This window comes from Ursus americanus, chromosome 16 (genome assembly GCF_024610735.1).
Source record: "Ursus americanus isolate L20-20 chromosome 16, mUrsAme1.1.p, whole genome shotgun sequence".
Lineage (NCBI taxonomy): Eukaryota > Metazoa > Chordata > Mammalia > Carnivora > Ursidae > Ursus > Ursus americanus.
In genome coordinates, this window is record NC_142142.1 from 7,801,642 (window position 1) to 7,906,837 (window position 105,196).

A 105,196-nucleotide genomic window follows, 5' to 3' on the forward strand; every position below is an offset into this window, starting at 1 on the left:
TACTCAGCCTGCTCTGTCTCTGTATCTTGTATGATCTTAGAGCTCCCTGTCCTTTCTGAGGCTCGATTTCCTCATCTGACCCTGGGGATGCTCTATAAGCAACTTTTTCTCTGAGGAAGGTTGCTGCCAGCTAAGCTTCTGGGCCTTAGTTTCCCTAGTCTCTAAAGGGGACAACAATTCCCACCCATCCTTGGGAGAGCCTCCCAATTAAGAGGTTGTTCTTTTCCTCCAGCCACTGCTCAAAGGGGGTACAGAAGCACCAGGAGTTTGTGCAGAGGTGAGGGGACAATGGTTGACTGTCCAAGGCAACATGGGGTGAGGCAAGTGCTTTCCTGCACCCCAGCTTCTCACTTTGCTCTCTCCCCCACTCATCCAGAATTGTTAGTTCCCAGAATTCCACACTCCTTGCTCAGTTCTATGGTTTCTGCAGGAATGACTGAGGAATGGAGAGAGGCAGCCATCTTGGCGGGAATGGCAACACCCCCCATTCTCACACCTGTCCCGCCAATCTTCCAACTTGATGGTGTACGCTGCGTCCTGTACGGACCTATCCTAGTCAGCTCTCAGAGAACAGTCTGGTCATGGCATCTATATGCAGATTTCATTCCCACACAGCTCCGTAGGGGCGGAGCGGCTTCCCTCCCAACACACCCTCCTGTATCCTGACGCCTTCCAGAGGGGCCTCATCATCCCGGTTTGCAGACAGGAAAACTGAGACCAGTGAGGGAGAATCTGAGTGCTCATCCTGCCAGGAGAGAAAAGAAAGTCCTGGAGGGATCAGGTGTGTGGTGACAACTCTTGCTTTGTGTTTCAGGAGACAGAACCCAGCAGTGTGAATTTCGGTCAGATAGGAGGCCTCCCCTGACATTCTTGATCCTCCCCAAACCAGCCATGCTGCCTCCTCCCCTCTCCTCTCATTCCCTCCTCCCCCATCAACCCACTCTCTTTTCTCTTCCCAGGCACTGTCCAGAGTCTAGCTTGGATGCATGGCTGCCCTGCTGCTGTGGGGCTCAGGTCCTGCTCAGAGCAGGCCTCTAACCCTTTCACCTCCCTGCTCGGGGCCCTTCCAGGACACTGCAGCTGAGGCTAAGAAAGTAGCACCTCCCTGCTGTCCTCCCGCGGCATGCCCCTTCTGTTGGGCCACCTCATGGCACCTTTGGCTGGCTTGCACGCCCCACCTCCAGGTCCCACCTACCCCGCCTCAAGGAGACAGCCCTGGGATGCTGAGCAGTGAGGGAAGGCTGAGGCCATGGGCACAGACCCTACACCTCCCCACTACCCAGCCTGCTCTCCTGGCCTGTCTGCAGTGCCCTCACCTCCTGTCCCAGTCCTCCATCCAAATGTCAAGACCCCTGAGCCCAGCCTCCTCCCGAGGTCCCTGCACATCCCAGCTCCTGCTCTGCCTCTCCAGCTTCATCAGCCCAGGACCAGGCCTCACAGTGCTGTCTCCTAGTTATTCTATGCCCAGAGGAGGGGTTCCACCCACCCCTGATCACAAGGCTGGTCCTGCCTCCCCAGGGATCGTTCCACAGAGGGAGGCCACTCAGCAGGCAGACACACCCCAGACATGGGGTCTCACTCGGGTAAGACTGGCGGACCTCAGTCCTGTTCAGAGAGCAGCTAAAGGGGCTAGAGAACCCCAAAAAACATTTCCCATTTTCCGTATGGAGTCTGTAGAGTGTACCCCATGTAGACTGTAAAGTCAGCCTGAAGAGTGTGTCTGCCAGTAGAATGAGCATGTGAGTCTGTGTGTGTGTGTGTGTGTGTGTGTGTGTGTGTGTGTGTGTGTGTGTGAAGGAGAGAGAGAGAGAGTGGGAGAGAGAGGGTGTGCAAACGTGTCTGTGTGTATATGAGAGGAGCGTATGTGAGCGGATGGGAGTGAGGTTAGCCCCCACAACCCCCCAACACCTGTCTTAGACCTGAGGAGGTGAGGCGAGCGAGGGTTGCGTGCCCCCTGGTGGCCGTGAGCTGCACTACAGGCCACCCACCTCTTCTCTCGCCCCTCGGCCTCTGCAATACAGAAGCAAAACTGATCCCAGATCCTTCTCTGGGGCTCCAACCCCACTTGCTCACCACCCCCGCCCCCCACCACGGTCCTGCAGAGACAGACAGAGACTCTGCCCTCCTGAATCTCCTCTGTCTTTTGCAGAGAAAGAGCCATTGGAGGGGAGTCAGGCAGGCGGGGCTCACATCTCAAGCTTGGCAGGTTAGTTAACCTCTCTTAGCCTCAAGCTGCTTGGCTACAGAATGAGATAATGGTATCTACTCCACCGAATCATAGTAAGGTTTTATGTAAAATGAAACTATTAAGCTGGGAGGGCTGGGCAGCTACAAGAAGCCATGGGGCCAGCCTACGGTTCTCAGATCTGGTGAGAGCCGCCTGGTGAAAGCAGGGCAGAGACTCCTCCCACCTGTCTTCCCCTGTATCCTGCCACCCCGCCCCCCGCCACCCCAAACAGCTGCCCCGCCCGCCTTCCCACGAGCTCACCTCCTGCCAGAGGGCCACCCCACACTGGCCGCCCTGGCCCTGCCCGTGTGAGTAGCACTGAGCAGCCACCTGGGGTAGTTCATGCGGCCACGTGGACCCACCTTCCAGGCCACCTCCCAGGCCTCCCTCTGCCCTCACCTCCATCTAATTGGTCATCAGGTTCTGCCAATCCAACATGTCTTGAATTCCTCCCTCCCTCCCGCGGCCAGCACAGGGCACCCAGCATTAGCTCTGGAAGGATCCCTGCCCCATCTCAATCCTGCAGTCCTTTCTCTGCTTCCCAGCAGGATCTTTCTAAAATCCAGGTCCAAGTCACTCCTCTACTGAAAACTTTCCCTGGCTCCCCACTGCGTCCGAAGTAAAACCGAACTTCCCAGCCTGGCATTCAAGGCCCTCCCTGGTCTGGCATATCTTCCCTCTGTCTCATCATTCCCTGTGTGCCTTTGTATGAGCAGTTCCTTCTACCAGGAGCACCTGTCCCCTTTTGCTCACAGGAGAACAATACCTGCTCATCTTCCAGACCTCACTGCCTTTCCTCTCCGGGTCGTGACCCTGCCTGGAGCCCCATGGCCAAGAATCCCATAGGGCTGCCATAGGGTTGTCATGTCCTATGACCACATCTCCCCGGCCAGGCTGTTAGACCCTCCAGACCAGGGACAAGGACAGTTAGCTCTGGACCTCAGCACAGGGTCCTGCATGCACGAGGAGATATTTGTGAGTTGTTCACTCAATTGGGTGGCAAGGAGGGCTGTGTCACAGCATGGGCCTCAAATGGGATTAAATGTTCTCAAGGGAAGGTTGAGCTGGGGACAAACAACAGATGCGGGGGCGGGGGGGAGGGAAGTGAGGTCCCTGCAGTGTGTACACAGGCTGTGCTTTCCCTTTGTCCAAAAGCTGGTAGAAGAGGGCCATGTACACACATTCAAGGTTGGGAGGAGGGGAATCACAGGCAGAGAAGCGCCTGTGTCAACCCACACTGATACACGGATGCTGGGGTCAGCTGCACGTGGTTAGAATAGCCAGCCCCTGTCAGCCGGGGGCCCTCTCGGGCACTGACCTGCCCCTGCCTGAGGGCCCACTGGTCAGCCTGGGTCCTGTGCTGGGAGAGGACAGGGACAGACTAGGGGAGCCCAAAGCAGGGGCTGGGCAGGGGAGGGGGCTGGACTCCAAGCTCCTAAGGGAAGGCTAGGTACCCTGAAACCATTTGGCCCAGAAGAGCAGGTAGCAAGCCATGAGAAACCGATAGGCTCTGGGGTCCCAAAGGCTGGCACTCACGGCACTGCCAGTGGTCACAGGATGGCCCTGTCTCTTCCCAGCCCTCCTTCTCCTAGGAAAGGGAATCCCAGTATTTAGCACTTAATATGTCGAGCTTTACTGATCTGGAAGAGATGAACAGGAGAGGAGATGGGGGGAGAGAGAGTGTAGGCAAGAGAGGGGCAGGGTCTAGAGATTTTACCTGTCAGGGCCTCGTGATGGTCCAGTCTGGGGTCTGCCTCTCTCTGGTGTGCAGAGGCAAACACTCTCACAACCAGAAAAGCAGGGAACTAAGTCCACAGACACAACTTGGGCTGCATCCGGTGTAGAGTCAGACTCAGGGATACTCCTTTGGCAGGACTTATGGGGACACAGATAGGGTAGGCCAGGAGGGGTTCAGAGGCCTAGGCTCTGGCTGTATGGGCACTCATGACCAATAGGCCAACAGACAGAGGGTTTAGGAGGAGCTCTAGGCTGCCTCCTCCAGGCAGTCTCCTTGATTGCTTCAGTCCCTCAATTCTTTCTTTCCAGTCCACAATCTCTGCCAGCCAACATGTCCTCTCACTGCTCCATGCCCAGGCCTCCTCATCTACCATCCACCTCTAAGCCCCTACAGTCTGGTGGGGGGCTGATCCAGGGGTACCCTGACAAGTCTGTGACTCTCCTAGAAGAGGAGCTAGGCACAAGGGGTGGGGGCTCCGGTAGCCAAGGAGTTCTGAAGAGCATTTGCTGACCCCAATTCTGTTTGCCCCATACCCATGCACAATATCTGGAAATAGCCCCATGGGAGAGGGTTGGTAGAAAGAAATAGATTTATTCTCATGTACAAAGCGGTCAGCCCACGGGACCATATACAACAGTTGCACAGAATCCTAGAAAAACGCATCTCTCTAAAGGCAACTCAGAATAGGTAAGGCAGGTGGCCCCCCTCCCCCCACCCCACAACACATACAGAACAACACAGAGAAGGGAGAAGCCAGCAGCCGGGCTGACCCAAGAGGCCCGGCCCTATGGGGGTCTCCCAAGCCCCAGGGCACGGGTAGATATGGCCTTGAAGAAGATAGGAGCCCTGCTAGGGCTGAGGCAGCCCTCTGGCTGCAGGGATGGGGAAGGGACTTGGGCTAAGAGGGGGGACACTCAGGGGGCCCCTGAAGGATTCAGGGTTGGCTCTCTGCCCTAGGGTGGCAGGGACATTCCACGGCTTCTCCTGGGACTCCACAGAGCCAAGGGACTTTGATCTAAAAGGGGTCTTAGAAAAGGGATTGTCTCACTCTCCTGTCTCACCCAAATAGGGGCAGTCACTTGCCCAGGGTCACACAGCCATGAGGAAGCACTGACTCACCTGGCACCTGTCTTCCAGCCCCAGGACCCTTCCTGCCCACCATTCCCATCCTGTGCTCTTCCTGAGCCCCCTCTGCCCGGAGCACTGGGCCGGCCCTCTGGCAGCTTCCGTGTGGGGTCCCTGCCGCTCCCCAGGCTCCAATGCCTACCGTAAGCATAGTGGGGACCCTAAGGGGCACCTTCGGCCTCATGGCTATTTCTAGTTATCCAGCAGAGCTAATGACTGTTTCTAAGACCCACTCTCTGCTCATTGAGATGTCCCACCTTCTCCTTGCAGGAGGGCCCTGGAAGAAGGAAGAGGGCCAGATCTGGTCGGGCAGGAATGGGGCCCAGGAGAAAGCATCCAGACTGCCTCAGAAGAAGGAGTGGCTGAGGAGGACTTGCCAAGATGTGGTCAGGGGTGCAGAGCAGGGCCCACTGCTCATCAGTCACCCCTGTGCTCTCCGAGGACAAATGACAAAGTCTTGGTGAGGTTGGAAGTCTTGCTTCCATTATACAGACAAGAAAACTGAGGCCCGGGAAGGCCGGTACTTGCCCAGGGTCACACGGTAAGTCCTGGATTAGAACCTAGGACCTGTGGCTCTGGTCCCAGGGCACCAGGGCCAGGCCAGTGGAGGGCTGTTAAGAAGAGGCCTGGGCAGAGAAGGGTCCCGGGGAGGGGCTCATTCAGCATCAAGGCTGCAACAGCCATTGACGGGGGCCCCAGTGCCATCCAGCTCAGGCACCTCGTACTCCTCGTCCAGGAAGTCCAGCGAATTGTTGCTCGGGAGGCCGCGGATGGTGAACTTGTGAGACACCTTGGTCCAGTGCTCACGGTTAGAGGCCACGCGTTCGTACAGCTCCGCCGCCTTCGGAAACAGGTCCTGCAGCAGCCTGGGGGTGCAAGGGCGCAGGGATAGGGTCAGAAGCCAGACTGCGAGTAGCAAGGGAGATTCGGACTATACAGCAGGTAGAACTAGCACCAGACTGTGAGGCACAGGACTGGACGCTCAAGGAGAGCATGAAGCGAAGGCCCCGTTTACAGGCCAGTGGGAGACGGCCGGGCCCAGAGGCTGCGGGATGGGTCAGCTGGAGCTGGGCAGGCCAGCCCAGCACCCATGTCTGCCACAGCCGGCCCCATCCCCCCAGGAGGCCCCCGAGCTCTCTCACTTGTAGATGGGCATTGCGATGTGTTCCATAAAGCTGATCTGCAGCTCGGGGATATAGGCCTTCTCCCGGTCCATCATCTCCATCGGCCTGTTGCCCATGGCCTTCTCCTGCAGGCAGCAAGCGGTCAGGCCTGGCCCCTTCTCCCTCTGTCAGGCACCAGGACGAAACTAACCCAGCCCTTCCCAGCCCCAGGCCAGGGACCCTCCCCGCCACCTGGACACCCGAGATCACTCCCCACATACCAAGTCTCCCTGGGAGAAGAACTCTTTGTAGATCAGCTCCTGAAAGGCCAACACTCTCATCACCCTCTGTGCGTGGGATCCATCCGTCTAGCTCCTCTACTGCTCGGTCCCAAGACGGCAAACCAAGGCATCCCTCAGCCCCCACCTCAGGCCCAGTTTGGCAGGGGGATGGCCCCAGATGGGAAGGAGTGGCTGAGTTATGACCCCCCTTCTACCAGCCGCTGACTTGCTGTGTGACACCCTGTGAGTCCATGCCCCTCTCTGAATCTCCGCATCTGGTGCCCTGAAGTGGTCGAGGTTTCTGTCTCCCCAAAACTGAGCCAGGCTGACCTCGGCCCAGAGAGGGTGTTGGGGCTGCAGGAGCCACACAGAACAGGGCGGGGTGTGCAGCCTGCACGTCCGCAGGGAGCGGCCGCACTTACTGCGATCTTCCTGGTAGTCTTCCAGCCCTTGGTCTGGTCGGAGAGGTCACAGGAGGTCATAAGGAGGCAGAGGAGGAGGCTGTGGTGCTGCTTGTTGGTTCGGTCATAACCCACTGTTGGGAAGAGGGCGGGGTCAAGGGCCCAGTCCCCTGTCTCTGAGGGCAAGGCCTCCAGGGCCCTCCCCACGAGGTCCAGGAAATCCAGCACCCTGGATGGAAACCAAAGGGCTGGGGCTGGATCTGCCTGGCTCTGGTGGCTCGATGCCGGAGGGGGTGGGTCTAAACCCCTGGGGCTGCTGTCCAGGCACACCACCCTCTTCGTGGTCTTTCCCCAACCCCGAGGCCGGGGGCTAAAAGCAGGCACCTTCAGCCATCTTCTGGAGGTCTTTGAAGATGCGGAGGTGATGGGCCAGGTCGGTGGCCAAGATGATGTCCCGCATCAGGTCCAGCATACGCTGATAGTCCTGGGCCAGGATGGGGGGGAGGGGGAGTGGGAGGTGTCAAGGCCTCCTGCCGGACACCCCCACCCACTCCCTCAGCTCCTTCTCCTGCCTCAGGCCACCTCGGGGCTCCCACTCCCTCACCCCCATCCCTGGCCCCATCACCTTCCGGGAAAAGTGGTCGAAGATGTTGCAACCGTGGGTGTTGAGGATTGCGATGGCCTGAGCGAAGTGGTGTCTCTGGGGAGAGAGGAATGATGGGAGCCCAGCGGGGACGGGGGGTGTTGCTCACCCCTGACCCCAAGGGAGGGAGCAGGCCTGGTACAGCCCCACCCCCCAAGGTGAGCAGAGCAGACAGACACAGGGAGTCTGGGGACCTCGTTCCCTTTCTGGGCTCTGCTTCGGCCCTCTGCGTGACCCTGGGAAAGTCCCTGCAGGCCCTGAGCCTCAGATCCCTCAGCTGTCACATGGAGGGACACAGTGAGGCAAGCTCTGAGCCTCTCAAAGTGGAACGATTCTGAAATGATCCCTCGGAGTCCTAGACACTAATTCATGCAGCAAACATTTGTTTGCTGACAAAGAAAGGCAGTGATGAGGCGAGGGCAAGGCCCCTGTCTCCAGACGCTGATGGGCTGTCACTCAGAGGAGCAGGCTTAGCCCAGAGCACAGAGGGCAGAAGCAGGGCTGCGAGGCGGCCTCCTGGGAGGGAGGGAGCCCCTGGTGTCCCGGGGGCATGACAGCAGGGGCAGGCTCCAGAGGGGTGTCGTGGGGGGCAGCATGGGGCAAGGTGACCTTGCAAGTTTGGTTTCTACTCTGTGCCAAGCCCTGTGCCAAGTGCAAGCAATTCAGAAATGTCTCAGATTTCGTCCCTGCCCCCTTCGATCTGGGGGTGGAGAGGCCCAATCCAGACAACCTAAGGCGAAACTGGGTGTGATGGGGCAGAGCCATCCTAGGCCTGGTGGGGTGGAGGCTGTACCGGGCACTCCCGGATACGCGTAGAGAAACATGCTAAATACGAGGCCTCCCTGTGCAAACCTGGGCTCGGGCAGAACCTGCAGGCTGACTCACACGCCCATCCGCACCGGCAACGCTCCAAGCCCAGCCAGCGAAAGGAGCCAGACGTGCCCTGGGCGGGGGTGGCTACAGCCCTCGGGGCCTGTCTGGAGAGCAGGGCTTGGGGATGGGAGGGGCGGGGTCACAGTCTAACTATGAAAGTCACCCGCCTTAACAGGATGATGGGTACAGGGATCTGGGGTAGAATGGTGGTACCTCCATGACGGAACCCTCGGAGCTGTAGAGCGCAGCCAGCACAGATTTCTGGAAAAGCCCGGGAAACCTCCATCACTCCTCATGTCCAGATGTAAGTGCCTGCCGTATCAGGCTAGGCATTGCCCTGTCCTCCCCACCCCTCACCACTCTCCCATCTTAGAGCCCATGCAAAGCCGCAGAGAGCCTCTGCCAGCTCTAAACCAGCTCCCACCTCTCCTCAGGCCAGAGGGGTGAGACTCCCAGATGCCCCGGGGAGGGTGCCCACTGCGAGGAGGGCAGAGTCTCACCGAGGCCACCTGGAAGGAGTTGTTTGTGCCTCTGTGGTCCAGGTCATGGCACATGCAGGAAATAAACAAGGCGAAGATCTCGATGTCCCTGGTTGGGAGACAGAGGGGAGAGGGAGCTCAGCCCCTCCCACATGTCCAGAGCAAGAATGGCTGCATGAGATGTCCAGGAGCCACCGGACAGGAGCTCGGGACACCTGGGTCCCCCTCCTGAAAAGCAGCCCTGGTTTGGAGTTTGACAGGCTCACTGCTCCAGGGGCACGTGACCGTGAGCAGGTCCCACCCAGAAAATGGGGCTATGCAACCTTCCTCATGACACTGTCAGGAGGCTCCCAGGAGGCGGTGCATGTCGAGTGCCTGCCCCACTGGCGTGCCTCCTTAGCCCGAAGAAGGGGACTCTAGACACCACCAGACCGGGGCCAGGGCAGCCACTCACTCGAGGTAGTTGGAGAGCTCCAGATTCTTGTAGAGCAGGTAGCAGAAGTGGGAGACAGAAAAGGCGTGCATCCAGTTGTGGTAGGGGGGGTCCCGGTAGCCCTTCTTCACCATCAAACAGAACCTGGGGGGAGGGGAGAGGGCAGCAGAGGGGCCTCAGGCTCTCCTCCTCCAGCAAGACCTTCAGGCTCTGCCTGGCCCGGTCCTTTCCTTTACTCGTGGTCCCAGGGTCTGGGACTTGCCTCTCACTCAGGGATCTTCCCCACTCCCGCAGACCGGGCCACTCCTAGTCATCTACAGAGACCCCTTCCCAGAGCTCGGGGCAATGGATGTGAGAGTGCAGGACAGAGGGAGGCAAAGCCTGGGGCTGCCTGCACGTGGAGGGGAGGGCTGGGGCGCGCACCGGGCCAGAGTCGGGCAGTCGATCTTGTAGTTGTTGATGAAATTCATGTCCTGCAGCATGCTCAGAATGGCCTGGAGAGAGCAGAAGGGAGGGATCAGAGGGACTGTCAGTTTTGAAAGGGCTCCCCTGCCTTGGCCTTTCTTGAAGCTTCCAAAATTTCGGAATCTTAGAACTTTAGATCTAAACCAGAGAACCATTAAAAAAAAAAAAAAAAACCACCAAACCTAAAGAACCATAAAATTGTAGAGCCAAGCATTCTTGGAGCCATGAACTTTCAAGAACAGGATCTAAGAACTCTTGGAACCAAGCTCACACAAAATCTTAGAAAACCAGGGAGGGAGGTGCCAACCCTGAGGCCACATGCCCTGGGTATCGTTGGTTCTGGAGCGGCCCCTGGTGATCATCCAGTCCAGCCCCTGAGCCCTGGGCAGGCCCTGTGGCCCATGCTGGCAGACCACACGCCCACTCCATCTCTGAGAGACGCTCTTGAGGTTTTGGTGATGACTGTCTGGCCAGGAAGTTCCTGTCAACACCTAACTTAAATCTCTGGCTGCACACCCTTCGTCTCTTGCAGTCAAATGGGGGAGGGCCAGCTCACCATGGAAGTGTCATCCTCGGGCAGGGAGCGAGGGGTGTAGGTGAAACTGGCAAAGTTGGAATCAATGGCAGCCACAGGCTGGATTCCGTCATGGAGGAGTTTGGTGTATTCATCATCAGAGACCTAGAGGGGACCATCAGGGTGTTAGAAGATGGCCTCCACCCCCATCCAGTGTCCTCATCCCTCAAATCCCACAGTGGGAGGGGGGGACCCCCCCACAGAGTGCACCCTCACTGGGCAGGAGATCACTGTTGTCCAGCCCACCTACTGTGATTCTTTGCCTGCGAGAACCCTCATCTGTAACAGCCTATCCTTGGCAAAGACAGAGAACGCCCCTTCACGATACCCCCAAACAATGCCAGCCTTTCACAGACACTCCCTCGAGGGTTCCTTCTTTCAGGAGGAACGTCCCAGAGTCTAACCTCAATCCTTCTGACCACAGCTTTGACCCTATCCACAAAGTCTGGGACCCTTTGATTTGGACACAGGTGAGAAGAAAATGACCACCACACACTCTGAACTAAAGCCCGGGACAGTTTTTCTGAAACAGAGTCTGGGAATGAGACAGAATATCAGCCGACTGCGGAAGGCTGCACGACCACTGGACCTAGGGGAGCTGTGCGAGGGCCCTGGGGGAGCTTCCTGGCCTTCAGTAATTTTCAAGGTGGGAGTTATTCCCGGACGTGGGGCACACCCTGCTGAACCAAGTTCTTCCCTGGGCTGGGTCCCGCTGCCAGCCTCGGGGCCGCACCAGAAACTGCTTGGAAGAGGCCGCCCTGAAGGAGAGCAGGAGAACAGGAGGCCAGGCATTGCTCTGGGTCTCTCTTCTTATTCAAGAGAGGACGATCAGAAAACCCAGGCTGGGGCGCCTGGGTGGCACAGCGGTTAAGCGTCTGCCTTCGGCTCAGGGCGTGATCCCAGCATTATGGGATCGAGCCCCACATCAGGCTCCTCTGCTAGGAGCCTGCTTCTTCCTCTCCCACTCCCCCTGCTTGTGTTCCCTCTCTCGCTGGCTGTCTCTATCTCTGTTGAATAAATAAATAAATAAATAAATAAGAAAAAAGAAAACCCAGGCTGGTCCTGGGCCCCTGAGGACTGGGAGGCAGGGAAGAAACAGGTGGGCTGCAGGGCCCCGGGGGCCCGAGGAGGACAGAATCCCGGGGGGGCCTTACCTTCATGTGGTACATCATCATCTCGTTGGCCAGGTGGCTGCGGTACTGGGCCTCGTTCACCTTCTTGTACAGGAGGGACTAGCGGAGAGAGGGAAAGATGGGGCACGAGCAACACGGCTGTGGAATCTCGGAATGCCCAGGACAGGGATAAAGGGGTCAGACAGAACCCCCCTTCCTGTCCCATGCTGGCCCTAGTCCGAGGCTTCAAGCTCCAGCCCAGAGTCAGGAGCCCCCTCCGACTTTCCCTCAAACCTCCCTCCCCTTGCTCCTCCTCCCCAGGTCCTCTTGGCATTTGATCTGGCAGTTGGCACCCCGTCCTGAGCCTGCCCCAGTCTTCAGTCATGGAGCCTGCGTCCCATAGCAGGAAAGAGAAGCAAGGAAGTGGGAGAGCCTCAGGTGTATTCATCATAGGAACCTAGTGGTTGGATTCCCCGAGTCAGAGCTGCCAACTCTGGACAATGAGACCCAACATTTCCCTAAAAGAAGAGGACCAGGGACTTGGGTTGAGGTTGCTTTGGGAAGAGGGTAGGCAGTAATGACAGCTGGAGTTTTCTCTGATCCTAGGAGGCTAACGGGACAAGACAGTAAATGGTATCCCCAATTTTCAGATGGGAAACTGAGGCCAGAGGTGACCAGCAGGTACTGTAGGCTGTACAGTGACCCAGCAGCAGAGCTCTGAGTCACGGACCGGTCTGGACAGGGTCAATGTGGAGAGGAGAACAGAGGGTCCTGCGCCGGCCCCGCCCCGTCCCCACTCACATGGGCTATGCTGATGCCACAGTAGATGGAGAAGGCTGTCGCCAAGTCCTCGTCGAACTTGCTGAACCATGGTCCGTTAATCTTGTTCACCAGCTCGGCCACGCCGATGACCTCTGGGGACCGGGAGAGGGGCTAAGACCGGCCGCTGGGTGTGTCCCGCGGCGTCTGCGCTCCCAGGGTGTCCTCAAGGGACCTCCCGGCCAGGATAATCCCTGCGGCCTTTCTGCTCCGGGACGCTAGGGCGGTGGGGAAGGGTCGCCGACCCTCCGCTCGGCTCCGCCCCATCCTGCTCAGGCCCCGCCCCCGGCCCAACCCCCCTTCCCGGAGCCGCCCAGAGCTCGCACCCTGGTTCTCGTTCTTGATGGGGAAGCAGAGGATGTTGCGCGTGCGGAAGCCGGTGCTGTCGTCCACGCCGCGGTAGAAAAGCGGGTGCGCGTACGCGTCCGGGATGTTCAGGATCTGGCCGGTGGTTGCCACGTGGCCCGCAATCCCCTGGTCAGCCGGGATGCGGATCTCGTAGCTCTGCCAGGGCGGTGATGGAGTAGGGAGGAAGTCAGCGGCCGGCCGCAGAGAGCACCCTCGACTGCCCCGCCAGCTCCCCGGCCACCCTGCGGACCCCCGGCCCCCAGGACTACGGGCACACGCGCCCTCCGCGCGTCCGTGCCTCACCTCGTCATCCACCACACCCCCGTCGAACACCTTGGCCACCAGCTCATTCTGATCCAGCAGGAACACGGAGCAGCTGTGGGGACACAGCCTTGGTCCACAGGGCCCTGACACCCCTCTCGGACCACCCCAACGACTTAGGGCAAAGCCCAGAGCTCCGTTATGAGAACCTCTGGAGGGCGGGCTGACTCCAGACATTACTTCATCCCAATGATTTTTTCCCCTTGTACTGCCTGCTGTGTGTCAGGGACTGTGTTAGGAGCTGGGGACCCATGGCCAGCGAAGCGAGCCCCGCCCCTGCTGTCACTGGACGTTACTAGTGAGGGGCACAGGCATGAAATAAAGGATCACACAAAACATGACGGGCTCCCACAAGAAGGCAATGGAGGGGAGAACAGAGGGAAAGGGAAGAAAGGATGAGGACTGAGGACTGGGGCCTCTCTCGCCCCACCCTGAGGTAGGTTCGCTTACATCTCAGCATTGCTGAGGTTTCGGGCCTCTGTGATGATCTCCTGGAGCAGGACAGAGACATCATCTGTGGGTGGGAGCAGCGTGGAGGGCCGTGTGAGAGCACCCTAGGGTGCCGGGACCAAGCCCTCCCACCTCTCCTCCCCAAAACGCCCGTCCCCACTCCCACCCCACAGCCAGGCACGGAGGAGGACAGTTCACTCACCCAGGTGAGTGAAGAGGTTCTTTGCCACTTGGAGAAGAGCCTGGAATGGAGAGAACGAAGAGCATACGGGTTGCCTTTACAGAGGACTCCCCCTCTCCCGTCCCCTGCCTCCAATGGCTCCCGGGTCTTCTCATTCCTCCTCTAGGGCTCTCTGGTCAGGCTGGGGACTGGCAGAGTCTAACTGTATCACTTGGCTACCTAGTGAAGGAGTGGGAAGGGTAGCCCCAGTGAAGGGGCCCGGTAATCTGGAGTCTCAGATGCTCCTTCACCTCGGGCTCCTGCTGCCCAGATGTTGCTGTAGTACCCAAGTTGAACACTAGAGGACGACGGCGCACAGTGCCTGCAGCCAGTGGCGCTGCGCGAGGAACCAGGACCTCCCTCTTGAAGGAGCCTCCAGGACACTACTAGGGAGGTAACCTTCCTGTCATCAGTCCAGAAAGACGGGGGCTTTTCCTTGACGGGTGATGCTCTGGGGCTGAGAGCTGCGTGACTTCGTCCCCAAGAGAGGCTCATAGTAGGTGACTCACCTGGCACTCACACTTGAGCTTCTGCTCCTTCTGGAAGGCCAGGGTGCTGGTGAGCACCGTACTCGTGTAGTGGAAGCAGTGCTGGATCACACGCTCATCCTGGGCCGTGAACCTGGGGCACGGGGCAGGGGTCACCGGAGAGGCAGTGGGCAGACGCATCAGCCAACCCTCCCGCCCCTCTACCGGGGCTGCTCGCGGCACAGGCAGCTGGGGCCAGCTGCCCCCTTAGACTGGGGCTTTCTGAGGGGAAGGCTCTAATCCTCCTCTGACCAAAATGTGCTTTCCTCCTCAAACTATTGTTTCTTGAAGCCAGACCTATGTCCCCTTCCACTGACTTTGGATTCATCCAGACTGAGGCTGGGTCTCCTCTGTCAGACTAGAGACTTGCCAGGCCAGAGCTGGGTATTCGCCTGCTCTTCCCCAGGGGCCACCAGCCTCAGGGAGGGGCAGTGGCGCTACCCTGTCCTGTCCAGCTCCTGTCACTGTCCTACTCGTCCCAACTCTGCAGGCCCTGATTTGGTGCCACTATAAATCATTGTGGTTGTGAGAAGGAGCCCATCTTACTCACAGAGCTCTCTCTCATCTGACAAGACAGCCCCCAGCCCTGCTGAGGTCATTCAACCTGGCCACCAAATGACTTGTCGCCAGGGAGTTTTGGGGGGCTGGATGGACCAAGCTGGGGCAAGGTCTGTGCTAGGGACATGGGTTAGCCTCTCCAAGTGGGGGCCTGGGGAGTGAGGGGGAGGAGCGGGTCTCCGAGATCTTGACCTTCTCTTGGCCATTTTTTGGCTGGTCTCAGTGCTCTGCCAGGGTATCCCCCACCCATGCTGGCTGCCCGATGTTTCGGGTCTAGATCCCTGTCCCCACCACCCTGTGTCCTCTCCCCACCTTCCCTAGCATGGCATGTGAGGCCCCTCAGTCTGGTCCCACTCACCTCTGGGTCCTCATCTATGGGTGTCTCTCACACTAAGCCATACTAAGATCCTCAACATTCTGAGAAAACCTCAGGCTCTTTCACACCTTCACACTTTTCCCCACACTGTTCACTCTGCCTAGAATACCTTTCCCACCCTCCTCCCTCTTGGCCCTGAAAATAAACTTCAAATCTTGAAGGCAGGGACCATGACTGTGTCACCCAGTGCAGAGCTGGTGCCAGAGAGACAGATGGGAGGTGTTTGCTAAGTGTTTTAACTGTACTCTACGTCTGCCCTGGCCACCGGCCCCCTCACACTCCCAGTTCAAGGGACTCTGGCGTCCCTGTTCTCTGGGCTCCAGGCAGCCTGTCTGTAGTCACTGCTCTGAGCTGAACCCCACGTTGGCTCATGCACTCATTCAGCGCTCACTCCCTGAAATACGTGGGACCCAGAGATGGCTACAAAGCTGGCACCAAGCCCCATCTCATTTCCCTTCTGATGCCACCTCTCCTCCAGGTCTAGGGCCATCTCAGAGCCCAGTCCCTCAGCCAGCAGCCAGAGGTCACAGCCCCTGCTGAACCCCCTCTCTCTGCACTCCCCTCCCCAAGAGCCACTCCGAGGCCCCCTGACCAGTGCAGGGCTGGACACAGTAGGTGCCCAACGTGTACTTACTGAATGGTGTAAATGCTCCCACCGCTAGGATGCCTAGCACAGATGACACAGATCCCGCATCCTCCCTGCCTCGGTGGGTTCTGCTTCAGCCCCGTCTTCATTTCCCCAGGCCTAGCCACCTGCCTACAGAGCTCTGCGCTGGCAGGTCCGGCTACTCGGGCCTTCGACTCCCAGATCTCTGCCCCACCCCTGCAGACGCTGTCCCTGGACTTCAGACACCCCTGTCGTCCCAACATCCCCAGTGTCCACTGCGTGCAGGACCTCCAGGCCCTCAAGCCCAGTCTGCTTGCTTGAGCCCCAGGGGCCAAGCATTTTGTCAGGACCTCTGCATCCTGGATTCAGGACTCACCCCTCTCCTGCCTGTACAACTCAGGCACAAACCGCTGGACCAGCTGTGGCAGCTGTTCACATACTGAGCCCGCACCCAGGACAGACATGGCTCAGCAATCCCCACACTGTTTCTCCCTCAGCTAATCTCCAGTCTCAACCCACTTTTGCAGGCAGCTCCTACCAAGTAATGGGTTGGAGTAGGACATGAAATCTATTTACGATACTACTTCTAGACCCCAAATCTGACCTCAGTTCTTGGGAATTGCTTCCTAAGCCTCTTTACCTGACTCTGCCCTGCCCACACCTCTGTTTTCTATGATTCTTATAGCTGCCCTGTCCTTATCTCTAAAGTCCTTCAGCTTAGCCCAGCCCCCCAGCCTCTTCCCTGTAGCCCCTGTCCACAGTGTCAGTGATGCTCTGTGGGTCCCAGAGAGTTCACCCATCCCAGAGCTCACCACCCCTCCATCAGGCAGTTCCCAGCAGGAGTGCCAAAAGAGGGTGATGGCAAGTGGGGGAAAGGCCAGTACTCTACGAGTAGATAATCCAAACTGGAGGGAGTGGGCAAAGAGAAGGGGGACTCACTTGGACATCAACATGATTTTAAACAAGCCAAGATGGGTGCTGGAGAGTCACCAGTGACCTGTGTCTCAGCCAGCAGTAGCTGCCAGGGTCTAGCACCTTCATAATCCCCGAGTCTCTTGCACCAACAAACCATTTGGTCCACTGCTGGCGGGACAGTACCCCCTGCCTGGTGCCCTTCCCCCACTGTTACCCCAGCAGAGCCCTGCCCAGCCTCTCCATCTCCCTATCCGCGTCACCCCACCAAGACTCACAAGTCTCCTCCGAGCTTGTTGAAGGCGCAGGCCAAGGCCACCACCTGGTCAGTGGCCCGGCTGATGACAGGGACGCAGAGCATGGCCTGTAGCTCACAGCCCAACATGCCTTGCAGCTGTTGCACGTCCTCCTGCAAAGGGGAGGGGTGTCAGGCGGGACGGAGGGGGGCACGCTTCTGCCCCCCAGCCCTCCACCACACGCTGCAACAGGCAGTTCTAAGGGGCTCCTGCGGGATGGGAAGCACCACACACGGGGGTGGCTTGAGAGAAAGTCCCTGGGGCTTGTCTCCCCCATTCCCAGGCTGCCTTCTCCCAGAGACCCCGTCCCTTTGCCTCCTCCCCCAGTGCAGCCAGGCCATGGCTTACAGAGGTGAGATCTTTCAGCTGGATAGACTTCTTATCTTCCACCACACGGCCCAGGCGCCCTGTCGTCAACTGGGGAGTGAGTGAGGAGAGGTTGAATCAGGGCCTAGCTCTCTCCAACGTCAGGCGACCTCAGACTCAACCCTCCCAAGTCTGGAAGTTTCAGCAACTTCTTCAGTAAGTCCAAATGGTGGGTAGAGTCAACACTGGGGGGTGGGGGTGGAAGGTGGGGTGGAGGGAAGGTCTGCTATTGACCAGAATCCCCTTTGGATGACATTAGGGTCTTCCCTAATTAGAAGAGAGAAAAGCAAACTCCAAATACTCTCATTGATCTCAACAGATTCCAAGAGAGCCAAATCCAGAAATATTACAACAGAAGTGAACTGGTCCCAAGTAAGCCCTTCTATAGATTGTAAGAGATCTCTCCTAATGGATCCTGTTCATGAGAGGTTGTGATCTCTCATAATATTTCTAAATAGATTCCAAGATCCAGATAATTCCGTCAGATTCTAAGAGATTCTAGCAGAGACCCCAGTCTCTCTGGGCAGATCCCTGGAGCGCCTAGCTGGCCCTAACTGCTCCCACGAACTCCAACACTGAGGACGGATGAAGGACTCACCGGAAAGCTGGTTTCCTCCTCCAGCACTTTATCTCCAATGACCTGAGGGGCAGAGCAGCGGGACCAGTTAAAGGATGGGCAAGGCTGTTCCCCTCGGACACTGGGGGGCCCCCTGCCCCCCTCCACCCCACAGTGGACCTGGGCCCTCACCTTACAGGAAAGCTGGAGGTTGTCCTCGGACACCAGCAGGAGGCAGCAGCGAGATGCCTGGGTCTCCTGCTGCAGCTGAGAGGCGGGGATGAAGAGAGGGGCTGACCGCGGACCTGGGGCCACCGCCAGCCCCCCACCCTCTCTCCTCTTCGAGGCTCCTCAGGTAGAAGGAGGGGAGGAGAGGGGCGGGGCGGGGCGCCGGAATCTGAATGAGAAGGGGGGCTCTTGGGGACCTGGGTCCCTGGAGGAACGGGGTGGGGGGCAGGCACGGGCACTCACGTATTGGAGAACTTTGAGCTGCAGGGAAGAGGCGTCCAGGTCGTACAGTTCCCCTGCAGTGACGAGGGCGGGTCAGAGAGAAGGCTCATAGACTCCCCCAAGGGTGCCCCACCTGTCGGCCCGGCCCATAGACCTCCCTTCCACTTGCCGCCCGGCTCCCCCAATCCCGGGAGCGCCCCACCCCTTGAGCCCGTCCCTTCCAGGTTAGACCCTGCCCGGCCCCGGGGCCCCCGCCCCGGCCGGGTCCTCACCGCACAGCTGCAGGATCTTCCGGTCCTGGTCGGTGTACGCGACGCCGCCCTTCTGGTCTCCCGCCGCCTCCGCCGGGGGGTTCTGGACGGCTTCGGAGGCCGCGTCGGGCTCGCGCTGCTGCAGGGCCTGCACTCTTCGCAGGGCCACCAGGGTCTGGGGCAAGCCGAGCGGTCAGCGAGTCACTCGCCCCAGCTGTACCGCGCTCGCCGCCTCGGGACCTTCGCCTTTGCTCTAACCATTCCCTCGTCCTGCGGTGCCCCTCCCCCCACCCGGTCCCAAAGGATTCAGCCCTTAGCGCTCCACCCATCTGTGGGCTCCTACGGCCCCAGGAGCGTCCTTCAGTCCTCGAACAGCTAAGGACAGGCTCTGCCTCATCCCCCCCCCCCCCGCCCAAGCCCCCAGGCTCTTAGTAGACAGGGCAGGGTCAGATTGCTCTCTGTCTCTAGCACTCACGGGAGTTTTAAGTCCGTGTTGAAGTCACAAAATCATAAAATCTCAGGAAAGAGCCTCAATATCATTACGTACATAGTCCTTCCTAAGTATTGACAAGGTATTTGACTTGCCTTATCTCACTGTACTATGAGCAGGTCAGTGCTAGCCTAATCCTCATTTTCAGATGTGACACTGAGGCTCAGAGAGGTTAAGTGTCTTGCTCAAGGTCACATAGCTCAAAGATGGTGGACTGGAACCCAGGTCTGTCCAGCTTCCTGGCCAGATCATCTTCCCACAGGATGTGATGAGGGTCTTCAGCAGCCCCCATCTTACTGGGGCCCTGGCCCCACTCACATGCTTCTCCACGGCCTGCAGGCTCCACTCTTCACTGTCACTCAGCTGGCCACAGTGCACCTGAAGGAATGAGAGACGGGGGCCAGCTGTGACCTCCCCAGCCTCCTGTCCCCGCCAGAGTGCCCTCTCCATGCCCAGCACACACCTGTCCCCACCAACACATACACACTCCGGTCTGCACGCCTCAATGATAAGCCTGCCCTTCTGACCAAGCAGAGAGCACCAGGAAAATCCCTTCCTCCAGGAAGCCTTCTAAGGCTAATACAAAGAAATAGAAATTTTCTGATCTCTGCCTTTTCAGACACTGTCCCATCAACAGCACAATCCGGGTGTCTAGTGAGGGAAGGGGAGGGTGACCTTGGACCCCTTTCCATCTCCCAGCCCAGGGAGCCCTTTAGGCCCTGAATATGGAATCAGTGGTATTAGCCTCAGCTTCCAGCTCCATCCTTCCAACTCCATCAGAGTTGGGGTTTGAGCCACCCCTGAACCTGCTATAAGGGAGAGGTTCAACATTTATGATGCATCTGCTGTGCCTAAAGGATGGGGGAATGAATGAATGGAGAGCTGAAGTGCTTGCCTTACACGTGTGTGATTCTCACCAGCCCAGCAGGCAAACTTCCACCCTGCGCATGAACCAAGGCCTGGAAAGGTTGCACTGCCTTGCCCATGGTCACACAGCAGAGTCCGGGACAGCACCAACCACTCTCAACCCTTGTCTGCCCACACTTTCCCCTCTCCGGATCCCCTCTCAGCCCTCCCACCCCTCAACCTCCATCATCCTGTCCCTCTCCAACTTCCCCGTGTCAGTCAATCACGAGGAATACCCTTAGCCCACCTTCTACACTCTTCCCCCACCCCTGCTTGCATGCTTGGTAAGAAAAATGCACGAGCGAGAGGGAGGGGTGGCAGCCTGGGAGCCCACTGCAGGCCCTGCCAGCCAGGCTCCCCACCTGCGTCACCAGCTTCCTGTGCCTACTCGGGGGCTGCTCACCACCTGCAGGGCTCCCCACAGTGTCTGCACTGGGGTCCCTCCTTTATCCTCCCTCCCCACGCAGCAGCCCCCGCCCGCCTCTGCTCTAGGTCCCCTGCCTGGAGCAGATGGAGAGGAGGAGCCCAGCAGGTTCTCAGAAAGCTCACAGTCTGGCTGGGGCAGGATGGAGTGGGGGATGCAATTGGTGGGGTGCAGAACCTCATACCTGAGGAAGTAGGAGAGGGCAGACTGTGTGGATGGGAACCTAAGGGTTGGGGGGGCTCAGAGGGGGAGGGCATCGGGGAGGCTTCGAGAACTGGCACCGAAGTATGGGGCGGAAGAGAGGGGACGCTGCAAGCAGGGGTGTCATGGCAGGGCTGGCTAGTAGGTGGCATGGGGCTAGGAGGACCAGGGCGGGGGTAGGATCCACGGTGCCACAGGGGGAAGAATCTTGAGTACAAGGCGAAGGGATTGGACTGTAGCTTAATCGTACTGGGGATCCACAGCAGACGTTAGCATCTGTGGACCAAAGATGGTGCTGAAGGCTAAGCTCTGGGCATAGTGCCGCCATCCATGACTCCCACAGGACAGGGGGCGGGTGGGTGGTGGTGGTTGAAAGAGGCTGGGGGCTGGTTCATTTGTGTTGGCTTCCATAAACATGTTGATATTTTACTGGTAGTAGATGGGGGAGGTTATCCTTCTTGATCCTTCCACCTGGACCCATCTCTCAGGAAAAGGAAAGATTGGGGCCCTTCTAGGGCTGTGGGGACAACCAGTTCCTGGGTTGGCGATACAGCCTGGTGCCAACAGAGAGCTGGGAGACTGCATGAGAGCTTCAGAAGGCCAGAGACAAGGAGATCCTCCTGTACCCACTGGACCCCCCCCCCCAGCGCATGCTCCTGGGATGCCTCAGCCCATCCCCACCCACCATGTGCACAAGCCCACATACACTCTCCTGCAAACCCTCAGAACCGCCCCTGCGCTCACTTTGCCATGGAGATGCTCTGGCGTGTGCACACGCAGCGTCTAGTCCCAGACTCCAAGGCAGCCACACGCCCACACTCACGGCATATACACCACCCATATGCGCACTTTCTACCTGTACGCGGGGTACTTGTGTTCACGCACACACTCCCGCCCCCCACACGCAAACATGCAATCACCAGCACTCACGCATGGCTTTCTGCTCACCCACAGGAACACAGACTTGCAGCCCGCTCTTGCTAATCAGGGAGTGTGTCTGGGGCCCAGTGGGAACACTCAGTAGTGGGCACTGGTGCTGTAGAGAAGGTTGAAAGCCCAGCCCGGCCCTCACCCCTCACTGTCACCAAGCTCGACATGGCTAATTGCATGAACACGTCACGCTCGTGTAAGGAGCTGGTGTGGCTGGCACAGCCGGGGGGAAGAACGGGCACAAATCACGCATCAAATGCCAGAGACCATGGGCCGCCCACTCCTGGGACTTATTATCCCCGAACTGAAGAACAGAGCTGAAGACTCTTTGCGCAAGAACAATCTGCAATCAAGGCACCTTGAGCGGCAGGCCGCAGAGGCCCAGCCCTCCGCCACGCAGCCCTGCACCTGGCGGGCAGATTCCTCAGAGAGCCCTCCACTGACCGCAGCTCCGTCAGGCCCCAACGCTCCTTGCAGGGCTCCCTGTTTCCTTGCCAGCACTTGCTATCGTTTGCAATTCTACCCTCATCTCACTCACTCGTTTGATGCTGTCTCCCGAGCCCTCCAGACCGCGTGGTCTGTGAAGGCCGGGGTCAGTCACGGCGTTGTTTCCAGCACCTAGCACACCGTGCCTGGCCATGCCCCACAAGCAGGCCTTCAGCTGCTGGATGGGGCCGAGGATGGACGGACAAATGGAAGGGTGGATAAAGGGATACCCAGAGCAGAGACTCAGAGAGAGGAATGGGGCTTGTGGAGGGTGGAGCCGGTGAGTCAGCCCTCCCCAAATATCTGCCCTGCGGCACCCCTCCTTTACCCTTTGTACCCTCTGCCCTCAGGATCTGGTTGCAGCTGGGAGGTCGGGGCGGCCTGTGCCGTCTCTGGAAGCGTGTGAGATCCAGCTGGGCAGGGTCTCTCTGATGTGTATGCATCGGGGAGAGGGGTGTCCCGGGGAAGTATATTTCTACCTGAGGCACAGGCTTGGAGGAGAGGCAGACTGTGAATAATTCAAGTACCTTTCAAGAGCTCTTAAAAAAAAAAAAAAAAAGGAGCTGCCCAGGGTCTTTGAGGAGGTGGGCATCGAGTTGTTGGGAACTTCCGGCAGCCAGAGCCCCAGGGGGCATCTTGCTCAGCAGCGTGCACCCCACAGCCCAGCCTCACCGGGATCACTCCTTTCAACCACCCTTCTCCCCACCCTTCTTGCCTCACGCTGTTCACTCCACCTAGAATATCCTTTCCCTTCTTCTCTGCCTGTCGACCTCCTACCTGTGCCCCAAAGCCCCACTCAAATGCTGCCTCCACTGTGAGGCACCCTTGGTGCTCCAGCCTCCGCCACCAGAGCACCTGCTAGCAGCATTTATTTCATTTGGCCAGTGGTAGTCTGAGGCTGTGCTGGCCTTCCCCCAGGTGGAGCTTCTAGAAGGCACAAATGGGTCTCACTCCTCCCTCTGCCCCAGCGCCCAGCCTGGATGCCCAGAGCAGGGTTTGCTAGCCTGCGCTAAATTGAAGTAACGGCAGCCCCCTCGGCCTCAGCAGCACTCGACACACATATACACACAGGCCTTTCTCCCACCCCTCCCAGGTGAAGGTGGAAACCTGGCCTCCTGTCCCAACCTGAGCCCAGGTGAGCAGGCGTCATGCGGGCAGGACGAACAAACTCCAAAAGTCCCCCTCTTGCTGGAGTTGCTTCCCTCCTGACCCAGCCCTCATGGCCCCACCCCAGGAAACCCTTCTCAGGAACCTGGCACCCCCAGACTCTTCTCCCTTAACAGAGGTGGGCAACCGAGTTACCACCTCCCACTGCCCACCTCTGCACATGGCCCCTAGCCCTGGTCCTCTTCCAAGCCACCAGCTCTGGCACAGATTGGGACCAAGAGAGGGAGGGAAGCCGTGCTGGGAACTCAGTGCCAACAGGAGATCCGTCCCCTGCGGGAACAGAAGCTGGGGGTGGGGGAGCAGCTTGCGGGAGAAACCAAGGGGCCGGCGGCTCCCTCAGTCAGGCAGATGGGGCGCCGAGGAGACCAAGCCAAGCACTCCTTCCTTCCTCTCCTCTCCCCTCCTCTCCCCGCGGCCGCCCCCCACTCCCACGGCCCTCCCCCGCCAGCAGCTCCGGAAAGGTCAGGCGCCTCAGAAACCTTTAATTCTGGTTTAATGAGCTCGGGAGGAGTCCCACGGGCGAACGAGGACCCCCTCTTCATCTGTCTGCCCCCGGGTCTGCGCCTTATTGAGTTTGTGGCTGCCTTGGTGAAGCAGATCCCCAATAATGGCCATTTGGGGGCGCCAACCCTCGGTTCCTAGGACAGGACAATGATTTTGAATGCCCACCTCCGTCTGGGAGAAGAGCCTGAAAGAGCGGCTGAACCAGCCCCAATAGGGCTCAGCCAAGCCCGGCCGGTGGAGCAGAAAGCCGGTGAGCTCCGCCAGGGGGCAGCAGAGGGCAGGGGGCGCCCGGGCCTGGGTTCCCTACCTGCCTGCCCCGCCCCCACCCCCTCCCCGCTCCCGGCAGCGCATCCCCTCCTTGCAGCTGAAGCCCCTTCCCCTCCATCCCCCCCTCCAAGAAGGCCGTCCATCGGCACCAGCCTCCACCGTGGAGCTGGATGCTTTCCCAGGCCGCCCCTCCCGGTGGGCCTCCTCTCATGCTCCTGAGCTCCAGCCACGGGAATCTGACTGGCCTTCCCACACTATTTGTCTGCGCCATGTCCATGCATCCTTTCTCAGTGTCTCTCGGGCCTTCTGTGGACACAGCCCCCTGCCCCTAAGCCAGTGGGGAGGATGCAGAAGAGGAAGCAAGGTCGGGGTTGCACCGACAGCTCCGATGGGGCTGAGAGTGGAGCTTATACATGTCTGACCATTGCTGACTGGGCCGATGACTTCGTCCTGACCATTCAAGGTAGGGCGGAGGGCTGGGGTGTGGGAGAAGCCCAGAGTCCTCCCAGACCCCCATTTTCCCCACTCCAGCCCAGCTTGCTGCTCTACACACACACACACACACACACACACACACACACACACACACCAGACAGGCTCCATCCGCTGTTCCTCCCTGTTCCTCCCTGTTCCTCTCTCCCCCGTCCCACCCCACACTGTTCTTACCAAGATGACGGCTGCCACAGCCCCAGCCTCCTTGTCCACCAGCGGCATGACCAGCACTGAGGGGGAGAGGGCAATGAGGTGGTCCTGCGGGGCCAATGAGGCTCAGAGATACAGAGCCAAGCCCCAGGGAGGGAGACAAAGACACAGACAGAGAGGCTGGCACAGAGACGCAGAGAGACCCAGAGACCCAGAGAGATGGGGGGGTCCTGAGGCAGCAACAGAACAACCACACAGCAATGTCCCTCATGGAAGGAAGCCCCCTCGCTTCACAACTCTTCTGTGAGCACCCCCCCCAGCAACCCTGAGAGGGTAAGAGGCAGGGAAGGCTGAGCACCCCTATTTTATAGATTGGGAAACTGAGGTCCAGAAAGGGGAAGTGACTTGCCCAAGATCACACAGCAAGTCAGGTCTCCTGACTCCCGGTCTTGTGCACTTTCCACATCGAGACAGAGGACAGAGACCTGGAGAGACTGAGACACGAGGCGGAGAGACATGGCGGACAGGGGGCGTGGAGAGGAAGAGAAAGAAAAACAGAGACAGTGACAGAGAGAGCATGACAACAACACAGCCCATCTAGCAACAGACACAAGCGCACGGTCACTGCAGCCATTGGCCACTGAGCCCTCGCGTGTGCCAGGCCCTTAACATGCCTTATCTCATTTGCTCCTCCTCAAAACACCCCCTCAAGGTAGGTTCTCTCATCCCCATTTTACAGATCAGGAAACTGAGGCTCAGAGAGGTTAGTAGCACAATAGAGAATTAGATGGAGGGATTGCTGGAGACGCAGAGCAAGAGAAAGAAGGAGACAGAGATGAAGACAGGGAGAGAAGACAGATGTGATCTAGGGAGCAGGGGCACAGTCCCTCCCTGTCCCTGCCCAGTTCCCAGCCCTTACCTTGGGTGTCAGGAGCCAGTGGAGCCACCAGCCTGGCTAAGGGCTTCCCCGGCAGGTCTGCGGGGCCCAGTCCGCTGCAGCCCAGCCGCTTCCGGGAGACCACAGCTTCTCTGAAAAGAAGATGCCATCCCACCTCTCAGTCCCTGGGGCAAAAAGCAGCAGGCCCCGACCTGGGGACACACAGCAGGCTAGACCCGCACATCTGCAAGGATCTAGACAATTTGACCTGCTGTAGGGTGGACATGAGGAGGACAGAAATAAAAGAGATGGGGACCCTGACACACCTTGTAGAGGGGCAGGCAGCCACAGTCTGGCTTCTGGTGCCCCTTGCTGGTACCCTGGGGCCCAGTGCAGGTCCCCCAGAGCAAGTAAAGGGCTCAGAGCTAGGCTGCCTACGTTAAATCCTGCTGTGGCTACTACTTGACCTGGGCAAGTGACCTACTTCTCTGAGCCTCCCAGGGCGAAAGAGTGTGGAGGAGAGTAGAATCCTAACCATCTCCATCCTCAGAAAGCCATTCTATACACCTGAAACTAGTGTAAATACTGCATGTTAACTATACTTCAATTAAAAGAAAAAAGAAAAAGAAAACATTCAGAGCAACTTGCAGTTCTTAGCACAGGAGGACTGCAGAGGTGATTGTCATAACTAAAGTTTATCCTACGTTCCCTACGTGCCATGCACAGTCCAAGCAATGCATGTAGATTAACTCGGAATTCCCAACAATCCATGAATTCAGTATTATCATCATTTCCATTTTCAGGTGGAGGTTAAGAACCTATCCAAGGTCCCATGGCTAATAAGTGGCAGAGTCGGGATTTGAACCCAGGCAGTTGGCACCAGAGCCCATAGTCTTAACTAGTGTGCTCGAACCTTCCTAAAGACCTGAGGGGGTGTGAGCTTCCAACAGGATTGGTATGAATGGGTATAGGTGTGATGGAGGGGTGGGAGGGCAGGTGGTGTAGGAAGAATGAGTTTCTATCTGCCCTCACCACACATACTACCCTTCCCCTGGCCTCTAGCTCTTCCTGCTTAATTAAGTGCTTGATTTTTCGCCAACTGTCCCTCCCCGATGATTAATTGTCCTGGGTTCCTCATCCCTCACGCTGCCTCCACTTAATTGTGTTTGTAGGAACTGCCTGGCCTGAAGAGGAGAGAAGCGTGGGGGGCTGGGACGCCAGGGTGTGCATGTGAGGTCACTAAGGGGAGCCAAGCAAAGGCCAGATATCGAAAAGAGAGGGGGTGGCCTGCAAGTCTCCTGATCACGAGGTCACAGCCTCTGGAGAAATCGAAGACAGAGAGGCTGGGCATCTTGGTAAAGGTCATGCAGCATCTAAACTGGATGCACTCACTCCTGGCCTCTTGATTCAGAATCTACAAGAACCAGTGGTGTCTCCTGCCTTCCAGCCCTCACACCCCAGACCATTGGGCTCCCGGAGTGCTAGGTTCCGGCTCTGCGCTCTCCAACTGTGCCAATCATCCCAGGAAGGCATAGGAATCAAGGGCGGCAGGAGGGCAATGCAGCCACGTTTCCTGATGACTAAACTGCTAAAGACTGGGCTTCCTGGAGGCAGGGGCCCGCTTGGTGACTCGCAGCCAAACCCCCTCTTGTTGAACCCACCCAGCCACTCGGCTTGCTGCGGGCTCGTTCCTGGGCAACCACAAGGTGGCGCTGGTCCCTATGTTGCTGGTCGGTAAGTGCTGCGGCTTAGTCCTACTGACCCCTCACTCCCCGTTTCCCCCCCTGCCGCACCCCCTGCTCTGACAAGAGGCTGCCTTGGCCTGGGGCTCGCCCCCCTCTCCACCCAGGGAGCCTGACAAAGGAGTCTGCCCTCAGCTTTTCTTCTCTTCTACACAAAACTCCCTCCTCTGTGCTCATGGCCTCATAAATCTCCAGCTCCCACTCTCATGAACTCCAGACCCGAGACACCCAAAGGCCTCCTGGAAGCCTGGATGTCCCTGACGTTGTCCAAGCACCCAGTCCCAACCTGAACTTGTTCTCTCCACCACACAGAGTGGCACAACCACCCACCGGGTCCCTTGTAGCCTGCCCACAAACTGTACTAGCTGCCTCCCTCTTCCTCGCCTCCCCCATCCAATGGGTGAATCACCTCCCATGCATCTCACAACTGTCCCACACGGAATTAGTGTCAGAGAAGGCTTCCTGGAGGAGGCGATGCTGAGTTGGGTCTTAAAGAACATGCAGAGGTTATCAAGGCAGACAGGAAGGGATGTGCAAGCAGGGGGAACTGCATGTGTTGAGGCTCAGAGGAGAGAAAGAATGTGTGTCTGCTAGCTGGCCTGACTGCAAGGAGGTTAGTGTGGCTGGACAGCAGAGAGTAAGGCTGGAGAGGGCCCTGAGGAGCTGGGCATTATCCTGAGGGCAGAGGGAGCCCCAAGACGGACTTGAGTAGGGGAAACTGAGGGTCAGGTTTGTTTTCAGCCTGATCGGGTCAGCTGCTGGGTAAAACTCTCACTAGAGAGGGAGCATCTGAGAGACTGGAAACATCCTGGCAGTGAGGGCGTCTAGGCTCAGTGGTCCCCAGACAGCAGAGGAGAAGCCGGGCTGGACATATCAACCTTGACTGAGCCCAGATCTCTCACAGAGCACTGGGGCCTCCAAGGGGACTCTGCAACCTGCCCAACCCACAGTCCCGGGCAGGTCTGTGCTGGGCCATGCTCACCCCAGCCCATGCCCATGCAAGCCCTTTTCTTCTGCTGCCACCCTTCCCAGAACTGTCGCCTCCTGGAGGTTTTAAAGACACCCACAGACCGTAAGGGGAAGGGAAATGCCCAGGCTGAGTCACCCCAACCCAGATAGGGGTGGGGGCTTTGTCTGCACTCACACCCCAGTGGTTCCTCCCTCAACTGAGGACCCTCTGCCCTGCCTCATCTCCCCTCCTGTCTCCTCCGTCTTCCTACCCCAGCTGCCGGGCTGATGGTGGGGGGTGAGGGGACTCCACGCCCAGGGGCCAGCTGTCCAGGTTGAAGGCTAATGATGCAGCCCTGGTGCCTGGGTGGTCATGGCTGCCCCAGTGACGATAAAGACAGATGGGCACAGAGTGGGGAGAGGAACGGGCGTGGACTTTATGACGGTTCCATCCCTTTAACAATTATTTGTTTAGTGGCAAGGGTAGAGAAAAAGGCTCTCTGTTGGGAGGGTCAATGGCCTGGAAAGAGCTGAGTGCCCAGGCCCCCTTCCACTCCTCTGAGCCCCTTCTTTGGTGAGGCCCATCCCCTTTATTGAGCACCCCACCCCCCCCACCTCCCAGGGCCTCAAGGTGGCTCTGACTTTTCATCTCCCTGGGAGACAAATTATGATTCAGGCCAGGACCTGGACCCTCCTCTCCCCTTCCCTCTGCCAGAATGTGAGACTCCAGAGGTGGGAACAGACTATTCCCTGTGTCCCTTGACACAAATCAGAGGAACACACTGATTCTGCAGTGAAAGAGGACAGGTCAGCTCTGAGGAAGAAATTTCTCAAGGTTGGGACCTGGGACCCCCAGATGGCAGCAGAGGGAGACGAGCAGCTTTGCTGCTGTGGGCGGTGGTGTCCCCATCGCAGCTAAAAGGCCCCAGAATTCACCGCACCCAGCAGCGGGTAATGAGAGGCTTCGAGATGGCAGGAGACGCAGTGAGAAGAGGAAGGCAGCAGGGCTGGGGACTGAAATAGGCTGGGAAATTGAGGGGGCACCAACATGAGGGAGACGAAGATTTCAGGAGGGCCCTCCTGCAGGCAGCCTTCCAGGAGGCTCTCCCCTCCAGCCCCTAGAATTCAGAGCTGGACCAGCCCTCACACACTGCAGTGTTCCATCTTAACTGTCTCCCAGGAGCGGGCAGAGGCTCAGAGCAATCCCGTGGCCTGGGGGCCGCAGCCACACCCTCCTGGATCCCAGGTCTCCTGACTCCCAGTCCACAGTTCTTCTTGTGGAAAGACCCATCCCTGAGGGAGGCCACCAAGGCCCAGACACCTTTTCTGGAAGCTGGATCCTCCTTAGTGCTGGGGAATCTATGGGGCAGGCCTCCTAGAGCGCCTCCAGCTGGGCAGTCGGGGATGAGGGAAATGTGGCGGGTTGTGATGGAGTGCACAGGGAAGGACTCTGCTCGGGAGAAGAGGGCGTGAGCCTGCATGAGGGGGTAGCGAACCCAAAACACATTGTGGGGATGAACCTAGGTACCTGTGAGCCCACAGACGGGAGGGGGCAGTGGCAGGAGGGGCCTCCCCATCCCCCCTGGACTGTCTGCCCTGCTGCCATCACACCACACTGAGTCTGTCCTCTTCCTCCGGGCCTTATCTGTCTTTATGGCCTACCTCTATTCACACCTGCTGCTGTTTCCCAGCCCTGGCAGCCCTCCAGGGTTTCCTGGAGCCAGGCCGCCTCCACTGGGCACAGCCAGAGCCTCAGGTCCCACCTTAGCCTGAGGCAGCTGCCCCCGTCTCCCGCTGGGGCCAGAATCACAGAGGTCACCAGTGGAAAGACCCAGCCTCGCCCATTTTATAGAAAAAGCCTAAAGCCAGAAGGGAAGTAATTTTCTCAAGGTTACCCCAATGAGTGAATTGGGACTTGGGGGTGGAGGGCAACTAGCAACCACTGAGCTCAGACTTGGGCCGGACACTGGGCGGGGCACTGGGCATCCATGATCTCATCGCATCAAAAGACAGGTGCTACTGTTATCTCTGTTCTAGGGAGAAGAAAACAGGCTTGGAAGTGGACACAGGGAGGCAGGGAGGGGGCCGGGCTAGACTCCAGGCCTACCTGACTCCCATTCCAGTGCTCTTCCTAGCTGGGTCTTAGCCTTGGCCTTGGAGGTGGACTCAGCACCAGACATGGGGGTGGAGGGTGTGGCAGAGCACAGACTGCAGAAGAGAGAACTGACCTAAACCTTCACCCCTAATCCTCGCTGGCCTGAATGAGCTTTGATCTCTGTGTCCCCTGGGACACGGGCTGCCTCACGCCTCTTGCCCCTTGCTAGCGTCTTCCTGGGATTTCTGAGCCCCGTCTCCCAGTAGGCACTCACCTCTCCATCTCCGCTGAACTCTGGGCTAATTGCATTGGAACATTCACTTTTAATTGCCTTCCCCCCCCCCCGCCCCCCCGTTTCTTTTCCTTCTTTTCCGAAAGCTTTACTGAATCTGAAGGGGGGAGGCGGTGGTTGGGGGATCCTGAGAGGTGCAGATGATCTGAGACCTCTCCAAGATGCCTGGACCGCAGACACCCTCACCCACCCTTCCTCACAGCAGAAAGCCTCAGGGGAGCATTCGTGGGCTCAGAAGGGGCAGCGCGAACACAGCGGGATGCCCCCCTCCCATCTCTGAGCCCCTGGTGGTCCTGCTCCCTCTCCCGGGAAGGCCTTCCCAGGCCACTTGAAGGAAACTTCCTGGATGGAGCAAGCTCCTATGAAACAAAGCTCTTAGCGGTAGGGCTGCTGGCTCCGAGGAGGAAAGGGGATATTCTAAGCATTTTTTTCCTGAAGATTCCGAAGACCTGCCAGCCTTATCTGCCGTCTTACAGATGGGACAGTAGAAGCCAGAGGTGGGCACAGCTGGGCTTGGTTCACACAGCCCTTGAGGGAAGAAGCTGTCAGGAGTTGCTAAGTGTCACCTGCCACCCATCCCCGAGGGGAACCAAGTGGGAGAACAGGAAGGATGAAGGCTCTGTGTTGCTGGAGAGGCACCGCCCCTCCCATGCGGAAGGGCTGGGAGAGGCCAGCGTCCAGGAATCCAGGGTCCCAAGTGCCGGGAGGGGCCTCCAGACCAGAGCACCCCCAGCGCCGGGACCTCTGGCAGCCCCAAAGCAATTCTTTCCACGAGGTCTGTGAAAGGAGAGTGTCTTGCCAGCCTCAGCTGGCCGAAAAAGCCATATTCCCGAACGATTTGGCCTGTTGGAAAAGCTCCCCCCTGGGAGTGACTAGTAACACCCCCACTGGTGCCCGCGCAGCCCTCGGCTCCGGACCGAGGGCTCCCTGGGCCCACAGTGGCCCTGGCAGTGACCATGTCCTCTGTGGCCTGACCTCCTTTGGACCAGCACTCCTGCCTGTCAACACTTTCTCATCTGACGAGTTCCACTTCCCCTGACTGTCCCCTGAATGGCCAGGAGCCAGGAGACCTCGTCCCAGGCCTGGCTCTGTCTCACACCAGGTATGTGGCCTTGGACACATCTCATGATGGAAGATAAGGAGGCTGAATTCAATAGGCTCAGAAGTATCAGGGGACCATAGAGTATGAGCCCCGTGTGCCTAAAGTCAGGGATTCCAACATTCCACCCTGACAAAAACAAAACCGGACACTTAGCATTTCTAATGGATGCAGTTTTAAGTGCTTTACCTGTGTTAAGCGCATTTAATCCTTGCAACAACCCTCTGAGATAAGTAACTATCATTATTGCCATTTACAAACAAGAACCCTGAGGCCCAGAGAGGTTGAGTACCTTGCCCTGTGTTACACAGCTAGCAAAAGGGAAGTGGGATTTAAACCCAGGCAATCGGGCTCAGAACCCACAGCAGGACCCCGTTTCTGATCTCCCGGCTCTCAGACACGGGGTTGACACCATATGCTCCCACAGGTCCAGCATTCAGTGATTCGGTGAGAACCTCCCAGGCAGTTCTCAGAGCCTGCTGGCGGTCTAATGATGAACTGTAGCCTCGACCTTCTGAGACTGGGCTCTGAGGAGGGTGCAGCAATTTAGAAGAGCTCTCTAGGTTTCTAGAAGAAAACTTACCAGTGCGCACTTTCCCCGTGCTGTCCACTGCCCCAACACAACACGGGAAAAGACATTGCTTCTCCCCTCTATGGGGGGGCCAGTGACCCAGCCAAGGAACCCCAGTTGGCAGGGAAGCTGAGGTCAAGATCAGATGGGGAAAGTCAGACCGGATGACTTTGGAAGGTCCCCCAGGCCTGAGATCCTTGACTGTAGGAGACGCAATGGGGTACAAAATGGCTCACCGGACTTTCCCCTCCTGGGGCAGCTCGTGGGGGGGGTCCTCACACACCAGCCGGGACTCCCCATCCAGCAGGTAGGTGTAGACAGTCTCCTAGGACAGAAGGCACTCGTGAGATCCTGCGGAGAGCCCTTCCAGCTGCCCTGTCCCAGCGCTGGCGTGGGCTCACGCGTCTGTTTGTTTTCACTCCCAGGGTGATTCTAACTTGCAGTCAGGGTGGAAAAACTCCTTTATGAACTTACACCCTCTCCTCTTGGAGGGGTTCTGGGCAGCCATGAGCCACCCTGCTGGCTTTCCCTATCACCCCAAATCTGAAGTGCTAGGGAGAGAGTCTAAAGGGCTCAGATTTGCAGACAAATCCCACCCACCACCCACCCCAAGATATTTCCCTGCTGTGACTACAGCCTCAGCAAACCATAACAGAGTGGCCGTTCAGGGCTGTATGGCAGGAGGGACTCAGAATGCCCTGGAAGCTTCCCCCCTACCTCAGAAACACAAACAATTCTACAAGAAACCACATATTGTGACTCAAGCCAGAAGGACTTCCTGGAGGAAGTGACCCTAAAGCTGTAACTGCAGTGAAAATTAGACACATTTGGGGAATGGGTGAGGCATGGAAGAATGGCTTCTGGGCCTGCGCCGAGTCATAGATAAGCAGTGTAAAGAGCACAGAGCATTTATGGAACTGGCAGTGGAGGCAGGGGGCACAGGAGGTGGCCTTGGGGTCAGCAGGGCCTAGAAACAGAGCTGGGGGGAGGCTGCTGTGAGCGCTGAGAGATAGGAGCAGGTGTGCATTTTGGAATGAATGCTCCCTAGAGTGAGATCAAAGCTCTATCCAAAGCTTGTCAAGTCTTCAGCTTGTCAATGTGCCTTCTCCAAGGGCCCAGAGCCGTCTTGGCCTTGGCTCCAGGCCATGTCTCGGCAGAAGCGGTTGCCCTCAGTGACCCATGGGTGAAAAGCCACATCCCCTCCAAGCAGGACTGGCTACCTGAGGGATCCATAACCAACTGCCTTCAGCACAGCCTCAGTGAGTGCCCCACGGTCAGCGCTGCCCAGCAGATGCCGTGCCCCACCTGGGGGCACCCACATGCCCAACTAAGTATCCTGAGGGACACCGTTTTCTTGGGAAGGGGAGGGAGGGCCCTCCTCTCTGCTGATGCTATCAGGGATGGCTTCGGGAGGAGGTGACACTGAGCTGGGTGTTGAAGGCCCACCCACAGTAAGTGTGGCTTTAAGTGTGGAATCCAGTTGAAGCCTTGCCCTTCAGCCACTGTGAGTGTCCGTAGTCCCGCCAGCCACTCTTGTTGTCTTTGGCTGTCCCCACCCTCCCAGCCCCAGGAATTGTTCCAGTCCTACTTGCAGAGACCCTGAGCCAGTTCATTGGTGGTGTGGGCTGGGGTTGATAGGGCCTGAGGGGAGTGAGGGGGCAGGCACAGGCCAGTCCCGGAGGACCCTGTCCTTCAGGAGAAGGGTCTCGGCTGGTGGGGAGTTCAGGGATGGAGAAATCAGTGGGAGGGAGGGCTTCCTCATCTGTATGCTGCCTCCTTCTGGTCCTCCAGTCCTTGCAGCAGCCTGGGAGGGGCCTGAGGGAGCTGGCCCAAAGAGGTTAGGAGACCCCCCAGCACCCAGGGTCACACGGAGACCCTGGCGGTGGCAGAGAGAGAGGCGCTACACGGGGAGTGGGGAGGCAGGGAGGACAGATCCTCATCACTTCCGGATGTCCCTCTGCTTCCCACCCCCTCACTCTCAGCCCTCCGGGTTAAAATTAGCTGAGTTTACTGGAGAGAAGGAGGGAACCATCGCAGACACATCAGCACCATCTGCATTCGGGGCTGCCTGCCACAATGGCTGCTGATGAGGGAGCCAGGTGCTGGCGGCTCTCCTCACTGAGGGGGCGAATGGAGACCCTCCCCCGTTGCCCCGCCCTCCCCCCTCCCTGGGGGCGGGACCCGTGCCTCCGGCTCCCTCTCTTCTCTGGGGCAGAGCAGGTCTCCCATCTCCCCCCCCCCACCACCTCCTGGGTGCAGACTGGAACCCTCCCATTCCCCACTCTGACTTCCCGGGGACAGACACCTCCCATCTCCCTCCCCCCTCCACCTCCAACTCCCCAGGGGCAGAGAAGACTCTCCCATCTCCCCTCCCTTCTTGGGGGAGGCAGAGCAGACCCTCCCATCTCCCCTCCCTTCTCAGGGGGCAGGCACTCTCATCTCCTCACCCCTCCCTAGGGGCAGAGCAGGCCCTTCCCATCAACCCTCCGCCCACTCCCTGGGGGCAGGCTAGACCCTCTTATTCTCTGGGGGCACAGAAGACCTTCCATCTCTCCCCACTCCCTATGGGCAGTTGAGACCTCTCATCTCACTCACCCCTCACTGGGGGCAGATGACACCTCTCATGTCCCCACTGGGGGAAGTGGGTTGGGGGAGGAGGAACCCCTCCAGGAGAGGGGGTGTTCTGAGACCCTCCCTGCAATTAAACCACAGCTCCCCAGTCAGGGCTCCCTTAGCTCGCACAGGTCTCTCGGATGAGTGAAGATAGACATGTCCCACTGTCCCAGGAACCTGATTGCCTGGACTACAGCTGTCTTTCAAGCCCCCAGCTCTGTGGGTACAATTAATCCAGTGCAGGGCATCTATACTGGCACAACCACAACCACCAGGCACCCTGCCTATGAAGACCTAACTAGTCACCTCCTCCTTACCCTTCCCGGGGTAGCCTCAATGGCCAGAGGGGCCCAGGGCAGCCTTGCAGATGCTGACCTGCTAACCTCTCCACCCCCTCCTTTCCAGATGTTTCTCCACCCCAGGCCAGATGTTGCCTCAGTCCCATCCTTCTCTGGGAGGATTTATTTTTGGGCGCCAACACACCACCCACTTCCTACCAATTTCACGCTCAATAAAGCTCACTCATTAGCCCTCCTCCTGGGCTCTGAACTTCTAGAAGGTTTGAGAAGGCAGAGCTGAGGGGAGAGAATGGGGATGCTTAGGTGCCAAGCCCCATTTGTCCCTGTCATGCTGTGTGACCTTGGGTGAGGCTCCCCCCCTCTCTGGGCCTCTGGAGGTTCATTAATCAAGCAGATTCAGATACAGTGGACTTGCAGGGGTGGGGGTGGGTGAGGGGCGTCACATTTTGGCAGAGGCTGGCCTTAGCTGGTGTCTGGAGTAGGCAAGAGGAGATTCCAGGCTATGGGGACCCAGTTGAGGCATCTCCTCCTCCAGGAAGTCTTCTGTGCTCCTTCAGTGGGTTCAGACGCGCCCCCCCCCCCCGCCGCCAGGCTGACAGCTGAGACGGTGCTGCTTCAGGCCTCAGGGTCAGTTTGCTCATCCTCCTGCCTAAGGTGTGAGTAGTGGCCAACGAAGCCAGGTTGAGGAATGGCCTGGGGCAGATCACGAGGGGCACAGTCCCCTCACCAAGGCACTCTGGGCCCAGACAACCAAGGGGGCCGGGTGACCATGGGCCCAAGCACCTGCTCCCAGTCTGCAATCATCCATGGTGCTGGGATAGGTCAGAGAGAAGCCTAAAGATTTCTAGAGGTCATCTTGTCCAGCCTCCTATCTCCAGGCAGGACACTTCACCTTCACACAGACACATTCAACAAAGCTGTGCGTCTCGCTCCAGCACCTCCTGGACTTGGCATCAAGGAAGTTCTTCTGCATGTCTACCCTCAACCTCTTCTGCTACATATTCCAAAGCCCACCTGACTCCACTATGTTCTAGCTATTATCCTAGGGGAATCCTTTCCATTATTCAAGACATGATCTTTCCAGTGAAGCTCTAAGTCCACTTCTGTCTCTGACATTCCAGAATTCCTGTGTAAGTTCACTCTTTGGGACTTAGCTTCAGCCCTTCTCTTTCGGGACACCCTCTCAGAACACTTACCCAAACCCTTCGCTTCCCCATGAGAGTCCTCTGGGCAGGGACCCCGCCTCTTCCTTCTTTCTCAACTCTATTTGAGTTGGTGAGGTACAGCAAGGAGCTGGGCAAAGGTTTGTGGGGTGGGGGAAACATGGGGCAAGGCACCTACCACTTTGGGGAGCACGGCCGAAAGGGCTTCCTTGACAGCCCTCTGGAAGCCTGCAATGTGGATGACGGAGCCAAGGCTCAGCAAAGCATCCTGGAAGAGAGGAAAGGGCAGTGAGAGTTCTTTCCAGGCAGGCCAGGGCAGACCCATCTGCCCAGGAAGCTAGGAGCACAAACTCCCCACTTAAACCAGAGCCCAAGATTCTCAGACACATGAATCCCAAGATCTTAAAATCTCAGAATCCAACAAGTATTAAGGCCCTAGTGTGTCCAGGTCCACTCCTTAGTGATGGGGAAAAGGGGCTCCGAGAAGGGTCAGGGGCTTAGCAAAGTGCTCACAGTAACTCAAGAGATCAAGTCCAGATTAGTACTCAGGTGTCTTGTCCTTTAGCCAAGGACAACTCTGGCACAGTAGGGAAAGCACAGTGTTCCATATTACAACAAAGTAAAATAAGCAAACAAACAAAACAAAAACCCAATTTGAATCCTGTATTGGGAGTAGCAAGTGTCCAAGGGGTGTAATAAGCCCACAAGGTGGGAGAAACACAGTTGGGCCAGCCCCTGACAAGATAGAAGAGGAAGGAGAAGTCAGCCTTGACTGCCTCACAGCCTTCCCATCCCAGGAACAGGCCTTGTCCTTGGAGAGCCGGAACAGAGACAAAAAAGGTCCATGCTTCTCACTCTATTAACTTGGCTGAGCCGCAGGGATCAAAAAGAAAGGTAATGGAACAGGGGATCCAGGGCCAAGGCAGGCTCATGACTCATACTGTCCACTCAGCCATGCCCTCCCCACTAGCCCTTGAAGTTCTTTTCTGTGGATGGCCAGGTCTGTGTTCAAAAAGCAGAATGATTAACTGTAGGAGGAAGGAGACATGGCTTGGCCCCCATTCACATAAAAATGTTGTGAGGTTGAGGGTCTTAGTGAACCACAAGCTCCGCATGAGCCCATAGTGTATGTGTGGCTGGTCATAAATTAAAATGCTGAAACTGCAGGCCATATTATTAAAGATCTGTTAACCCGAATAGGGAAGATGACAGTTTCTCCACTTCTCCAGGCAGATTAGATCATCCCCAGGGCATTGTATCCCAAGTAAGGACAAGATGAGACTCGTTCACAGATGACCCATGTAAGGAGGAAACTAGAAACCAAGTCCTGCATGTGGCTGAGACTGGAGAACCTGGGGATGCCCAGTCGACAGCAGAGCAGACCCATGGGTTTTCACCTTTGACTCCAATCTCTCGGGCTCTTCTGAGCAACGGGACAGGACTCTGTGGCCCCAGGGACAACCTGGAGACCCATAAGTTTGAAGGAGGCTGGCCATGGCCCAGTGGGATGAAGGACCTTTTCTAGGCAGAGCCACGCCACATAGGCAGAGGCCACCAGGAAAGAGGGAGGAGGTGAGCTGCCTATCCCTAAGGGTGGGCAAGAACAGACTCAGAGCCCATTTTTCAGAGAGAGCACCGAGGGGAGTCCTGCGCTGGGGTCCAGGAGAAGCCTGGGGTCCAGGCTTTAGCTACTGCTTTCGGCCATGCGTCTTCTTGGCTTCGGTCTTGCCCCTCATTCCCACTGCCACCAAGTCCAGTGTTCCCAGGAGTGGGCGGCAGCGGCGGACCTCCCCCCCCCCCAACACTCACTTGCCATTGCTCTCCCCACACCCCAGCTCCCTCCGGCCCCTCCCACTGCTCAAGGATGAGGACACATTTTGGTCGCAGAGATATGTCTCTGCCCTTGGACATCAGAAGCTGCTGATTCCAAACATTAGAATCCCCCCATTGGATTGTCCTTCAACCCTTAGGCACTCTTCATCACAGTTCACACACCCCCAGTGCCACCTACACGGGGCCACACAGCCGCAGAGCTCCACCTCTCCGGGAAGCGCCCCGCACGCCTGCGCACACCCTCCAGGAGCACACACAGGTTCACACAGGCACAGCCATTTCCTTCTGGACTCACAGAGCCGGGGCTCAGGGATCCGTCCTTTACTGGAATTGGCGGGTGCCTATCTGGCCTTTGTTCAGATTGGTCAGCTTTCTGCGACTTTTCAGACTAAGGAAGGTGGAAGGTGGGGACGGGGGACAGCTGTGCAGACAGTATACACGTAGGCTACTGTGGCCTTTTGAGGTCAGTTCTGCAGACTAAAAGGGGAGAAAGAGCTCACGTCCCAGATAATCCCCAAATTAAGTCTGCCAAGCCAGGCTCCTCAGGCCGAGGCTCCCAGGTCAGGGCCTCCGAAGTTGGTGCTGGTTTGGGCCTGTTCCTAAAGGGTTGGGGGGTAGACAAGCTGAGTCCTGGGGTTCTCGGCCTCTGGAGGAGTCTGCGGTGTGTCTGCTGTGAAAGTTGGAGAAGAGGGGCCGAGGTGATGGAGTGAAGAGTGGGGAGGCTTGGGGCAGTGAAGTCTCCTCATCTGACGGATGAGGAGACCGAGATTCAAAGAGAAGCAATGTCCCATTTATGGTCAGCCAGCACGTCAGGCAGAGCGGGTCAGCCGCCCATGTCTCTGCATCTCCCGCCCCAGTCTGCCTCCAGCTCCCTCCTGGGGGAGGGGGGGCTGAGAGAGGAGAGTCTGTCCTTTGTTCCGATTGGTGGGCTCCTCTACCTGCCCTTTACTTGGATTGGGGGATGCTCTGACCTGTCCTTTACTGGAATTGGTGGGCGCCTGTCTGGCCTTTGTTTAGATTGGTCAGCTTTCTGTGACTTTTCAGACTAAGGGCAGGATGAAGGTGGGGAAGGGGGACAGGGAAGGAAACTTGAGGAGAGTTGGGGCAGCAGCGGCAGAAAGGGGCTTCACAGGCTTGGCCAGAGCGGACTGGAAGCAGACGTGGCCGATGACGCCCGAGGCTCTCTGCCTGGCATCCTTCTGTCCATCCCCCTCCTGGCCCAGCCCTGCCCCAACTGCCCCAGGAGTGGGGGTGTGGGGTGCGGGACTGCACACTCTCATCCCTGGCTCTCAGAGGGGCCTTCAAGCCTTGTTCAAATGCCACCTCCTCTCGGAACCTTCCTCAGATCTCAAAGCGACTTCACCTCTACTGCATCAGCTGGGGAAGAAAATAGCTCTGATCCCAAAGCCCATGGTGTGGGGGCTCAGAGAGCAGCATGGCTGCCTCCGTGAAGGGAGGAGAGAATCGGTGGAAGCAGCTGAGAATGCACGTGTCTCTGTCCAACATACATGCACACGCCCTCACACAAACGTGCACGCACACAGAAACACAATCGTACATGCAATGCACACACACAAATACATATTTAGGCATGAGTACACACACACACACACAGCCCAGGCTCAGAGTGGAGTGAAGGAGGTCACATTTCCTGCCCTTTCTGGTTTTTTTGAACAAACATTAGTATAAATATCAACATAACAACCAGGCAATTTCCCAGACCCCAGGGGAGAATGTGTGGTGTGTAGAAAAGAGCAGCAATTTCCAGGCCTGTCCCAGACTGACTACAGAAATTCTGTGACCTTAGCAGACTCCTTTCCTCTTCTGGGTCTCAGTTTCCTCGTTAGTAAAAATGGGTCCTTCCAGCTCTGCAACAGATAGTCCTATGGTTCTGTGGTTTAATTCAAGGAGGAGGGCTGGCTGGCTGGCTGGAGACTTCCTGCTTTCGCTGGCTCCCTACCTGCCGCTCTGTGGGTGGAGAGAGGGCCAGTCAGCACCGTCCACAGGGCCGCCCCCAGCCTAGTTCTTCACTCCAGGTACCAAGAAAGGGGAGTCTGTTAGGAGTCAGGGCTCCTCTGGAGCCAGTCCTGTGGCTAGATCAGCATTTCTGCACTTTTTTGGGGAGGGGAAGGGTCTAGACTAAATTTCTTCTAACTCCTTCCTAATGCCTAGGATTATATGAAGCCAGAGACCTTGGCCTTAGTTCTTCTGATGCTACCTGTGCAGGGACTGACGCCCAGCTTGAGGGTCAGGGTCACTGTCACAAGCTGCTCTCCTGTCTTGTCTTCATGAGTCTCTGTGTCTTTTCCCACCTTTTCAAACCCTCCTATTGCTCTCCCATTGCCTGGAACCTAGAGCCCACCCCTCCCTTTCTGGAAGGAAGCCTCGCAGTGCCCCTGTTGGTGGCCTAGAAGAACGTAATAACATCAAACCCAATGGTCAAGTCCCTCCCAAGACTCAAGCTGTATTACTGGGACTGGTCATATGGTCATCCAACTCTGCTTGTGCTAGGTCTCCTGTGTGGCCTGGGGGTCTCTCTGTGGGCCTTGGTGTCCCCTTCTCTGAAGCATGGGCATCCTTCAAGATCTCCAGGGTCTTGGAGCCCCTCTCTGCCTCTTCCCTTCCCTCTGAGCTGTGTGTCCCTCTCAGGACCTGTCCCTCCCAACCTCTCCAAGTGGATCTCTCCTCTCTCCATGCCTTCCTTAGTTGACGTCCATCTCTGTCACAGGCTGCTTTCCTGTCATGTCTCCATGTATCTCAATGTCTTTTCCCACCCCAAATCCCTAGTCGTCTCAGCTGGCTTCTTTCCCATCTCTCTCCTGCACACTCCAGCCCCCACCCACTCCGATCTCTCCTGTCCACTCCTCCCCCCAACCTCTAGGCAGTCCTCTTGAGAACTCGGGGAGAAAGCACCTGACCCAAGATGGCTACCCACAGAATGGAGGAACCCAGGAGGACAGCCATGTTGGGAGAAATTGGGGGTGCCAGGACAGATGCCATCTACACTTTTCTGCTTCCTGCCCCCTGTTTGGTGATCAATATACAGTCTCTTATCTCCCTGGAGAATGGGGGCCCTTCTAGGGCAAAGGAGAACTTATCCATTTCTGCGCCCAGCACCAAGAAGCCGAGCTTCTGTGTCAGGGTGACCAACAGAGCTCCCCTAAAGGAAGCCTCCTGGGGGCTCCGAGCATGGAAGCCCCCTTTGGCTGGGCCTCAGAATCTGGCCTGAGCTCCGACACCCCAACCTCCCTCTGTGGCTCCTCACAGCCCTCACAGCATGGCCAGCCCTGCAGAGTCAAGCGATGATGGCAAGGAAGAACAAGAGCCAGCCCCTCCTCCCTCCCCAGCTCCCACCCCTGCCTGCCACCTCCCCAAGGAGCTGCCTCTAACAGACAGGCACCCTTAGCTACTCGGAGGAGAGCTACCCGTGAGCGCTAGACCGTGCCCTACCAGACCTCCCCTCAACAAGCCTGAGCTGTACCAGCAGCACGAGAATAGAGAAAAGAGGCTTGGTGATCCTTGGGAGGCGTGATCTGAAGCAACAGGCAGGACAGGGACCCAGGCCACAGGTGGACTGGCGCGAATGTCAGAGCCTGGCTTGAGTGGGCCGTCAGGCTTGGGGGAGGGGCGGTACCTTTCTCAAACACCTACTGTGTGCTAGAGAGGGCCACCAGTGGCTCTCAACCATCTGTGCCCGCCAGCATCCCCTGGAGAGTTGGCTAACATCCAGTTTGCTGGCCTCACCCCCAGAGTTTCTGATACAGGACATCTGGGATGAGGCCACGAATTGCCATTTCCAACACATTCAGCGCTGCTGCTGCTGCTGCTGCTGGCCCAGGGACCACACTCTGAGACCCAGGGGCCTACCCCACCTCCAATCGTCCTGCGATCCCTGGGACGATTGTTTTGTCTTGCTTTACTGCTGAAGGGTTGGCACACACCATTATATTAGTTTCGGGTTACAACACGGCGATTCGGCAATTATATACCTTACAAAACGCTCATCGCGATAAGCGCAGTCACCATCTGTCACATTCTACCTTAGTACAATATTATGGGCGGTGCCTGCTTTGATCACCCCGTTTGATAGGCGGGGAGAGGAAGGGGCGGGGCCTTGCTCAGGTGAGACCCGCCCATCCTCTGAGGGCAGTCTGAGTGGCTCACGCCGCGTCTGCCTCTTGAGAGGAGCGCCTCACGGAAGGTCCCGAAGGAGGGGAGAAGCGGGGCTGCTGGAAGGAGAGAGTGAGGTGGGACAGAGGGGTGACGTGGACAAGGGCCACCTGGAGCTCAGGAGCCCAGCCCTAAAGGAAAGGCCTGCCCTTCCCCGTCCTCCTCCGCCCTCCGCCCCTCTCATCCCCATCCCCTCTCCTCTCTCCGGTAGTCCTCCTCCCCTCCCCTCCCCCCACCCTTCCCCCTCCCTCCTCCCGCCCTTCGCAGACTCCGGCTTCAGTTGTTACTCCAACAGGGCCGCGTCTCCAGCCTCTGAGTCACACTGGAGACACGTGCACTGTAGAATACACCTGAGCCCAGTCCTGGCGCCCGCCCCGCCCCGTGGGTACCCCGCCTCCCCGCCCCGTGGGTACTTCACCTCCCGGATGAGCTCGGCCCCCAGACTGTGGCTCTTCCCCTCCCATATGCCCGACCAGATCCTCCAGGCCCCTCACCCTTTCTAAGCCAGACTCAGCTTCTACTCCAGATCCTGCCTCCTCTAACACGCCCTCCAATTGTCCCAGGCCCCCCTGGATCCCTCGGGGGCTGGGTTTGGGGATGGATGAAGGATAGAAGGAAGGAAAGAGTTGGGGAGAGAAAGTAGGCTTGTGTGAACAGTCAGCTCTCTGGGGGCCTGACTCCCTCCCTAGAACCTCTCAGTCCCTAGCACAGGGTCTGAGGTCAGGAAAGGAGGGGATAAGGGAACAGCCAGAGCGGGCAGAGGGAGGGAGGCAAAAGCTGAGTGTGCAGAGGGGAAGATGGCCCTGGGAGGCGGACTCAGACCAAGGGGAGCCAGGACAGGCAGGCTCCCGGCTTCCCCACCTTCAACTGCCTCATCCACATGACAGGGTCCGTAGTGACCTCCATCCTCATGGCCCACATTCTCCTCGATGCCACAGCCTTCTTCCCGAGCACATCACGTGTCCCCCTCATCATAGCTGTCCCAGTCATTCTGATCACCTGGGGCCTCTCCATCCTCGACTCCTGGCACAGCGAGGGAGTCACCAGGAAGCAGATGTAACTCACTGAGAGTCAGTCATATGCCATAAGAGAGAAGTCTGAGAGGGAGGAAGGGGTGAGCTCCCTGTCCCCAAGGATGTGCTAACAAGAATGGGGGCAATGGGGAAAGGCCTTGGTGAGCCTGGTTGGTCTCCAGCTCTGGGCTCCCTGACCTTAAATGTCTTCAAACCTTTCTCAGCCTCACCCCTCACACAGTCTTCATGATGGGTTGGGAGCTGGGCAAAGCAAATCCAGGAGCCTCTGAAAGGCCGACACAGTGGCCTGAGAAGAGGATGGAGAGGAGCGACCTGCTGGGCCAGTGTCAGAAAATTTCTGTCTCTCAGGAAATAATGACCAAAGGAACAACTGGATACATGAATGAAAGAACAAACCAATGAAGGAATGAATGAGTGACCGACCTCCCTTCTCTGGGTCTCCCTCCAGGAACTTTTCCTTGTTGCTTCCTTTCCCAGGCAGATCTGACCCTCCCCCCGGCACTCACAGTCCTCTGCTCCCCCCACCAGGGCATGGAGTGCACCAATGCATTGCCACTAGTTCCCATCCGGGTCTCCCATCAGACCGGGAGCTCTTAGAAGCCAGAGGGTGTGTCCTGTTCATCCCCAGGTCTCCTGCTTCATCCAGCCCATCACCGGTGTCAGGAGATATTAGCTGAGCTATAAAATGATCAGATGGACTCCTGAGCACCCAGAGTGTTGGGCTGTGAGGGGTACATTCCATCACCGAGTAGATGGGAGAACCCCATGACCTCTGAAGGCTCCCAGGCCGCCAAGACAGCTGAGACTCTCAAAGTTTCCCAGGTCTGGCACAGTGACTGTCTTCGAGAAGGAGCCTGAGGAACGAGGGTGCCTTGTGCTGAGAGCATTTGGAAGCCTTTCCAAGGCAACTCCATGGGCCAGAGGGTCCTTCAAGGCTTCAGGATCATCTCCCAGAACAGAAGGGGCTGGGGACAACATGTCAGGATGGAGGGGCTCTTCCCCGAGAGAAGCACTATCACTATCACCTTCTTTCATGACTGATGTCACCTCCTCCAGGCAGCCTTCCTGGGTGGGTCACCTGTCTGCCTCCCAGGCCTCCTGAAAATTCTGGCAGGACCAGTATCAAGAGGGCCCTAGGCCTCATGGAGCCTAACCCCCAGCTTGATGGGGGTAGCTTACGGCCAGGGGAAGCAGGCAAGGACTTGCCCAGAGCCTCACCTGGAGTCAAGAGGCCCACGCTCCAGCTCAGGGCACTTCAAAACACACTGGGCTCCCTCCCTTCTGAGCACTGTTTGCCTTTGGGTCCCCTCCAATTCCCTGCTTTGGCCAGGGGATGGGCTGAGCCCCTCTCAGATGTGGGGTGGGGCTGGGTGTCTTCCTCCAGGCCAGGCGCAGGGCTTCTCATCTCTCTTTCTGTGCCAGACACAGTGCTCAGAGTGGGAGGTGAATGCTGGATGGCACCAGCCTGGCACAGGGTTAGTGTGGGCCTACAGGCGGCAGGGAAGAAGGGCTGACCTGGAGGTACTGGTGGGGGTGGAGGGAGACCCTGGTAGAGCCTGTCTTCTGGGACAAGTCAGAGAGCAGGGCACAAAGCAGCTGCCACAGCCATCAAGGCCTGCCTCCGGGCTCTCCCTGACTCTGTCCTAAGCTCTTCCCTGCCTCTCAGCCTCCCCAGGCTCTCTGTGTCTGTCCCTCTTACTGTCTGTCTGTTCTCTGGTATGTGTTTCTCCCACAGTCTCACTGCTGGTCCCATGACTGTATTTGGCTCAATCTTCAGGGCCTGGCCCTTCCCAGCTGTTCCCCAGATCCCAAGACGGCTGCGGGGGGGGGGGGGGGCGGTGCAGATGGGGCTATGAGAAAGAGACTGGGACAGAGACAAGTTCAGAGGCAGAGGGACAGACACAAGAGTGAGGAGGGGACCCTGGGGACAGGGCTGGGGCAACAGGGCTGGCCAGGGTTATAAAGCCTCCCCAGCCACTGAGGGGGAGACCCTGAAGACAAAGTCAGAGTTGGAGGGAAGACTAGGGTCCGCCCTCTCCCTCTGCACAGGCTCCTGGCACCCCCTTCCTTCTCCCTGCCCCTGCAGGAATGTGTGAGCACTTTCATTGTTCCTAAAAATAGTCCTTCTTTATTGGGGGTTGGAGTGAGGAATCTTCTGGGCTGGGTTCATCTCAGGCATGCCCCTGCCTCTGGGCTCCCATCTACTCTGTGGGGCCTCTGTGAGCGCCCTAACCCTTACCTGCAGTGCTTCATTAAAACGGAAACCTGACAGTGTTCCTCCTTGGCATAAGACTGCCATGGCTTCTGGGCCCAGTAGGCTCTGAGCTCCCAGGCCTGTTGGGAGCTATTTGTCAAGTGCTCAGCATCTCAGGACGGGGCCACTGCCTGTTCCTACTGGCTCCCAGGCTCTAGCTTCTACCCAACTCTCCCAACCCTATTTCTCCCACCCTTACGTTCCTCCACCTCCAGGCCTCTCCTCCTCTTGTCCTTCTAGGCCCAGCCCTGGGCTGCTCAGCTCTGGTGGCCTGCCCTGCTGTGCTATCCTCTGTCCGGCCCTGTCCTCCGGCGCTCGCTACTCTCACTCTGCTCCCCTCAGCAGCTCAGCAGGGGCTTGGCCACAGGGCCCCCAGTAGATGCAGGCTCTGAGGTAGAGGGCTTCTCCAGGGAAGGGGGGATTGGTGGGGAAACTACAGGTTCTGGGGCCCCGCACCCTGCCCTGAAGCCTGGACCCTACTGGCCCCCTCCATCTCCTGTCTCCCGCTTTTGTTTCTCTTCTGCACCCTAAGCCTGGAACGTCTCTCTGTCAATTTCAGTCTCCAGGGCGAGGCCATCTAGTCTCATCTCCTCCCTGCTTCCATTTCTTGGATGGGGAAACTGAGCCCCAGCGAGGGGAGGTGATGGAGGCCTACAAGCTCATGGAAAGCTGGCCACAGGCCACAGGCCTCAGTCACTGCAAACTCTTGCACGGCCCCTCAGTGGGGCTCCAGAGGCAGCAGCGGGCACTTTACACAACCCACCACCCCACCCGCCCTGCCCGGGGCAGGCAGTCTGGCATCCAAAGTTATTTGCCTTTGGAGGGCCCAGGAAGCCAGAGAACAAACATCCGGAGTCTCTGGAACTTCTGCTCTCTCTCATATCCCAAGGATCCGGGAGCCACCAAGCGGGTACACCAGTGTGTGTGCACACACGTACACACACAGTCCTGGGCTGGGTAAACATGGGAGCCCAGAAGATCTCTTGGGACTGTTGTGCCTGTGAATCTGTGCAAGTCCCAAAACCTGGGGGAAAAAGATGATCAACCCCCACCCCCAGCTTTATATTAATTTTGTCTTGGAAATGAAAATTAAAATCGCTTTTGTGTGACTTTTCTGATTGCAAAATTCTGGAGACACTCATCAAAACTGATACACTCATCAAAACCAATCATGGTCCATTTACGTCCATTTATGGGCAGCTCCCACTTTGCTGGTGACCTGAACACGTGTGGGGCCTGCCCATGAGCCATCCACAGCGCATGTCGCTGCGGGCTGTCACGTGGCCACAGCAGACTATGCCCCATAGGCCACTAGAAGACTGTCCGTGTGAAAACACACAGATCTGTGATTCTGCGAGAGGGTGTGTGTGCGTGTGAATGTGTGAGCATCCCTGTGTCCACGTCTGTGCCTGAGTCATCTGCATGTGCAGGGGACCCGTGTCCCACGTGTGTGCAGTGAGCGCGGGGCTGCTTTTGTCTCTGAATGAATGTTTGGCTGAGAGTGTCGCTGTCTGTACATGTGGGGGGTCTGATTCTCGGCCTCCCGTGCACTGCCTCCCCTCTTCCACCACCTGTGCCAGACCCGGGCTCACATGCCTTTCCTGCCACGTGTCACCTACGTGGCACTGGACAAGTCTTTTAACCTTCCTGGGCTCCGTTTCGCCATCTGCAAAACAGTGCCTTCTCCTCGAGCTGCTGAGAGGACCACCCTGTTACCATAAAGGTCCTGCCCAAGTGGGCTCCCAGCTGGGGGCGAGGCCACTTCTGTGCGAGTTAGAGACAGGTGACCCCAACTCTCTGGCCAGATGCAGCCTTGAGGGGCATGGATTGGTGGGGGAGGGCAGGCTGGGTTTTGGCACTGCCCTACTTCTGAGGGACCCCTGTGCCAGGTATAAGTTGTGAGGCTAGAGGCCATGGACCTGCAGGTGAGGACAGAGGAGCGGCTCCCTTTCCGCATCTCCTAGGGCAGGTGTGCAACCTGGGACTAAAGGGTCTCTGATTCTAGAACCGGGGTGGCCATGTTTGAGATGAGACTCTGAGGACACCCACCCCCTCCTCTTCCTCTGGGGCCCTCCAGCCCTCCCTCTCCAAAGCCCAAAAGAAGGCTTTACAGAACCACGAGAGGGGCTGACTAGACCTGGCATGTGGAGACGAGCTAGGCTGACCAGATGCTCAGAGACACCCCCACCCTCAGCTCAACGCCCATTATCAGAGAGTGAGACCGAGACATGGAGAGGGCCAGGGACCCTCCCAGGGACACCCGTGAACCCCGTCAGTCCAAGCTCCTGTCTCAAAACTTCTGTAGAGGCAGTTGGGGAGACCCCAGCTTTGGACTCTGTTGGCTACTGGAGTGCAAGGGAGTAGGCGGGGTCCTGAGAGACAGGTACAGCTACACCTGTGCCCCGCCGTGGGTGTGGACCTCCCACCCAGCCCCACCCTCCCCACCTGGGCCAGATCCCCTACTGGTGTGATTAACCAAATTATAGGGTTTTTCTTGAGCAAATTGCATCGGCCTAATTGAATGAGTCTGCAGGAGCCCGGGCTGGAGGCTGAGGGGGGTGAGGACAGCAGGAGCTGGGGAAGGGTGGGTTGGGAGCAAGTGGTGGGGGCAGGCCAAGCAGGGGACAGAAGGAGGAAGAGAGGGGAAGAGAAAGGCTGTGGGCACAGGAGGACAGGACATCACTCGTTCAGCACACCTATTCTGCACACCCACAATGCTCCCGTTACAGAGCCGCCTGGGCACAGGGACGTGAGGAGCGTGGCTCCCCTGGAGACCACTGAGCCATCGCTTAGTGCCAGTACCGCATTACTCAAAAGTGCTGTTTCGTGTCATCCTCCCAACAGCTGCATTTTATACTTGAGGGGACTGAGGCTCAAGACATGAAATGACTTGCTAGATGTCAGAGCCAGACAGGACTGTCGGACACCACAGCCCTTGCTCTTACCCGGTACCTGCACTTTCTGCTCAAGTGCTACCATCCTGCCCCCCGGACGCCTTCCTGGGGGTTCAGAGAAAGGAGGAGGCTTCACACCGACTCACACTTGGCCTGGACACCATTCCTGTCCATGTTGGGCACTTCTGCTTATCTATACTCTGATGGCCAACAGCTGAGGCTGGGGCTGACCCCACATGGATCACACCTCCCCCCCCCACCCCGCCATGGGCCATGGCACAGCCCTGACCCCTCTCACTCCCGTGCAGTGTCCTGTTCTGCGTCACACTCATCACCCCTGGATGACACACAGAGACAGGATCGCTGTCACTTTCACACGGCATGTCCCACATACTCAGTGACTCACAGCCATTTCACGGTTTCCACAGCGTCACACATCACTGAGTGTCCCAGGGCCACACACAGTGGTACTATCATTGTGCCCTCACTCGGGGCAGCTCATCCTCAATGTCATACATCATGTTCCCAATGCTCCCCAGTGTCACCCTCATGCAGGGTCATGCACACACTTCAAGCTGGCTCTGCGTTGCACTGTCACATTTCAGCATCATCTGGCACCTTCTGACCTTAAAAAAAATCCACCTTTGGTGAAATGACATCATGTCTGAGATTTGCTTTAAAATACTTCAGCAAAGCAACCTATACGATGAGAGAAGATATTTGCGAACTGTGCATCTGATTAGGGGTTAGAATCTGGCATGTATAAAGAAGTCCTACCACTCAACCACAAAATAAACAACCTGACTTAAAAATGGGCAAATAACTTGAATAGGCATTTCTCTAAAGAAGATATGCAATGGTCAACAAGCACATGGAAAGATGCTCAACATCACTCATCATCAGGGAAATGCACATCAAAACCACAGTAAGATACCACCTTTCCCCAGTCTTCCACCCATTAGGATGGGAAGGAAGGAAGGAAGGAAGGAAGGAAGGAAGGAAGGGAGGGAGGGAGGGAGGGAGGGAGGGAGGGAGGGAGGAAGGAAGGAAGGAAGGAAGGAAGGAAGGAAGGAAGGAAGGAAAGAAAGGAAGAAAAAGAGGGAGGGAGGGATAGTGGGAGGGAGGGAGAGAGGGAGGGAGGGAGAGAGGGAGGGAGGAAGGAAGGAAGGAAGAAGGAAGGGGAAGGAAATAGAGAAAGAGGTGGTGGGAAAAAGAAGGGAAGGGCAGGAAAGAAGTGTTGTCAAGGAGGTAGAGAAATTGGAACCCTGGTACACTGTTGCCGGGCATGTAAAATGGCTGCTGTGGAAAACAGTATGGTAGTTCCTCAAAAATTAAAAATAGGGCGCCTGTGTGGCTCAGTTGGTTAAGCATCCGACTCTTGGTTTCGGCTCAGGTCATGATCTCAGTCAGGGCTCCATGCTCCACGGAGTCTGCTTGGGATTCTCTCTCCCTCTCCCTCTGCCCCTCCTGCTCATGCTCTCTCTCTCTCTCTCTCAAAATAAACACATAAATCTTTAAAAAAAAAACAAAAGAAAAAGAAAATTACCATATGATCCAGTAATTCCACTTCTGGGTATATATCTAAAAGAATTGAGAGCAGAATCTTGAAGAGATGCTGTACCCCCGTGTTTATGGCGGCATTATTCACAGCAGCCAAAAGGTGGAGGCAGATGAAGTGTCCATCAGTGGGTGAACGGATAAACACGTGGTCTATACAAACAATGGAATAGTATTGAGCCTCAAACAGGAAGGAAACTCTGACACACGCTACAGCGTGGATGGACCCGGAGGACACGATGCAGAGTGAAATCAGGCAGTCACCAAGAGACAAAAATACTGTATGATCCCAGATATCTGAGGCACCTAGGAGCCAAATCCGTAGACAGAAAGTAGAATGGTGGTTGTCAGGGGCTGGGGGCAGGGGGGTGGAAGGGAGCTGTTTAAAGGGTAAAAGCTTCAGTTTTGCAAAATGAAAAAGTTCTGGAGACTGTAAACATACTTAACGCTACTGAACTATACACTTAAAAATGGTTAAGATGGTAAATTTTAGGTTACATGTATTTCACCACAATTAAAAACTAAAAAATAAAGTACTTCAGGAAAGAAAACTGAAAAAAAGGCGGGGGTTGGGTGGAGTCAGGAGGGATAGATGAACTAAACATGCCCAAATCTTGGTAACTGTTAGATTTGGGTGATGGCCATATGGCAAGTTTATTGTATTGCTTTCTCTACTGTTGGGTGTATTTCAAACATTCCATAATTTTAAAATGTTACTCTCCCTTGACCTCACACCTTTTCCAGTGACCACGCCCCTTCTCCACACCCCTTGGAGTCAAAGGTCTGCAAAGGGTTTACTGTGCTTTGCCCTTGCCCCCCACTCAGCACCCACCCAGGCCAGGGCTGGCTTCAGCCCCCCCCCCATCACAGACGTGGTTCCTGCCAGGCTAATGCGGGGCCAGGCCAGCACCGTCTCCCCTGTCCACCTTACCTGCCAGTGCGGCCACCTCCTTTCCCCTCAACCCTCTCCCCTTCCGGGGCTCCACACTCTCAGTAGCCCCCACCTCCCTGGCCACTCGTCCTCTGTCTCCCGGCTGCTCCCGCTCACCTCCCGGGCCTCCAGATGATGGAGTCTGCGGACTTGGGGCTGGGGCTCGGTCCTCAGCCCTCACCTCTATTCTCACTGCTCTCGCCCTAGGTCATCCCAGCCACACCTGCCGCCTCCCAAAGATACCCCAGCCTGGCCTCTGCTGCCCACTGGACACCTTCACCTGGATGTCTGACTTCCGTCCGAAACGGATCTCTTCATTTGTGCCTCCTTGCCCTCTCTCAACCCCCTAACCCTGGCCTCCCCCCGGTCTTCACCCCTCTCAGTAACGTCTCCACCATCCATCACTTGGTCCCTCAAGCCAGAAACCTGGAAGCCAGCCTCGCTTCGCCCTTGGGCTCCTCTCATTCATCAGCAAGTTCTGTTATTTCAACCTCCCACAGATCTCCAAAGTCCATCCATTTCTCTGCAACTCTTCCGCTGTCCCCTGAGCCCAGGCACCACCATCTCCTGCCTGGGGGGCTGCCGTGGCCTCCATCTGGTGTGCCCACCTCCTCTCTGCCCCTCCAACTCGCCCCCCCACACACTCGGCAGCCAGAGCAATCTCAAAATCACGCATTGGCCGGTGTCACTCCCCTGCCTGGGCCCACTGGGGACCTTCCCGGGATGGCGTCGTGCACGGCGTCGCGTGGTTACCCTTCTCATCGTCACAACCATGACACACAGCATCACACGTTGGGCACTGGGCTTAGAGCGCCCACAGCAACACTCACGGGTTCTCACACTTGGTGTCACTCCGTGTCACACCCTTGGCGACGCACTCAGCCTCGCTAGATCACATATGCTTGGAGCACATACTTGGTCTCACCATTCGGTGTCAGACGCTTGAGCCGCAAGGACCACACCTGTCATCGCACGATGTCACCCATCTGTGTTTACATATTTGATCCTCGTGGTGTCGACACCCTCAGTGTCACATACTTGGTATCATTCAGCATCACACAGTCCATATCACACAGGATCACAGCGTCACGTGCTTGGTGGCACATCCACTGTCTCACACGCCTTGACAAGTGGCATCACACACTTGGTGTCACTCGGTGTCACACAGTCAGTGTCACGCACTGACTCACTCACGCCCCACACAGTATCCCATGATGGAGGTCGCATACTTGACAACACACACCATCACAAGCTCAGGGTCGCATAGTCAGTAGAATACCCACCGCCCCACCATCCGTGCCTCGGTGTCCCCCTGGGTCCTATGAGCTCCCCCCCACCTCGCCCCCACCCCACTGGGCACAATCAGCAGAGCTGCTGCCCCATGTCTGCCCCATGTCAAGGCTGTTTCCTGTTGTTGTGCTCAGAGCCCTTAGCCTGCTTGTTCCTTCAAGGATTTCCTGTTGTCAGGGCCCAGTCAGGCCTGGTCCGGCCTGGGATACGTGGCCCAAAGCGCAAGAGCCGGCCAGCGGGAACCCTGGGCCCTATGCCCCCCCCCCATTCTGGTCGGGCCCGTGGAATTTTCCCCCCATTCAATCAACCTGGATTCCCCATGTGCCCGGGCTTGTGCTGGTTCCACTGAAAGGTGGCCCTGTTCCACTCCCAGGGTGCCCAGGAAGGGGGCTCTTGGGCAGTCGGAAAGAGGCCGTCTACCCTGTCCCAACAGCTTGGGATAAGACCTTAGCTGGTCTATGGGGCTCCGACTGAAGCTGCTGGGAGCCAGAAGAGAAAGACAGAAGGTAGAAGGGGAGGACAAAGGGTTAGGGGGTTAGAGAATCAGGGAAGACTTCCCGGAGGAAGCCAGCTGAGAGCTGGCAAACATGAGAACGAGGAAGGAAAGGCATCCCAGGTGGGAGCAGCAGACAGCAGCAAATGCTTAGAGGTGGGGTTGGGGAAGGAGACAGCACTGCTAGGAAGAAAGACAAGAACATGGGAGAGGGGCAGGTTGTGTTGTGGAATTTGGAGAAAAACAGATTTCTCTCCTACCCTTCCTCCCTCCCCTCATTCCAGCCTTCAGCTTCTGGCTCCAAGCGGAGCCTGGGGCACTCCCTTCCTGGCCCTGACTTCAGGCCGCACAGACTGCCCCCCGCGGGCGGCTGCCAAGCCCCCTCACCTCCTGCCCCAGGCCAGCCTGCAGGAAGGACACAGGGAGGCCAGCACACGCTCCCCACACGGCCCGAGATAAATATTTCCCAGGAAACGGAACTTGTTCTCTCAGTGTTTACAGCCAAGGACCAGGCAGGGTACGGGGGAGGGGCCCGCCTGAGGAACCCTGTCCTGGGGCTCACAGCGTCTACCCCAACACTGCCTCGGACTCGCTGTGTGCCTCTGAGCCAGTCTTTGCTCTTTTGGAGCCTCCATTCCAAGTCCTCAAGGGGGCCGGACCTCCCCCGGCCTTGGCCTGCCCAATGCCCGGCCCCGCCTGAGTTTGTGTCTTTTCTAGGTGTGAGTCTCCGGTACCTGATGCCTCCTCCTTCAGACTAGGCCTCTCTGATTGCAGGACCTGTGTTCACCCGTCTCCTCCTGGTCCTCTGGTCAGGGGTGAGGACAGATGGATGGACTGACAGAGAGATAGACTGGGTGGCAGCTGAGACCACCTCCCTGGCCCCAAGTGCCCACACAGCCTGAGCCTGTGCAGCCCGACAGGTGGGCACAGCCAGATGGCAGGGCCTCAGGACCCCCACTGATGCCAGATGCTATGGCCAACGTGTGGCAGCAGCTCCCCTGGGACCATGGGGCATCACTGAGGCCCCTTAATCCTGATGTGCAGAATCCAGGAGGAGGCTGGCACATCTGTCAGTTAGGAGCACTGATTCAAGAATTTTAAACACAGGCCGGGAAATGCTGCCTGCTGGAAGCAGCCCTTCCAGCCTCACCCCAGGGCTCCCTGTGTGTGTCCTGGCTCCACGGATATGCTGGGCCTTCTCTCATGGAGACCCAGGGCACGCTGCCCACATGCCCTTGCACACCTTGCTCTTTTCACTTGCAAAGACTTTCTCAGCCTCGATGGCAATCTTACCTTACAGGACCACCCCAGCTCCTGCCTGTCCCTATCCCCCCATCACTACGCCATCACGCTGGGCCCACTGGTTCACCATTGGTGGCCTCAGCCTCACCCCAGACTGTGGAACCAAGTGTTCCTCAGTTCTGGACCCAGGGGCAGAGATGTTTTTGGATCTGGCTTCTCAGCATCAAGCCAGCCTCCTGCAGCCCCCCCTGTGGCTGAGTCTTTGTTCCAGGCTTCTCTATCTGCTTGTTTCCAGTCCTGAGCTGGTCCTTGTTGTCCTCACATGGTTCTCACAGAAGCTGACCCCATGGACCTCTCTGATTATCCAGCTGATTTCTGGCCTCATCAGTCCATGGCCTTGACTCTCCCCATCCTTCAAAGTTCCAAGGCCACCTCCTCCAGGAAGTCTCCAAGACTGCCCCCAATCCAGCAAGTGCCCCTTTCTTGGAATTACTCCAACCTTCACACAGCCATTCTCATTTAATCAAGAAACTTTACTGAGCGCCTACTATGTACCAGGCCTATTCCAGGTCTCGTGTGGGCCCAGGAGAGACAAAGGAGACTCAGGCTTGGTTCCTAACCCTCATGTGTTTACAACCATGTGGGAAAGGATATATAACCCCATGGGCTAACAAGTCACCCAGCTATAAGCTCAGGGAAGCTTGGGGGCTGTGAGTGCCCAGGAAAGGGGAGAGACTGACTTGACCTGAGTGGAAGGAGCAATCCGAGAGGACTCCGTAGAGGAGGAGAATCTAATCTGAGGCTTAAGAAAGGAGTAGGTAGAGAAAGAAGGGAAAGGCATTCCAGAGAAAGGGGTCAGTGCAAGCAAAGCCAGGGAGGCCAGGAAGAGCGGGTATCTTGGTGAGTAAGCACTGCCATGTCTGGGAGCAATGGGTGGACATGAGGGGGCCCAGCAGGCAGGGCTGACAACGCCAAGGTGTGAGGTCTCTCCTTATCCCATGAGCAGCAACCGAGGAGCCAGTGCTGGGCAGGGCATTGGTGTGCTTAGTGTGGATACCTGTGCCGTCGTCCGTGTCCGCCTCTCCCCCAGCCCCTGCTCTAGCTGGGGCTCCCGAGGCCCTGAGAGCCAGCACGGAGAGCTCACGGACCCAGCACGCTCAGTTCACTACTCAAACCGCCTCCTCCCCAACGTCCAGACAGTAATGGCCCTGGCCCTGAAGCAGGAGTCCAGGCTGAGCTTGAGAGCCCTGCCCCCAGCTGGCCGGCTGGCACAGGGGCCCGGCAGCCGGCCCGAGAGGGGTGCTAAACAGATGTCTGCCAAGGGGACGGGCGCTGGCAGCCCTGCTCCCCTGGCTGTCGCGCTGCCCGGGCCAGGAGAACGTGCCGTGCCCACAGAACCTCTGTGAGCCCTGGCCCAGCCTGCGCTGCACCCTGTCAGCCTTGGCCTGGCTTCAAGGAGCTCACCCTTGTGGGAAGCAGGGGGGTTCCAACTCCCTCCCTGGGCCAGGCACCTCACACATACATTGTAACTTGTCCCAACAGCTCTGCTGTGATTATGGCCAATAATAGTGATTATGTCCAATAATGCTGGAACTTCTTATCCCCTTTGACAGGTGAAGAAACTGAGGCTCAGGCTGGTTAAGGGACTGGCCTAAGGTCATACACCCAGAAAGTGGTGAAACAGGGGCTTGAGCTCGTGCGCATCTGACCCCAGTCATGAGGAGGCCATCATGTCTCCCCAGCCTCCATCCGGACATGGAGGCTTCTCATCAGTCTCCCCTCCCTCTTCCCTCTTTCCCTCCAACCCTCCCGATAGCAACATCCTAGGTCCCTAGTCTCTCCAGTCCTGTCCTTTCTATACTGGGGAGCGCTCAGCACTCTCTCCCAGCAGAGCTTAGGCTCACAGCCTAAGATCCTCCCTCTGAGGGAGGAGGCAGCAGGACCCAGACAAAGGAAATGTGGAGTAAGAACAGAAGCAAAGGGATCCAAGGGGCATGATCCAGAGAGGCCTCCTGGTGGGGCCTGAGGGCCAGACGGAGGGGAGGCGCCGAACCTGCACTTGCAGGGACCCAGGGACCGCAGGACGGGGCCAAAGGGGGCGGGGCACAGACACAAGGAGCCCCGAGCCTGGCTCCTTCCCTTGGGGCCCAGGCCCCAGCACCAAGGAGGGTCTCGGTTTCTCCAAAGCCCTCTCCCCTCATGGCTTCCTGGGAAGATGACAAATCCAGGCTTTCCTGGCAGGTGGCGGTGGCTGCTGAGACACTGCTGGCTCCCAGGAACACCATCTGTCCCAGCTCTGGGGGGGAGCTCCTGCCCCGTGGGGAATGCCATGGCCATAAATAAATTAATAATGACTCTCTACCCCCCCCCCCCAGCTCCCAGCTGTAGGGACATTCTCAGGGCTTGGCCCCACGTCCCGGCCGCAAGTCCCTGCTTCGCCCCTTGTGCACCAGGCCCCGTGTGGGCGTCTTCTTGCCCGTCTCACCGGAGGGCAGCAAGAGAGCAAGGGCAGGACGTGAGACACATCTGGGCTCCACACTCAGATCTGCCCCACATGCTCCCTGTGTGACCCCACGCTGGTCTCAGCTTCCCCAGCCATAAAAGGAGAATAGTAACCGTCCCTGCTTCCTAGGGAGATGTGAGGATTGAACAAGGAAGTGTGTCTAAGGCTCCTGGCCCCAGGAGCCTCCCCTTTCTCTCAGCCAGGCCTGGGCACAAGAGTAGGCTCAGGCTGTCCCACACAACCCTCCTCTGTGCCAATCTTCACAGTCCCCAGCCCACCCCGTTGCTGCTGCCCAAGGCCCCTCTGAGCACTGTAGGTGCCTATGAGGCACCCCAAAGGCGTGGTCAGGGCTGCAGATGGCATCCCTCATCTCAAAGGAAATGCACTCACTGAGCCCTTGCCAGGCCCCCTTTTGGAGGGCAGTGGGAGACTCAGGAAGGAAAGAGGCCCAGTCCCCAGGCTAAGGAGTCACAGTTCAGAGGGGAGACCTATAGAGTCGCATAACAGAGAAACCAGGGTGTTAATGGCACAGACATCAGAATGCCCCATCTGACTGCCAGGCAGGGAGAGCTCAGAGGAGGCAGCAAGAAGGACAGGGAGGGCTTCCCGGAGGAGGGGAGGCTAGAGCTGAGCCCAGAAAGATTTGGGAAGGTGAGGGAGAAGAGAGCGGCAGGAGTGGTTCTGGGGAGGCAGGATGGATAAAGGGGGGACTGCGGCCTGGCTGGGGCTGCAGAAGGAGCAGGAGGATGGGAAGCATGGATTTTTGAGCAGAAAAGGGACAAATTCAGGTTTGCATGTTAGGAAGAGCCTTCTGGCAGCTGCATGGAGAGTGGGGCGACTGAAAGCAGCCAGCCAGGGAGCCGTCAAGGGGAAAGATAACCAGTCTTGGAGGCTGGTGGGGCAGGGATATGGGGGGAGGAGAGGGATCTGGGGCAGGTGGCAGGGATCAGAGGAGAAGAGGAATTCCGAAAACACTTAGGGCGGAGAATCAACAAGGAATTGTCAGGTGAGGGTGGGGAGGCCTAGAGAGGGTCTGAAATGACTCTCTCCATCTCTCCTCAGGGGGAAAGAGCCCCAGGAATAGGGCAGGGAAGGTGATCTTGGAGCAGGGTGACCCTAGGCTGGAGGGGGCGGGGCTGGGATTCGGCTCCAGCCTCCCAGTCCTCCCAGGGGTGGGGGCAGTGCTCAGACTGACCCCCAGTCTGTGCCCCCCCCCTCCAAGCCCACCCAGTCCCCCCTCCGCTGAGCTCTCACCTCCAGTCGGGCGTCTCTACTCCCTGGGGGCACTGGCTCCTGGGCAAGGAGGTCCCGGCTGGCTGCAGAGACAAGAAGGCCAGGGGCTGAGGCCTGCCAGGCCTTCTCCCCTTCTCCCCAGCTTGCCCCCGCCCCCAGCCCCAGCTGGCCCAGGGCCTCCTGTTGCCCACAGGGGGCCTCCTCAGGGAGTCTTGCCTGATTTTGCCCTGCTCTCTCCCCACACCCCCTTCTCACCCCCTATTTCAGATGGGCACCTCTGGCTCTGGCATATTCTCTGCCCTCGACTCTGAGAACAGAGCTGAGCTCTTTCTTTCAGCAGGGCCTCCTCAGGAGGGGAAACAACCGCATTTTTACTCCTTCTGAGGCCCCCCTCCACTTCCACTTCTCCCCAGGGAACTTCACGACCCCTCTGTAAGCCTCGGTTTCCCCATCTGTAAACTGGGGTCTGTAACGTCTGGCTTACACAGTCACGGGGCCGGGCTCCCAGCCAGGGCTGCTGTCATGATCCTCTGTGTGAGCCCCCAACCCCAGCTTAACACCCAGTCTCCTGGGCTCTAGTTGCCCCCACCCCCGGTCCGTGTGCCACAGCTCCTCAAATGCTGGCAGACACACCAGGGAGCCGCTCACTCAGTCTCCAGCAGCCTACCACCCAGGTGGCATCCAGAAAGCCCAGCCTCTCCAAGGCACTGCCCAGGGGCTGGCTGCCCCTCCCCGCCCCCACCCGACAAGCACACCCAGGCATCGGACAGGCACAGGCGGCGGGATATTCTGAGCCTGGCTTCGTTCCAGTCAGCTGCTGGCCGCCATGCCAGCCTGGCGCGGGCGCAGGGGCTGATTTGATTTGGCAGCTTTGGAAGCGTGTGGTGGGGACGGGGAGAGGGAGAGGGATGAGACACCCATCCCTGCTAGGAAATAAACAGCCTCGGGCACTCAGCAAACTGGGGGGAGGGTGCAGTCTGTCATGGGGGGGGGGTCTGCATTCCCTGCCTGGTGCCCCTCTCTTCTCACCCAGGCCCTGGACACCTGCCCGTGACTTGCTGGAATTTATGGCTCTCCTTGGGTCACCATAGGGGTGACAGTAGCTGCACCTGGAGTGTGGATGCTCGGTGCGGCTGGGGCAGGGCGTCTGGTTGTCCCACAAGTCCCTGTGCCCTGTGGGGGCTCCCGCCTCGGCCATGCCTACAGCCAGGCCCGAGTGCTGCCCAGGAAGACTGCACCTGCGTGGGGAGCAGTGGTCCAGAGGTGGCCATCCCCCAGGGTGACTGTGGCCGCATGGCTGGGCTTTGACGGGGGACTGACTGCAGCCCAGGGTGTGACCAGGTCACCCACGTGCCTGAGTCTATCGTAGGGCCCGGCATGCATCGGTCCTGGCCTGTTCCTTCCCTCTGTGCGATGACCCCGCTAAGCCAGCCATGTCCGGCGGAGGAAATGACGAGGGCCGAGCTAAATACCTAACCCCAAGCCCGTCCCTTTGTCCACAGGCCTCAGCCTTCATTTCCACCCAGGCCTCCGATGGCCCACCCACTGCACTGCCCCGGGCCGGCCCCCTCCTTCCCAACCCCCCCCCCGCCCCACTGGAGGCAGGGCCAGTTGTGATTCTCCAAATACCCGTTGGCCTCTCCACCACACTCTGGAGAGGACTGCCGGTGCTCCTGGCTCCCCATCACCAGCTTCCAGCATGGGGAAGGTAGGCGTTCACGGCTCCTCTGTACTCCCAGCCTGCCTCAGTGTTTACCACGCCCCTGCCTACCCCACAGGCAGGCCAGTCCAGCTCACTCCTGGGGAGCTGCAGCAGCCGTCATATGCTGCTGGCCTCCTGGGGAGCTGGACTCCACAGCCTCCAGTTAGACAACTGCTGAGTGGGTTGTGGGTCTGAACCTCTGACCTCTACACTGAGGGGTCAAGGCTGTGGGGTCAGACCAGGACCCTAAGGGGCCCACAAGTCAGAGCTGTGCCCCAGCACCGGCCAGGAGGTTAGGGGAGGGTGGAGCCTGCTTTGGAGAAGACATAATGTCTCATCTGTCACCGCCTCCCCATTGTCCCACTGTCCTCTGGGGACCTCAGGGCTCTCCCCACCCAGCCACAGGAAGCTGAGCCCCTCCTGGAGACAGAAGGAGGGGACACTGAAGGGAGGGCCTTAGGACTAGGAGGAGACTCAATCCATGACCTGGCTGTCACAGAAGAAGAACCTAGGATCATAGAACCCAGCTGTCATAAAGAGGCGAGTGAGATGGAGACAGTCTGCAGAGAGGTCCTGGAGGGCTTCCAAGAGGAGGTGTGTGGTGCCTTACAGAACACCAGGTTCCAGAACAGCCTCCTAACTATGAGATACGGGTTTTCACCTGGGACTTGTGTGTCCTCATGTATGTACTTGCATGTGTCTGTGTCCACGTGTGCATGGGTGTTGATCCTGGTCATGGAGTCCTGAGCTCTGGTCTGTGTCCCAAGGACAGGGTCTGCCTAAGGTAGGGGTCAGCTAGGCAGCAGGCCCAGTGGCAGACAAGAGAGTAATCTGGGCAAAGAAGAGGGAGGACAGCTCAGGGCTGAAGAGAGAAGCTCGTCAGCGGGTCATAACCTCAGACCTCACCCTAGCCGCCTGACACGGAGGGCAGTGTGCGTCTGTGACGTGGGCCAGCCACTGTCCTCTGTGCCCCTGCAGCAGGACCTTCCCCTCTCTGAGCTACTTTCCCCATCTGAAGAATAAATGGGACCTGATGATCTCCTGGGGCCCGTCCAAGTGTAACAATCTTTGGAGAGAGACTGACACACACAGCAGCCAGAGGGGGAGACCTGCAGGGTGGGGAGAGAGCCTGAGTGAAGGGACAGGAGAACCCAGGAGGCTCACTGTGGGTTGGGCAGCTGGGGACCCTATCCTCAGGGTAGACAATGGAAGCTTGGGGATAGCAGGGAGCAGCTGTGGCCACCTTACCTGCCTTCTGGCCTGTGGGAGGAGCAAGATGGAGAAGTGACAGATAAAGGCTCTGCCCGCTACAGGAGTCCTGCCTCAGCTCCTGTTCCCCAGGGGTTCCAGGGGAAAGGGGGAAGCTGCAGACCGGGGGAGCACCCAGCTCCGAGAGTCAGGAAGCTGGGTGTCAGGCCCTGCTGTGCTGTGTGACCTGGGCCAGCTCCCGGCCTCCCTCACCTGATCTGTGAGGCCACCAGGCTGCGACTCATGCAGCCGCTACCAGGCTGGAAGGAGCTCTCTAGAGGCCAAAGATCCTTCTCTCCTGCCTAGAGGTTCCCCGCTCACCACCAAGCCCGGCGTAGGTGCTGAGGCACGGGCATAACCCAAGCAAGCCGTGGCGCAAAAGGCCTGGCCTTGAGCCGGGCTGGGCCCTGGGCCCGTGCCACACGGGAGCACCCACTGGTCATCCATTCTCCAGGCTCCCCGGCCTGGGCCCTTCCTTCCTCAAGCCCTTCCCACAGCCACCTCCAGGGCAGAAGCGGGGTGCTCCCTCCTCGGCCCGAGCTCCAGGGGTGCCGAGGGCTCACTGGCCCATGCCCACATGGCTCCTCTGGCTGCCCTGGCCTCTGCCCTAGTCGGAGGCCCTTTGTACTTGGGGCCCTCACTAGCAGGGGTTCGCGCATTTCCACGTCCGTGTCCAGGAAGTGTTCATGTCCTGTTTTCCCCCTCAGGCCAGGGCTGCCGGGGAAGGGGGGTAGGTAGGTGGTGAGCAGCCCTCTCTTTCCTCTGCTGTCTGTCCACATCTCTGCCCAGAGACTTTAGGGGATGGGAGGAAAGGGCACTCCTCTCTCTGCCGTGATCTGAAATAGCTGAAGAATGGAGGCAGGGGGATGAAGGAAATGACCCCTTATCCTGCAAGCTTAGGGAGCGGCAGCGCTCACACGGGCAGACCCCGCTTCTGTTGTGGCAGGAGAATCCGCCCTGGCCCTGTCACCCAGGCGGAGGGGGTCTCCTTCCCCCAACACTGGCCCGGCCCCTCCCCCTCTCCCCCACACCCTGGGCGCAGGGGGGCCCCCCTCCATCCCGAGCTCTCTCCGTTGCTTCTCGTTATGTTTTTAATAACCTAACATCGACATTAACAAGGCAGGTGGCTGCAGCTCTTCCCAGCAGCCCCATTTAGAATCATTGAATCATCAAATCATCAAATCCTAGAATCCTGGATTCACAGAATGCCCGCCTATTCGGCTCCCGGAGTCTCAGCGACTTCAAGGCGCAGAATGTCGGAATCACACAACCACGCTTCCACGCAGCCCTGGCTGGGAGCGAAGAGTCGTGGAAGGCTGGAAGCCCACAGACCAACAACGCCGGAGTCTCAGAGTCAGGCATCCCTAGAGCTCGAGCTCACACAGCCCTCGGAGGTGCTGACCCCCACGTCCTCCTGTTCCAGGCGAGAAAATGCAGCCCAGAAAATGGCCTGGCACACGATGACCAGAGAGTGCGAGCCAAGCAATGCCCACCCTACGATTGCAAGACGGGACCATAACGTTCGAGTGAGCTTTAGAACTGGTGTCACTTTTACAGTAGGACATGGCCGCGTTCATGTTGCAGTGGCGCTGCTCATTCACTTTTGCTCACTTCCCCTCATGCCCCCCCCCGGCCCTCCCCAAGTCTTCCTGCGCCCCCACCCCACCCCACTGGGCACTGTACCCAACACCCCATCCCTCAGCACCCTTCCCTCCTCCAGGTCTGTACCTCGGCCCCCTCAATAAAGACAACCATGGGTGGGGGAGCTCGAGGGGCCAACTCCCTCGGGGGTGGGGGACAGGAAAAAAAAACATCTGCCACCTGAGGCCACGAGCCAGAGGGCAGGCTCCCCAGAGGAGGTGCCCTGAACTCAGGACTGGAAGGTCCTGGAGCCCTGGGGGTCGGCCGCACCTGAGGCAGAAGCTTCAGGGGAGCTGGACCCAGAGCGGGAGGGAAGCGACGGAGGCTTACTTACAATTGATATTAGAACCATCAAGTGTGTTTAGCATTTTCATAAATTTACATTTTAACTTGTTTTGGAATGTACTCGTACATTTTGGATTTGAATTTTATTAAATATTACGTTTCACAGATTGTTTTAATTTTTGAATTCCGAACACTCTTCGCCCAGGGCAGTTCCCAAGTCTCCGTGCTGCCCAAGAGGAGGCTGGAGCCCAGAGCGGGGTCCAGGTCTCCTGCTCCCTGCTTAGCCTCAAAGCTCCTGACCCGGAAGAGCTTCCTGAGACCTTTCGGACCTGAGAGAGCCCTGACGCAGGCCCAGGCATCTGCCCTCATGCCCTGTCTGCGCTCGAGAGCCGACCCAGACCCCCAGGGCGGCAGTCCCCCTCTCTCTGTACCTCCACAGCTGAGTGGCTCCCTCCTCCACCCTCGAGGGTCTGTCTCCTGCCCTCCATCCTCTGCATCTTCTGCCTGGGCCTCATCCCCCTTCTCTGGCCCACACGGCACCAGCCTCCCACCTCACCCCTTCCGTGTGCTCCCCACCTGTGGCTCAGAGGCTTTCCTAACAAGCAGATCTGAGCAGTCCCTGCCCTGCTTTCAAGCCTACTCCCCCCGCCCCCAGTACCCAGTTCCTTCTGGAAAAAGTCCAAATCCCTTCACTTATAAGTCCTGCACAGTTCGGCCCTTCCGACCTTGCCAGCCTCGTCACCAGCTTCACACACACACACACACACACACACACACACACACACACACACACACGGGACTCAGCGCCCTGGCAGTCCAGGGTCCAGCTCCACAGAACTGTAGAACCACACTTCCCTCCCTCTGTCTGTCACCAGCAAGCCTTCACATTTGCCATTTGCTCCTTCTCTCTGTCCAGAACTTTCTCCTAGCTCATCCCTTAGCTCTCAGATTAGATATGTTTCCTCCTGGAAGCTTCCCAGCTTGCCCTCCCTCTCACTCTGGGCTGAATCAAGGGTTGCTGCTCTGCCCACCACAGCCTCCCAGTCTCTCCAGCATTGCCCTCCCCACATCGCCCACCAGCATCAGTCTTCGCCGGTGCCCCTGCCTTCACCCCACCACCTGCCCACCATCAGCCCTGGTACCTGGGTCCGCCTAGCTGCCATGGGACAGAGGCACTGTGGCTCACACGTGGGGCGGTGTGTGGCTGGGCTTTAAAGCCCACACCGTGTTCATCTCTACCTCCCGTCTCTGTTGGGCACGTAGTAGGTACTCAATAAACGTCTACCTATGAAGGCCCGGCAGTACACAGTGTGTAGCCTGGACGGGCAGGCTGGGGTGCTTGGAGTGAGTGAGAGTCCCCGGGTTGGGCTGGGGACTTCCTGGAGGAGGCATCTGGGAGGGTCCTCCAAGTGTCAGTCTTAAGACAGCAATTGAGAACAGGCCACAGGAAGTCCTCCACCCAGACTTAGGGCCAGCAGAATGGGAGCAAAGTCTGCAGAAGGGAGAGTTGGTGGTCAGGGCCCAGCACAGGGCCCCTGGAGGGTCTAGCAGTGCATTCAGAAAAGACCTCCAGGAGAAGGGCTGCTTCTGGCTGGTCTGGGGCGGGGAGGAAGGTGGAGGGAATCAAGCTGGAGAAAGTGGGAAGACAGAGATGTGGAACAGAAAGCTCTGTCTCTTCTTGTCCGGGAACCTGGAGAGGAAAAGGCTACGGGGCAGCTGGGCAGAAGGAGTAGGGAAGGCTGAGGCGGCACGGAGATAACATGCGTGCTGACCCCAGGGCCAGGGTGGGTGTGGAGGGCTGAGGCTGGCTGGGAGCATGTCCCCAGCTGTGGCTGGGAAACGTTTCCTGTCTCCTGGCCAGGGGGGTCATTAATAATCGTTTACACGCCACAGGCAGCACGGAGGCCAGCCAGGGAGCAGCACGGTGCTGGGGCTGGAGCCCAGCCTGGTGACCAGGAGAGCTGTTTTCTGGGAAATACAGAATTGCTGTGTTCTGTCACCTTACTGTGAAACTTGGACACATCACCTGACCTCTCTGGTCTCTGGTAACACTGGTAAAAGGAGGGTCTGAAGAGGAGGCTGCCTGAAGTCCCCTTCTTGCTCTGGGCCTCGGTTTCTCTAGATGGCAGATGGGCTGCCACCCCTACAGGGGGTTATGGGCATCTGATGATTGATGTGGCCATCTGGACTGTGCCGAGCCCAGCTCAGGACACACGGGATGGGCAGACCCGGCCTAGCTTCTGAAGAGCTTGCGTTCCGATCGGGAGCGGGAGCCTAACACCATGGGGTGCACACCCGGAGCCTCGCAGAACCAAATGCACCTGAGGCTGGGGAAACAGACGGGAGGGTTGTGCGCTCGGGGCCTAGGGGGCTGACAGTGTGGCTGGGCTGGCAAGATGGGGTTTCTCTGACACAGGCAGCGGGAGCCCCAGGAAGCCTATTCGGGCACCACTACGTCAGACGGGGCCCGCCTGGTGCATAGCAGGTGCACGATAACTGCTGTAGACAAGGGAATGAGTTGATCTGTTAAAGGAGGTTGGAATCTGGAAAGAGCTGCCTAAAAGATGATGATGACGATGACGATGATGACGATGACAGTCATTCTGGCTGAAGACAAAGGGGTGGGAAGAGGGGAGGTGAAAGCTTGAGAAGCCTGGAGGCCCAGGGATGGCCATCCAAAGCCAGACAGTACGGCCTGGGAAGGATCAACTCCCGTCAAGATCCTTTTTTCCAGTTGAGCCAGAATCTTCCTCAGCCCCAGGCCACATTTCTCTGCCTACTCAACACCCCCTTCCAGGCCCAGCTTAAGCCCACCCACAGCAGGGAACCTTCTGGAAGGTGATACTCCCCTGATGACTCTGGTGGTCTGTGCCTTCCAATTGTCAGGAGTCCTGGCCCTTCTTCCTCTCAAATACCTGTCAGCAGGCCTCCCACTAAGTCTTCCCCACCACTTTCTCTGGAGGGTTTGACCTGGGTCCTCCTACTGACCGGCATCTCCCCTATCAGACAAGAGGGTCGCCAAAGTGTGACCAGGCTTCCTTTTTCAGATAAGGGTCTCCGTGAGGACGGGGACTCTTCCTCCTGTCAGATGTGAGGTCAACAAGAGGAGACAGATTAAAGCCTTCCTGGTTGACTCCCAGCCCAGGGACACTCCTGAGGGCCACACAGAGAAGGGAAGAGGACAGGTTGACATGCACAGGGGGGGCTCCTGGCTGCTCAGCACCCCAGAGATGACGTGAGCCAGAAAGGGCACCGGGCCAGCCATGGGACGAAGACCTCACGGTTGGCAAATTCACCCAGCGCCATGCCCAGCGCTATTGCGCCAAGGAGGCTCCACTGGGGATTCCACCCAGGCCCCTCGGCCTGTGCGAGCCCCTCCCCGCTGCGGAGCATTGTGGGGTGGTAGTAAACACAGTAAGCCCTCAACACGTGCGCCCTCTCCCCTCCCTCCTCCAGAGCCCAGCCCAAAACACGACACAGACCAAAAGGAAAAGAACAAAGGTTCCCAGACCACGACATCACCCGCCGCCCGCCTGTCCAGCGCCTGCTCGGCCGGAAACCCCAGACAAAGGCCTTGGTCAAAGTGAGGAGGACGAAGGGCAAAGGGTAGAGGCAGCTTAGCTTGGGGCGGGCCACGACAGAACGTCACTGGGCATCTCTGGGGACCTAATTGTGAGGGAAGCAAGGACAGGATGGCAGCCAAGTCCTCCCTGCACACACACAACATTCCACAAACATTTATGGGACACCTGCTGTATTCCACACACGCCGAACATTATATACCTCGTTCCTCACCCCACACACCTTGTGCACACACTTCCTTGCCCCCCGCAGCATATCGCACGGCCCTCAACACTGCCCCCCGCCACACCGCTAGCTCACTGACACCCTTCACACACCTCTCACCACACACCACACATAAACAGCTCACAGGGAGAAAAGATCACATAATCCACATGTCACACTGAAAAGTCACAGAGCTCACACACCCACACTTCACACCACGCTCACACTCAACCTCCCACCACGCGCCTCACACACCCCACACTCACCTCCCCGACCACAGGCACACACATCCAATTAAATTCAACACACACGCCATCTAGACATAGAGACACACCCTGCATAGATAACGTGTACTCCTAATGTCCTACGTTTGTGGACACACACAGACCTGTGGTATAGACGATCCTGCCTGCCCACTGCCTCCTCCTCCCCACGGGCACGTGGGCACACAGACCCACACACACTTAGTCAACGTGCCCCTGGCCTTGGACCCCTCGGCCCTAGCTGCTGCTGCACACTTGCCTACCCGGAGTGGCACAGACAGCCATCCCACAGACACGTGACACTCAAACACCAACTCCCAGGTCCTGACACATTTCCCAAGCAAGCCCAGGATGTACCACGGCACTCTAAGCCACCTAGGCTGCAAACACACTCGGGCCCACACACAGCTCCCCCACCCTCCTCCCCTCCACCAAGATGTCCAGTGAAACCCTTCATCAGGCCCCCACAGTGGCTCTTCCTGGCTACACACAACAGCCGAGAACATACGCAACCACACACAAAACCCCCATGCAGGCTGGCCCTACAACTCCACCCCATGGAGACAGACACACCGCATACACACGTGTTCCCTGTACACACATGTCATACATACAGCTTCCACTTCACACTCCACGCAGCCTCCCCAGCTGCACACGACAGGCAACGCCATACACACAATCCTCACACTCACCATAAGCCCACATGCGTCCCCCCAAATAATCACACTGGTGATGCCACACACAGTACTACATGACACGTCACACACGATCACACACAAGGCACACCCAACACATGCGACGTGGCCCATCCTACACAAACACACACACCCCAGACTCACCCAGCCCCGGAAACCTCCCACCACAGGTCACGAGCACCAGATTGCCGTCTACTCCCCCATTCCCCCATCCCAAGCCCCCAGCTGCCCCCAGTCCAGACCACGACAGCGGGGATGGGGGGGTTATAAGTTGTGAACCCCAGTGCTCCACGGCACAATCCCCACCCACCTTAGATCCCTGGGCACCGCCCAAGGGCTGTGCCCTCCATGGTTAGTCCCACCAGCGCCCACACCATGCCATGCCCGACAACATGGGGCAGGCGGAGGTCCTGGGGACACTGGCCCCACACTCCGAGCCTATTCCTTCCTCACCCCAAAGCAGAGGCAGCTATAAGGGGAAGGGATGATCACAGGGTGAGACCGTAGAACAAAGATAGAGACCTAGAGAAATGCGGGGAGGTGATGGACAGACTGAGAGAGATGAACATGGGCAAAAGAGACCAAAAGACAGAAACGGAGGAGCAGAGAGCGAGGATGCCTGGAAGGACTCAGAGAAGGCAGAGGAGAAACCAGAGAATAAAGTGGGACCCCCACACCGGAGAGAAACAAGAGGAGAGGGTGAGACCCCCAAAAGGCTAGAGGACCTCCTACACAGGAGGGAGGGAGGATAGGAAAGCAGGAATCAGGTGCGAGGGGGTCCTGCAGAGAAAGACGCAAGCTGTGATAGAGACATTTGGACCCTGGGGTACAGTCCCAGGTGAGGACCGAAGACCAGATGTTTGAGTGGGAATCTGGGTGGGGGCACTGATGAGGCTGCCGAGTAGAGGTTCAGGGCGTTGGGGTGAGGTTCCAGCTCTGACTTGGGGTCCTGGCTGAGAGCTGGGGGTTCAGGTGTTCTGGGTGTACTTGGAGTCCGACATATATAGTGGGTGTTCAGGGGTTTGGGCAGGGGTCATCCACTCATCTGGGACGCAGGGGCTTCCAGGTTTGAACAGAGCTCTCGGTGGGGACTGGGGTCCTACTGTGGATTGGGAGTTCAGCGCTTGGAGTGGAGTCCCAGATCTGAAAGGGGTTGAGTCTGGGGTGAGGTTTGGACTGTGAGCTGGGGCTTCAAGGGCTCCGGGTATGGGCTGCAGTCCCAGCACAGGAGTGGAGGGGAGCTAGGGGAGGGGGCCCCACCTTGAGGTGGGTTCGGGGGCAGAATGGACCACGGAGCCGGTGCCCCGCACGCTCCTCGCTCCTCAGAAGACCCCGCCGGGCGCTCGCCCGACACCCCGTCCCCCTCGTGCCCAGCGCTGGGGGTCCCCCTACCTGCAGGCTGTCGGCGCATGGCTGCGGCGGCGGCGGCGGCGGCTCGTCCGGCTTGAGGAAGACCTGCTGGCCCCGCCTGAGGAATTGGACAACAGCGATGAGGATGTGGTGCAGCACCAGGACCATGCTCGCAGCCGCCCGCCCGCCCGCCCGCCGGCCCGGCCGCTGCGCTCGGTCAGCGCGTCCGCGACAGCTCCGCCGGGTCCGCGCGAGGGTCCGCCCCGGCCCCGCCCCGGCCCGCCCACTCCCCGCCCCCCGACCGCGCGGCCCCGCCTACCCTCCCGCCACCGCGAGCTGCACCTCTCTGCTCGTCCGACCTGCGGACCCCCAGGCCCCCCGCGCCTGGCTCTCACCTCCCTTCTCTCTCCGCTCTCAAGACTCTTCCAGCTTGTCCGCTATTAGGATCCCCCACCAGGTAGCCAGCTCTCAGCTTCCGCTCGCTCCTCTGGCCCCTCGCCCTTCCTGTCGCTACCTCGCCTCTCGAAGCCCCTCTCTTGTCTGATCGCGTCCTCCCCCCCCCCCCCCCACTTAGAAAGTCCTGAGACCAGCGCAATGACGGGAGGGGCGGGAGGCGGAGGCTGGGGGGAAGGGGCCGTTGACCCGATGCAAGGAGCCCCGGGCCGGCTCCTCTTCAGGAGAAACGGGGATGTCGGGGAGAATTTTAGAGGTCGCCCAGCGACGGACAGGCCTGGGGCAGTAGCCAATCTGTGCGGGGGACACGTGCTCACGGACACACGAGCGCACACACGAACAGGCGCACCACTCCTGAGTGCGGGGTAGGCGCCCCGGCCCCCCAGCACTGGACAGGCAGGTCTGCGTTGGCGTCCCCAGAAGCCGGAGAGGGTGCAGGCCCCAGGGCCACACAGTCCACAGTTCGCCGGTGGGACCCGCGCGTCCGGAGCGCAGTTCTCCGCAGAGCGGCCTCTGTGCTCTGGCGCCTGCGGCAGCCGTGACGCTTCTGCGCCCCCTGCTGTCCTATCGCGGCAGCGCAGGCCGGCCCTATTTGCCGTCTGCCTGGCGAGGAAAGTGGGGGGCAGGCGGAGGGAGGAAGGGTCACCTGGGCCAGCTCCCTGCCTGGACCCACCCAGTTCCTAGCCTCCACTTGCCGTGAGATCCGCTGGGGTGGTAGGACGTGTCTGGACTGGAGGGTGCGCTTTGGATCACTCCTGGCCTTTGCCAGCGACTTGCTGCATGACCTTGGTCAGATTCCCTCCCGTTTCTGGGCCTCAGTTTTCCCATCTCTTTCACAAGACTGCCAGGATAATCAACCCCGATAAAGGTGGGAAGGCGGCCAGAATGCCCTGACAGCCCTCGCTGTGGTCTGACCTGAATCCTTCCCACTGCACTGTGGGCCCCACTTGGAGGGTGACTCAGTGAGCCCCCAGCCTCCCCACCTCATGGGGCTGATTCATCTGGGCCCTTTCTCCCTGGGGAGTGATTTCCTCAACCTTGAGTCACTGACCCCAGTCCTGGACATAGTCCAGGCCCCTGGCACACAGGCTGGCCGAGCCCTGGCTGTGCCATCAGCTCAGGGGGAACCCCTCCAAGCCAGGATTTCTCCCACCTCTGTTTCTAAGGCCCAGCTCTGAACATGCTTCTTCCTCTGCTCAGACACCTTGAAAGACTCCCTACTACAAACACAAGAAAGCCCAAGGCCTCAGTCTGACATGGCAGACCCTCTGTAATTTAGCCCTGACTTACATTCCCAGCTTTGAACCTCTTGCCGCCGTCCTTAAATTTATACTTTCTTCTCTACTCAGATGGGTGACTGCCTCATTCTCACCGCTAGACCCTTACCTATGCCACCCTACCCCTGATGCCCTCCAGATCCTGTCAGCCTGCTTATCATTCAGGGGCCAGAGGCCCACCTCCTCCAGGAGGCCTTCCCTTGCTGCTACCTTAGTCCTCTGGGTCCCCCTTCTTTGTCTTTCCTGGGTGTCATGTCTGGGAACATGGGGAGAAGTGGGAAGCTTTTCTCTCACTAAGTGATCCAGCCCAAGTCAATGTATTTTACTCTATCTTCAAATTGGGGCAATGTGGCCTACTTTTTAAATACTCTAGAAATCTACATGGGCTAGGATGGTGTAAAGGTTCTGGCCCAGAAAAGGGCCTCCCTTCCTTTTTTGGCCTCAGTTTCCTGCCCTGTAAAGGGGGTGACCAATGTAAAGGTTATATGGGAGGAGTCTGAACCCAGGGCATAAATCACCAGGCAAATCCTAAGCACCTGTCAGTCCCGAGCTTTTCTAGCCTGGCTGGGACACAGGTATCTAGACGGCATCTGTTACGGCCACTGGCCGGAGCTATTCTTCAAGGGAAGCCGTGTCAGAGCCTGCAATCAAGAGCCGACCCTGGTCTGGCACAGCCACCATCCCTTGGGCTCTCGGCTCTAGGCAGGACATCCACAGCGCTCACCTCCTGGAAAGTTCTTTCTCAGATCTTCCTCAGTCATCTTACACTGCAGCTCAACGGCTGGAGCCAGAGGGTTGGAGCCCTAACTGCCCTAGACTTGCTGTGTAATTCTGAGCGGGCCGCTGAACCTCTCTGGACCCCATTTTCCCCATCCGTGAAATGTTAATACACCAGATTCAATAAACAAACTTCTTTCTTTTGATGCTTGGCAGGATACAGAGGCTTTTTCAAAAACACCCCCTCCCCATGTAATCCCTGGAATTCTCCATCCAGCTCGCGCCCAGAAGAGGCTCCCCTAGATGGCAAAGCGACAGGCCACGCCCAAGCCCTCACTGCCAGGAAGTGACTCTTCCTGCAAGGCGAGGACCCCCCTCCGTTCCCCCACAAATCCCTGTCTGCTCCGCATTCTGTGAGTGGCTCCGCATTCTGTGAGTCCGTGTTGGGTTCTCACCCTGGCTCATGCCTGGGACTCCCCCATCCCAGATATTTTTAAATGTTCCCAGGTGATTCTAATTTGCTGCCAGGTTTAAGAACCCTGGCTGATGGGCTGCCTCTTGTTCCCAGCTGACCTCAGTCCCCTGGAATCAAGGGACAGGGCTGGCCCCTAAGGCCTGAGTGCGTACATCTGGAGCTGGGGGACCCTGTGTCTGAGGGCCTTTAACATTTATTCAACACTTACAATGTGCCTCCCATTTCAGCTTCTCAACAACACTAGAAGGTCAGATCTGTTATTAGCCACATGTTACAGGTAAGGAACTCTGAGGCACAGAGAGACCAAGTAACTTGTCCACAGTCACACAGTAAGTAATGGAGCCAAAACTCAAACCCGGGCCATCTGGCTCCAATCTGTGCCCTAAATTCATGCTCCACACACATCTTGAAGAAAGGCATGTGAGAAAAACAGATTTTCCCACCTCTCCTTTTGCCCCCAACAATGCAGTGACTGAGGGTTCTATGCTCCCAGTCCCTGAACCCTCTGCCCATCTCCGCCACCGCCACAAGGGAGCCCAGCCCCAGGAATGCCACACCCAGCCCCTCTACACGCTTCTTTTCTTCGTCACCCCACCTTATGGGCCGCTCTAACTGCCCGGTGGCCCAGCTACTGAGTATTTTTAGGAAAAAGTGACTCAGCCAACAGCCTGTCAACCTGGGTACCAGGCCCCCCAAACCTCAGGCCCTGTCCAGAAACCGGCTCTTTGTTGTTCCTGGTAATAATGACACCCCTGTGGGCCACTGTGCTCACAAAACACTTCCTTACCTGGGCCAGGAGAGCCGACTTTCCTGCTCGCCATCTTTCCAGCTGACAGAGTGGTACCGGCACACCCCCAGGAGACCCCCAATCTGCTCTCGTTCCCCATGCCCGCATGTCCTACTTCCATAAGCCTGTCTGGCGCCTGACATGCACCCATCCCGTGGCTGGTAACCATGGTCGGATTCCTGGAAGCTGAAGTTCAAATCCGAATGAAGCCTGCCCTGACACACTGGGTGACCTCAGGCAAGGTTCTGGCTCTCTCTGGCCTCAGACTTCTCAGCAACTGTAAAAGTTGGCCTGGTTCTCACTGAGGGTTCGGGCAGCTCAGGTGGAGGTAGGCCTAGCCGGGCACAAAGCAGCTTCCTTGGGCAGGCAGGCCTGCCCGGGCATGCCAGACCCAAGGACTGTGAACAAGGACCAGATCCCAATATGGGAAGCTCCTCAGGAGACAGTGTGCATGAGTCAGTCTTTCCACGACTTGGGGTGTGGAGCCCAGGGACTCTACCATCCTAGGGGCCCTGCAAAGGGACAATCCAAAAAGCGCCTGGCAGAAGCGGACATCCCTACAGCTTCTGTGTCCGTCTACAGCCTGTCCTCCACACTTCAGCCCCGGAGAGAGCATGGCTAAAGCCACCTAAGTAGCTGTGTGTGTGTGCAGGTGTGTAAGGCCTTACACCCGGGCCTGTGAGCCCGGGGTGGGTGAAGGCAGGAGAGAGTATGACTACGGGTTTGTAAATTTCTTTCTTTTGGGAGGGTTTGTGATACTTCCATGGTAGAGCTGAATGTGTGTGTGCGTGCGTGTGTGTGTGCGTGTGTGTTGTGTATCTGTGGAACGTGCGTATATGTATGTGTGCGCACACAGGTCTGTGTGGGCAGGTGAGTGTGTATGCACACACGCAGGCATATGTGAACAGTCATAAGTGTGCACAAGTGTCCAATATAAAAAATGTGCATTCATGTGTGAATGCACGTGCAAATGTGCGAGTATGTATGTACTCAGATTCACACCTAACAGGGGAGCTGCCGTGGCCACCAGCCCGGGTCAGCTCTGTGTGTCCCTTGGCTATGGCCCCAGATGTGGGGGTAGCCCTCACAGAGAATGGCTCTGGCCACAGGCAGGTGCTGGGGAATATGGATTTGGGCTGCGGGTGAGCGGGGCCTGCCCCCAGAGCCCCCGCCGCAGCGGAGTGGGGAAGAGCACAGGCTGAGCGAACTCAAGCCCCGGGGCTATGGGGACGGGGTGAGTCAGCCGCGGGGCTCATCCATTTCCCTGTTATTTGGATACACGCTTGTCTGCAGCAGATGCCCGGGTCCATGACGCTAGAGGGTAAGGGAGCCGCCAGGATTCTGGCCCGGACCAGGCCAGGAGCTGCAGGCTCACATCCGGGCTGAGGTCCATGGGACTCGGGCCTTGGCACATGTCAGGCCTTGGTGTCTGCTCTTATCATCTGCAAACCCCAAGATCCTTCTACCACCACACAAGGCCTCCCCAGGACACCGTAACCACACCCACACTCACCATCTTCCCACAGATACACAAACACACTCTTACCGCTCACACACACACACACACACACACACCTATACCTATAAATACACTCACATGACTCCTACACACAGAGGCACAGGTGGGCATGTCTGCGCCAGAGCTTCCTCCAGGGACCACTGTGCCTCCCTCCCGAGGCCCATACCTGCAGGAGTAATCTTTTCTGCAGCCTCACCCACACTCAATGGCTCCCAATTGCCTGCAGGACAAAGCTGGAGCCCTTCAAGGCCCTTAACCCCACCACCGAACAAACTTCCTTTCAGGCCACACCTGTGCTGCCTTTTGGCCACACTCCTCACGGCTTCCAGATCCGCCAACCAGCGCTTGCCATCACTCCGCGCTTAGCCAGGTGCTCTGTGCTGTCCGCTCCAGGGAACAAGACTCTCTCTGTTTTGTTCATTGTTGTGACCCCAGCACCTAGAACAAGGCTCAACCCGGAAGAGTTGCTCCAAAAGACATCTTTTGACTACATAAATCAGTGGAAGAATCTTCTTGCCAGCCCCGTCTGCTCCCTTATGGAGGATGTGCCCCACTGTGTCTGTTGCCCTGTGTGCCTCCCCAGGCAGACCCGTCGCCCCTCCGGGAAGAGAAAGGTCTGATTCAGCTCCACGTGTGCATGTCCACTTCAGGGCCAGGCACAGAGAGTAGGAATGGGGGGTGGGTGTGGGGGAAGAGCCCAAGGTGTCATGACCCCCTCAATAGGCACAGGGATGTCAGGAAGATCGGGGCCATCTGGGCCCAGCACACAAAACCTACATGTCCCAGGGAAGAGGCCTCCTAACTGCTTGCTTCATCTGAGCCCCTTTCTAAAGTCACCCTGACTGCTGACCTAGCCTCTGCTTGCACACTCCCAGGGACAGGGAGCTCACTTTCTTAGCAGCCAACCACTTCCTATGTGGGATGGCTCTGCCCGATGCTGACTCCTCCCCCAGCACCATCCTGGTAAACCCTGATCGTCCTGAGCCACGATTCCCATGGAAACCAGGAAGGAAGATGAACAGAAGGAGAAGCAGATCCCAGCTTTCTCAGCAGCTCTGCCAATCTTTCCAGCTTTGGGAAGAGGTGGGAAAAGGAGCTCTAGGCTCTCAGCCTACCACAAGGGAAGGCAAATGGGTTTGAGGTGCTCAGGCTCCCCTAACCCCAACCACCATCCTCAGGAGCCTGGGGTACTGCAGAGACAGTGCAGTGCTAAGAAATTACTTCAGCAACATCCACTGAGCCCCACCCCCTCACTGAGCCCCACCCCCTCACTGAGCCCCAGCCCCCTCACTGAGCCCCACCCCCTCACTGAGCCCCAGCCCCCTCACTGAACTCTAGCCCCCTCACTGAGCCCCACCCCCTTCACTGAGCCCCACCCCCACACTGAACCCCATCCCCTCACTGAACCCCGCCCCCTCACTGAGCCCCAGCCCCCTGACTGTGCCCCAGCCCCCTCACTGAGCCCCACCACCTTCACTGAGCCCCACCCCCTTCACTGGACCCCAGCCCACTCACTGAGCCCCAGCCCCCTCACTGAGCCCCACCCCCTCACTGAACCCCACCCCCTCACTGAGCCCCAGCCCCCCTCACTGAACCCCAGCCCTCACTGAACCCCAGTCCACTCACTGAACCCCAGCCCCCCTCACTGAGCCCCACTCCCTCACTGAGCCCCAGCCCACTCACTGAACCCCAGCCCACTCACTGAACCCCAGCCCCCTCACTGAGCCCCAGCCCCCTCAGTGAGCCACAGCCTCCCTCACTGAGCCCCAGCCCCCCTCACTGAACCCCAGCCCCCTCACTGAGCCCCAGCCCCCTCAGTGAGCCACAGCCTCCCTCACTGAGCCCCAGCCCCCCTCACTGAACCCCAGCCCCTCAGTGAACCCCACCCCCTCACTGAACCCCACCCCCCTCACTGAACCCCAGCCCCCTCACTGAGCCTCAGCCCCCTCACTGAACCCCAGCCCCCTCACTGAGCCCCAGCCCCCTCACTGAGCCCCACCCCCTCACTGATCCCTAGCCCCCTCACTGAACCCTAGCCCCCTCACTGAGCCCCAGCCCCCTCACTGAGCCCCACCCCCTCACTGAACCCCACCCCCTCACTGAACCCTAGCCCCCTCACTGAGCCCCACGCCCCCTCACTGAGCCCCACCCCCTCACTGAACCCCACCCCCTCACTGAACCCTAGCCCCCTCACTGAGCCCCACGCCCCCTCACTGAGCCCCAGCCCCCTCACTGAACCCCACCCCCTCACTGAACCCCACCCCCTCACTGAGCCTCAGCCCCCTCACTGAACCCTACCCCCTTCACTGAACCCCAGCCCCCTTCACTGAACCCCACCCCCCTCACTGAGCCCCAGCCCCCTCACTGGGCCCCACCCCCCTCACTGAACCCCAGCCCCTCACTGAACCCCAGCCCCCTCATTGAGCTCCACCCCCTCACTGAACTTCCATTCTCACCAAACACACACCCCTTTACTAAGCCCCATCCCCCTTACTGAACCGCCTCCTCTCATCCCCACATCCCAACCCACACCCCATCTCCTCCCCTCACTGGAGCCTCCTGCCCTCCAGTCTGCAGGACCATGAGGGGTGCTCTGACTTGCAGGCCCGGTGGATAGAGGAGGGCAGGCTTGTCCTCGGCCAAGGGTGGGTGCCCAGACTCCCACCCAGCCCCGCCTGGACAGCTGCCGCCCACAAGCCACCCCGCTTTCCTCGGCCAGCTATTCCTGGGCTGGCCCTGCTCCAGAGGGGCCTCAGGCTGCAGTCGGTCACTGAGCCCAGCAACCCCCCCCCCCACACACACACCAGGGTTGTTCAGAGCTAAGCCCATGAGAGATACCGAGGCACGAGAAAGTCTAAGCAACAGCGACTCAAGGCGCTGTGCTCTGAAAACTCCCTGCCAACGCAGAAACGCTCATAGAGGGAGGCCCCTGTCTGTGGCTTTGAGGTTCCAAGAACTCCCAGAGCTTTGTGTTCTAAGAAAATCAAGCCTCTATTATAACGTCCCTTTATTTCAAGAGTCTGTGCTTCTTACGTTCTATGTGTGCAAGAGCCTGGAGTCCCGAGAATGTAGGAGTCCAGGACTCCATTATTCTAACTGCCTGACGAGCCAGAACTCCGCTCAGGTCTCCATGCCCCTCAGAGCCTGACGGTCTGGGGGCTCAAGTCTTTGTGAATACCAGGTAAGAGAGAGGGCCCCTGCACATGGGAGGTGCACTCCAGCCTCCGGTCTCTTGCTAACACGGCTGTCCATCACCCTCCTTTCTGCTAATTAAATCTCAGGCAACTTTAAAGGAGAAGGGAGGGACTACCATCAGGGACCACCTTCCAAGTGCCAGGCCCACCTGGTTGCTTCTTTCATTTAGTCCCTACGATATTATTAGCCTGACATTACCATTGATAAAGCTGAGGTCCTGGGGCATGAGGTCATTTGTGTAAAGTCACATAGCTAGAAATAGTAGAAGAGTAATCCAAACTGGGCTCGTGGCAGACCCATACCTCCCGGGAGCAGGCTGACTCCTGAGAAGAGCCCAGGGGCCTCCTTCCGCGGTCCCTCCTTGGCCCAGGGTCCCAGCCGCCCCAAGCTCCAGAAGGCAAAGACTGTGGCTCCCTCTTCTCTTGCCTCCCTGAGCTGGAGGCAGCCTAGAGCCGGCCACATTTCCTGTCCTGATTGATCGAAAGGCACTGGATCCCGCAAAGACTCGTAAAGACTCCGCGGTGGGACCAGGAGATGTGGCGTTTCGTTTCTAAGCAGCCGTCGCTATGGAAGCCAGGTGCTGCCTGCCCAAGGCCTAGCAACAAGGCCCCGGCGCAGGGCGGGGCGGAGGGCATTGTCAGGGGCTTCCAAGGCAGCCAGGGAGAGAGGGAGAGAAGGGGCATGGGCTACTCCATTCTCCAGGCTGGCTGGGCACGCAAGGGGAGGAAGGAGGCAAAGGGGCAGGACCAGGCAGGCTCTAAAGGACAGAAACCCAGAGATAAGGGCAGAGAAAGACTTGCGGAGACAGACAAAGGGAGTCCAGAGACAGTGAAAGGCAGAGACACGATCAGAGAGAGGAAGACGCGGGAAGGTGGGAGAAGACAAGAGCTGGTCAGAGTCACAGAAACCACTCACTTAGACAGTTGGCAGGGAAGGACAAACTCCCAGACAGACGTGACTCCCAGGGAAGGGAAAGGGTGTGCCAGAGAGAAGGAGGAAGCCACAGGGGATGACAGAGATGGATGGACATGTGACGGAGGAGATAAGCCTGAGGCAGGAGACAAGACAGTCAGAAAATAAAGGAAAAGAGGACTAGGAATGGAGGGGCAGGTGGGGCAGCAGGGACTTGGAGGCAGAGCAGACGGCAGCAGGGGCAGGCCTATCGCAGTGTGAGGACGAGGGCACAGGAGTCCTGAGCTGGCCCCTCCTCCTGAGTCTGCCCATCGGTGGCATGGGTGTCACCAGCCTTGTACCACCAGCCCCTCACCCACCCTTTCCTGCAGAATACAGAATCATCTAGGCCCTCAAACTAGAGGCTGGTCAGAGGTCCCATGTCTCTCTAATCCCCCAGGGACAGGTCTTGCCCAAGATCGGACAGTGAGGCACTCCCTGAAACGGTGGGAAGGCAGGCGTTGGGAATCCCAGTCCAGAGCTCCTCTCACCCTCACCGGAGTCAGACCACTCCTTGGTTTCCCATGAATGTGGTGGGTACAAAGAGGCACATGTGTCCCCCTACCAGAGTGAAGAAGATAACAGAAACTAAGATGGGACCCCTTTTATTTCCTTCTTCCTCAACAATCCTGTGTCGGGACACTGGCGACCCAAGGATGGAGCAGACAGCATCTGGTGGCGAGATGGCCCACACCTGTCCCTCTCAGGGGTGTGACCAGGAAAGCCAGACTCTGAGGAACCCCAAGTGGCCTGGCTCCTTGGGGACAGGGAAGTGGCAGGCACTTAATGGGCGACATCTCATTTGATCTTCCCCGTAACCTGTTACAAATGAGAAGACTGAGGCCCCCCAAAGGGAGTGACTCACTGTAACAAGCCACCGCCAGCCAGCAGGTACCTGAATGAGGACCTGAACCCAGGTCTCTGGGGGCCAGTGCAACTTGGAGAGCCTGGTGGAAGCCTCTCTGCAGGGGTGGAGGCAGCTGCTCCAGGAGGGGCCTGCTCAGGGGCCCGTCTCAGACGGCGGGGGGTGGGGGACGGTCTGCAGCCCGCTCTGGCCACCACTCCTCCCGGCACCGGCTGCCCTCCCCCCAAGTCAGAATGGGTCCGTCAGGTGTCAGGTTCTGATCTCTCCCCCTCTCTCCCACTGCTAATCTCCTGGGGATTGTTAATACTGTCAGCTGCACCTGACAGCCGCTGGGGAGCTCATGTGCCTCCAGAGGCGCCCCATCCACCCCCATCCGCACCAGCCTTCTCGCTCCACGCTCCTGAGGGAGGAACAAGACGCAGTCTAATCAAGCACCTACTATGTGCCCCTGGTGGTGTGAAGCACTTTACATTCATTATCTCATTAAATCATCTCCTAGGGCTCTGAGGGCTTGCCCCCACCTCCTGCAGCTCCCGGCCCCTGGCCTTTCTGCTCGGCCCCCCACACCTCGCAGCATGCACCCTGGAAGCAGCCTCTGGGGCAGAGTGGCTCCATAGCCGTGGGTGCACACAGGTGCCTGGGAACTGGCAGTTTGACCCCCAGCTGCAGGGTCGATTATGGGGGGGCAGAAGGGGGAGGAATGGGGAGGTGTAGGGACAACAACAAAAGCGGAGAGAAAGGGAGAAGGGAGAGCACGCAGATCTGGGGGCACAGGGGCAGCAGGCTGCCGCTCACCAGCCACACTCTGCACGCACACGCCTCCTGCTGGGCCTGGGCTGCAGCCAGATGATCGACCCATGGCGCCACACTCCCTGGAGCCCCAGTTCCTGGAAGGCGGTGCTGCAGGCATTATCGATCCATTGCCTCCCAGCCTCCTCTTCCTGATGCCTGGAAGCTGCCTCCTCCATGCAGCCCTCCAGCTGATCGGTGTCACTGCCAGGGTGATTCTGGGGGCAGCCTGGGGACAACGAGCCAGGACTCCTCATCTCTTCCTCAGCCCAGCACTCTCCCTACTCCCCTGTCTACCTGGACCAGGTAGACTTGTGGTGCAAGGGCCAGCATGAAGGCTCATGTTCATGCATGGACGTGTGTGCACGTGTACACGTGTTTGTGTGCGCATGTGTGCATATATAAGTACGCCAGTATAGCAAAGGAGTTGCAAATAACAAGATGTAAGCCATACGACTTGGGTTCAAATCCCGGCTCCTCCATTTCCTGGGTATGTGCGCCTGTGAAAGTCACTTAATCTCTCTGAGCTTCAGTTTCCTTATCTCTGCAGTGTAGTTACCAGTAGTACCCCACTCACAGGATAAATGTCAGTATACACACAGAACTGTGGCACAATGCTTGGCATACAGTATTTTTTGATACATGAGAGTTTTTATTTTATTACTGTCACTGAGCATGTGGGCATGTATGCCTGTGTAGGTATCCTTGGGAGGAGGGATTTCTGGTACTCCAGCAAGGGGAGTACTGCTGCTCCCTAACCCTTGACTCCCCTAGAGTAGGGGCTCTACACTCTCAGGCCAACCTCAGAGAAGGGGGAATTGCTGCACTGCTCCTCTCCCTGCCAAAAAACCTCCACCTGTGCTGGGTGAAGCTGTAGGAGGGAGATGGATGGCTTGGCGGCCACCAGGCAGAACTGGTGATTAGAAGGCTAACGGCCCAGCATCCGGAAAGGAATGGGAGGGAGGCTGAGCTGTGGGGCCATCCATCAAAGCCGGCAGGCCCAGCAATGCTGCATAGTGGGGTGGAAGTGAGGCAAGGGGACAGCTGTGAGGTAGGGGGAGTGTAGACAGGCTAAGGGCCAGGCAGCCAGGCCCTCCCAGCATTGACATGTTCAGTAACCCTGAGTGAGTCACTGTTGCCCTGAGACCTCAGTTTCTTCATCAGGACAACGGGGCTAAATGTCTCTCTCTGCCCTGATCAGTTCCAGCCACAGCGGACCCAATATCAGACCCCAGGGCTAGGAAGAGCCTGGGGAGAGTATGAGGGCCTCAGTGATGCCCTCACCTCCTAGGGGTGCCCAATTGAAACAAAGATCCTTGAGGGTACAAAGTAAAGGTTGTGGTGCAGTGCCTGGGCTGGGAGCATGACGGCCCAAGTTCCTGACCCTAATCAATTTCTGACCGAAATCCCTTGCTGACCTCAGCCAAGCCCCTGGCTTCCCAGGTCCTTCCTTGGATGCCCTCCCCAACTACCACCAACACACAAGAGGCAGGGAGGGCCATAAGCACAACACTGTCTATGCAAATTTCATTCAAACTAGGGGCAAACCCATGAGCCTTCCTCACCCTTTGGAGGCGGTGGTTACCTGGGAAAGTCCTGGCCAGCAAGTCTGAGGCAAGACGTCATAGTTGGGGTCTAGTGGGATCCTCGCAGAGCCCATAGCCTCAATCTGTCTTTAGTGACCTCAGTAAACTTGAGCAAGTCCCTTTCTCTCTCTGTGCCTCAGTTTTCCCATCCCTAAAATCAAACACACAACCACAACCACAATTCTTCATGGGCTCCTCTTTCCCTGTGGGACACACTGCAAACGCCTTATTGCAACCACTGCCTCCTAGTCCTTCCCCAGGTTCCAGACCTCCTCTGCTCCCTGCTACACCTCCTGCAAGTAGGCTCTGGATTTCTGTCAACCCCCATCCTTCTTTATGTTTCACCTCTGGACTCATGGTTCACCTACCCACCTCTGATCCTCTGCCTCTGCACTGGAAAGTCTCCTCTCTCAATGGGACCTGAAGCATCACTTCCTCTGCAAAGCTGTTTGCACAGCCTCTGGCAGAGCTAAGCCAGCCCCCCTTGCAGAGTCAACAGTGGCACCCACATACCTTCTCTGAAGCCCAGACCAGGATGTGTCTATGTCCCCATCTCACTCTGAGCTCTTAAGGGTGAGGGTTGGGCTGGGCCTGATTCCCAGAATAGGGGGAAGAGGTGGGCAGCTTAGGGCCTTGCACAGGGATGAGGCTTAGAGAAAATGGAAGGAAAGAAAGGAGGAGGAAGAGAGGGAGGAATGAAAAGAAGAGCAGGGAGGAAGAGAAACAACTGTCCTCCAGGTTCCTTTGGATCTAGCAATCTGAAGGAATGCTAGGCTCCTCCAGATGGAACCTCCATGCCTTGGTCCCTGCTCCATCCCCACCTCCCTCCCCCCCCCCCCCCCCCCGTTTCCCCCTTTGGGCTCCAGTCCCTGTCAAACACACCAGTACGAAGGCCCAGAGCCAAAGGGGTCTCTGGCCTCTGCCGCTGCACCCTGACTGGAGGCTAAGAACATGCCTGGTCGTCATAGTGATGGTGCAAAACTGTCATCACTAATTCATAGCTGGAGCCCTGGGAGGCCAGCGAGGTGTGAAGAGAGCTAGTAAAAACTGATCAGAGCCACCACTAGGGGCAGGAGTCTTGGGGCTGTGGGCCTGGGGGAGGACCAGAGATTAAACTCCATCACCCCAATCCTGCTGTGTCCTTCCCTCAGCCCCCCAAAGCCCTGATAGGAAGGAGGAGCACAGACCTTCCCTCAGTCTGTCTTGTGCACCTACTGTGTGTCCAGCTCTATCCAATCTCAGAGCTGGGGGTCAGTGAAGGCTGGAATTGGAAGTCCTGTACCCCAGCGTCTCTGAGCAGTTATCCAGGTCCTGCTGTCTCCAATAGGGCGGGGGGATGTCCCTCTTCAAGTCACAGGGGCTGAGAAGAGGTGGAGGGAAGTAGGAAGAACTGAGCCCATATGTTGTGCCCTCTCCAAGCAGGCGAATGTGCCAGGCATTCCTAAAAAGTAACTCATTCAATCCTCCTAGAAAACCTATAGGGTCAAAATTATTACTTCGTTTTACAGATGGCTGGTATTCTCTCTGCCTAAATCTTCCCAGCCAATCCCATTCCCCTCCTCCGGGAAGCTTTTCAGGATGCCCCATCCCGTGCTCATCCTCCCTCCCTTGAACTCCCACTGATGGAGTGAGGGTCCTGATCTCTCCAGTCTGACTGGACTGCTGGCTCCTCTTTCTCTCACCTGGAGCTGTGGAGCATAGACTGGGCAAGCTCCCCATCCCAGCTGCCAGCGACCAGAAGACCAAGTCCTTTAGCATGGGTTGGAGCTGTCCGTGGTTCTGAACTTCCTAGGCCTGTCTCCTGAAGTCAATTTTTTCTGTCCTAAGTCAGCTCTTCCTCAGCTTTGGGGACAAAGGCCAGTCTCCACCTGTGAAGCACCCCTACCTCCCTCTCACTTAGGTCTTTCATCCACAAACCTTGAAACAAGGAACCCATTTGGAGTAGGAGAATGGGAATTAAACTAATACGCATTCACTCAACAAGCATTTATTAAACACCTACTATGTGTGGCCCTGTGAATAGAGCCTGGGATACGATAGTGAACAAAACACACTTACTCCCTGCCTTTTTGGAGATTTTTGTCGGTTAAGTCAGCACTGGAGTTTGCTTTATGCACATTAACCCACTTGATCCTTACAATGTGTGTGAAGGTGGATATTATTATGCCCATTTGACAGCAAAGGAAACCGAAGCATGGGGTGACAAAGGAACCTGTCCAAGGCCATGCAGCTAGTAACCAGGAAAGGTAGGCAGGTGGGTCACAGACCTGGTCCCTGCCCTCAAACAGTTCATAATCTAGTTTCCCTGTCCCAGTTCTCCAACAAGCATCTCTGGAAAGTGTTCCTTGAGTCTGATCTGAATCCCTCCTGCCACAGCTCTGACCTGGCCTCTCTTTGTTGAGACCTCAGTGGGGTGGAGGATCAGCTTTCATCTCCTTGCGGACACCTGGGGTGCTTCCATGAGCTCCCAGCCCTTTCTCCACCCCCACCTTGCACAGAGGCCTCCCCTTCCCCCCAGGAGGGAGTGAGGTGTGTGCTCTAAAAATACCTTAATCCCGCCCTGCTCTCGCTCTAATTAAGCTGAGTGAGTCACTACTTTAAGTAATTTATTGCTAGTTACATAATTGCTTTAATATTTGGTTCCAGAACTGGGGAACAAAAGTGCCCCCTTCTTTTCAGGGAATTGTTAATCCACAGAGGGGTTTATGGCCCCTGGAAGGGGGAGTTAGGGAGAGATGTGGAGTCATCTTGGGCAGGCCCCTGCTCCAGTCTGGACCCATACATAGCCATTCCCATCAAGGCCACAGGGCTCACCTGATCCAAGGAGAGGCAGGTTTGTGAGAACACCAATTCTGTACTCTCTTGTCACCCACTCTGTGGATTCCGAGGCCACCACTTCCAAATGACCCAGCCCTCAGACCCAGAGCGTACCCTCATACCCTCGGGAAACTGTGGGTTTCTGAACTGAACATCCCTTCCCCTCCCTGGCCTCATTAACTCTTCCAGGAGCTACAAAGGCCATGGGAACAAAGGCCCAGAAAGGGTGAGCATTTCCTTGGCATCTCCCAGCATGTTAGAAGCAGCTCCAGTCTATGTGCCCAGGTTTTCAGCTCAAGGAAAACCCAGCACCTCTTACAGTCCTACAAAAAGTCATCCCCCCCACCCCCCGCCGCCAAAGGGGATTGACTGCAAAGGGCACAGGGAAGTTTGAGGGAATAATACTCTCTTCTTGATTGAAATGGCAGTTATATGACTGTATACATTTACTAAAACTCATTGAATCATACACTTTAAATTGGTGATTTTATTGTATGTAAATTATACTTCAATAAAATGGATGTAAAAAATTTAAAAAAAGAAGTTATACCCTCACCTTCTGAGCCACCCCCCCCAAAGTGTAACACCTGTGCTGAATGGGCAGCCATGCAGAAACTGAGGAGGGGAGGTGCAGAGACCCAGCCATGGAGGGCACATAATAGGTCCTCACACCCATGTTTGTTTCACTCAGTTCCAATTAGCAAGGACTCACTAGGCACCTCCTGGGTGCACTTGCACATCCTTGATCGCATTAGCTCTCCCTCAGCTCTCACACAGCCCGGAGTGAGAGCCAAACTGCACGCCAAGTACATCACACACTTGTCTCATTTAATCCTTGCAACAGCCCTAATGAGGTGGGCTCTATCAGTGTCCCCCTTTCACAGATGAGGGAGCAAAGGTGGCAGAACTCACACATGTCCTGCTGCCAAGAAGTGGAGGAGCTGAGATTTGAACCAGGAGACAGTCCCCAAGACTTATGCTCATAATCACTCCACTCTACACCCCCCTTTACCGAACTAAGTGGCATGGGTTAGGAGACCATGTATGAAGGATGTGCCTCTGACCCGAGACGTTGAATCATGAGGTTTTTCCTTAGGCTTACAAGTAGAGGCAGGGTACACCCAAGCGAAGAGGGCAAGTGAGCATGTGTGAGCTCAGAGAGGTGGCAAAAGGCAGGACTGGCTTTGGGAAGGAGGGAACTGGGTTGGGCAGCAAGCCTAGAAGAAACACTAAAGAAAACAGGCAGAGCCTGAAAAAAAAATGAGGCAGAGGACATCTGGCTATGCCAGCCTGTGCATTAAATGCCTGCTCAGGCCCTGAGCAGTCAGGGCTCCTCATTGTTATTCCTGACTCTGTGTCCCCCAAAATTTGTCTCTGCTTGGTTTCTCAGCCCTAATGACCTACTCACAACCATAGCCACCACCTCACCAGGCACAGGCGAAAGTTTCATCCCCAAACTTGTCAAAGACTGGTTGGAAAATAGTCAGTGATGCCATGTAGCAGGGAAGAGCTCCAAGGTTGGGGAGTATGGAAGGGATGCCAAGACCTAAAGAAGGATAGGAATTAACCCTGTGAAGGGAGGGGGCATCCAGGAAGAGTGTTCCAGGCAAAGGGCACGCATAGGCAATAGCCCAGAGGTGACAACGCTGCACAGGTGGGGAACCAAAGGTAGCTTGGTCTGGCTACCTGCTGGGCAGCCCGTATTGATGCCAAGTGTGAGTGTTTCTGTGCGCTGAATGTGCGTCTGTGTTGCATGTGTGCATACCTGGGTTGTGTGCACAGGTGTTGCAGTTCATCCCATTACTAGGTCAGGTTTTTAGATTTATTCTGTCTCTGTTTCTCAGTGTGTATTGATGTCTGTGTTACGTGTGTGTTCGCTGTGAGTCTCTCCGTGTCTTTGTACTATGGTCTGCTTCTCTGTGTGTGGGCTTCTGTGTCTGCTGAGTTTTTCTCTTGTTGATCTCTGTTTGTCTCTCCATGCCTGGAGATGTGTGTTTGTGGCCAGGACACTTGGTCCCTTGGCTTAGGCAGCTAGACCCAGGAGAAGTCTAGGGCAGGAGGGTGCTAGAGTTGGAATCCAGTTGCACACAATAGCACCTAATGATTGTCAAGCACTTAGTGGGGTGGAAGACTGCACCAGAAATGCCAATTAACACTGATAATGAGTCAGTGACCTGAGGCCCAGCGGAGGCTGAAAGTGGGTCCCCACTGGCACACAGGCACACGGATGAGCTGGCTGGGCCAAAGCCCATAACTGCCCCCCAGCACCAGGAGGGAGCCATTTCACTGACTCATCTCTCAAGGAGGCCAGGGCCCAGGCTCTGGAGAGCAAGAAGGATTGAGATCAAACTCCAGGATGAAGGTCTTAAAAGGGAGGACTTTTATTAGACTTGGCAGTGGACAAGTCATAAGTGTTATCAAGAGATGAGGCAGCAGTGACAGAGCTTTGCTCTTGGGGGCTCTGGTCTGAGGGGGTGGCTTACGGGTGCCAGGGACGGGTACGCTAGAGTGTGGAAGCCACGGGCAGGATAGGCTGGGAGGGGTGCTCCTGGAGGACAGTCTAGAGCTGCCACCCATCCCTGCGTTGGTGGGTGGACACTGGAGAACTAGGGGTCAGCCGGGGGGTGGGGATTGTCACTCCTCCTCTGACCTGTCTACGCAGCTCACTTGTCGTCAGCCACCTCCAATGCGGCCGTCTTGCCTCCTACCTGGGTCTCCACACCAGCCTCCTCAATGGCCCCTCTAATTCACCCTTCACTTGGGGATTTCAAAACCCAAAGCTACCCATGCCCCTGCTTCCACCGTCCCTTGCTTCCCTGGGTGACCTGGGCTTCTGCTACTAGGCCCCCCCCAGCCCAGCAGCCCTGGCCCTGCCACCGTGACCGTGATGTCCTGCTGTTCTTCACACTTCTGCTTGTGCTGGCTTTTTGCCTAGAATCACCTTCTTCTCCTCCCTCACCTGGGAAACTCCCATTCATTTTTCAGGGCTAAGACCCAGCATCACCTCCTCAGGGAAGTCTCCTGATCAGCGGTCCCAGCGTGGGCTTCCTTCTCCGCACTCACCCCATAAAGCTCTTTGCCTTCCTCTAACAAAGGGGAGGGCGAGGACTGTGCAGTCCATCTCCATGGCCAGGGTGATAAGCACAGGGCAGCGGATATGGAGGCATCATTGAGGAGGGGTGGGATCAATGAGCAGATGGCTGAGTGGGGGCGCAGGGTGCACCACATCCTGAGAATGACATTTCAGCAGCCCCAGGGCTACTCAGGTGGGGAGCAGGGCAGTCATGGCAGAAGTAGCTCCAGCCTAATCGCAGACCACGAGGTGCCTGTGGGTGCATGCAGAGAGCCCTGGTGGTACCTGGATCCCACCAAGCCTCAGACAGCATGACAAAATGCATGCGCAGGATGGCTTCTGGCTCCAGCTCTGAGACCAACCAGCTGTGTGACCTTGGGCAAGCTGGCACCCTCTCTGGGCTTTGTGTTCCCATGATCCGTGTGTCCATCCAGACCTCCATTTTTTGTCTCCTTTGACAGCCTCTGTGGGGCAACCCTTTACTTGTAGCTCTGCTCTCAGATCTACAGCACTGTCCTCGCCCCTTGGGCCTCATGGATGCTAGACCATAGTACCTCGACACGCCCTGTTTTTTCCCTTCATCCTGCCCCATCTCCACAATGGTTGCTTCATCACACTGCCTTCAATTAAACCACATAAGTGTGTCATCTGTTTCCCCTCTACAAAACAGTGCGAGCTCCTTGAAGGACTATTGAGGTGATTAAACAAGGTAATTTGGAAAATATAAAGGGCACTCTGTAATCGTTAGTTCTCTCCATCTAGCCCCCAGACTGCACCCTACTTGGCATTTTAAGATAACTGAATTCTCTGCCATGGGAAGGATGCGGTGCCAGGCTGCCTGATTCTCTCCTCTTCTACCCAGTCCCTGCCCAGCCCACAGCACCAGGAAGCCTCTGCCCCCATCCCACCCAGAGCCCAGTTCTGAGCCTCCCATGGGCCTTCAACCTTAAAGCCCCCCCACAACTCAGCCCAAGGGAAGCTAGCTACCTGTCTGTCTGCGTGTCTGCTCCCTCCCTGCCAGGGCTGCCAGCAAAGCCATTACCTCCTACCCATCACAGCCCCAGCCCCACCAGTGTCTGAATCCAGCCCTCTGCCTCCAATCCCCAAACTCCAGAAAGACAGTCTCTCCAGTATCCTAGGGAAGGGGATCTTTCTGCTTCCAGCCTCCCCCTGCTCAGGCCACTGGGAAAAGCACTGGGGGGCTCAAACTCTTCCCCCTGCTGAGTGGGCTGAGGCCTGTCCTTCTCTAGCCCCTTCATGACAGCTATAGCTTAAAAGGACTTCAGAAAGTTTGCAACCAACTTCTTTGCTAGGACAGGAGTCTCATCTGCAGTCTCCCTAACCAGGCTGCCCAGCCCCCCTGTTCTCACCTCCCTGCACCATGGACAAGAAACTCATCCCTTCCTCTTAGGGCAGCCCTTTCCCAATGGGACTGCCCTGCCCCCCTCTCATCGAGCCAAGCTAGGTTTCCAGGACTCCCCCACTACCACAGCTCTGTTTCAGTACTAAGAGCCCAAGGAAGGATTATAGGGAAAGCCTTGAATGTTAGAACATTTAAAACATTTAAAAATTTAAAAAAGCATCTGATGCAAAGATGAGGCCCCTCCCCCTGGTCCCACTCCACTGCTGGACTGCTCTCCGCAGAACCGCCATGCTCCAGGAATGACAGACTTCACAAGTTCCCGGGAGGAGTCTCACAGCAGGCAGATGCTCTGGTACAAACTTCAAAGGCAGCATCTGAGGCCTCGGAGGAGTGGAAAGGCCCAGGTGCAGGAGGTGGCCTCATGCCACAGAACTGGATCTCTGCTTTGAGCTCCCCATCTGCTCCAGAGGCTGGACGGAGAGGGGCCTTCTAGGCCAGACACACCCCTCTCTGGGCTCCAAGTCTTGCCATCTCACCCTGGATTCTTCTATGTGACATCGAGTCCATCATTACCCCTCTCTGGGCTTCAGGATTTGTATCTATAGAAAAGGACTGGGCTGGGAGTCCCTGAAACTCTCCTAGTGGGGTTCAGGGATGGTTATGTCCAGCATTTCCATATGATAGCCCTGGACCTGAGCCTGAATACAAAGACACCATGTTCCTCTAGGGCCCTCACTGACAGGGAGGGGGACTCAGAGTCTCCTGAGGGAAGCCCAGCCCCTCCAGCCCAAGTCCACACGCATCTTGTCCCTACCTTCAGGCAGATGGGACTCAGGAGAGAAAGCGTTGAGTATCCAGACCTTGGGCATGGCTTTGCTGGGTCAGCAGGGCAGGGACACGTGCCTTCACACACATTCACTCATCCCTGCCTTTACACTGCAACACGGACACCGCATGCATGGAGATCCACACCCACATGCAGTTTTATTAGAACATATACGCATAACACTGAACACAGAGGTGCACACACTCGCGTATACATAACCATTTACCGATAACCAGGCATAAAAATGGGCACTCACGTATTCACACATATGAATACGTCCACACTTTTACACCAACACTGACCCACACTCTTACACTCTCAGACCCATAAACACACGTGCACAACTGGAAGGTCACATTCAGGTTCACACACACACACAGAAACACAAATAAGCCAACCAATCTTAGCCCTCATCTCAGGATCAAGCAAATCACAATCCAACGGAAACCCAGACTCCAACTGCAATTGTAATTCTAGATCCATTTCCAAATCTAAACTTGTCCCAGAATTGGGAGGAGGTAAAATTTCTTGTCCTCTGGCTTAACCCCTTCCATGTGTCTGTGCCTGCCATGTGGGGTCTGGTCTCTCCTCAGCCAGCCTTCCTCCCTATGCCATGTCAGTTGTGCCCTCTCACCCTGGGCCCAGTGGGAGTGGAGAGCAATGGGTACCCTTCCTCCACCCTTCAGCTCTGCTCCTGATCCACCTCTTCCTCCCTCTGGCCCTTCAAACATGAGGAGGACCCAGGCTGCAACGGACTGTGCACAACAGCAACCCCTGCTGGAGACAGGTTGCATTACAGCACAGCTCTATGGTACACAGTCCTCACTCCCCAGGCTGGGGTGGAGGGAAGCAGGGTAGAGTGGGGAGGGAAAAAGAGGAAGAGGAAGAGGAGGAAGAAACTGGGAAGAAGTGTGGAGGATGAAGAGGAGCAAAGTGCTGGGAGCACCATGGATGATTTTCAGAAGCCTCAGGCTGTGTTGTTTCTCTAATCCTAGCCATTCAGCTCAGACTGCAAGATCAATCTTCCCTAAGTCCAGCTCTAATCAGGCCCTGCCCCTGCTCCAAATTCTTGGCAAGAGCCTGGTGAACCACGGTAAGAAGTCCAAATTCTCAGCCTGAAATTGGTTGTCTGGGGTCCGCCTAGTCCGCTTCTTAGCCTCATATCCCTGGGGCTCAGCCTTTGCCTCCTGTCCCTTGAGTCAGGTCTTTGTTCCTCTGTTCCTCTGCTGAGATGTCTAATTGTCTGTATCTTGCCTGTCCTTCAATGCCTGGCCTTTGCCATCTGGAACAATAATCCATGGAAAGAGCAGGAACTTTGGGGGTGGCCAGGCTTGTGCTCCAAGCCTGGCTCCATAAGTTACTGGCTGAATACCTCTGGGCAAGTTATTTCCCCTCTCGGATCCTCTGTTTCTTCATCCAGAAAACAGCAGTCTCTGGGGTTTGTGGTGAGGATTAAATGAGATCATAGATGTGAAAACAGTGCTCTGGAAGCTGTAAACTTCTGTGTGAATGTGTGAAGAGTCCTAATTATGGCTTAATCCCTTTATCCCTACCCCCACCTGCACTGCCCAACACACAGCAGGCTGAGGGGTCCTGGGGAGGGATTGATGCTGCTCCACTTTTGGGCCCTGCATCCCCCATCCCCCTCCAGGGCCTGTCCCCAGCCCGCCTCAGCAGCAGGTGTGCATTTGGACCCAAGGAGGCTGGACTAAGGATACTTACTGCAAATTCATGCCAGACTACGACTCCCAGAATGACTCACAGACTGCTATGGGTGTGGCCACTGGCTTAACCCCTTCCTCATCGAGCCCTTTCCTCCACTGTATCCTCTGGGGGTCAGTCCCTGACCAGCCAGGGCAGCCTAGGGAGGTGGTCACATGTCTCTGAGGCCCTCGGCCCTCCCACAGAGCATCCACACTTCTCACCATTCCCACCACCATGGCTCCATTTCAGACCTCCTTGTGTCTCCCACACGATGACAGCTTCTGGGCTCTTAGCTCTGGTCTCTCCCCCTCTCCAGGCCCCCACTGAATCTTTCTAAAAGTGTAGGTGAGTGTGGGTGGTTTATAATGGCAACAGCTAACCTTTATGAGCACCTGCTGCATACCCACCACTAAGTTCTCCACTTTCAGATTCTCCACAGTTATCCTGCCAGCAAAGTATTAATACTGCCAGTCCACTATTCACACGGGGTTCAGAGAAGTTAGGTAGCTTGCCCAGGACCACAGAGCAACAGAGTAATGGTGCCGATATTTGAACCTCCCCCACCTGTCCACCACCTTTTCCATTCTATTCTCAAAGCCTCCTCTGGCTCTGAACCCAGGTAGCCATCTAAAGAGTGAGAACCCAGAAACCTCAGGGTCCATGTATTTCAGCAACTACACTGTTGGGACGTCCTCCCAGATGTCTGACTTAAATCCCTTCTGCTGCACCAAGCCCCAGCTGCCTCCTGTTTTTCAGGGAGGGCAGTAAGAAGGGTGACTTCAGGGAATTCAAGAAGTGGGTCACGTCACTGGGGACCTGGCCTTTCCCAGGGAGCAGGCAGCTGAACAATGGGAGATAAATGTGTTGAAAACATCCGTTACTAAATATATCGACTTCCTGAGAGGATGGGGGTGCTGACAGGGAGCCTGTGGCCCCTAACCTACAGGCCACAATCTTGTGGCTCAGACAAGCTGGGGCATTCAGAGCAGCAGACAAGGCTGCTCTGGCTGTCCCGGGGGCTGGGGCAGAGAGGGTGGGAGGCAAGCAGGGAAGGGGGTGATGTCTCATCCTCCCAGACAAAGCTGCCAAGCCTGTGCTGGCTTATTTGCATATTACTTTGCATTCATTTGCATGCCACTTTCTGGAAGGGGCTCACATTCAACTGCTGCCTCTCCCCCATTTTCAGGGTCTCTGTTCACTGAACATTTCATTCTCAAGCAAGGAGGAGTCCCTCAGCAGGTCACTGGGACAGACCAAGAAGTCGCAAATTCACAACAATGCCTACATGTCAAAGTTGCTGGGGGTACCCTGGCTATAGAAAGTGCTTCCTATAGTCTAACCTCCATTCCCTTACTTCTCTCCTCCTCCGTCTCCGCCCAGGCCTTCCCTTACCCTTGCATCTCATGCTTAGGCCACTCTGAACTCCTCCAGTGCTCACGTAAGCAAAACCGTGGTTGCTCTCCCCTCAAGACCTCTGCACACGGCATTTGCTCTTCCTGGAGCTGTCAGTTCTGCCTGAAGACGTGACTCTTCCTTCTAAGGCCAGCCCCAACCGCCCCTTGTCTGAAAGACCTTCCCCAGACACTGGCAGAGGTGGGGGGACCACGCGCCTTCTCCATGTGGCCATTGCTCTGTCCAGCTCCCCGCAGAGCTGCCGTGTTTTGTTGGGCAGCATTCCAGGAAATCCCGCTAAATGAATGAATGAATCCCCATCTCCCTCTCCTGTCTCTCTCAGCCCCTGCCTCCCCCTCTTCCGGGATGGCTTCACCCACCTGCAGGAGGGACAGGGCTGTAGAGGGCCTCAGTCTCCAACTCCCCCTCATGCCCACAGCCCACTCACAAAGCCAGGAGATTCCACACTGCTCTGTGCTAGTAGGAAGTTCTTCCTGTTGTCTATCCTCACTCGTTTTTTAAGCTGTGCCTGCTTCTTCATCATTATTTTAGAGAAGGGTCAGGGACCGCCCCATCTCAGTTTTACCATCTGTAGTGGGATAAAGGCTGCTTATCTCTCTCCCTACTCTCTGTCCAGGGCGTGTTCATACCACTCCTGAGCCATTATGCCCCAGCCTGGCCCTCCTTGGGAGGAAGGATAGTGACCCCGGATGGAGAAGGGACGGAAGGCCAAGCAGCCAGGCCCTGTAGAGAGATATAACCACTGCAAGGGAAGGGCTGGGACAGCGGGTATGTAAGCAGGGTTGGATACATCTGTGGGCAAGTTCCAGAGAGGAGTAAAGCAACTGCTAGAACATGGCTCTACATGTCCTCTCCTGCTGGGAGGTTTCACTGAGCATGGTGCCCAGGCCTGTGCTGGGAAGCAAGAGAAGGCTCCTGCCTTAGAGGAGCTCCTTGTCCGGCTGGGTAAGGACCTCACACCCAGGGAGCATCACGGGGGAAGACGGAGTCTGGGCCACAATCTTGATGCTGTACTACTGGGGAGACTGCAGGGTGGGTCACGGGGTCAGAGGGAGGGGGAACCAAGGAGAGCTTTCTAGGGGAGGCTTCCTATTTAAAAGCTTTTCCTCAGCCACTTAGTCCTACGAAAAGAAGTCAAGCCCCTTAGCCTGACATTTGGAACTCTCTGGAGAATCTGGCCCCTCCTGCGCTCTCTTCCTCCTCCACTCCCTTCTCACTCCTGCCAACCCCAATTCTTTCTGTCCCTTGGTCACACAGCACTCTCTCACAGCTCAAGTGTCTCCTCTGAAGCCCTGGCCAGGGAGGCGCTCCCCCAGTTCCTGGGGCTCCCTCTGCACAGCACTGTTCACACCACGAGGCTGTAGGTTTCCACTCCTGCCTCCCTCATCAGACCTGGAGTCCCTGAGATCAGGGTCTGGGTCTGTGTTCATTCTGGGTCCCCAGTGACCAGCCTAGTGGGCACCAAGTAGGCATTGGACAGCTGCTGTTGAGTGACTAAATGAATGGATAAGCACAAAAATGCCAGAATGGGAGCATGCTGAGTAGGAAGGTGTATAGGCCCGAGCAGCAGGAGCCTGGGGCGCGTAGGCCTGACTTGACAGCAGCCCGGCTCAGGGTGAGACACCCAGGCCATTAAGACTGAAGGCGGGTACTGCTGGGAGCTCTGCCTCCCCTATTTGGCTAGATCCCAGCCAAGCCATCAGCAGTCCCTGGGGACAGGAGGCTAGAGTGGGAAGCAGCAAGAGTGGCAGGAGCGGCTTGGTGGGCAGGGGCAACTGGGGGGTGCAGGGAGCATAAAGCCTGTTAACCCTCACTGAGCCGACCCAGCTCAGGCAACCAACAGGTCCCCTGCAGGGCCTGAGGAAGGAGACCGAGGGCTCGCTTCTGACAAAGAGCTTCAGCCCTGGCCTTGCAGCCAGAGAAGGTTGACCAAGCCACAGCCTCAGTTTCCCTGTCTGGCAAGAGGCAACTCCATGATTTCCAACCCTCGGCACCCTGGCTAGAAACCCTGTGGGGATCTCTCCTGCTCCTTGTTGGCCTGAGCTTTCCAAGGACTTTACCGTCTAACACCCTGACACTCTGAGGTCCTGCCACCTGAGGTCCGCACCTCCCACCTGAGTCCAAGCCCAAGCCACCTGGACATTCCCCATCCCAGTTTCCTTCTCAGGCCCTCCAACTTCTCCCTTCGGAAAGGCCCTGGTCATCTGCCCCTTGGTCCACCGGCCCCAGACCACCTTGAGGCCCACTCTGCCTGGCCTCCACCCTGGTCTCCCTGCCCCATCTCTCTCTTCCAGTTCAACTGTGACAGTGCCACTGAGGCAGCTTTCTAAAACCCAAACCTGATTCTGTCCCTCCACCACAGGGAACCTTCTCAGACTCCCCAGGGCCCTGAGGATAAAGCCCAAGAGGTCTGGAGTTCCAAGTCCTACAGGATGAGGCTGCTGCCTCCCCCTTAAGCCTCCTCACTGCTCCAGGCACATGCCCCATCCCCACCCGGGGCCTTTGCTTATGGTGCTCCCGCTCCACCCCCACCTGTTAGCTTGATCCTGATCTTTATGCTTAATTATTCTCAAGCTATTTTATGTCTGGGAAGCTCAGGAAGCCCCAGAGGGCATAGCCATTATTGCCTATTTCTTTTCTGCATCTCCCCCCAGGGTGCAGAATGAATTGTCCTGGGCTCACAGAGGTGGGCGCACATTCAGCCACCCCCGCCCTGCCTCAGTGGGCCACAGTGTCCCAGCTGTGTCTTCAACCATCAGGGGAAGGAAACAGCCACCCACGCACAGTTGGATGAACACACACACAGACACACACACACACACATACACCAGCCACACAAGCACCAATATACACTCACACACACCAGCATCATGATCACACCCACACCCGAACACTCATGCTAACAGCTGTCCACGTCTACACACACACACAGCGCAACACTGATATGCACACACGAACACATACACACACAAACCTGAATGTATATGGACTCCGACAGTGTACTCAGGATGGAGTCACTCTATTTTGCAGATGCAGCACACACATTAACATGCGTGCCAACATACAAACTCAAACTAACACACACGCCTACCCCTACACACAGCCACCTGCGCTCACACGTGTACGGATGAACTGTCACGGTCACACAGCGCTGCTCACACATCCTGACAGGCTGCTGCCCATCCAACCGCCAAGGTCTCCACAGGCCCCTCCACACCCCACGTGTCCCCTTGCACCTCACACATGTACACACACGCACACCTTCACGTGCAGGCACAGACCTGTACTTCCGCGCACTTGGAGACACACATATCACTTGTCACCCACCTCGGCAGCCCTCACATGGTGGAGGGTCACCTCCACAGAACCCCCCCACTCACCTGCACAAGTACCCCCCACCCCGCATGTGGACACACATGAGGCTGCTACACAGGGGCTTCATTCCACCAGCCCCATGGCTCTCTCTGGGACAGGTGTTTTGGGGGTAAAGTTGCCTAAACTGGTGGCCATGAATCCCAATCCCATGAAAGGCAGTTGCCCCAGACCCTCTTCTGTTCCAGCGCCACTCTTACTCATTCATATTCATGTTTGTTTTCTCCCTTCCTCGTTCTCTCTTTCACACACACACACACACACACACACACATGCACACACACACACACACATACACACACGTGGTCCCAGACATCTCATCTTTCTCCAGGGTTCTGAATCAGTTTATCTCAGCCCCCCCAGAGCTCCTTGGAACTCCCTGCAGACCTCTCCCACCCCCAGCCCCTGGAAGGATAATTTACGTTCATTACCAACCCCTCCCCCAGCTCCTTCTATGGGACCCCAGCCCCATCACCCCCTAGGTTGATGCCGGACACCCCCAGCCCTGTGCAGAGGCCCCCCAGGCTATAGTCCAGCAACCGGGCACCCAGGAGCAGGATCGATCCTCCCACGTGGCTCAGCTCCACGCCAAGCCCAGCTCCTCACAGGCACTCCCAGAACCCTCGTCCATGGTACGTCTTGCAGCCACTGCCCCAAACCCTAGCCCCTCGATAGTACTCACGGCTCTGCCGGTCGCGCTGCCGGGTACTGCTGGCTCCTGCAGAGGATGGAGTGGCCGCACGCCTGCCCCATCGCTCCTCATCGTCTGCCTCCCCAGCCAGACTACGGTGGCACCTCGCCCTGTCCACCCTGCCCGGGGTTCCAGGCAGGGTGCCTGGCCCAGTAGGCACGGGGACCGAGAGCGGTAGCCTGTCCTCAACTCAGCCTGGACTCAATACCCTGAGACAGTGTTGCCGCTGCCCCAGTCGCTCCCACCTCTCCTGCTGCCACTGCCTCTGCCGCTAGGCTGGCTCCGGGGAGGAGGTTGGAGCAGGTCTGATAATGCAGAAGGGGGAGGGAGGAGGGAGGAGGAACAGAGAGGCCCAGACAGAGAGGGAGAGAGGGAGGGAGGGGTAGAGAGAGACTCTGGCTGGGAGAGGAAAAGAAAGACTCACGCACAGAGGAACAGAGACAGAGAGACACAGACAGGAAGGAGAGAAATACATGAAGGAGAGAAGAGAGGGATCAGAGCCTGAGAGAGATCAAGATGGAAATATAAAGAGATCGGAGAGGCATAGGGAAAACACATACAGAGGAACAAAGACAGAAAAGAAAAGAAAAGAAAAGAAAAGAAAAGAAAAGAAAAGAAAAGAAAAGAAAAGAAAAAGAAAGTAGTGATGGAAAGAGAGAGAGAGAGAGAGAGAGAACAATAAAGAGAGAAGCAGATAGAGGAGCCCAGAGAGGTATGAGAATGAAGGATTTGCACTGCGCAGGGACTAGAACAGGAGCTGGTGATGAAGGGTGGATGGATGGGACCCATCCCCTGTGCTACCCCATTATAAGGCCCTCAGGGTCAGGAGACACTTCTGAGTCCTCCGCAAGTATGGGAGGGCCAGGCCTCTAGACAGAACCAGCTCCTCTGGGCTCCCTTACTGAGTTTGTACCATGCCCTGGGATACATTCACAAGCATGGAGGTGGGCACGCAGGGGGCTCTGGGTGCTTTTGCTAACAGCCTTTGGACTCAGAGCCTTGTCACAGAGTCCACCTGTTGGTGGCTCTGCTTAGTCGGGACACTGTGGGACCTGATGCTGAAGCATGCACTTTTTTTGGTTTGTTTGTTTTATTTTTAAGTAATCTCTACACCCAACATGGGGCTCAAACTCACAACCCTGAGATCAAGAGTCACATGCTCTACTGACTGAGCCAGTCATGTGTCCAGAAGCATGAACTTCTACTAGGAGTTGTGGGCACCCAGGCCACAGCCTGCCCACGTGGTTTTCACTGTCCACGGGCTATGGGCCCTGATGCCAGAGAGGACTCCTCAGGAGGAAGCCTTAACCCAATGGAATGGGGTCATTTTAGCAATGGGACAAGTGGGGAGTTGTCTCAGTAGAGAGCCTGTTGACCTAAAAGAAAAAACTCCACACTTTGAGGCAGGAAATGGGGGTTCAAATGCTGTCTCCTCCACTAACTTATTCATTCATTCACAAACACCTACCATTGGCCAACTTCATTAGATGTGACTCAGACTGTTCCTTGCCTTAGAGAAGCACCCAATCAAGGTGTGTCTGTGTGTGTGTGTGTGGGGTTACGACTCGTAGTGTGACGGAAGCACAGAGTCCGTAGTACCCAAAGAGGGCCCCTGGCTCAGTCTGGGATTGGTGAGCATTTCTGTAAGAGAGGGTACAAGCTGGGTCTCTAAAAGACCCCAGGAGAAGGGGTTACTCATCACTAACCCTGCCCCGCACACCAGGATCCAGGCTGCAAAGCCCATGAGACCGAGTGGAAACCTAGCCCCTGTTAATGGGCACGGGGGTGCACAGTGATGGTGGGATGGACGGGAATGACCCAGCTTGTGCACAAGGCCTGTCCAGGCTGACAGAAAGCAGTTTTCTCAGGCTTAGGAAGTGTCAGGAAAGAAAATGTGAGGGAGATCTGCTTCCCGCTGTGGTCCCAGAAGGTAGAATTTCAGACGTCTGAAAGCTCTGGTTGAGCGGCTTTCTCAGCTTGACCCGTACCTGGGACCTTGCCGCTCCATGCCTGCCAGCTGGGAAGGCATTTTTCAGGCCCAGAAAGCCCAGGCCCTGGCCGGTGTCCAGACTTGGCCTCTCACGGTTCCCCTCCACGCCCCATGGAGCCCAGCAGTAAGAAGCTGAGTCAGAGGTGTTCACAGGAGGGCATCTCCCCGCCCCCAGCCCCAGGCACAGGGGAAGCAGGTGCCCTGAGGCCTCACCTAGCCCTCAGCTTCCTCTCTGCCCTCCCACCCTGGGAATGATGGTGGAGGCCTCATCTTCAGAAATCTCCTGGGAATATACTCAAGTAAGTCAGGTAGGAGGGAAGGTCTCCTCCCATCCCACTGCCACAGCTGCCCCAGAAGTAAGGAGTCTGTAGAAAGGAGGTGCAAGATCCAGGACTACTGGGTCCTGGGGTACTCCAGGACACAGCCAGGCAGGTGGAAGTTCAGATCCCAGCTCTGCCATGTGCCCTGGGCAAGTTATTTAACCTCTCCGAACTTCTATTTAGTTCGCTCATCTGAAAGGAGAGGTCACAATTTACAAGCTCAAAGAGTTGTAAGGCTTTGGAAATGTCTGTAAAGTTCCCAGTAATGAGCCGTCTTCCTCCATTCCCGTCCCCTGAAGAGGTTGAATTGATGGGGCTGAGGGAGTAATGGCCTCAAATGTTGGGGTGGGGGCTCCTGTTGGGCAGTGCCGGGATGAGGGGATGCTTCTGAAAGGGGAGAGGGCCGGAGGGTCCCTGGCCTGCTCTTGCCTCCTGTCCGCTCTTGCATCCTGCGAGGTGTGCACGGCAGGAACCCAAGGCCCCGCGCGATCACCGCGAAGCCCCGCCCCGCCCCGCTGCAGGCCCCGGCCGCTCTCCCGGGTGCTGATCACGGCGTGCCGCGCTCACAGGCCCTGGCCCGCCCAGCGGCAGCCGGTCGGCGGACACCGGTTATTGCTAGTTGGGGGAGCTGGCGGGAGGTGAGAGGAAGCTGGGAGGCGGGTGGCCGCCCAAAGCGCCGGGAGGATGCAGCCTCTGGGATCCAGCCTCCGCCCTGCGCCCACTGCCTCGCGAGGACTGCAGGCTCCAGCTACCTCCTCACTGCCAAAGACGTCGGCTTCTTCTCAGCGCCCTCTCCCGCCTCCTTCCTGCTCGGCTGTTTCCCTCCCACCTTCCAGACGGCCCCTCCTCTGTCTCTCTCCCTGGCTCATCCTATCTTTGCCCCCTCAACATGGGTGCTCCTCGCAGGAGCACCAGGCCCTGTCTCTCTTCTTTCTCCACCCCACCCTCAGGGAGTTTGGAGCCTTCCTCCAACGCACCAACACGGAGTGCCCCCTGAGGCCCAGTCTTCTCCCCGGGGCTTCAAACCTCCAGTACAGGTTGCCTCCTGGACATCTGTGGGAACATCCCAGAGGCTCCTCACACTCAAATATTCAACATCCAGCATATCTTTTGTCTCTATCAAAGGCATCAGCAAACTTCTAATGGCGTCTGGAAACTTCAAAGTCGCTTTGCCTCTTCCTTCTCCTGCACTTCCTGTGTCAAATCTGTCGCTGTCAGTTCTCCCTCTGTAACCCTCACATCTATCCACTGCCTCCATCCCTCTAGGCCCAGCTTCCTTCCCCCTCCTCTGGTCTTTCTCCAGCCCCCTACCTCAACTCAACCCCTCTATTCCACTCCACCCTGCACAGACTCTCTATCTAGCTGGTCATGTAACTCTTCCTCAAAACCCTTACATGACTCCCCAGTGCCTTCAGGATAAAGGCCGAGCTCCTCAGCCTGGTATTGGAAGTCTCCGATGTTCAGCCCGGACTGACCTCTCCACCTTCTGCTCCACACGGAGCAGGGTCTAGTCCCTAAGCAAGTGGCAGTCCTTTCTTCCTCCTTGACTTGGTACCATCTGGCTCCCAGGCTGACTTCCCACTCCTCTTGCTTTTCTCTGCCCATCCCAAATCCTGGCCTATCCTTCTTGGATCAGTTCAGCACACGCCCTGCCCTCACCCACAGGAGACAGGGTAGGCAGGAGGGACCATTGGGTTCTGGGCTGAGCAACCCTTGGCTGCCTCCCTCTTCCCTGTCATCTGTCCCACCGCTCCACCCCCTGCTCAGGGCCACCTCATTTCTTCTACTGGATCACACTCCCCTCAAGGACAGGCCAAAGTCCTATTCATCTCAGCCCCAGCCTCAAGCCTTCAGGCAGCCTCACCAGGTAAGAGTGAGAAATGCTGGGGAGAGTAGGAAGGAAACACAGGTGACTGTGGAAGTGCGAGTGTGCTTGAGAGCTCAGCGCAGGGTCACATCAGAGCAGGCCCTCAAGAAAAGGCTGCAGGTGGATGGCGTGGGGGGCCCTCACTGCCCCGCTCTGTGGGAACCACCGCCCACCCCTGACCAAGGGCAGACTGAGGCCATGGAGTATCCCTCAGCCTTCTCGGGGGAAGGCTGGTAATTGGCGGAACACGGATTTCACGGAGGCTCTGCCTGAAAACCCCTGGGTGCCTCCCTCTGGCTGGGAGCCAGGATGGGCCTGCATCTGAGTCTTGGCAACTAAAACCCAGGGGTGGAGGGAGTGGGACGCTCAGAGCTACCTCACAGCGCTTCTCTGCCTCCCACTTAGCCAGGAAGATGCCACCTGTGATTCTAAGGACAATAGCTGAAGGAGCACCAAGTCCTCACCAAGGGCCTGGCATAGTTCCCTGCGTTCCCACACTGAGCACAGACCCCATCACACCATGTGTGACAAGGCCCCTGTTGACAAAGGAACAAAAGCCACCCCAGGCTCCAGACTAGCTCTAAGGTGGTGTGGCTTCTTCAACACCTCAGGAAGGTGGCTTTGGGGACACAGAGCTGAGGGTTGAGGCACTGTGTGGGCCTGCTTCAGGTCCAGGATCAGTCAGAGCTGCCCTATGAAAGAAGGGGTGACCTGACACAGGGGTAGGAAACTCCCCATCCCTGCTGGCAGGGGAATGAAGTGGTGGAGCCAATGGTCAGTTCAGGAAGGGGAGAGGCAGCCAAAATTCAGCCCCTCAGCCCAGAACCCAGTGACCCTTTCTGTCTCCACTGCCCTGTGGATTTGCTTGGGGGGCAGGAGGTATTGAACTGGCCCATGGAGGATGGACAGATTTGGGATGCACAAAGAAAAGGAAGAGAGGGAAGTCAGCCTGGGATGGGGCTAGACCAGACGCTTGGAAGTGCTTCTGCCTAAGGTCGAAGTCCTCTCCAGGAGTATGGACCAGACAGCACAAGCTGCCAGAGCCAGTGCAACCCAGCCCCTTATGGGGCACAGAGGGGGGAACAGGCCCGGGTCACACAGTGAATACAAGGCAGGGCTCTAGACCTAGGACCAGGGACTCCTGGCCACTGCCTCACTCCACTCCCTCCTCCTCTTTGTAATTCTCCACCGCTCCCTCCTCCTCCTCACCTCTTCCACCGGGGCACAGGACTAGGAAAGAAAGCGTGGATACAGCTCGTGACCCTGGGGAGGCATCCGCAGGAATGTGGCATTTCGGCAGGGATAGGTCTGAACAGACGTGGCCCCTGTGGCCTCATCCTCTGGGGAAGGTTTTACTCTCCCTGGGGTTCTGGCCCCAGCAACCTCACCTCCACCATCCTCCAATGCAGCACAACAGGATCCTCCTTCCAGGAGGCCCTGAGCGACCCACTCAGCCCTAATCTACCTCTTCCCCCTTAACTCCCCGCACCTGAGTGGGGGCGGGAGGGGGTGTGACTCAGTGGGATAAAGGCAGCTGCTATATTTGAATGATTACATAAGCCAGGAGGGAGGCAACTGCACTGTGACTCCATCAAGGTCGGTAGACAAGCTGAGGCTGGGCCCGGGAGGCAGGGTCTCCTCCCTCCATCACACAGCTCCAGCCTGGGCTTGGACAGGACTTTCCAAGGACCTGGGATTTGTGAGGGTTCAATGCTGGACTGTAAGGGAGGGCCTCCCTAGGGCTAACCATACTAGAAAGGCTTTGTTCCCTCTCCACCTTCTTAGAAAAATAACCCCCTGGCTTCTAGAAACCCTAAGGCCAAACTTACACTAAGCCCCAGAGCCTCCCCGTGAACTTTCTCCAGAAGGAAAGACAGAACTGAAAACACAGTTTGCCACTGACTTAGAGTGCCTGCTGGGGAGGGCACAGGGCATGAAGCTTTGGCTCACCCACACCATCTGGGAAGGACCTGTGTTCCTTCCCAGCCACGCCGCTCATTAGTCACCTGACACTGTCTTGGTTTGTTCATCTATAAAAAGAGATCTTCCTCATGGGGTTGGTTGTAAGGATTAAATGAGAGAACACGGGCAAAGCCTTAGCCCAGGAGGTGCTGGGGGATGCATTGTGGCTTCTCAGCATTGCCATTTGCAACACTGTCATCGCCAACACTAAGGACTGGCTGGAGACCTCCCAGGTTGGAATGACCCCTTTGTGCCAGTGATCCCTGAGCCGGGTGGAAGGGGGGAGCCCAGAAGACAGAGCTGATGTCTCAGAGTCAGGCGCCTGGCCAGACTTGCTGTGTTCCCCTAAGCAAGTCCCTGCCCTCGCTGGCCCTCAGTCAATAAATGAGCCTTCAGGTATGAAAGACCCTCAAGGTCCCCAGCTCTGGAGCTCATGTTTGCAAGAGAATCCACCCTCCCCTGTTTCAGATTAGTGACTTGTGGCATTGGAAGCTGGGATGCAAGTACAGATGGTCAGGGTGGGGGTATCCTGGGCTGGCATGAGCTGGGGGTGGGCGCCAGCACAAGGCCCATCTCCTCAGAGCTGCTTGGCAGCTCCTAGGAGGCCTTGGGGGGCCCCTAGGAGGAGGAAGGCTGTGCCCACCCAAGCTGTGTTACCATGACGCTGGTCTCCATGGTGCCAGGCACACAGCCCTCCCCTCACCCAGGAGGAGGGGCTGACATGACAGGATCTGGAGACTCAGGCCCTTGGGTCCCCTAGGCCTGTCCCTTTGTCCCCATAAGCCCCCGTGAGGTCCCCAGGAGGGAGGGCAGGGAGGAAGCACAGTTTCTACCTCAGAGGGTCGAAAGAGTGCCGAGAGGACTCTGAGTGACTGAGGCACAGGGAGAGAGAGACAGGAGCAGAGAAGTGGCCGAGAGGGAAGGATTGAGAAGCCAAGGAGACAGACGGAGGGAAAAGTGGGTGGTGGGGAAGAAGGGGTGGGAAGGAAGACGCCGTAGTCAGGGAGTGGGATGGCCTCCCGGGCTGACAAGGGGTGGGAGGGCCGTCCAGCCCATCTCTTTGGTCTCCGTGTTTTGAGGTGGTTGGTGGTGGGAGGACAGAGTGGAGGAGGAGGAGGGTGGGGGCAATTTTCCTAGAGAGCTTTGTTGTGGGGGCGCTCAGACACGTGCCGCGTGCGCGAGCATATCTGGAAGTGCCGGCACGTGTGTACAGGGCACGAGTGCGTGTGCGGCATGTGTGCACCCGTGCCACTGTGTCTCCAGGGTGATAAATACAGCAGGAGGAGCTGTAACCAGGGCAAAGAAAATGCGGAAATTTCCACAAGCTGAGAGTGGCATGGGAGAGGGGACATGCCAGGGCTGCACCAGCTTGGGCTGACCAGGGGGCCCTGCTCTGGTTGCTCCTCCCTGGGCCAGTCCCTAGCTGGGGGCAACTGACCTGGGCATAGACACGCATACTCTAAGTGCACACAGGATGGAAGAACAATCCTGAAGAGCTTCCTGAAGGAAGTGTCATATTGGAGGTGAGGTTGGGAGGTTCAGACCACCTGTACTAATGTGTATATGTGTGATAGACAAACAGTCCCCAGATTAGGGCCTGGATCACACTTGTTCTGGTGGGGGAAGACCCCAAGGAGCCCATTTGACTGGGATAGGGTTACATTTAAGGGGCAGGAAAGGCAAAACCCCCAACACCAGACGCATGGGGGATAGGCCCCGGGGCACTGAGCTGCACCCACAATGGGCTGCTCACTGCAGGGTCACATCACCTTGCCCCTGGTTCATGCTGTTCCCTCTTCTGAAGACACCTTTCCCTCTTAATTCCACCTGCAGAAATCTGCTCATCTTTGTAGCCTCACATCTTCTGTGGAATCTTTCCTGATCAATACCCCTGCCGGAAGGGCTCCCTCTTCCCCCAACCCAGCATTTACTTATCTGCTCCCCCTCGTGTCCAGCAAAGCCCCGCAAACAGTAGGTGTTCAACAAGTGCTTGTTGAAGTAAAAGATTTTGGGCCTGGAGAAGACTCTGGATGCTATGTCTCCGAAGACATGTTTGGGAAGGGGATTATCAAGGGACAGTGCTAGGTACTTCACACATATTAGCCCATTTAATCCTCCCATTAGTAGGTACTATTAATATCTCCAAAGCAGATGAGAACAGTGAGGATCAGAGACCTCAGGAACTCAGCCAGGGTTCCAGAGCTTATACATGGGAGCATTGGCATCTGCCCAACTGGCATCCACACCCATGTTTTTCCAAAACAGCAAGCTGTGGGCAGGGGGCTCGGGAGCCTCCAGAGCACGGGGCCAGGTGAGAAAGCCTCAGCTCCAGGCCCCTCCCCAATCCCTTGGGTCTGGGGGAAGGAGGAGGCGGGGCCCATCTTCCCTTCCCCTGTCCCATCGATTTCCTGCAGAGCCCGGGGGTCTCCCGAGGCCTGGAGGCCCTCCAAGGCTGCTGAACACTTTGCAGGGTGGGCAGGTTGAGCAGGAAGGAGGTAGCAGAGAGACAGAGACAGACAGACAGACATCTCATCCCATCACCCAGCCCTTCCC

At 57.3% G+C, this 105,196-nt stretch overlaps 1 protein-coding gene across 3 annotated transcripts; it reads right to left on the minus strand.

The window, feature by feature from the left end:
• Window positions 1–4,536: 4,536 nt before the first annotated feature.
• On the minus strand, window positions 4,537–100,111 carry PDE2A (phosphodiesterase 2A). 3 transcript variants are annotated; one of them, XM_087868133.1, is made up of 31 exons: window positions 96,496–100,111; window positions 68,674–68,749; window positions 36,406–36,495; window positions 32,389–32,477; window positions 25,448–25,557; window positions 24,553–24,608; window positions 19,320–19,379; window positions 18,533–18,686; window positions 18,282–18,334; window positions 18,003–18,077; window positions 17,853–17,894; window positions 17,237–17,305; window positions 16,871–17,001; window positions 14,122–14,233; window positions 13,595–13,634; window positions 13,393–13,456; window positions 12,925–12,997; window positions 12,600–12,777; window positions 12,256–12,368; window positions 11,497–11,574; window positions 10,325–10,447; window positions 9,727–9,797; window positions 9,325–9,447; window positions 8,892–8,979; window positions 8,605–8,652; window positions 7,501–7,575; window positions 7,260–7,359; window positions 6,897–7,009; window positions 6,475–6,513; window positions 6,233–6,339; window positions 4,537–5,956 (listed from the first exon to the last, which is right to left on the minus strand). In XM_087868133.1, exons 1-31 carry the CDS (start codon window positions 96,564–96,566, stop codon window positions 5,746–5,748), a joined length of 2,832 nt encoding a protein of 943 aa, XP_087724259.1. In that variant the 5' UTR covers window positions 96,567–100,111; the 3' UTR covers window positions 4,537–5,745. The 3 variants fall into 3 exon arrangements, with proteins under 3 accessions (XP_087724259.1, XP_087724258.1, XP_087724257.1); XM_087868132.1 differs by lacking the exon at window positions 96,496–100,111 and adding an exon at window positions 57,683–57,744 and having other exon boundaries at window positions 68,674–68,848; XM_087868131.1 differs by lacking the exon at window positions 96,496–100,111 and having other exon boundaries at window positions 68,674–68,851.
• Window positions 100,112–105,196: the final 5,085 nt, after the last annotated feature.

Excerpts from the sequence above, each read along its gene's own strand:
- PDE2A (XM_087868133.1), bottom strand. The coding sequence starts at position 96,566 with ATGGGGCAGGCGTGCGGCCACTCCATCCTCTGCAGGAGCCAGCAGTAC. Across the intron at positions 36,496-68,673 it reads CATGCGCCGACAGCCTGCAG|GATGCTTTGCTGAGCCTTGG; the intron begins GTAGGGGGACCC and ends CCTCTCTTCCAG. Across the intron at positions 17,306-17,852 it reads AGGAGGAAACCAGCTTTCCG|TTGACGACAGGGCGCCTGGG; the intron begins GTGAGTCCTTCA and ends CTCACTCCCCAG.